This window comes from Neomonachus schauinslandi, chromosome 3 (genome assembly GCF_002201575.2).
Source record: "Neomonachus schauinslandi chromosome 3, ASM220157v2, whole genome shotgun sequence".
Classification (NCBI taxonomy): domain Eukaryota; kingdom Metazoa; phylum Chordata; class Mammalia; order Carnivora; family Phocidae; genus Neomonachus; species Neomonachus schauinslandi.
The window spans coordinates 178,807,179-178,921,681 of record NC_058405.1 but is presented as its reverse complement, the minus strand read 5'-3'; the positions used below and the strand labels follow the sequence as shown (position 1 = coordinate 178,921,681).

At 43.7% G+C, this 114,503-nt stretch overlaps 2 protein-coding genes across 2 annotated transcripts; one reads left to right on the top strand and one right to left on the bottom strand.

Moving 5' to 3' along the window:
* The first annotated feature begins 30,350 nt into the window (after positions 1-30,350).
* SERPINE2 (serpin family E member 2) lies at positions 30,351-92,338 on the top strand. Its single transcript, XM_021682946.2, has 9 exons — positions 30,351-30,566; positions 67,119-67,399; positions 69,940-70,167; positions 75,742-75,939; positions 83,960-84,158; positions 85,777-85,877; positions 87,978-88,064; positions 90,443-90,526; positions 91,454-92,338. The coding sequence occupies exons 2-9, from the start codon at positions 67,141-67,143 to the stop codon at positions 91,489-91,491; spliced, it is 1,194 nt and encodes a 397-aa protein (XP_021538621.1). The 5' UTR covers positions 30,351-30,566; positions 67,119-67,140; the 3' UTR covers positions 91,492-92,338.
* Positions 92,339-100,443: 8,105 nt separating this feature from the next.
* Positions 100,444-109,908, bottom strand: MRPL44 (mitochondrial ribosomal protein L44). The gene is made up of 4 exons (XM_021682945.1): positions 109,699-109,908; positions 107,682-108,150; positions 103,347-103,525; positions 100,444-100,973 (listed from the first exon to the last, which is right to left on the bottom strand). Exons 1-4 carry the CDS (start codon positions 109,875-109,877, stop codon positions 100,802-100,804), a joined length of 999 nt encoding a protein of 332 aa, XP_021538620.1. The 5' UTR covers positions 109,878-109,908; the 3' UTR covers positions 100,444-100,801.
* Between the last annotated feature and the right edge of the window lie 4,595 nt (positions 109,909-114,503).

Here is a 114,503-nt window from a genome sequence, read left to right as displayed (position 1 = left end):
AAAGTTCTGAGGCTGAGAGACATTGGAGTCTTCTTGACTAGAAATAAAGAATGGGCAAGGCAAATAGTTTCACTCTCTGGAGTAATTTTCAAAAAAAGACTGTAAGGGAGGGCAAGGAGGGAATGAAGACAAGAGAGGACTCAAGGCAAAGGAGAAGGAGGAAGAGGAGGACAAAAGGCCTCTTAATCTTAACGAGTTCTAAGAGAGCAGTCGGAAAGAAATATTTTTTGCCTGGGCCAGATTAGCCAGGGTTGAAAGTGTGTTTACTTACATGTAGGAACATTGTTGTTGTTGTTGTTCTTATTGAGACTTGAAGCTGAGGCCTGAATAAATCCATCCATAGCCACTGGCTCAAAGATCTGTCTAGCCAATGTCAATGGAATTCAGATTTGAAAGAAGACGGCTCCCTCTGGGACCGCCCCATTGGTTTACAGGTTTCTAATCTCTCTTAAAACACAGAAATGCATTTAATCTCTCTCTGGGTTTAAGTCCAAACCATAGGCCCAGTCACAGTGCACTATTAATAAAAGCACTAGGTCATCCATGGTCACACGGATAAAGTCTGGCCTCTTTGTGTAGGGGCTCTCACTTCTAGGCCAGTCATTCTCAGCTGAGGTGGTCTTTTGAGCCCTTGCACCTGAGCTTGCTTTCAACCTGTTACCTACTTCTTTGACTCAGTACTTCAGTCCTATGAGTAGTATTTATGCCTCCAAGTCAACTAAATACTTGATCCCAACTTACTTAGGAAAATATAAATAATGCTACTAATGATTATAGATGCTGGGACTTGCTTTCCATTTTTTCCTTCTGGAAGCCACCACTAGAGTTTTAAGAGCGACAAAATGAATAACTGGGTACCAGCAAACATCTCAATGCCAGAAAAGACTTGCTCATACCACAGACACTAAAAAAATTAGGCATGACTTCCTTCTACTTGTGACACTGATGAAACTGACATCAACCTGTATGAAGGGACCTGAGCCCAATGCCATTTGCTCAAGTGACAACTCATGTCTGGGTCATGTGTTCCATGAACCCTGATGATCACTTCTCTGTGGTCAAAGAATAAATATGATGGTGATTTAATGCCTTTGTCCTCACCAGTGAGGCTGTAAGGGTATTTCTCAACTTTTCAATACCTCTGTTCTTAGCATGAAAGAACAAATTGATACTCCAGTAAATACTGTTATTTCTTCAAACATTTGAAATATTTTGAAAAGATCACAAATCTTTGAGTTTCCTGTATCATTTGTAATCATTATGAATGAACCCTACTGCTTAATTTAATTTGTATTGGGGATTTCTACACTGACTGACCATATTCTCTCTGTAAAGTGGTTTTGGAAATCATGAATACCGGAATTTAATTACATGGACATATTTTTCCAATAAGGGCTTGTTCAATTTTGGCTTAGATATGCCTTGGGTCAAAACAAGCCGATCGATAAAAAATAAGGTATATAAACCAGTTAGAAAGAGAAACTCTTGAGTAAGACTACTGCGTGAAAACACAAAACTCCAGGATATTCACGATCAGTTTCAGTTCTAGTCACATAACTCTGGAGTTAGGAATAACCTCTTCTAGCCTTGCATCTTATAGATGACTCCCAGAGAGGTTGAAGGTCTTGTCCAAAGTCACAGAATTGGTTAATGGCAGAGCTAAGACCAAGCCCAATACCTTGACTTTAAAATGAAGTATTGCCATTACCTTATGATCCTTTTCAGGACAAACTGTTCAGTAAAATTTATTCAATCAATGTGAATTTATTGATTAATCACAAGATACCAGGCATTGGGATTTGACTGTGAAATAATACAGTTGGTCCCTGCTCTTACTGGAGCTTACATTCAAGTGGCTGAAATAGGTGAACATGTAAAAAAAAAAAAAAAAATTGCAAACTGTGCTACAGACAGCACATACAGGAAACAGTTAAGGGGCTGAGAGAGAGTAACAGGGAAGTATCCACTTTAGATACAGCTGTTATCTGCCAAATGATAGTTCCCAACTTTAGGCAGAAGAGGCATTGAAGCTCAGAGATCTGAAGGATGCAAAAGAGATGGCCATGAGAAGAGTTTGGAGGGGCGTAAGAAAAAGATTCCAGACACACAGAGGTGTTTTCAATGTTGTTGAGCATGAGGCCAGTCTAGACTGTTCTCTGATGAAGGACATATTTCGATGTCCAAGGATGAACCCTGCCTGACCCTGGTACATACGTGGTTCAACTCTTCAATCAACTGAAGACAATGCTTCTTATATTCATAAGAAGGGGGCTCTTCCTGTTATTTAGAATGAGACCCACACTCTTACCCATCCTCTCCCCATCCATCTGCCATGAACAAGATAAGAAACTGAGGTTGTTCAGTTTCTCCTAGCCTCCTAGACCTGCTCAAGAAAGCTTGACTCCTTCCTGATTAAACTGAGGACACATCTTCCTAGCAGGTGAAAAAATTATAAAACTCAGGACTTAGGAACTGATTCAAATAGTTCATGAGTGGATGAAAATTCCACCTCCTTCATCAGTTATATTTATAACATAATGAGCTTGGTTCTCCATATTTACACACAAAACAGAAAAATGATGCTCAGAAAGTACAATTGCATTGGATTTGCTGATTTGATGACATGGAAAGTCCTGCTCACATCTGAATCCATTGACCTTTTTCAAATCTGTCCCATCAAGATATCCCAGAGCCACTAATGGTCATCTTCATTTTTAAAAAAATTTTATTTTCCATTTTGGACATAAATAGGAATATTTTCTCAAAGTTTCAGCCAACCGCCTGTAGACTCCCTAGTGTCAGACCTCACACGCTATGATGTAACTGTTTTGTAGATAACATGAACATAAACCCACCCCATCTGTCTGACTTAGTAAATAACTTGACCTCTTGGATAATTCTAGATTTGACTGCTACAGTCTGCCCGAAGCCTGGTTGTTCTCCAGCCAGTTGGTTCAGCTGGGATGATACTAATGAAGCTGGAGCTACAGATTCAGTTCCCCTGGGGACTAATTAGATTCACCCAGAGGAAAAAAACTTCCAATTTTTCCTTATCACCCCAGCCATTATTTTGGAAGTACACTCACTGGGGAAGGAAGGGTATTTTAATTCATTCTCCCCAAATCTACAGAATCCTTCTTCTCAGCAAAGTTTCTTACAAGAGAGGTTTACACTCATTAGCTCAGTCTCCTAATTTCAGAGTTACTTCTTAATTATCTCCCAACACTCCATCAAAATAATTCCTGCTGAAACCACCAACAAAATGCTAACTGCCCTGAGTAAGGACCATTCAGGGCCAATCCATTTCTCCAGGGAGGAAAAACAATGGCAAACATAGTCCCACTCATGGAAGATAAATGAGCCCCAGTGGATACTGTGCTGCCAGATCCTTCGCCATCTGCTGGGGTAGTTTGGGGCTGAAGGCTCTCAGCTGAGTTGCTCTTTGGAAATCCATATCAGCTAAAGGAAGCTGCTTCCCCCCAAATCTTGTGCCTTCCAGAAGACAGCCAGCATCCAATGACTGGTTGGCAGGGGAGTGAATATGAAGGTGCAGCCCTCTTGCCTTAAATAAAGACAAACCTGAGGGCCCATTCTTATTCCCGGGCTCCCTGTGGGATTGACTGAAGCCTCTGTTGCAACTGCTGTGATATGACACCATCCCTTGGTGAGGACTACACTGGATTCTTTCCACCATGGAAAGGACAGTGATTGATTCTGATAGACATATAAACACATTGTAGAGGGTCTAGGTCTGCCTTTCCTTCCCACAAGGCTTCAGCTAGCAACACTTTCAAGGGCTTACAGAGCATTTGATCCACTGATGTGAGTCCTATATAACATCATATTGAACCAAAGAATTCACTTTACAGAAAAGAGGTATGGAAGTCATCACACGACCTTGGGATCTACTGGTTCTATTACTTACTGGACCACTCATAAACTGCCAGCCTGATAGAGTAATGGGATGGAATTTTGAAGGTGCAGTTAAGGTGCCAGCTTGGAGATGACACCCTGCAAGGGTACCCCCTGCCCCCAGGATTCAGCATATATTCTAACTCACTAACTGTTATATGGTGTTGGGTCCATAGAAGGTAGAATACATGTATCCAGAACCAAGGGGTGGAAGTAAGAGTGGTCTCATTTACCATCATGCCCAGTGATGTGCTTTTAGTCCCAATAAGTCCAGTTTCTGTGGATTTAAAGATCCTAGTTCCCAGAGTGGAAACACTTGCACCAAGGGGCAAAGCAAGAGTCCCATTCAACTTTAAGCTACATCCAGTCACTTCAGTCTTCTCATGCTAGGAAATAAGAAGGCAAAGCATCACTCCAACCTCTGACCCTGTGGTCACATTGCCTTTCCCTCTTCTGTCCCAACATGTTCTGTCTCTCTCTTAAAAGGACACTTGCCATTGGATTTAGGGCCCACATGGCTCATCTCAGCTCAAGATCCATAGCTTAATTACACATGGAGCCACCAGAAGATAGAAAAGGCAAGGAAGGATTCTCTCTGAAAGACTAGACAGGGCACAGCCTCTGGAACTGTGCAAGAATCCATTTCTGCTGGTTTAAGTCACCCAGTCTGTGGTAATTTGTTATAACAGGCCTGGTAAATGAAATTAGGGAGCTTCCATGAATTTGTTTCTGGCCCATCTTCAGAGAATACCACCAGCCATTACAGTAATTGAGTTTTTACTAGAGAAGATAGAGTCTACACTGACTGTATTCCCAGGCTGGTAGAGGTGCAGGAGGCCTTAAGACCTAGGCTCTGGTCCCCTCGGTCCTCTGGCTCTAGACTACAAGCATGGCCCTTCTCTGAGGTTCTCAGGCCATTTCAAAGAAGCCACAGAACATGTGATCTCTTCTGTGTTCACTCAGGCAGTCTGAAAAAAAAATGAGTTAAATTAAAGCTAATTGATTAAGCTGATTACTCCATTAGAAAGACTTCAAAATGCTTTCTGAGAATTGATGCAAAAGTTGGCTATTTATTCCACAAACATTTATAAGCTTCTCTGGTGTCCCAGGAATTTTTCTGGGTGCTAACTTCCCAGAGGCAAGAATCCCTAAGGAAAAGTAGTGGTTGTTGTATTAAATGTACATTCATTGAAGTCCGCATTCCTACTCTAGACAAGGGCTGTACATATGGTATGTCAAGGTAGAGAAGATCCACTTTGACTCGGATCAGTGTTCTGGCCCTCTGACCCTTTACCTGGGGACTGATGCTCATCCTGCTGCCCATTCGGTTCTGAAAGTGCTGTCTGGGCTTGGTGTACTAGAGGAGCACAATTCCCAGGACATGATGGATACAAAGGCCGAAATACCCACCAGAATTCCATCCATATCTTAAAGAACAACACCTGCAGGCTTGAAATAGAAGGAAAATAGGAACCCTCCCCCCATCCTTCCTGGACCAGTTAGTCCAGCCTCCTCCAAAATGCTTCCCAACTTTTCTAGCCCAAGTAATCCATCCACCAATGGTACTCTGGGCAAAACCGCCCATGCTGACCCAAGCATTTATACTGTTACTTACCTGTTTGGTTAAGTGTTATCTCTCCTGGAGAGTGGATGAGGCCCTGGAAAGCAAAAATAGGACCCCAACACTGTCCTACCTCAGTAAAGCTAATAGATATTCAATAATTTGTTTGAATGATTATTGAATGAAATCGATTAAACACTTGGGGGAAAAAATGAATGAATTTCGACACTTTTCTGCTCAAAACCTCCCACTGTTACACTCAAAGGAAAAGCCAAAGTTGTTACAGTGGCCCCCAGGCTCTCTGGGACCCAGCCACCTGCCACCTCTAGGACTTCAACTCCCATCAGGCTCCTCTTGCTCCCGTCTCTGGCCTTCTCAGCATTCCTTGAATACGTCCACCATACTCTTTCCTCAAGATTTGGCAAAGGCTGCCAGATTTAGCAAATAAAAATACAGCATGCCCAGCTCAAGTTGAGTGTTAGGTAAATGATTTTTTTTTTTTAGTATAAATATGTCTTATGCAATATTTAGGACATACTTATACTAAAAAAATTTAGTTTTTTATCTAAAATTCAATTAAAACTGGGAATCCCATATTTTACCTGGCACCCCTATATACTACTCCCTCTGCACGGGCCGCTCTTTCCCTAGGTGTTTAGGTGGCTTAGTCCCTCACTTCCTCGGATATCACCTCGTTGGAGAGGCCTGCCTTTAGCACTCTGTCTAAAAGAGCGTATCACCTTACCAAGTCTGTTCCTATCCCCATTTCCAGACTAATTCTTCTTAGCACTTATGACAACTTGACAGAGTACATTTTTATAGGCTATTGTATATCTTCCCCCACTGGCTTGTCAACCACATATGAGCTGGGGCTTGTTTCCTTTCCTGATATATTATTCCTCATTCCTGGGACAGAGTCTGGCACAGGGTGGGCCCTTAGTAACTACTTGCTGAATAAATAAATTCGAATGCCTTCTAATTTGCTTTAAATTGTTGATTCCTATGGGTGCTATTTGCAGGTGAAATCTAAGTTTTAAATTTTAGTATCACTCCCCTTCAAGAATAATACAGCCTTCCCACCTCCCTTTCATCCATCATGACAGACCCTCTCAATCAGAAAATGTCTCAGAAGAGAAGGGAATTTACCTTGACTCTTGGGATTCTTCAGTTCAGTCTTTTCCCTACTTTGTTCAGTGCTGAATGCCAGCTTGGTCACAGATGTCATTTATTTAGAAGTCACAGAAAAACATTCAAGTTCTCATCCTTTAGTTGGCGGAAAAGTATTGCCCTAGAAGTCCCACTGACACTTAAATCAGAGACCTTGTTTGACCTTGAGTTTTTGCTGAAGTGTTGTGTGAGCCAGTTTATCTGTAATTGACAATCTGGGGAAGGCAAAAATAAACATTAGTAATTGAGGGGATGACCCATGTTATTCCATCCCACCTTCCACTTTTCTATTTGTCCCTTGCCCAGGGATAGGGAGAGAAATTTCCCTCTCTCTTATTATAGAGTTTGGGTAGAAAGAAAATTGTACCTGTTGTATGAGCTGCCAGGTGAGACATGCTGTTCTCATTCCCATTTCTCAGGTACTTGAAGGACTAGGCATTGCTTGTGAGCAGCAAATAGGCATTACCCTGGTTTCTGCAAAGTTGACAATAAGGGAATCTCAGATTACCTATCCGCTATCCAACAGGACAGCTGTTGCCTTCTGAATCTTTGCCCAAGGCCGGAGTTTGAGCCAGGATAGCACTGGTCAGTCCAGACTAGCTGGGGCTCAGAAGAACCTACAGCTCTCTCAAACTCCCATAGTGAAGAGTCCCTGACTTTCTCCTGCCCCTACCACCACCACCACATTGGGCCATGTTCCATCACCATGTGCCTGACTCCCTGCCAGCCAACACTTGATTCCAAGCTCTGCTCAGGTATCTGCAAGTCCCCACCAGGGAGTGATCTTCATGATCTCTTTCACTTAATTAGAAATTGTTAGCGATCTGCCTGTCAAGGGTTTCCTGCTTGGCTTTCAAAACCCTCCATCATCTACTTTCTTCCTACCTGATCAGCCTCCCCCCCCCCCATCCCCTCGTCTCTCTAATTTCTACCTTCTTTTCTAATCTACATTGCCCCCCCCAAGGCATTTGTTCAGAGCAGCTCTTGGCCATCTCTCTACCCTGAGACTGCCTCACCTTTAGCATCCACTCAGCCTTTATCAATCTCCCCTTGAAGGCCCTAAAACTCCAAATTTAGCATTTGATGAATACTTGCTGCATTTCAAAGTTTTCTGTTGCCTTTTGTTCCCAGCTGAATTGTAAGCGCCTTGAGATCTGGAATAACTACATGGAAAATAAAATCTATATCTGATGATTTCTTTTTTTTAAAGATTTTATTTATTTATTTGAGACAGAGAGAATGAGAGAGAGAGAGCACATGAGAGGGGGGAGGGTCAGAGGGAGAAGCAGACTCCCCGCAGAGCAGGGAGCCCGATGCGGGACTCGATCCCGGGACTCCAGGATCATGACCTGAGCCGAAGGCAGTCGCCCAACCGACTGAGCCACCCAGGCGCCCTGATGATTTCTTTTTAATGTTACCAGTAGCACAGCACCTAACACCGAGCACCAACATCCAAATTGGTAGCTATCCCTTTGTTTCTCTCCTACAAGCAAAAATGAGAAGAGAGATCTTTGTTGGTTCAATGGCTTCCTGACCCTGGACTTCAGACAAGCTTATTTTACCAAATTTGGGGAAGCTCTGGTATTTTGACACTGGCTCAGTAAAGGCTGGCCTATAGCCTCTTTTTGAGGAATCAAAGATAAACACTTATGTACTCAACACTGATTATACATTATCCCTAATTCTTACAATAAACTCGTGCAAAAGGATTGCTATCCTCATGTTAAGATTTTTAAAAAAGCATGTGTCAGATAAGACACATGCCCAAGTTCACATAGTAGAGTTCAAGTCAGGATTTGGATACAAGACAGGCTAACTTTCAAGCCCTCAAGTTTTGGCTTCCGGGGCATCTCCCTTTCATTCTATAGGGATCATTATAGAATTCAAGCACCAGCACCATTAGGACAGAAATGGGTGAACAAAAGAGTATGTGCTCAGAGGAGCTGTCAAACGTTCAAATACACTGGCAGCATCGTACTCTAAGGAATTAGTCAATACATCATTTCTTTATATTTCCATGGGTATTTGGAAAAACTAAAATCACAAAGTCTTCAGAGAGCACTACATTTGCTCAAAATTTTGACCTGCTAAACCTGATAGTGCTAAAAAATATATTAAATATCTAAATATGATTGATTGACCTCCTTGGCAGGGAGGAAATCAATGTTTTGCTTTTCCTCTAGTTCGGAAGAACCTTTTTTCTTTTCTTAAGATCTTCCTTTAGAAACCTAAATGTTTAATCCAAATAAGTCCTGGGACCCCACAGAGCTCCTTCTTTCACAGCTGCATGGAAAAATGCATGGCTCAATAGCCAAAAAGTATCTTAATGGAAATTTCATTCTTTATTTGCATCTCTTACAGAGTATTAGAAGGGATCAAATTCCTAAACCATGAAAACACATATCCAAACCCTATTTTCTCTCACACCCATTTCTTTTTCTATACGGAAGTTGTTTGAAGCCTCTCATTTGCCAAATCCCCAAAATTCTTTCTGACATTCAAACCACCTGAACTCTCACTCTCCTCCACCCCCTCCTTTCTGTTTATTACCCCTCTCTGCCCATTCTTCCCGTTTGATGTTGCAAAAAATACCAGACTAGCAGAGTTGCAACATTCCTAAGTGTGGGAAATTAATATTGTCCCCAATGTTTTATGCCTCTCTATATCCATACCTTTTGTAATATGATTTCATAGCTTCTCCTATTGAGGTAGAAGTGACTGTGTACCAGTTCCAAGCTCAGACTTCCAAAAAAATATTTTGCCTGTCGTCTCTCTCAGAACGCTGACATGGCTATCTGAATAAACAGAGGCCAGCCTGCTAGATGATGAGTAGAGAAGAACCTCATTGTTCCCGCTGAGGACATCCTAGACCAGCACACAGCCAACCAACCACCAAACATGTGAGTACAGCCAAGATCACAAAGCCAGTCAGGAGCTAGCCCCCCAACTCATCCCTGATGCATGAGCAAGCCCAGCTAAGACCAGAAGAACTAGCCAGCCAACCCAGAAACTCATGAGCTAATTAATGTTTGCTGCTTGAAACCCCAGAGCTGAAACTAGAGCAGAATAGAAAATACTCTTTCTTAAATACATTTTGTTTCCTTTTGATATGTATCAGTGAGAGTTTCTAACAGTCAGTGGTACTGGGTTCAGTGTTATTTTCTTCTTCTTTTGGTCTGATCTATCAAAATAACTTTGGTCAATTTTTTTTAAATGTCCATGGACCTCCTATTATAATAGTAGAAATCTTTTCTAACCCCTGCGTGATCATAACAATTTAATCTGCAATCTCCCTTATTATCCAAAGGAAAGGTCTTTTGCCACCACGCATATGGCTTCTGGTCAGAGTCCACTGCTTGATGGTTTTGCTGAGAGGAGAGCTTTCAAAGAAAGCTCTTTCAAAGAAATGATGTATAAATCAAAGAAACATTTATCATAATCTGAAAAAGGTTTATGTGTAAGTGACAGCAATGGGTAAGTCATTGGTTCCTGGGACAGAGCTGTAATAAAATCTACATATTGGCTGCATCCACTTAGGAAATATTCCTCTACTGAGGATATTTGTTTGCCTTCAGACATTTTGGACATAAATTATTTTGAAGTTAGGGTGCCTGCTTCTGAGATATTGCCAAAGAACCGTTTTCATCACATCCAGATTCTGTCCCCACAAGACACTCTATAGCTAGGTTTTTAGACAGCAGAACTATAATATAATCATGATGATAAAGCATTTCCTCAAGATTTAACAAACACACACATTTCGAGATAAATTGGATTAGGAAATAATATGTAATGTCACCATCTGGTGACTCCCCCAAAATGTTACAACTATCTCCATGCCAATAATCAACATTTTATTAATGCCTTAAAGCAAGAAAAGATAATATTTAAAAGGACATATGGGAATTGTTTTGTTGTTTTTTATAATCTCATAAAGAACAGTGTATCGGAGTGTCTTTGGGGGTTCTCTGTTTACAACACAGAAATCAACCGTAACTAAATTAAACAAAAAGGAACACACTGGGAAGGATATGGGATGGCTCTCATGATCAACAGAGAAGCTAAAAACAAAACAAAACATAGCAGACTCCAGAAAGATAAGGAACAGCAGAGCTCCAGGGATAGGGTGCTAGAAACTATTTAATGTGTCACCTCTTCAAGTTGCTATTGTCATGATGAACAACCTTCAGCTGTTTTCAGCCTTTCTGTACCATTTTGCTTATGATTCCAATTCCAGGAAGAGAGTGTCTACTTGGTCTAATTTGTGTCACCTACTCAATCTTGCCCAAGGGAGGGCTGGGCCACCACAATGGCAGGCCCATGAGGACTGCTCCCAGTAGGGCAGAGAATGTGTGAAGGGAAGGGAGATAGCTACATCAGGGTTCCATAACTTGACTCATGAAAAAAGTGCTGGGAAATCAAACAATAGAAGTCTACACAGAAGTCCAAGCTCAGGAGACTGTGGGAAGTTGAATAAAACCTAAAGCAAAAACCTCTTCCCCTCGTCCTCTATCATCTTCAGCTCTATGCAGAGACTTGTAAATATTGTCAAAAACACTCCACAGACAAGGCCTGGAGTGAAGGTGGAAGACAAAGTACTTTAAGGACAATTTGAAAGGAGAGAGGGTATTAGCTTTCAGCTTAATTGGTATTAAGAAGATCCTGTTATAATCACTAAGGCAATGTGGAAAAGGGAGTAGAGCATATATGGAAAAGGGAAAATGAACACAGACAATGAAAAGCAAAGAAGGAAATAAATCTATTATCACTAACAAATGCCATAATAATTATTATTTCCCTATGAAACCACGGAGACTAAACAGACCCAGAATGGAAGCTTGCCTGTGTTAACATCACAGCATTTCCCATGTGAAATGTGATTTCAAGGATATCTAGAACAATTCCAATTTTTGTACTTTCCAAGCTGGTTCTTACTAGAACTCTCTCTGTCTTCTTTTCTTTGTACCTCAACTGAATCTTTCTTCTTATAATGAATTTAACTTAATCTTATATTATTATTGGTGATGGTGGAGAATTAAGATGTCATTACCCTTCCTATAAATATCTTCTCATATACTTACCATTCTTAAACCTATCCCTGATCCCACTATGAATCAAGCTGAATGATCAGACAATCTTCTGCCATCAGTTCTATGTACTCAGCCTTTAACAAGCTATTTGGAAAGAAGAGGTGTCACTTTCACTGTGTTCCCAGAAGAAGCAGAAGTCTATTTGTTCTTCATTCAGAATGGAAATGATTTTTTAAAAAGGAACAATCCTATAGAGCTAACTTGGGTTTGATCCCCATCTTTCCTCTCAAATATATACACATGAACATCCCCTCACACAAGACAAGGACAGTTTACCTAGAGTGTATTAAGGAATCTCAACCTGAAGGTATATTAGCATCTCAGCATCTCAGATTGCTGGAGAAGGGGCAGAAGCCATAAGAAGGAGGATCCAGGGCAAGCTTGGCGAGCAGCCCCAGCTGTAAGATCAGCCCCCAACCAGCTCAGCCAGTTGTGAGATATAATAATAAGCAAGTAGTGTTTATATGTGCTGGACCTTGCATCAAATGCTTTACATGCATGATCTCATTCAATTCTCTTATTCACCCTTGCTTTAAGGTTATTTTTCTTACCTACAGATGAAGAAACTGGGGCTCAAAGGGTGAGGAAATATACTCAAGATCACACATGTAGGAAGTATCAGAGCCTGGAATTCAGACAATGTAATCTGGTTCCATGGCCTGGGCTGGAAATCACTGTCTTCCCAGGGGCAAAATCCAATGCTGGAGGTGGAGATGGAGAACTCAGGCTGGTGGGAAGCTGCCTGAGGGTTCTGGGGGAGGGTGGAAGGTGGAAGGGCAAGTATAGGAAATCCAGTTAAGCCTCCTGGGCTTTGCATGGGGGTTGGGCTTGGTCTTGAGCCTCAGCGGGAACCCATATGCCAAACAGTGTCAGTGCCTGACTGCCTCAGACGTGCTCAGGATGAGGACCGGCGACCTGTTACCTGATGCGTCGTTCAGGCAGAGCTCCTGAGCCAATGAGAGATATGCCCAGTGACATATTAGCAGTTCCCAAACCACTAGGGCCAGGCTCAGCGTTTGGCCCTGAACCTAGATAGATGATCACACAAGAGTTCCAGAACCAGAACTAGAACATATGTACTTACTCCCTCCCCCACAATAGTCCCACTCACATTCAGTACTTCATGTGCCCAGTCACTATGTCCATCCAGGCTCCTGATCCATCCCCTGCTGGACCAGAACCCTGAGAACCTGCCCAGTTTGTTCCTGTCCCCTTCTTTCCCCATTGAGTGGAACCCTGTTCCTCAGCCTACCAGCCATTTGTCAGTAACACTGTTCGGTTCCAAATACATTCTCCCTGGATTGAAAATGCCACTACTCCTCAGAGAGCTTACTACTGTACCCTCAGTCCCCAAACTGGACCACTAGGGTCCTGACGCCAGTCACATTAAACCTAATCTTTTTAAGATGGCTGGCTCCCTTCCTCAGACAGGATCTCCCAAATGGTCACTCCCCCCTTGTATCAGTCACTGTGACCCCAGCCCAGCTGAGTCAGCTTACCCCCATTCCCTACGAGTTTGTGGGTGGGGACCCCACATGCTTGGGGACCAAGTTTAAACATGTCATCACAACACAGGCTGCAAAGCAGAAGTTCAATTTTATTGACTGGCCCCACGTGGTGAGGGGCAGGCTGTGGTGAGTGCAGATTGATGGCACTTACATGCAATTGCAGTCACGAGGATGGGCTGCTGTGAGCTGTCTGACTCCACACAAGCAGAGCTGGGGGTCACGGGGCCCACCAGCCCTACCCCGTCTCACACACCCTCCCATTTCTTGGCATCCATACGAGACGTTCTGTTACTGGGGACCTGCCTCTTAACTGTGGTCCAGGTTTCCCCTGGATATCCACTGGCTTTTCCCATTTGGAATCTGCATCTTTTCTCTGCTCATGGGAAAGAATAGTTATGAAAGCCCTTTCTGTGGCTGCCCCTTGGCCCATCTCCAGGCAGGTAGGGCTCTGCTTCATTCAAACACTGGGCTGTTGAAGCTGACGGCTTCACTCATGTGGAGCAACATGGAACCCCTCCAGACAACGCTCACAAAGAAGAACCTTAGCCTGGCTGGTGTCCAGGAGCCATCAGAAGCTGGAATGAAGAGGCAGTTGTTCTGGCGGTCTGAAACTACTCCCTAGAACCAGAATTTAAGCTCAGGAATGAGCACGGGTTTCAGGAGTCTGTAACAGGAGTCATTATGCTTGTATAAAAATTTTTGAGGGGCGCCAGGGTGGGGCAGTCAGTTAAGTGTCTGACTCTTGGATTCAGCTCAGGTCGTGATCTCAGGGTCCTGAGATTGAGCCCTGGGTCGGATTCCCTGCGGAGTGTGGGGTCTGCTTGAGATTCTCTCTCCCTCTCTCTTTCTCTGCCCTTCCTGCTCATGCTCACTTTCTCTCTCTACATAAATAAATAAATCTTAAAAAAAAATTTTTTTTGAATGTGAATTTCACTGAAAATAGGGTCCACAGCTTTGGTCAGATTCTCTCCCTTACCCCCTTCTTATGTCTTATCAGTACTGTCCCTGGACTATTATCTGCACCTGTGTTCCTCTACCATCACCCTGGTCCGAGCTCTCCGGACTGTTACAATAGCCTCCCAATGGCCTCCTGACCTACACATGCTCTTGTCTGCTCCCCATTATCAGACTCAACTGTGGCCAGAATGATCTCCTGAAATGCAGATTTGATGGGAACCTATTAACTCATGCACTAAAATATTCTGGCTTTTGCTTCTTAATTTCTTCCCCTTTGCTCTGCCCTCTATGGTTGTTCTGCCTTTGCCAGCCCAATTCCCAGGATTGTTGTGATCTTAAATCAAGATGAATGTATGGAGAGATGGTACACATAAAGGTGGGAGAAAAGGTGAGTGCATGATAGAACAATGGCCCTGCAGGCTGGAAACTGGGGAAGAGCAATGGTCGAAGAAGGGAGGGAGAAGGAAGAGGTGACAGGCTCCAGAGCTGCCCTGGAATTGGGGATGATAGAAGTGGTGGTTTTAAGAAATACTGCTGTGTATTATAAATTATATCCTGGGTTAGTTTATTGTAGTGGGTTGAATAGTGTCCTTCCAAAATGTGTGTCCATTAGGAACCTCAGAATGTGACCTTATTTGGAAATGGGGTCTGTGTGGATCTGATTGGTTCCATTAAAATGAGGTCATAGGGATGCCTGGGTGGCTCAGTTGGTTAAGTGTCTGCCTTCGGCTCAGGTCATGATCCCAGGGTCCTGGGATCTAGCCCCACATCGGGCTCCCTGCTGAGTGGGGAGCCTGCTTCTCCCTCTCCCACCACCTCGTGCTCTTTCTCATTCTTTCTCTCTCAAATAAATAAATTCTTTAAAGTAAAATAAAATAAGGTCATACTGGATTGAGTTGGGCCCTAAATCCAACACTGGTGTCTTTATAAGGCCCTCTGAAGACACAGACAGAGACAGACACACATGGAGAAGAAACCCATATGAAGATGGAAGCAGAGATTGGGTGATGCAGCTACAAGACAAAGAACGCCAAGCATTGCCAGAAGGACCAGAAACTATGAAGAGGGAAGGAAAGATTCTTCCCTGGACCTTTTGGAGAAAGCACGACCCGGCTGACACCCTGATTTCAGACTTCTAGCCTCCAGAAATTTCGGTTGCCGCTCAGTTTGTAGTAATTTGTTATAGCAGCTCTACGGAGCTAATACAGTTAAATTACACCACAGTAACAAAGAAACCCTGAAAACTCTGGGCCTTAAAAGGGGAGAGTCTTATTTCTCACTCACCCAAAGTCTGATATCTGCAGGTCACCACAGCATTTTTACATCCTGCTGTCCAGAAAGATGACCTCCAAGTTCACAGTAGCAGGTGAAGCAAGGACGGACAGGAAGATCACACACATGTTTTTAAGAATCAGACCTGGAAAGGATTTACATCATTACTGCCAAACCCAGTCTCATGGGCCCAACCAAATTGCAGGGAAGTCTGGAAAATGGAGAGGAGCAAATAGATACTGGGAGAGCTCTCATACTTTCTGTCAAGGATCCCCTTTAAGAGGCCCAAGTAATGATTAGAACACTCACTGACAGTGTTATGCATTTGAACGCAAGACTATGGCAAGACTGAGCCCAAAGATGCCCAAAAAGAACTGGTTAAGTCATGATTCTCAGAGACCTTCATTATCCCTTTTTCTCTTAGGAGCGAGAGGAGTCCTTACTATGGTCTCCAAGATCAATCCTCTGTTGTCTGGAGCTTGCCAACCTCTTTAGTCTTAGATGTTCTACTCTTTCTCCCATCTTTCCCCTTGTTCCACAGATCTCCTGCAGGTTCATCCAGGGCATCATGCTGCATCCCACCTGGAGGCTTGGCACATGCAGTACCCCATCCTTAATACCTTCCATCCTCTATAATGGCTCTCAGACCTCAGTTCACACATCACTTGCTAAGTGAAGTCTTACCTTAATGCTTCCCTCTTCCCAGTCTAAATTGTATCCTTCAGTTATCCTCACATAGTTCCTTATACTTTCCCTTCTTCTTATTTATCATAGTTTGTCATTATATGTGCCTGTGATTATTTGCTCAATGTCTCTCTCTCTTTCTCTCTCTCTCTCTCTTGCTGCCATTTATTAGTATATATTTAGGAGAAGGAAGGGAAAAATGAAGGGGGGAAATCGGAGGGGGGACAAACCATGAGAGACTATGGACTCCGAGAAACAAACTGAGGGTTTTAGAGGGGAGAGGGGTGGGGGGATGGGTTAACCCGGTGATGGGTATTAAAGAGGGCACATTCTGCATGGAGCACTGGGTGTTCTACGCAAACAATGAATCATGGAACACAACATCAAAAACGAATGATGTAATGTATGGTGACTAACATAACATAATAAGATAAAATTTAAAAAATAAAAATAAATGGATGGATGGGTGGCTTGGTGAGTTCTGAAAAGGGCCTTGGATCTAAATAAAAGTTAATAATTGTTTTAAAATATTCTAAAGTAGGACATGATTATTATGAGGCTTTTGGCTGTAAGTAAAAGAAATAATTCAAATTGCCAAGACAATAAGGAGTACCTACTATCTTATATAACAAGAGAATCCAGGGTAGGGGTCCCCTTGGGCTGGTTAGGAGCAGCTCAATGACATCATCAGAGACCCAGGTTCTTTCCGTCTTTTGTCTCTTTGTCCTCAGCATGTTGCCTTAGTTCTTCTCAGGGTCACAAGACGGCTGGTGTAGTTCTGGGCAGCAAGTAGAAGGGATCTCTTTCAGTATGAATCTCTTTTCATTATCAAGACAATCTTTCTCAGAAACTGTCCCACCAATTGACTTCCCTGTAAATTATTTCTACCTCTAAACCAAACATTGGCAAATAGAATGGAATTATCATGACTGGCTAAGATTAACCAGGATTTACTTCTGAAACAGCTCTCAGAGAGATAGATGAATAGATGGCTGAACAAAATCCAATTTCTGTGAGCAAGAAAGGGGGATGGCATTTGTGGTTGTCATTATATGTGCATATGACTACTCAATCAATGTCTCTCTCTTTTGCTGCCATTTCTTAGTAAGTATTTGTTAAAAATGAATGAATGAGAATTTTGTAGGTAACTTATGTATTATAAACAACCATATTTGTTACATATTGGTTGGCAACCAGTGTGCCACAGGTATATTCCAGATTTTGACCTGAGTATTGGATTTATTATATGAGTACCCGTCTTGATGTGCTAATAGGTGTCAGAGAGAAATGCTATATTGAGCTGTTTGTACTGCTGTGGTATGGTACAGGAAATTCTTTCCCATGAGTAAGATGCAAGGGGATATCAAATATTACCAAGCTGTGTGCCCAGGAACACACGAAAATCTTTTCTCATGAGTGAATCAGAGTAAGTAAGCTCTGAGACATAGGGCTAAAGAAGGACCATGTGGATTATTTAATACCTACAGGTATAATACCAAGACTTTAGCTTCCAGAAGCATTCCATGTCTTAGTAGTAATAAACACCCAGAGTGCCCAGATCTTGGTTTCTCAATCCTGTTCTCCAACAGCAGGAACCTGGGCTCTTTGAACAAATGACTGATTCTAGGGTTGGGTAGGTAAGTAAGATGAGCCTGGAGCATCCTGGAGTTCCAGAAAGCAAAAATGTTATCAAAGGACACTCTGGAAAACAGTATGGAGGTTCCTCAAAATGTTGAAAATAGAGCTACCCTATGATCCAGCAATTGTACTACTGGGTATTTACCCTAAAGATACAAATGTAGTGATCCAAAGAGGCACGTGCACCCCACTGTTTATAGCAGCAATGTCCACAATAGCCAAACTATGGAAAGAGCCTAGATGTCCATCAACAGATGAGTGGATAAAGAAGATGTGGTATATATATACAATGGAATATTATGTAGCCATCAAAAGGAACGAACTCTTGCCATTTGCAATGACGTGGATGGAACTGGAGGGTATTATGCTGAGCAAAATAAGTCAATCAGAGAAAGACATGTATCATATGATCTCACCGATATGAGGAATTTGAGAAACAAGACAGAGGATCATAGGGGAAGGGAGGGAAAATTGAAACAAAACAAAACCAGAGAGGGAGACAAACTGTTAATCTCAGGAAACAAACTGAGGGTTGTTGGAGTGGAGGTGGTGGGAGGGATGAGGTGGCTGGGTGATGGACACTGGGGAGGGTATTAGCTGTGGTGAGCTCTGTGAATTGTGTAAGACTGGTGAATCACAGACCTGTACCTCTGAAACAAGATAGTAGGAAGGGAAAAATGAAGGGGGGGAAATCGGAGGGGGAGATGAACCATGAGAGACTATGGACGCTGAGAAACAAACTGAGGGTTTTAGAGGTGAGGAGGGTGGGGGGATGGGTTAGCCTGGTGATGGGTATTAAAGAGGGTACGTATTGAATGGAGCACTGGGTGTTATATGCAAACAATGAATCATGGAACATTACATCAAAAACCAATGATGTAATGTATGGTGACTAACATTAACATAATAAAATAAAATTAAAAAAAAAAAGGATGGGGGCATGTCACAGGGATGGAAGACAACTTGTCAGTGGCAAAATCTGGACAAATCTGAGCAATGAAATGAATAGGGTGGTATGGTATTACAGACCCAACTCTAAAATAAATAAAAATAAGTCCATATTCATAAATAAATAATTGAATTAAATATATGATTGAATCATAAATAAATAATTGAATTAAATTCTCCATGGGGAGAAGGGACAAATCTTCACCCATGGAAGATCTCCCATTTAACTGAGTAGATATTGCTACCTCCAGGAGGTGGAGATCCATCTCCTTGTGGGTGTGCCCTGAACTGAGTGACAGGTAGCCAAAGAGCAGGATATGAGAAAATAGGAACTTAACAGTGGAGAAACACAGCAAACACTAGCTTACCCAAGGTTAACTACACCAGTGATGCTATTGATAGAATGCAGTCCTGATACGTTTTGCTGGGAAGGGCACCTCACCTTTGTGGTCTTCTCCCCAAAACCCACAACTCCAGTCTAATCGTGAGGGAGACTGCAAACAAACCCAAGTTGGGGGTTTATTCTAAAAAGCACCTGCCTAGTATTCCTCAAACAGTCAAGATCATGAAAAACTAGGGAAGACTGGGAATCTGTCACAGACTGCGGATGCTACAGAGACATGACAGCTAAATAATTTTCTCAGGGGGAAAAAAATGGTGAAATCCAACAAAGTCTGGAGTTCCGTTAATGACAGTGTGGCAGCTACATTTCTAAGTTTTGACCAATGTTCGATGGACTGTCTATATTATCTCTGCAGCTTTTCTGTAAATCTAAAATTATTGTAAAATAAAAGTTTATTTTTTTGAAAAATGTGGTTTTTAGAATGAGGAGAGAGGGAGAAAGGAAAAGGAGGGAGGGAGGGACAGAGAGAGGGAGGATCTCTCTGTCCCGTGCTGCTAGTTGTTGCACAAGTTGGCAGGATTTGTGGAATGTAAAAGGGTCCCATTGTCACTCCACTCAAAAATGTCTGCGCCGCTGAGGGATACGGTGCTCCCTATTTAGGGTTGAAAGAAAGAAAAGATCTCATTAAAATGCAAATATAGGTGAGTGTTGAACTTGATTTATCACCTTAGTTGGCCAGTCCTCTGGGACGAAGCACAGGGCGGGTGACTTTTGACGTGTGGAGAGAAGGGCCCGAATTTATTAGGCCTCCCAGGAGTCAGAGGGAGGAAATCTGTAAGGAGCCCACATGAGAATGCCGGGGGCCCGAGGATGCCTACAGCAATGAGACAAAGGAGGAGAAGCACCCGAAAGCTGAGGACGAGCGTGGGCAAAAGCCTCAGCCACCTGCACGTTTCTCCAGGGGCTGGTTGGTTCCGCAGGACATCACGGAGAAGCCAAGTTAGGGTGCTGGGAGAGCAGGAGTCTGAGAAATCTTCCAGCTGTACCACATTCTGTTTATTTTCTCTGGAAAAATGAGGAAACCCTTGTCCTCATTCTTTCAAACCCTAGAATCTAAATTAGACATAATAATCTCAAAAAGACCGAAGTTACTAAAGCACTATATCTCATTTCTTGCATCCTATATGGGATGTCTATAAGGCTGCACAGAATCAGGACATCTCAGAATAGTGATCGTAAAAGTTGTTTCTGGGTGCTTTTTACATGCTTTTTATTGTATCTTCTCATCAAGCCTATGAAGTAGTATTACTACTTTAACAACAACTAATTGAAAGCTTATAGCTATATGCAGGGAATTACCTAAGACTTTGGGTTAACAAAGGGAAGAGCTGGGACTTGAACACTGGTCCATCTGACTCCCAGTAAGGGCTCTTACCCAGTTATCTACATGGCCTCCTGGTTTACCTATGTGGCCTTGGGCAAGTCATTTGGGTTCTTGGACCCCAGCTGCCTTGTATATTAGGTAAGTGGATTAGACCAGTATCCTTAAACTTCAATGTTCATATGACTCAAGTGGGGATCTTATTAAAATGCAGATTCTGATTCAGTAGGTTGGGGGCAGGCCTGAAATTCTGCATCTCTAACAAGCTCCTGGGTGATGTTGATACTACTGGTCTAAAAATTACATCTTCAGAAGTAAGGGCTCAGACTACGTCGGTGCTTAGATGTGTGTGTGTAAGTGACATGTGGCAGGCTTGTTTAAAATACTCAGGTTCAGGGGCGCCTGGGTGGCTCAGTCGTTAAGCGTCTGCCTTCGGCTCAGGTCATGATCCCGGGGTCCTGGGATCGAGCCTCGCATCGGGCTCCCTGCTCCGCAGGAGGCCTGCTTCTCCCTCTCCCGCTCCCCCTGCTTGTGTTCCCTCTCTCGCTGTGTCTCTCTCTGTCAAATAAATAAATAAAATCTTTAAAAAAATAAAATAAAATAAAATAAAATAAAATAAAATACTCAGATTCAGATGAACGCTGAAGGAGTTGATCCTGGGATGGATTCCCAGGTGCATTTTTAACAAGAATCTCTCAGATGATCTTACAGACCTTCCTTGGACTACACTTCTAAAAAAATGCTGGACGGAGGATCTATAAGGTGCCGTCTTCATTTTAGAATTGCTGAAAAGATGTTCAATGCTAAGATGAGACAGGCATTGACAGACTGTGTTATGAGATGCAATGAGTCAAAACTCACACAGACCGCCTCACAGCAAAGTTGCTTCTTTCTAGATTCTTTAGAAGTCTGCAGAGGGTAGACTGGAGAGGCTGAAGAGTGTCTCCAAGCAGTCCTTTAGGAGTTATTGCTTAAAAAGTGACTATGGATCTCTGTGTGTGGTGTCACTTAATAATTGGCTGTTATTCTTTAATCAGAATCAGCCTCGGGCGCCTGGGTGGCTGTCTCGGTTAAGCATCTAACTTGATCTCAGGGTTTTCTTTTTCTTTCTTTTTTTTTTTTTTTTTTTTTTTTGAGGGCGGTGGGCAGAGGGAGAGAGAGAGAAAATCTCAAGCAGGCTCCATGCTCAGTGCAGAGCCTGATATGGGGCTTGATCCCAGGACCCTGAGATCATGACCTGAGCTGAAATCAAGAATCAGGCACTTAAAGGACTGAACCACCCAGGTGTGCCTTGATCTCAGGGTTTTGCGTTCAAACCCCATGTTGGGCTTCACACTGGGCATGGAGCCTACTTAAAAACAAAACAAAACAAAACAAACCAGTCTGTCCTCAGGGTCTCACAGAGATGAGGGCATCATTGTCCTCATTAAATCTAAAATGGTGCGTGAGGAGAGGTGATAAGTGGAAGCAGATGGGGAGGAGGGGGGACACAGGGTCCTTGCCCACGGTGGGAGGCTGGCGGCCAGGACCGGTGAGAAGTGCATTGCTGTGGAAGGAGATGCAGCGCATGTCAGCTCCCGCCCAGTAACTAGCCGCGGAGCTGGTTCGGCAGCCTGCAATTTTTAAAAATTATTTTTTTTTCTCTCCTACTCAGAAGCTCTTCTTGAGAAGGCTGGTTATTCCCCTCTCTTCAGTCTGAGTGTAATTTGATGATTCAGGGGTCTTCCTGAGCATTTGGAGACAAACCAACACAGTTCTCAGAAAGCGCTGGAACCGGGGGTAAAGGTCAGGACCTAAGGGCACAGACCCTTTCCTCTATTTAATAGCAGAACACTTAGCTTCACTTTCCCCTCCCCCAACACCTGTCCTTAAGGACTGGGAAAACAATTACAAATGCTGTCATTTACCGATTTCGGCAAGGTGCCAACCACTACAGCACGCATGTGGAAGGTGCTGGTATGGAGCAGAATCAGCAAGGAACCTAACCGGACTAATGAAGATCAGTCGTGTGCTTCAGAATTAACAACAGCAACGTTATGGGCTGTCTGTTTCTCTCCCTGCCCCCAAATTCATCTGTTGTAGCCCTAACCCCAGTGTGACCGAATTTGGAAATAGGGCCTTTGTGGAAGAAATTAAGGTTAAATATCGTCATAAGGGTGGGGCCCTCATCCAATAGGATTAGTGTCTTTATGAGAAGAGATGCAGAGCTCTCTTTCTCTAGCTTTCTGCATAAGCACAAAGAGGTCATGTGAGCACACTGAGAAGGAGGCCATCTGCAACCCCCCAAGGGGAGAGTCTGTTTGTTTGTTTTTTAAGAGGAAGAGGAGAAAGAGACTCTCAAGCAGGCTCCATGCCCAGCTCGGAGCCCAATGTGGGGCTCCATCTCACCACCCTGAGATCATGACCTGAGCTGAAACCAGGAGTCGGAGGCTTAACCGACTGAGCCACCCAGGCGCCCCTCAAGGGGAGAGTCTTACCAGAAACCAACCATGCTTGCACCCTCATCTTGGATTTCCAGCCTCCAGAACCGTGAGAAAATAAATTTCTGTTCATTACTCCACCCAGTCTATGCTTCACAAAATACTTTCGCTTAAATTATCATACTCCTTTCTCACAAACCCAGAAAAGGTATTGTTATTCTTCTAGTAGACATGAAAAAACTGAGGCCTGGGGTAAATCGGAGGACTTGCCCAGGAAAACAATGTAGAGGTGGCAACCCGGGGACCAGAACCCAGGCTCTTGGGCTCCCAGCGTGCCGTCTTCTGAGTTCCTCCCATGTGCAAGAGTTTGAAGAGCTGGAAGAAATGGAAGACTGAGAACATGCAAACTGCCCAAGTGCCAAACCTCACTTGGTCTGTGAGTGGCCATCAGTTTTTGGAACACTAAAATTAATTGCGTTGTTGATTCATTCCGCAAACATCTATTATGGCTTTTCCTGTGCCGGGCACTGTATGAGAACTTAAAGATACAAAAAAAACGATGGCCATTGCCTTGAGGCTAGAGCCTACACCAAATGCTGACATCCAGGGCAGGATGTGGTCATGTGAACTAAGCAACCCACACTTAGAGCTGCAGGAGTGCTGAGTGAGGACCCATCAAGGCCGGCCAGGCTGAGGGGGGTAATTGTGAAGGATGGAAATTATTTCAGTGGCGGAGAAGGGTGGTGGATGATGTCCAAAAGTGGGCACAGCCATCCCTCCCATCCTGCATGCGCCTTTGCCATGCAATTTTTCTACTCCTCTTGTTGTAGACTAAGTTGTGTCCCTCCAAAATTCCTACATTGAAGCCCCAACCCCCAATGGATTATGTTTGGAGATAGGGCTTTTAAGGAGGTAATAGAGGTTAAATGAGGACATAAGTGTGGGACTCTAATCCAAGAGAACTGGTGTCTTTACAAGAGGAAGAGACACAAAATCTCTCTCTCCCTCCCTCTCTCTCTCTCTCTCAAAGAACATGCAAGCACACAGCAAGAAGGCAGCCATCTACAAGACAAGCAGAGAAGTCTCACCAGAAACCAACCTTGACAGTACCTTGGTCAAGGATTTCTAGCCCACAGAACTTTAAGAGAATAAATAGCTGTTATCTAAGCCCCCAAGTCTGTGGTATCTTGTTATAGCAGCCCGAGGTGCCTATGACCTCTCTCATCAGGAGGTAGTCTACTTCTCGTTCAGCCTGAGATCGTTCTGTGATCTGCTGTGAATGTAGCCAAAGTGACATCGTGCCAAATCCAAGGCTAGTCCTTACGAGGTATTGCAACTCCTGTTTTCACCCTCTTGGAGTCTTGAGCTATCATGTAAAGAAGTCTGAGTACTGCTGGAAAATCTGTAGAGGGAATGCCCTCCGTCTGAAATATGACAAGGGGAAGAGGCCCATGAAGATGAAAACACTGGAGGAGATTGGTGGCAGAGGGTTCCTGCTGTCCTAGCTGAGCATCCACACATGTGAGTGAGGCCACCTTTAATCCTGCAGCTGCACGAGTGAAGTTGAATACCGGTGAGTCAGAGATGAACCATTCAGCTGAACCTTGCCCTGCCAACCTACAGAATCGTGAAATAACAAAATGGCTAAGCGATTAAGATCAGGAGAATTTGTAGTGCAAGAGTCGATAACTGATACAGGTGGAACGAGAGAAGGGAATATGCGGCTGAAAGGATGGTTTGAATGATGGTACAGTAGTGGAAAACTACAGTATGAATTTAGGTGAGTAATTCTGATTAGTAAAGCCTTTAGGACCATCTTAGAAAAAATGAGAAAATATGGCTAGCAAGGTAGGTTGGAGTTAAATCGTGGAGAGCTTTCATTGTAATAATTTTTTATTGAGCACTTACTTAGTTTACTCAGCTAAACCCCTTTCATGGATTAACTACTTAATTCTCACATAAATCTATGTTAAGCTTATACTATATAATCCTCCACCTTACAGATAAGGAAACTGAGGCTCAGAGGTTAAGTTACTTGAAAAAAAAATCACAGAGTGGTGAGAAGAGAATTTGAACACAAGTAGTCTAATTCCAGAAGCTGTGACCATGACCTCTACAGAAGATTGCCTAAGCCAAGGTATTTGGACCTTAGTGATAAACATGGAATTATTTTAAGTCAGAGTGGCATGATTAAAGCTGGCAACAAAATCTGAAAGCTGAGGGAATGGCTAGGTGTTACTGGAGTGGTCCAGGTATCAAGTGATAAGGGTCTCAATTAGTAAAAAAGAAGAAGAAGGAGGAGGAGGAGGAGGAGGGAGGAGGAGATGGGAGAATAAGAGGGATTTTGGGGAAAAACTCTTTTTTTTTTTAAATTTTATTTATTTATCTGAGAATGAGGGAGAGAACAGGAGAGGAGAGAGGGTCAGAAGCAGAAGCGGACTCCCCGCTGAGCAGGGAGCCTGACGCGGGACTCAATCCTGGGAGTCCAGGATCATGACCTGAGCCGAAGGCAGTCGCTTAACCAACTGAGCCACCCAGGCGCCCTGGGGGAAAAACTCTTAATAGAAAGCAGAGAATGACTGGATATGGATGAATAAAGGAAAGGGGAGGAGTCAGAACACATTCTCATCTTTCTGGCTTCAGTGACCAAGAAGGCAGTCATTCCTCCAAAACACTTAGGGAGTGCAGAGAATAAGTTGGCTTTACACTCATTAGGTGGAGGTGACAGCGGGACACTAGGTGGAGGTGTCCACCAGGCATTTGGAGATACTCGAGTAGGAACTGGGGACACAGGTCAAGGTCATCTGTAGATACAGGCGTGGGACGCACTCAGAACTAAGCAAAGCTACACACATCTAAGGATACATCTGTTAGGGGTCCCTGGTTGCAAGCAAAAGAAACCAAATCTAGCAAAAAGTGGACAAGACTCAAAGAAATGAAGAGTCCACTGTGGACCTTTACTCACAAGGGGCAGGAACCACAACGGTGCTGGGGGCTCAGGTGTAGAACTCATGAACCATCTCGTCAGGCTGAGATGAGTCAGCTGCAATTACTTTCCCTACTCCTCAGGATTCAAAGTCCTGGGAGGGGATCCTCTTGCCTTGGTCATATACCCACGGCTTCGCTAAAGGAAGTAAGGACACCTTGTCTTCCATTCCCAACAATGTGGCACAGAAAGAAAGCAGAAGTGATTTTCCAAAGGAAACCAGATTCAGCTGTCAAAAGACAGGGAGAATAGACGCTGCACAGGCCACGACCAGTCAACATTCACTCCCCTGAAAGAGTGTGCTGAGGAGAGGGAGCTGACCGCGGCGTGCACAGCAACACGCAAGGTGGAGGAGGATTTGATGAGGGTAACATAAAGGCTGGTTAAGCAACTGGAAGAGAGAGAATAGGCTAAGGAGTTTCAAAAATGGGCAAAACACCAGAGTTAAATGCTGCCAAGAGATCAAGGGTGATAAAGAATGGCGAAAGCCTGCTGGGGCTGTGAGAGACAAGAGGGGGAAGGATGAAGGGCGTGAGACAGGCAGAAGACCCAGTGACGCAGGAAAGAAGGTAGATCGGAGAGAGGGGCAGGGGTCAGGAGGCAGCATCCATTGTGTGGCGGTGAAAGGAAGAAGACCTAGGTTGGGGATTGAATGGGGCAGTATCACAGTGATCCTCAGCACCGAGGGCTTTCCATCCCATTTGGCCAAATACAAGGACAAAAGAATACTCGGTGCCGCACTTACTGATATCTTTTCTCTGAAGCTCTTGTGAAAAGTAGTGACAATGGGAAAGTGTGAATTGATGCTCTGCCTTCATCTGTTTCAGAAATTATAGAAAAAGAAAATTGGATTTATTTAAAAGCCAACCAGTAAGGGAAATAAAAAAGACAAATGCCTTTTGTAAGCTTAAAAAAAAAAAAAATTACACCGATGCAAAAGTCCCAGAAACTAATTGTCCAAGTGAACTGTTATAAGCAGCCTCCTTTCCCCCGGTTGAAACAATCTTACATAACAACATTTGCATCCATAATGTTGTGTAACAAGTAGTCTTGTGGTGTAATGTGTTTTAAATAGAGTTTAGATAGCAGAGGAGTGACTATTATCTTACTATCCTGACATTGGTCACTCTTCCAGACAAAACACCATCACCCATTGGGAAGTAGGGATAGTTTTTCCTTAAATACAAGGTCATACTGTTTGGGTGTATGGGGGAGTAGGGGGGTGGGGCAGGGAGATTTTCATCTTCTTCCAAAGCACTCAACACTGGATCTCTTCCAAGAGAGGAAACGAGACTAAATAGATCATTTGTTTTATTCTGTTTGGGCATTTCGTGCGTTTCTCTCAACTGCAGCTTATGGACACAAAGCCAAACTCAGAGACTGGCTGGAGCTGGCTAAATTCCAGGTCACTTTTGAAATATTTTTAAGGAATAAACAATTTGAAACTCTATCTGAGAATTAAGGCAAGCCACACAATTGAAGGACAAAATGAAATTCTGCTGTGAATGTGAATTGCAAAGGAAGAGGCAGGTAGGATAATAATTTGGATTTCTCAAATAAGACCAAGGTAGAGACAGGAGGAAAATGCACGTTGAAAGTATCCATCCATGAGAAATACACTTCAAAGAGGGTCAAATACGAGAAGAGTGGCTGTTCCTGGGCACCAACTGAAGCAGGAACACAGCTGCTTTGGGGCAAACCTCTAATGATGGATGTCAAAGTGCCTTGTCACTTGAATGTCATGGAAAGCTTAGGAGATTGCTTCTGTATCCTCTTGCTGGAATCAGGAGGGCCAGCCAACACCAGCCATGCACATTCTGTAGCAAGCGTAGTTGGTATTCCCCACATATCCTAGTGGCAGAATGGGTCTTTGTCTTGAATCACTTCCCTTTGGGAGACACTCATTGGCAGTCCCATCCAATGTCCAAGGAGAGAGAAAGGCACATTCGTGGTTGGGCTTAGCTTAGCAGATTAGTTAACACTGCATCCTGTCTGATTTCAGAATTGACAAGTCATGGACAGTATTGCTCAAAATGTTCCTTTGACAGTACTGGGTAGAACAGGGAAGTGAATGCCAGTCATTAAAATGTAAACGAAAGAGGTAAGTCCCAAAGACTTCTGACTGTCTTTTATAGCTGAAGAGACCAGACCCTAATTACGCTCTAATTGGGAAAATAAAACGTTTTCTCCCTAAAAAAATGTTGGCTCCATTAAAACAAGAGACCAAAACCCTTTAAAATAGTACCTGTGCATTCCTTCAAAAACTTAAACGGACTCTAAATTTTAATTTGCAAAAAAATTAACCAAAGTGTTTGAGATATAAATCAATATATCAAATGTTAATCTTCTGATTGAGATATCATCTAATAGTTTTGCAAACTGTTACTATTGGGGAAAACTGGACAAAGTATACCAGGGACCTCTCTGTGTTAGTTCTTGCAACTGCATGAGAAACTACAATTATCTCAATAAAGATTTTCAATTAAAAAAAGTGATTTGGCCAGAAATGGATGCAGGGCATCAGGCAGGCTTTCCTAAACGGGCTCTACCCACATTTCTTTGTTCTAATTTATTTCTCCATCCACTAGTTCCCTGAATGACTCCCTTCCATCTGGAAGAGGCTACTCCCAGCTGCTCAAACACAGCTCTGGGCTTTTCTGCTCTTAGCTTCTCCCTCCACTTCATTCCTCCCAGGTCCAGCTGGGCCTCCCAGTCTAGAGTAAGCCCTAACCCGTTGCCTGCAGCAATACTTAACCATGTCAATAGTCAGTTGGCCCTCGTTCACCTACCAGTCAACAAATATTTATTGAGCAACTACTGTACATGTCATATTGGCTCTAGGCACTAGGGATGGGGTGAGGTGAAAACCATGGTGAACTGGTTTCTCTTCCCTGCTTTCTGGGAGTATATTTTCTATTTATTTATTTATTTTTTATTATGTTATGTTAATCACCATATGCAAGCTGGTGCAGCCACTCTGGAAAACACTATGGAGGTTCTTCAAAAAGTTGAAAATAGAGCTACCATACGATCCAGCAATTGCACTACTGGGTATTTACCCCAAAGATACAAATGTAGGGAGTATATTTTCTAACGAGAAAGGGTGGAAAAGAACTAGCCAAGAAAAATGTAAAAGAAAAAAAATTCAAAGGATGATGAGTGCTATGAAGAAAGTAGTAAGTTGGAAAAAGTTGGAAGTGACTTTAGGTCAAGTGATCAGGGAAGGTTTCCTAGAGAAGGTGACATTTGAGTTGTGACCTGAGGTATAAGGAGGCAGTCATAAGCCGATCACAGGGGCCGGGGGGAGAGCATGTTAGGCAGACAGAACAAGGAAAAAGCTTTTATATCCTGCCGTGTAATTAAATACCATTATTAGGCACGACTGTAAAATAATGAAACAGGTTTCCTTTTTGTGGACTGGGAGCCAACCCTCCCATAGCATGCTTCCCTGTAAGAGAGTCTGTGAATACCCTCAGGCTGGCCCAGATTTTACACTTTTAAAAGTGACTCCTTCACCCCAACACACACACCGTCTAGCATGGCCGCCTATACACCAATTGTAGATCATCCAAGTTGCTCTCATCAGGAGATGCAACCTTATTTCACGGCTGTGTCTTAGGAGATTTACCACATTTCCTTCTCACAGTTGGGGCCGTGGGCCTGCCGGTGAGGATTCGGCACTGAGGGCAACATAAATTATGTCATTAAAGTTGTGTCCCCACAAACCCAAGTTGACGCGAAGAAGGACTGCATGTAGGAGATCTGGGTAATACAGCTGGGAGCCAGAGGGTGATATGTCGCCTGCCACCGGGGGCCGCGCCTCTGTTGCGCACAAGGTCCCATCCGTTGTAGTTACCGACTGGGAAGGGCTGGATTCCCAGGACTCTGCGGGTACCTCACGCTGTCACCGCAGCCACGAATCCAGATTTCTAGACTCCCTTGTCTGCCATCCGCCTACGGCGACCAGCCGACCAGGAGAAGTCGGCTCCGGGTCACCCTGCGAAGCGTCTCGAGGGGCGCTCTGCCCCTCCCTGGCCGCGACCCGGCACCGTTATCCCCATCACCCAGACCGGTGGGCACGGTCCCGGGGCACCCCCGTGTCTCCCCCAGGGGGCAGCCAAGACGACTTGCCAGCGTCCCCGGAACGCGCCGCGAGCCCTTGGGTCCCTCCCTGTCCCCACACACGCCCGGACCCCGTCGACCCACGTGCAGCTCGGCGGGGGCTGGCGCCGCACCCCGAGCTCGGCGCGTCTCCCGGAGCGATCCGGGCGCAACCCCACGACGTGGAGTGTTTGGGGGCGGCAGCCGCGAGGCCGCGGCCAGAGTGGGGGCGTCCCGGCGTGCGGGCGCTGGGACGCTGCGGCCCACTGGCACACAAAGGAGGCGGCGGGAAGGCGGGGCGGGGCGGGCCGGGGGCGGGGGCGGCAGGAAGGGGCGGGGGCGGGGCGGGCGGCGATAAAGCCCCCGCCGCCGCGGCCGCCCAGCCTGCGCTGTGGGACTGCCGGGCTGCTCGGGCTGCGCGGCGAGTGCAGGCGCCGCCGCCTCTTCGCTTCCCCGACCTGCCTCGCCGCCGCCGCCGCTGCTCTCCGTCCTCCGACTCTCCGCCCCGCCGCCACCCGGCTCCGGCTCCGGCTCCGGTTCCGGCTCCGGCTCGGGCCGCTCTCCGCCGCCGCCACCTGGGGATCCCGAGCGAGGGGTGGTGAGTACGGGCTGCGCGCCCCGCGGCCGATCGCGGGCGCCCGGGGCCGGGAGGGGCGCGGCCGGCGTGCCCCCTGCGCCGGCCACGGTCCCGGGGCTCTGCGCGCCGCCCGCTCCGCGACCTTGCGCCCGGCCCGGAGGCTGCGGGGCGTGCGGGGCGAGCGGGGCCCCGGGGCGGCGACGTCGAGGCGGAGGAACTTTCTCAGCCTCCCTCGGGCTGCCTCGGCCGAGACTGCGTGCGCGCCCGGCTCTGTGCCCGGCCCGCGGGGAGCCGGAGGAGGACCCGGGCCGGGCGAGGAGGGGCCGCGACGGCTGTGGTGTCCAGGTGTGCCCGCAGCTGGGAGTCCCGGGGCCGGCGTGGTTTGTGCGGGCGCATCCTCGCTGGCGCCGGTGACCCTGAACCTGAGGTACCCAGGTACTAGGCAGGCGTCCTCTACCCTGTACTTTGCGTGTGCGCTGCCTGTTGGGGAAAGACAAACCGACTCTGTGGTTACCGCTGCCCGATCAGGGTTGGGGTGACCAGTGGTTTGGGGGAGAGCCTTTAAATTGGCCTCTGGCAATCAGTTCAACCCTATGGAGCAGATTTTTGCTATTTTCATCATCTGTAGAAATGGGAATCAAGACAGTGATTAGTGGCTACAGGTAAGGTGAAAGTGTACTCAGAAATTCTGGGCGGAATTAGGTATTTAATTTGCCTACGAACTGAGCGGGGATGGAAGGCTTCTATTACATAAGACAGCACTCCACCTTCAGGTGTTATGGGAGATGCTACTGAAGGTTTTAATGTTTTAAGATTTTTTTTTTTTTATTTATTTATTTGAGAGAGAGAATGAGATAGAGAGAGCATGAGAGGGGGGAGGGTCAGAGGGAGAAGCAGGCTTCCCGCAGAGCAGGGAGCCCGATGCGGGACTCGATCCCGGGACTCCAGGATCATGACCTGAGCCGAAGGCAGTCGCTTAACCAACTGAGCCACCCAGGCGCCCGGTTTTAATGTTTTAATGAACGAAAAATAATCATGTGTGTCTCTCTTGAGAAATCTCAAATGCTGCTGTGTCTTGCTTTGACCACTTTGCAGAGAACGTTCTTATATTTAGCATCAACATAAAAAGGTGTTTGAAGGTTTGACTGGCTCTTTCAAGCCAGGAAGCAGTTTACTTCTCTGAACTGTTCAGGAACAATTTACGTGATAATTTTGTACTTTGGAGATTTTATATCCCAAGTTGAACAGAGATAACTGGAAGAAATGTAAGCATTGCTAATTTGTATATCTAAAAGCAAACTTCAGAAATTGAAGATACTTTCAATGCTGTCTGCATATCTAAATCAGTAATTGTTGCTGTTTGCAGTATTTCAGCAAAAATTATCTTCAGCTATGCAAATGAAGGTGTTAGCCTAAATAATCTAAGCATCCTTTCAACCCCCAAATTTTGATTCTAGATTAAAATGATGTTTGAAAATATTGTACAGTGTAGGGCAGTTACTGAAGGTCATAAAGATGTCATCCATCCTTTATTCTAAACAAAAATGAATCTATGCGGAAAATCTCTGCTTCCTATGAACTTCACATATTAGTGTAATTTTAAAAGAACAAAAATGACTCAGTCTCCAAAGGACATTAGTTTTTAAGTTCCACCCATGGGTGAATAAATACCAGTGAGAGATTGAGGTATTAGAGTTGGAAATGAGCCATGTCCCACCCACCCCTCTGTGTGACCATCCTCTGCCAGCTAGTCATCTCCTTCAGGGACTTTGGCTCCTGGGCTTTTGCTCCCCCTCCTGTCCCAAAGTCCATGTAGGGGATGCTCTCTATTCCCACTTCCTTGACCATCTCAAATCCAGTGACCTCCACCCGCTCTAGCAACTGAGTCCTCTAACTATATTGAAGTCTTGCCCTCGCTCAGAGATGCTCATCTTCTGAAATCAGAAACAGTGTCTCAATGTCTCAATCACAAGTTCCTGCCTTCCGGGTTGCAAACTGGTGCTCCCATTGCAACTCTTCCTCAACACAAGAGACCTCTTTCCCTCCTTCCGGTTTAACAGGTGACTTCATGGCCCACTCTACCTGGAAAGTAGGGGCCACTGAATTGAAGTCTCTCCATGTCCTACCCCATTTCCCTCCTACAAACTTCTCCAAATTTACCCCCTCATCCAAGACATCTTCTTAAGTGCCTGCTGTGTCCAGGCGCTTTACTTGGCTCTGAAGTGTGATAAATACAGCAGATCCTTGCTGTCTTGGAACGGTCATTCTTGTGGGAAGAAACAGATGAAAAGCAAACATAATTATGCTATGATAAAATGAATAGGGTAGAATAATAGAAAAAAATCAAGTTGGGGCAGGGAACTCAGGGAAGATTAGAGAGAAGGCCTCCCTTTGGCACTGCCTAGGGTCTCTCCATGAACTCTTTCCTAATTTAACAGTATTTTTAGAATGCCATCATCTTCCTTGTCCCTGCACCCCCACCTCCTCTCTAGTGACCACTGTGTCTCCCGGGCTTCTCAAATGAGTTAACATTTCCCCCATTGTCTGCTTTCTTCTCAGCTCCTTGTGAGCTGGCCAGAGGCTCCGCCAAATAGGAGAAGACCCCACAATTCCTGAACAGTGATCCTGCACATTCTCTCTAGACTTCCCTGTAGCATTGGATATGGACCTTTCCTTCCTTTTGGATACTTTTCCTTTCTTCCCTAGTTGCCGTGTCCCCCTGGTTTTCCCTCTGCCTCCATTGCCTCTCCACTACCTCCTGGGGTTACCCAGGGCTCTGTCCTGATCTCTGTTCTGCTTTATACAGAGTCATTGGGTGAAGCACATTCCCCAAGCCTCAGCTATCTCCAATACAAAGTAAGTCCCAGATTGGTGTCTCCAGCTAGTTACCTACAGTCCAGTGGGCTTATCCATCCAGCCTCGTAGGCAAACAACCCACAGTGAGTCCAAGACTGACTGATTTTAGTTCTCACCATCCACCCCAGACCCATTCCATCATTGGCCAAAATTTGCTTTGCTTTTTTTTTGGTGGCGGCTCTGCCAGTCACCAGGATATTAAAGCAGAAACCTTCTGGAAAGGCTAGACTCCTTCAGCACTCCCCGCATGCAGTCACCAAATCCTGTTGCTTCTCCATGCTGTGAAATCACCTAACCCTCTGCTCTAGTCACAGTGGCCCGGCCCTGCTTCAGAGGCCAGAACCGGCAAAATGGTGGCCAGCGTGCCATTTCCAGTTGGCAGATGTGTTGTTGGCCTGAACAAAGTATACAAAAATTGAGTTAATATTAGAAATATTAAAATGCCACTTGCATTTATAGCTTCTCTTAAAAATCAGAAGACCTGGAACACGAGGCCTCCAGTCCCATGTCGCAACACTTGGCTCGTGTGGAATTTCCAGCACCCAAGTATGCTGGTGGTCGCTTGCTTCTTGGTTCTCCCTGGACCCGTGGTCTTCATTTACGGTCTCCTGGCTCCCACGGGCTCCTGAGTTAGCACCCATAGGCCGGGGAGGCCAGCGGCAGCCTGTGAATCCCTGGTGCCAGGAGGTTACAGCCTCCTGCCAGATTTCTCACATCCTAGCATTGCACCCCTTTGAACTGTCTCCCACATCAGTGCTGGGGTGACTCTCCTCGGTTCCTCCAAATCCAAATCTGCTGGTGTCCCTCCTGATAGCCACCCTGCTTCCCTCTTGCCTTTGGGGCAAACCCTGACCCTGTTGTATCACGGGTTAGGCAGCTCCAGTGGAGAGGTAAGCTATTGTCTTTATGAGGTGCTGTCCCTCAGTTTCTCAACACACCTTTGAACTTCTGTAAGGAGAGTGGGGTATACATAATTCCAGTGTTACCTCACCTGTCGAGATGCAGTCTCTGCTGTTTAGAAACCCTTTCCACCGACCTCACCACCTTCCTGCTTCCTCACAACCGCCTTGGGCGCAGATGGGACAGGGTGGATTCCACAGTAGGGGAGACTGTAAATACAGAGGCAGGGGCTGCCCCAGGAGCCCTCAGCCCTTGGAACATGGCAGGCTCCGTTTAACCCCTGGTGCCCAGAGTCCTATGGCGTGCTCCCGAGGTCATTCTCTGGACCCTCGTGTTGCAGAACTCCTCTGCATTCAGCCAGGGAACTTGCCGCGGTGCTCCACCATCTTCCCAGCAACCTCTCGGGCTGCTGGCCCTTTGCAGTGACCTGACGAAGTCTACATTTTCTTCCAGTCCTTCCACCTCCCCGCCTCGTGCCCTTCCCCAAACTTTATTTTCTTGCAAAACTGAACTTCCTGCAGACTCCTCACACTGTGGTGCTGCCATGCCTCTTTGCCTGTGCTCCTACTGGACCTCGGCCTAGAATTCTCTTTCTCCATCCTCTGCGTTCATTGTCTGGCTCACTTCCCCCTTTCCGAGACTCGGGTCCTGTATCATCTGTTCCACAAAGTCTTTTCTGAAAACCACTACCCCCAGCCCTCCCTGGCACGTGTGCGCACACGTGTACGCTCCGCCCCGTGGAGGCCTCCCCGATGGGAGGTACTGCGTTGTAGCTAAGTGCTTTCCCCACTAGGCTCTAAGTGCAGTGAAGACGGACCTGTGTTTTAGCTTCATTTGCACTCACCATGGTGCATGATCCAAGGGCATTTAATGGATATCTGAACTGAACCATATTTCTATTTTTCATAAGTTTACTCCAGACTTTATGAAGGAGTGCTTATCTTTTGGGCTTGGAGGGGAGCTTCTCCACCCCCCCCCCCCCCCCCCCCCCCCGCCACCAGGACCTCCACTCCTGTTTTGGTACTTCTGCATTAAGTATATATATTTTCACAGCAAAAAAAATTTTTAAAAATTTAAAAATTAAAATCTTTTTGATCAATCGTGTCTTTTGAGATAGAACATTACTTAGAAAAAAGCAGAAGTCTAACCCAGAAGTACTTCTGTCCCTATATTCACTTCAGTTACCCTCATCTGAACCTCTTTTGGCTTGGTTCTGTCTTCCTTGAGATCCACTGGCTGGGCTGTGCCCTATTTTGTGGTTTGTACAAGGTAGGAGAATTCTCTCTGGCTTCCGTTAACCTTTTCAGTGATGGTGATGCGTGCCTTCTTGCTGACTTTTTTTTTTTTTTTTTTTTTTTTTGCGTCGGTAGTTTTTTGGCTAATATCTTCAGTCAAGTTTGATGGAAAGAGTCCTGTGTTGAGAGAGAGTCTGGGCTGTGCTGCCAATGATTTGTATAGTTAATCATCTAGAACTCAATGTTTTATCTATACAATGGGTGTGATGAAATCAAAGATGTCATTAAAAAAAAAAACAAAACAAAACCTGGGGCGCCTGGGTGACTCAGTCGGTTAAGCATCTGACTCTTGATTTCAGCTCAGGTCATGACCTCAGGGTCGTGAGATCGAGCCCTGCATTGGGCTCCACGCTCAGTGGGGAGTCTGCTTGTCCCTCTCCCTTTGCTCCTCCTTCTACCCCTCTCTCTCTCTCAAAAAAATAAATAAAATTTAAAAAAAACAAAAAAACCTAAAACTTCCTGACTTACTTTCCCTTTTGGTCCAGCTTTCTCATCAAGATCAGATCTAGATGAAATTTTTTCTTAAATGCATTATTTAATGTTTATCTACATGAAATTCTTATCCCTCTCTTTCTCTCTCTTTTTAAATCTATGAAATCACTCAGCTTGGCTCTTTAGTACTCAGAAATAGCATTGAGGGCCAACATGAAGATTTAGTTTGTATCCCCACTTAAAGGCATTTATAAAAAATGTTAAATAAATTGGGTCCCCTATACTTGATCTTCTTTGTAAACCACTGTCTCTACCCATGAATGTGCCTGTCTTCTCTTTCCCAAACCATCGTTCCTCATGAGAAGATTGTATGTCTGATCTGAAAGTCAAAGTTGGGTTAAAAAAAAAAATTACCCTTAGGTATGGAGTAGATTCAAATGCAGTAAACTACATCTTCAGGTTATTTCTTATCTTTTAAGTTCACAGTTCATCTAAGAGCACTGAAAGAGTAGTAGGATTTTATTTCTCTTTTGAGAAATGCTGCCTTTCACCCAACAGGGCGAGTCTATTTACACAGTCAATGATTCTCCCCTTATTCTGCTGTTAGGTTTCTAGGTCTGGATGTAAGCCCAGTCCAGAGAAGTTGGCATTCCTTCTGGGGCTCTTTTTTGTGCGTGGGGATGTACACTGAGCCTAAGCAATCCTCTCTTTGCAATTCCATTCCTGCATTTGGACAAACATGTCCCCTATTTCATCCTTGAATTCCTTCAAAGGTTGGGGTAGACACCCCAGTTCAAGGTCAGCCCAGGAACACCTCATGCTCTTGCTTCAGGTTGACTGTAGATGTTGCTCTTTGCTTCAGAAGGGATAATTCCAGAATTGGAACCCACTGTGCCTTTCTATTTTATTAGTTAATTCTTGGGAGAAAGATAATGTGGAGGAGATTTTAATATAAAAGGGAAAAAACCCTATGAAAAGGCAGAAAGGATTTCTTGTAGCGACTGCATATCTTGGTAAATGTACTTTTTTGTTTTGTTGTTGTAATGCCCTCCCCCACTTGCTGCAGCGAGAACTCTGGTAACCTGGGGAATTTCTCTTAAGAGCATACCAAAAATAGCATCAGCGCTTTCTCCCCCCACTTTCATTTCTATTTAGTGCCAACTAATATAGCTACAGAGAAAATAACCACTTGTTTTTGCCTAAGTTTTTATGGACCAAATCTTGAAGGTGGGTGTAGGTATGTGAGAGAGTTTAACACCACATATGAAGCCCACTTGAAAATGACTAAGGTGACTGCAAATGAAAATAAATTTTTCTTCCTTTCTTTTGAGAAAATGCCCTATAAATAATGGCAGTGCTTGCCTCTTCTACTAAATTTATTTTTCATTCTTGAAATAAGGAATCTGCTTAGGAAGAAACGATCTTGAGGGTTTGGTCACTGTTCAGATTATATGAGCTATTAACTACTGCATTATCTTTTGGTTACAAGTGCAGAAACCCAAGTCAGGGCTTAGTGATGCAAAAAGATGGGGTGCAAGGGCCGACCTAGTGGCTTACATTGCAGGCCCTGAGATGGGGGGGGTGCCTCTGGTGCAGGAGGTGACTGATACCAGAGACTCAGGGCTTTAGGGCTCTCTTCTCTCCCTCTGTGTCTCTTTGCAGGTGGTCTTTATCCTCTCAGGGACCAGCCTAATGACCCAAGAGGGAAGAGGGGCTTCCTGCCAGTTCCAGTTGGAAAAATCCTAGGGAGGCACTCTGATTGGCTCAGTTTGGGTCATGTGCCTTTCCCTGGACCAATGGCTGTGGTGAGGGGAATGGGGTACTGTGATTGGCCAAAGTCTGAGTCACATATTCAAACCTGTGGTCGGGAGGGGAAAGAGTATTGAGAGGGGTGTGCTGGACAGGCAAGTTACCCCAACTGCCATTAGTATTTGTTTTCAGTTGACAGAGGCTCTCTCTTGTCTCCTGGAGCCTCATCCCTGTCTGTAGGACAGATAGTAGCATCCTCCACTCGCTCAGTTGGGAAAGAGGAGTGTGCAGCAGCTGAAGTATCCATGGTCCTACATACAGCCTGTATGTGTCAATGCCAGAGCCTGAACCCAGGTGTGTAAATGTGCGAACTGTGGGCTGATGCCGTGAATTTTCAAAGATTTATAGCTCATCAATATTTATAACTTTTGAAAAATAAGTTCTTGTCAAATAACACGCCTCCTTTCAGAAGACCATCTTCTCAGTTGGATGCTTGATATCCTTCAGTACCACAACCAAAACTCACGGAAAGAGGCTAATATTTTTGCCTTCTGTTGGAAGTAAGCTTTTTAGACCTGTTGCTGCCCCACACCCCCGTCCAGTTTATTCCTTAGACACTTGTTTTTTGTTTTTTTTTTTCTTTCCTAGGAGTCGAACTCTAAAATTAGTACTGACCTTTGGACTGAAAAGGTAGAGTGCATTTATCCAGAGTTGAGGGAATAGCTTAGGCTGAGCTGGATAAAAGTCAACATAATCAAACAAGGACTGTGACATGACTTTTAAAAGATGCCTAATTGAGGGGCACCTGGGTGGCTCAGCTGGTTGAGTGGCCAACTCTTGATTTTGGCTCAGGTCATGATCTCAGTCCTGGGATCGAGCCCCGCATGAGGCTCCTTGCTCAGAGTGGAATCTGCTTGAGGATCCTCTATCCCTCTCCCTCTGCCCCCCACCCCACTTGTGCTCATGCATGCTCTCTCAAATAAATAAATAAATCTTAAAAAAAAAATACCTGATTGAACTTCACAAATGTGTGGAGACTTAGTTTAGAACATTGTTTGAGATATAACTTTTGTTTTTATAGATTTTTATTTGAGAGAGAGAGAGAGAAAGAGTGTGTGCACACACGTGCATGAGAGGGGGATGAGAGGCAGAGGGAGAGAGAGAGAGAGAGAGAATCTTAAGCAGGCTCCATGCCCAGTGCATTAGGCTCAATCTCATGACCCTGAGATCATGACCTGGGCCGAAATCAAGAGTTGGGCGCCTAACCAACTGAGCTACCCAGGCACCCCTTATAGTTTTTTTTTAAATAGTTACCTATTTTTTCAAAATTTGTCCTGTCTAAATGGTGTGCTTTCCCCTCCCCTCCCCTGTCCCCCTCCTCTCCTTCCTTAATACAGTGTAGTACTTAAGAGTATGGAAGGTTTGGAGGCCAATAGACTGGTCTGAATCTAGATTCTGTCAGTTACTAGCTCGAGATCAGGAGGCCATAGATGATTTACTAAACTTCTCCAAGCCTCAGTTTCTTCATTTGTGAGTTGGACATGAAGGTAACTGTGGTTTAAGTTTGGGAGGATGAGGTGGAGTATATACTTTAGGTGCTGAGCACAGGGGCTAGAATGGAGCTGCCTTCCAGGACATGACATGGCGGTAGGATTCTGTTTGTCACCGTAGTCCAGGTAAGCATTTCTCTCCTCCAGGACTCATATTTTCATTGTGTCTTTGATCTGGTGAATGAGGGACTTGCTCTGTGTGTTCCCATGCTTGGTTTCCAGACCTGTAACACCCTCGGTAGGCAGTACTCCCAGTGATCAGCTCCCTGGTCATCTGTCCTTTCCCCAGGCTTCTAGCTCTTCTAATATTGGCTGTGGAGCAAAGGATGGTCAGTGCGGGGAAATAAACTCCCTCTCACACCTGTGTGAGGAAATGTAAACAGCTGTGGTACCAGGAGGTCTTTCTCGGGGCACATTGCAGGCTAGCCCTGTCAGGTTGGGTGCTTTATATATATATATGTTAATTATGAAGAATTAATAAATGTCTCTGCAGCAGAAAAATAATCTGTTTGGTTTAATATTTGGGTCTTTGCAAATGTGGTACCCAGAGTCTTCTCTTTTTGTTCTTGTTTTTCAGACTGTGAAAAAGTCCTGTATCCAGTGATATCCACTGATATCCAAATACCCAGAAATAATCATTTTGAACACATACTGAATAGATTTTAAACACACAGTCCTTTAATAATGACTTGATTCCCTCAATATGCAGAAGATTTTCTATGAATGTTGGACTAGCCTCAGCAAACCTTCCCGGATAGGAAATGTATCTTCTGCTGCCATTAGTAGGAGATTTTAGGATTTTACTGGCAAATAGCCACTTGGGATTTTACGCAGCACTCAGTGTATGTCCACACCTGAATTGTTGCTCGGTGTATGTCCACACCTGAATTGTTGCTCGGACAATGGGATGCAAGGTGCCAGGGAGATTGATACTGTGTGACAACTTAATTATAAGGAGAGCTTCCTTTCCCTAAAGGTGTGGATATTCTCTTTGAAATTAATTCACAGACTCATATCATCTTATGCCAAACCTGTGTTCATTTCTTAATGACACTTAATTAAAATAGCAATTTAGAGGATTGGCCAGAGATGCCAAAGTATGCATAGTCAACCTGTCCTTGTGCAGCACGGTGGTAAATCATGAGTATCAAAGTGCTAATCATACTCAACGGTGAATTAATTCAGCAAGTACTGAACACATAGTTGTTTCCATGCATGTATGTTACTCATTAGCCTACAATTTCTTTTAGGTAGGGTAAGTATGTAGTTTTTACATGTACAATGGCAAAATCATGCTTTTTGTCTTTCTCTCTACCTTGTGTTGTGGTTCTTTGTGTTTTATCTCCCCTGTTAGGAACCCTCGAGGATTTTTTTGGTTTATCTTATCCTCCTGGGTTACCTGATGCCGAGGAGCCCAAAAGGGAAGTAGGAAATGAAAGAGCGTGGATCTTCAGTGTGTCAAGTACTGTTAGGCACATTTTATACATGATCTTATTGAATCTCAACCACCCTTGGAAGGTTGAAATTAGTCCTAGCTGGCAGGCGAGAAAACGGAGATTGGGGTGTGTGGAGCACCCTGCTGAGAATCTCACCCATGAGATGGATATTCACTCAAAGTCTGCGTGTCTCCGCAGTGGAGATCTTTCATCCTAAAACATTGTTTTCAGGGAGTGACTGAAACTAGACAGTGGTGTCTGGGCAACAGCACAGGGCCTCACACATGAGAGGTCAGAGCATGCTGGACAGGGTGAACTTGGGAATCAGATGAACCTGGGTTTAAGCCCCAGCTCTGCAGTTAGTCGTTTGATGTCCACAAAATACTTTCCTCTCTGGGCTTCATTTCCAGAGCTGGAGAATGGAGCTTATGAGGATATTCCCTTCTTTGTAGAGAAAGCTAGCAGTGTTGCTGATTCACAGACAGGGAGATAGCAAATAGTGACGTAAATCATTTGGCAAGGTCAGGGCTAAGGCAGGTTGAGCACTCGGGTCTCTGCTCCTGTCCCTTGTCACCTCTCCAATCACCAAGTCTGGGTACAGCAGCCAGAACTGCCATCACCTATCATCTGCCCTTGATTAGCCCCCAGAGCACCCCGCTGACTTGGGGACACTCACCATCCATCCCTTAGAGCCACTTGGTGGATTCATGTCTCCTCTTCTCTGTGTTGTTCACCCCCATCTTCTTGAAGAGGATTATTCCCAGAGAGTAAAGAGATTCCCCAAGACTTATTCCTGATGCATCTGCCCCACACAAGACTTCAAAAGTGGCAGCCCTATTGTGTTTGGGTGCATTTGGTTTAAGAATTAGCTTTTCAGCCAGACACTCTGAGGGACCTAGAACTCTCCACAACACAGGTTGACCTTTGAGGATCTCATATGTTTCGATTAGAAAGGGCATATCTGTGATACTTTAACAATCCAAGATGAACAATTTCACAGATCGGTGACCCTTTAACAGTTCAAGAACCATGGTACACTGTCGTGGGCGGACGCAACAAGGGGGTACATTTTCTGTAGAGGATTTCAGTGCAGTGGTAAAAATACCTCAAAATTGGTTAGCTTTTTATTATCATCAGGTACCATGGTGATCAACTCTTCTTCCCCTGGAGCAGACCCATCAGCCTGACTGACCCCCAGTACTGCACTAGGTCAGTAATAGTTCACTGCCAAAATGAGTGCTTTGCATGAGATGTCTGGGAGGCCAGACCGGAGGGGTTAGTGTGGGCTCAGTCACTGGGAAGGCTGCACAGAAGCCCTCTCCCTTCCCTCTTTGTAGGGAGGGACTTCAGGAGAGCAAGCAGTGTGTGATCCCGATGACTAGTCTAGTCGTGGTGCCAACGTAAGTCATGGGCTGTGGAAGCTCTTTACGTGCATGGCCCCCCTGCATTCTCTTGACAGCCTTGAAAGGCTGGTGGCCCAAGGTGGTTCTGTAGATGAGGAACCCGGAGGCTCCATGAGATTCGGGAATGAGGGCAAGTGATGGATAGTCTCCGGGTCTCTGTCTCCTTCTGCATGAAATAAAGGTAGGAATGCCCAGCTTTCCAGGAAGCTAGGAGGCTCAGCAGTGCTAATGCTAAAGCCCTTTACTCAGAGAAGGTTCTTAAATATCAGTTACTACCAACGGTTGTGCACGGGAGAGGTAAGTCTATGCACAATGTGAAATATTGTCAAGTAGCTGATAAACGCAAATGTCTAGATAGCCCTCGTGGGTAATGCAGTCCTTATTTTTTTTCTTTTGCATTATTCTCCACAAAACCTTTTCTGCTCTAAATTTTGTCGATTGCTACTTACTGATTTGTAATAATAATAAGAGTTGGCCCATTTAGTCTTTCAAGTGCTCTCCATGAGTAAATACAAGGAGGTAACCCCTTCATGGAGGAGAGATCAGTTCTCTTAAAAAAAAAAAGAAAGAAAGAAAAGAATGTTAGTGGGCAACTTCGAAAAGGTGTGAAGCCTTACAGCTTTTCCTTTCATTGAATGCTCATGAGTACAAGACACTGGAGAATATAAAACTGCATCAAGGCTTGGTCTCTTCCTGGTCAGGCATGCAAGGCAAAAGTAGTGCAAAGTGATGCCTTAATAAGTTATTAAGAGGCACCAAAATGTATAATTTTTCTCTGTGAAAAAAGTGTTTTCTAATTTGAAAACTGTGTGCGTGACTACGAAAGGAAAAATTTCCCCAGGATCATTCCTCAGGGAAATTGGGGGTTGCTATATATTAGGGTCCTTTCAAAATCTCCCATTTGCAAAGATCATGATAAGTTCATTAGTCAGAGTTCACCAAAAGCCCTGGATGGATGAGACTTATGAGTGAGTCTTGCAAACAAAGGGAGAAGGGCACATAAGCCTGCCATCCCCTTAATCAGTATTTATTCTGAATGTTCATAGAGGTTGCACTGTACAAGAGGGTTTTTTAAAAAAAAAAAAAAGGCACAGAATTAGAATACAGATTTAGTAATTATTCCTGACGTCATGACTTCACAATTGCCAAATTTTAAATGCTGTGTTCATTAAGATAATGCTGATTGCTATAATAAATAAACCCAACTATGTACCATCTCACAAACTTCCATTTGCATAATGCCCAAAATGGGCACGTCTGTTCCAAACCTGGTGATTCAGGGAGCCAGCCTCTTTCCATCTTCCGGCTCCACTTGATTTAGCAGGCAGTTTCCAAGGTCATGATGCTTGTCAGCATCAAGCTGGTGGAAGCAGAAAGATCACAGAGGTTTGCATATGGCAGCTCTTGATGGGCCAGGTCTAAGAGTGGCATACATCACTCCTGTTCCCATTTTATTGAACACGTTTCAGTCTCATGGACACTCCCACGTACAACAGAGGCTAGGAAGTGTAGCCCTAGCTCTGTGTTTGGGGAGGAGAAGGAATGGGTTTGCTGAGATAGCTACTCTCTGTTAAATGAAGTTTCATGAAGACTATAAGGCACTTTAAAAAGTCACACAGTAACATGCCGTGGCGATCATGTATATATTTTCTTCTATGAAGGCAACTGTCTCGATGGCCTATGAAGGACTTCGTATGGCTTTGGAGAGATTTTTCAGTGACAGTGTGGCACATAGATTTGAAAAGTGCTGTATCATAGGCAACTTGGACAAAAAGATGATGTGCTTGGGAAAGTTGTTAGACAACTTGGAGTGATGACAGGCTTGGAGAAGATGTCTGGGAAACCTCTGAGTTAAATTGCTTCATGGAAGGGGAGAATGGAAAGAAAAGTACCATTTCTAAATCATAATATATGTGATTTCACATGTTCATCATGAAGTTTATTTAGTCAGGTTGACCAAAACTTGGGTGGGCAGGAGCGGGAGGTGTTGGGGATCTTCTCGTTGGGAAAAAGAGGAAGTCCATCTTAAATGGGAGAGAACCATCTACTCCAGCACATTGGGTAATTAGAACTTAATCAAAGAAATAAAGACTTTCACCCTACAAGACGGAGTGTCTTTCCAGTGTGGGAGAGGGTCGTCAGATACACTGGGAACACCAACACTGGGAAAGACGAAAGCTGGGGAATGGGATCAATGCCAATGCTGAGTTCTGACTGAGGAAACGAAAGGACCAGGGATTGGACAAGGAAGAGGCAGGTGACAGGAGCAGCTCTGCCCTCTCTGGGAGAAGCCTCTGGCAGCATCTGACTTGTGGGCATATCCGTATGGTTTCTTGCTGTGTGATGTGGGCAGATTAGTCAGTCTCCCTGCATCTCTGTTACCTCAGCTGTATCCGGAGGGGCTCATGTGAGATTCAATGAGATGACATGTTCACAGGGCTGTGAACGCAGTAGGAGCTCTATAAATGCCCTTCCCTCAACGCATCTCCTGTGCAGCTACTCCCCAGCTCCATTGTTAGTGAACATCGTCTCTGTAGCTGGCTATGAGAAATTGGAGAGATGGTTCTCCCCTATAAAATGTGACTTGATGCTGAAAAGAAGCTCAGCTCCTCCATCCCTAGAGATTCCTCCATGCAATCAATATCTTACAGCAGAGGTTAGACAGAAATAAAGAGAACTTTCATTAAGTCATCGATTTTTAATTCCAGAATTCCTTATTCTTCTGCCTTTGCACCAGATGTGGGGAAGTAAAAAGCTGGTCTTGTGAGGAAAAGCTGTGTGGTGCCTAAGAGTAGTCACATCGTTGTCCAGGATGGTGTCTTATGTGATCCTCTTAGCAACCTTCTGACGTATGGGATGGGAGAGGAGGGTTATCATTGATTTTATAGATGAAGAAACTGAGTCACAGTTTGTGCAATTTGTCCGAAGCAATTTGTCTGATGCAGGCAGGCCCGGGACTAGTCTATAGGCCTATCCCACAATTGTGTTAACGTGGACACAGGTTTCTTCTGTGAAATAGCTGAACACGCCCCCTCCCCGCCCCCCAGATTCCCTTCAGAAGCCATGAGCAAGATGCTCAGCAAGAGAAATAAAGTCAGGCTAAAGGAAGAACCTCGGTACTTGGGTAGCTAAAGCCAAGTTTGGAATCATGCTTCCCATTACTTCAGATGGTTTCTGAGCTTTGCAGAACTTTGCTGGTTTGATGGTTGCTGGCTGGAAATAAACACGAAAATATAGAGGGTCATCTTTTAAAATATTACTTTGGGATTTTGTTTGTTTACAAACTCTTTGTACTGAAAGAAGTGAGCAGAGGATCAGAGATCACAGCAGAGGAGCCTTTCTTAAAGTTATTGACTATTTTATCTTCTCCATCCCTCATTCCCTCTTCCTACTTCAGAAGTATTTCTAGATCTTTTGCCTATAGATAGATACATGTGTATTTATTTCAGAAGATGTCTGCCTCATATAATTTCCCTCCAGAAGTTAAAATGAGGGGACCAGGGAACCATTCCCTGTTATACCCATTCCCAACCTCCTCTGCATGACTATTTCACTTGTAATAAATACCGAAAACTCACACTGAGAAATTCAGATCGGGTTAGCCTGTTTGGGTCTCCCAAGCCAAGACTGGGTAAAGAGGGGGCTTAGTCACCAGAACTGGACGGGAAACTGAGGAAGAAGAGAGGAAAGTGTGCCCAGGTGTCATAGGATCACTTTCTGGAGGCTGCCAAACTTAACGTCAAAGCAGCCCTATGGCCATCTAATGAAAAATGGAATGTAATGGCTCTGTATCCACAACTGAATCCAGTTTTAATACAATATCATTAATCTATTTAGAGGGAGGATAGGAAAGATGCTGCCTGTCCATTTGCCCTGAGCCTTTCATTCCTGATCTGTGTCCGTGAACCTACCAGGAGATGGAGGCATATCAGGAGGCTGATGGAGCCATACTGCTCTCTTCCTTCCCCGGCTCCTCAACACAAGTTCAGCCCTATCCTGCCTTCGTCTTGTTTGCCTGGAAAATAAAAGATCATAAATAAGTACCCAGTGGTGCCAAAGGGAGAAGCAAAACACAGGATGGATCACTGAATGTTGTTGTATTTTATTTCCATGATGTCGGAGAAGCTGACTTCTCAGGTGGGCTCCCCTTAGATGGCATCCCTTAAGGGGTTGCACAGCACGCAGCACCAAAGAAAAACTCAGATTCCATCAGGAGTCCCAGGAATGTTGCAGAGCAGAGAGGCTCACAATTACCACACTTGTAAGAGATGGAAGAATGAGAAGATGGTCCGTTAGCCAATTAACCTACTCCCCACTCTAACAAAACCTTCATAGGAAATCCACTTGCCATAGGAAGGTTCTTTGATAAGTATCTCACAAAAGCACACTGGACAGTCGGTGGGCCAAGTTCTAGAACTCAATCTGGGTCAGTTCCAGATGGCCTGTGAAGAAGTTCCTAGTCCATGAGCCCTGGAGGCTAAGTATTGTCAGCACAGTTCCACACGGTAGATGCCTTCATTCTCAAGTGGTGGGGGCTGTCTGTGTCTTAATTACAGATAATATAAGACATTAGCCCTTGGTGACAGGTTATTAAAAGAGATCATTTTTTAGTCCTTTCATTCTATCTAAATTCTATTTCTTAATTTGTAGAACAAAAGCTAGGGGTTAAAGATTTGCATACCTGAGGAACAACACTAATTTGTGAGTGGTACCATCATTTATTGAATAAATATATATTGAGTGTCCATTGTTGCTTTAAATTCCGATGCTTTTAATTCTTTGCTAGTTTGGTTATCACTTGTCAGTTGCCGCCATTGCTGGTCACTCTTGTCTTGAGAGGGGACATTATGGCTGCTTTTCTGGTTTTCATCTCTTCTGACTAATTTTCTGTATAGCGAGATACTAATGGTCATATGCAATACAGTTGCATGTAAAGTAAAGGCTAACTGACACTTTTCTCATTTGCTTGGAACTCTTTTAACACTACGTATCAGGTCCACTTGGCTTCTGAGTCCCTTAAGTACTTCTGTCTCCAGTTCACCCATAGCTCTCGAGGTCAGGCTGTGTTTTCCCTTCATTTTGTCATGTCTACCCTTGTGCATTACTCAGGGCACAGGACCAAGGGAACTATTTTGTTGACTGAGAAAGCACAAGAGTATTTTTGCAGCCTCTAAAGCTCTGTTAGAAATGGAAAATGATTGTGAATTTTGCAGCTCCCTTTCCCCAGGCCCCAAGAGTCTGGGCACTCCTTCTTTGGTACCTGTTACTTTGACAGCCCCTTTCTTTATGGCCACATACTCTGCCAGCCACCATTTGATCAACCATCGAGAATATCGAAGCATCTTTTCGCACTCCAGGACAGTGCTGTAGGCACTGAAGAGATCACAGTTTGGATTCCTGAGTGAAGGATGTTACACACAGTCCCTTGCTCCTGGCAGGCATCTTGCTGCTGTTTTGGGAATTTTGTCTGGGATGCAGAGATTTGAACCTGTCAAGTCTGAGACTGTTTGTTTTCTCAGGAAATGCGGCCCTATTAAAGCCGTTGTTTTAAAAGTCTCTGGGAGCATTAAAATCCTGTCATCAATTAGTAGTGTGAAAATTTAGAAGTGGCTGGGCCTTCAGGCAAGCAATATTGACTTAAATGTGTAGGGCACCTTAAGACAGCTCTTGATTGTACATTTTAAAATAGGGAATGCAAATTGAAATTCCTCCTGGGTGCTTTAAATCATGCATTATATGTGCAGTATTTTCAATTAGCTGCAGAAAAAATATGTTCCGTGTGACTCTATTTTTACAGCTGGGAATTGCTCTGAGAACACAATTGACTATTTCATACATGTGAGATTTATTTAAATGACTCATGGGGCATTTGCAGCTTAACCAATAATTGAAAATATTGTTGCAATGTGGCAGGTAAAACTAGGATGTCATTTTGCATTCCTGGAGAGGTGCTCCAAGCTCAGTAGCATTACATTAGTCAAAAGGGTGGGCAATGGACAGGGAGTCCGTGCAGTATTGAGATTCAGTCCTTCACATTTCATTCCTGGGCTGTGCCACACCACAAAAAGACCAAGGATGCTTGACTGTCAGAGGGTTCTGTGGGTTGTGCACTCATGAAAGACCCCAAGCATGAAGGCGTTGTCTTGTTTCTCTTGTTTCTCTCTCCTGTTTTCACGTACCAGATACAGACAAAAGATCACGTCAGACGTGGGGAACCCCATCCTTCCCCCAACTCTTCTCTTACCTCCCATTCCTTTCCCACCATGCTTTGCCAGCCATTTCATATCAGACATCACCTATAGTACTGATGCAGAAATCTAAGTTGACTCTCAGGATGGACCGACCAGCCTCTCCGTGGTCATTCATAAATGTTACTGGGGATTTGGAATGCATGTTCTCACTGAAATGATGTTGTAAATGGTGGTTAGATCATTATTAAAATGCATTGTTGCTCAATGTGATTTAAAATATGGGTTAATTCGGTATTTTATGGTCAGCATTAAAGTCCTAACCACCAATTTTTAATTTTTCTCTGGGATCAGTGGTTCTCAACCAGGGTGATCGATCCTCCCTTTCACCCCAGGGACATCTGTCGGTGTCTCCAGATGTTTGTCAATGTCTTGGAACATTTGGTTGTTGCAATTGGGTGGGGGGTGCTACTAACATATAATGGGTAGAGGCCAGGGATGCTGCTTACCATCCTGCAGTACACAGGACAGTTCCTCCCAACAAGGAATTATCCAGCTTAAAATGTAAATAGTACCCAAGTTGTGAAGCCTTGCTCTAGAACTTCTTAAAAAAAAAAAAAAAAAAAAAGACTTCCCCAAATACTTCAGAATACAACCTGCTTTTAAGATGGTGGTTTCTGTAATTGACATTAGTACATGAGGGGAGTTAAGGTCATAGTTGAAAACCTGGCTTTTTCATCAATGCCTTGACATATTGAGCACCTCAGTGTCCCCATGTACTATGTTGGATGCTGGGGAAGAGTGGTGAACAGGACAGACAGGGGCCTCCCCTCACTCACAGGCACAAAGAGAAGGGGAGATGGCAAGTTTTCCAGTCACGGGGAGCATGAGCATGGAGGCCTGAGGCTGGAAAGAGCCTGGCAGCTCCCGTGAACTGCTAAGAGGAAAGTGTCTCTCTAGAAGGAAGCCAAATCCAGACAAGGCAGGTCAACTCATAGGCTGTGGGAGGGAATTTCATTTCATCCTAAGAATTAGGGATGCCATGAGAGGGTTTAACGCTGGTCTTGGTGCCGAGGGTCGTGGTCAGCCTTCCTGGTCAGCAAGGTCACTGGGATAGTACAGACAGTGAGTTGGATATAAGAGACTACTGTTCTATTCCAGGAATGCTGGTGGCTTGACTGGGGGCAAAGGAGGTAGAGAGAGTAGACCATTCAGGAACTGTGTCAGAGGTAGAGTGGTAGAGTTTGTTGTTGGGTCAAATGGGGAAGGGAAGGATGAAGGGTGACTCCCACACTTCCAGCTTAGATTCTTGGATGGATAGAGTACCACGCCAATTGGGTTGTAGAACCCGGAAGAACAGCAGGTTTAGGGATGACTATGTACTTTTCCCCTCCATCTTAGAATTTCTATGAAAATGGGTGAGGGGACTTCTATATGTCTTTCTACTTAATTTTTTTTTTAAAAGGAAACTGTTTAAGTCGGCTCTGCTTGCTAAAATGTAAGGTATTTCTCCTGTAGTACCTCTGTTCTCTGCTTACCATCATAATAGGCTTTCCACTGTAGCTCAGAATTGTTTCTAAATGGCTTCTTTGGGAAATCATCAAGCATTTTCTCTATTAGATATTTTTCTGTCTAAGCAAGTAGAACAGAGATGAGAGTCGGCTTACTGTCAGACTTGTACCATTGAGGCTTTTGACCACTAAGGCAAGTCTCATCTGGCTTCACTGCACTAAAACTTTTTTTAATTGTTTTATCTAACCCCACCCTGTTTCAGTTTTAGCTGAACATTTTATCTTGTTCTTGAGCCTGGCAGTCTTGGAAAGAACACAAGCAAGGTCCCCAGAGCCTGAGTCCATTTCCAAAGTCACCCAGTGACCATCAGTCATTTCCTGACCCCATCACCAGGGCCATTTCAGGAGGCTGCATGGACCCTGGCTGCTGCCCCCCCTGGAACACAAGGCCACCTTCCCTGAGGACTTGTGACCAGCTGCCAAGCTCTGATAAAGTCACATACTAGACCTTTGAATTCCTCCTACAGCAAAGAAATGAAGGAAATGGCCCACAACTGAAAAAAGACCACAAGCAAATAGAAAAGACAGCTTTTAAAATTTTGATTTTTAGAAATTAGAATTTGGGGCTATTTTGCAATTGAGAGAACTATGAAGATAGATTGGTGTGCAGCAGGCCTTAAGAGGCTGAGGAGAGACCCAAGGACTCTTGAGGCACCACAATGATGGTAGGAAGTGGCAGTAATGGTGAAGCCGGCTTTGGTTGAGTTCTTAATATCTTCAAGAACTGTCTAAAGAATCTGAGATGTGCTACTCTGTTATACTCTCCGCAACAGCTCATTGGGCAAGACTGCTATTATACATACCCATTTTACAGATGAAGAAACTGAGGCACGGTTATGTGAAGTACTTGTCAAAAGTCATATAGTTAATTGATAATGGAGCTGGGATTTGAACTTGTGTGGTTTGTCTCAGGAGCCTGCAGAGGCCAAGAAGACTAATCAAAGAATTATGAAAAGGCATAATTATGCAAAAACATATTGTTGGCATCTTTTTTTTTTTTAGAATATTGCGTTTTTTCCGCATGCCTATTGGGAAAAGAATTAAAGTAAATTTTAAAAAGATCTGTCTTCAGACGCATTTGTTTGCTGACAAAAATTTTTAGATAAGGTTGTTTTGTTTTTTACTTTTTTTGTTTTACTTTTTTATTTTGAGATAGTTGTAGATTCAGATGCAGTCATAAAAAATGATGCAGCGAGATCCTTGTACCCTTTCCCTAGTTCCCCTAGTGATAACACGTTGCATAACTATACACGACAGTAAATACCACAGCTAGGAAATTGATGCTGGTACAAGCCATCCATCTTACTCAGGTTTCTGCAGGCACTCATTTGTGTGTGTGTGCACTTACTTGTCCTCAGTCTTATCACGTGTAGATTTGTGTGCCCACCACCACAGGGAAGATAGCAAAGAGCTCCACCATAAGGACCCTGCATGTGAGCCCCCCACTCCCAGGCTCCCTGGCTCATGGTACCCTAATATGTTCTCCATCTTTTGTCATTTTAAGAGTATTTTATAAATGGGATCATATGGTATGTAACCCTTTGGGAATCGACTTTTTTCACTCAGCATAATTCCCTTGAGATCCATCCAAATTGCTGAGTCCGTCTACCAGTATGAACTACCAGTAGTTCATTCCTTTTAGGCTGAGTGGTATCCCCTGGTGTGGATGTGCCGCAGTTTCTTTAAGCATCCACCCATTAAAGAACATGTGGCTGTTTCCAATTTGCAGCTATTACAAATAAAGCTGCTGTGTACATTGGTGTATAGGATTTTGTGTGAGCATGAGTTTTCACAAATGTGTAAGATTGCTGGATTATATGATTAAATGGTCTTTAGTTTTGTAAGAAACTGCCAAACCATTTTCCAGAGTTGGCTCTACCATTTTACATACCCACCAGCAGCGTGTGAGTTATCCAGTTTCTCTGCCTCTTCTCCAGCATTTGGCATTATCACTAACTTTTATTTTGCTACTCTGTGTAGTGATGGCCCATGGTGGTTTTAATTGGCATTTCCCTGATGGCAAATGATGTTTGACACCTTTTCATGAGCTTATTGGCCATCTGTATATTCTCTTCAGTGAAATGTTTGTCCATGTCTCTGTCCACTTTCTGCCTGGAGTGTTTGATTTTTCTTTTAATGTTGCATTAATATAGTTCTTTATATATTGTAGATACTAGTCCTTGGTCAGATATGCAGTTTGCAGATATTTTCTCCCAGTGTGTATCTTGTCTTTTCATCATCTTTGTAGAGTCTTAGAGCAAGTATTTTTAATTTTGATGATGTCTGGTTTATCAGTTTTTCCTTTTTTGAGTCATGCTTTTAGTATCAAGTCTAAGAACAAATAAGGTTTTGATTCCTGCCTCTGCTAATGCAGCGGTCTCATTGTTGAGAAAGAAGGCAGTGGGACAGGATGGACATTGGAGTGTGTATGGTTCTTACAGCTCCTGTCTAGTTTGGCCTCTGGTGTGTGTCATGATGAGCTGGTTGTCACGGTTATGGCCCCAGATTTGACGTCGTCTTAGAAACACTTTAAGATAGGGGCAGTCGTTAAGTCGTTTGTGTGTGTGTGGCTCAGTCGTTAAGCGTCTGCCTTCAGCTCAGGTCATGATCTCAGGGTCCTGGGATCGGGCTCCCTGCTCGGCGGGAAGCCTGCTTCTCCCACTCCCACTCCCCCCTGCTTGTGTTCCCTCTTGCTGTCTTTCTCTCTGTCAAATAAATAAAAATCTTTTAAAAAAAAAAGAAACACTGTAAGATGATGATGGTGTGAGAAGAAGGATACTTCCAGAATCTCAGTTTCCCAACCATTTATGATACCTCCTAACACAAGACCTTTTTGCACTTGAGATCTGTCTGGAATACTCCTCCTTGCCCTCCACTGTGTCCCCCTTTGTCCCATCATATCCAGCTCACCCTCCGATGTCCCCCCTATGTGGCCCTTCCTCAGAGCTCCCCCTCAGCTCTGTTGACATTTGGAGCAGACAACTCCTTGTTGTGCAGGGCTCTCCTGAGCCTCGTAGGATGTTGAGCAGCATCTCTGGCCTCTGCCTTCTAGAGGCCAGTAGCACCCTCCCCGACACCCAGTTGTGACAACCAAAAATGTCTGCAGATGTTCCCTGAGGGATGCAGCTGCCCACATTGAGAACCTTGGCTCCGGGCCCTCAGCTCTGGGAGAGTAGGTGCTGAGTCTGTCTTGTCCATGTTCTCACCTTGGCACCGTGCCTGTCACCCTGTTGTCCGTTAATGTTTGTGAACAGTCAGTGGACAAACTGTAGCCACCGTCAAACCCCTCGTTATGTGGCAGCCTTGGGAATCCCACCCTGACTGCAAAAGAACCAAGTTGTGAATTTGAGCCCTAGAAATCTAGAGTCCTCTCTAAACAGATGAATATGGGCTTCCTTGTCCTTCTTCCCGTGGGCTGAAATGAGGATGCCTGAGTCTTCCAGTTCCTGCCTGATTAAAGCCCACATCCTCTCAACACTGCCAGGGCCCTCACAGCCACTAACTCTGGACCTCCTTCTGAGAAAAAGAGGGCATCCCTGCAGGCAGAAGGGGAGCTCCTGCGGGTGGCATTTTTGGGTAATGCGGTGTAGGGCGCTCTCGGAGACCCAATTCAGCGTTCACCTGCTGGGTCTCCTTTTCCACTAAGCTGGGCTCTGCTCCCTTTTCATGGGGGAAGGGAGGAAAAGAGGGGTTTGGGCTCCGTTTGGCTTAGCAAAGCACATAACCAGATGTAATTAGTGCAGAAAGTTCCCAGGGAGTAAGTACAGTGGCTATAAGAGTAATTTAGGGTATGTGTGAGTGACTTAGGCTTTTCTCTCTGTACCTGGTAGTTCTGTTCCCTGAGCCGGAATGATAGAGCTGGCTTTGGCTTAGCAAAAAAAGACTGCCATGGGGGTGGGTGGGGGGAAACCAGGCAGCAGAGGGGAGGACAAAGCCTGCTGATGTCGCCCCGGCTTCCTGCTGCTGCTTCATGCGGAGGCTGTCGGACTCCCAGAGGCTGCGCAGCATTGGGAGGCTGGGGACTCCTCCTCTTCCTGTGGAGGAGTCAGTGCCTGGTGACTCGGTGACTCGGCCTGGTGGAATCGCTTTCCCCGGTGCTCCTGGCTGGAAGCTCAGTGTAACCCGGGCGTCCCCACACCTCCAGCCACACAACTCCTTGACGACAGGCTGGAGGTGAACCTGATTTGATGAGGTGGGCCGACCGCCCAGAGCTTTAGTTACTGGTAACACAAACCTTCCCCCCTGGGATTGGCAGAAGGGAAGCCGCTGGATGCCCTCCTCTTCCACATGGAAACGGCTTGGATGGAGAATCCTAGGGAGAACTACCATGACAGTTGGTGTCCGTGCGGTTGTGGCTGTGACCCGAAACAGTCTTTGACTTCAGGCTGAAGCCTTGGTTCCAAATTAAGGAAAGCCGGTGGTGTCATGGCGTGACAGCATATGGGGGGAGAGTGGGAAGGGGTGCTTTCTTGTGCGCTAGCAAGGTTCTCTCTCACCCTTGGCACTAACGCACGCGGCCAGATAATTCCTTGTGTGGGGTGTTGTCTCGCACATGGTAGGATGTTTAGCGACATCCCTGACCTCAACCACACGATATCAGTAGCACCCCTCCCAGTTGTGACCACCCAAAATGTCTCCAGACATTGCCTAATGCCCCTGGGGGGGGCGGGGGGGGCAGTGTCACCGCCCTCCCAGTGGAGAACCACTGCGTTAGAGAAACAAACCTTCCGTTCAATTCTTGTGCCTCGTAAAACTGTGGTCGCTTGTTTACTCCTAGTATTTGGCGACTTAAGCACAGGACAGAGAGGTAGAAAGAAGGCAGTGTTTCTTGACTTTTTCCTTGGTTGACCCTTTAAACTCCATCACAGGATGCAGCATGACACATTGGCTAAGAGTGTCCATTTTCAGACGTGTCTTCACCCCGTACGATCTGGGCAGGCTATTTAATTTTTCCAGGCTTCCGTTTTTTGTCATCTGTAAAGTATAAATACTAATGCCTACTTAAGTTGAGGACTCAGCTGGATGTTGAATATGTAAAATTCTAGGTAGAGTGTCTGGTGTGTAGTTGACATTCAATGAATGATGGCCATTATTCTTGAGTACTTAAGAATGTGCTCCACAAGTTTTTTGTTTTGTTTTGTCTTGTTTTTTAAGAGAGGAAGGGAGGGAGTGGGGAGGCGGGGTGCAGAGGGAGAGGGAGAGAGAGAACCTCAAGCAGGCTCCGCGCCCAGCTCAGAGCCCAATGCGGGCTCGATCTCACCACCCTGAGGTCATGACCAGAGCTGAAATCAAGAGTTGAACGCTTGACTGACTGAGCCCCCCAGGCGCTGCTGTACTCTACAAGTTTTAAGCAAATTGGGATTTTTTTTTAATTCGCACTAACAGTTGCTGCTGCTTAAAATAGTGATTGGAACAGGTGATTACCACCGAACTACAATGTGTTTCATAAATACTGAGTTCCTGCTATATGCCAGGTACTATGGTAAATGCAGGGAATAAAAAAATTAATCAACTGTAATCCCTGCCTTTAAATATCTAATAGGTAGATGTAGCTATATAAATGTGTCAACTCATGTTCATCAAAATAGAGCCATCACTTACTGAAAAAAAACTCACCATGAAGTGGTCTGTGGGTTGGAATGGGATGTGACATGCATCTGAATGTATATAAAGGGATCTCACTATATTTCTTAACTCTTTCTCCTTTTCCAATAACTACCATTTTTAATTCAGGTTTGTATGATCCTGTGACTTAACCACTGTTCTTGTGCCCTGTAGTCTTTTCTGCTCCCCCTTTCTATACATTTCAGCTGATTTAAGTTCCCACTGCTCTGGCTTTCTAAACAGAAAAAGGGATGCTTGTTTTAACGTGATCTGTTCAGTGTAGAAATTTTGAAAAATACAGAACGGTATAAAGAATAATAAACTCCTCTTCCCACCATCAGAATAATGATATAGATAATATCTGGATATCCATCTTTCTAGTCTTTTTTTTTTTTTTCTGTGCCGTGTATTATTTTTACATAGTTAATTATACCATCGTTTTCCTTTTTCCATTGGGATATATCCAGAATCTATTACCATATCTTTAGATTTTCTTCCAGTATAGTTTCTCAGCAGCTGGTTGATACTGTGTTGAGTGGATGTCATGAACTGACCCTTATGCTCTCCCAGAAGCGGTCCCGAGCCAAGGAGAGAGTGTGAATGATTCACTGAGGAAGTGCTCTGGGGTAAAACAGTAAGGGGGCGGTGGAAGTGGGAATTGCAAAGGAAACAGCCAGTTAGGGAGTGATAGCGGTGAGGTCCCACAGCCCAATCCCATGGGGCCCTCCAGAGAGTCACCTCCTCCTTCAGGTGGTCTCTGCCACCTGGAGGCAAAGGAGCTAAGCTTTCCTACGCCTCGACCAGTAGTTGGTGGCTGTTGACCTGGGAGGGCGGGGGAGGAGGCAAAGGAATGCTGTAGTGGTGAACTCCAAGCCACTTAAGGCGCACTAAGAAAATGGGCTCCAACTCCCAGAAGCAATCCGCTGAAGGTAACAGTTGCAAATATTAGCAACAAAGCACACAAAGCTGATAAAAGGTCACCCTCAGTGTCCCCTTCATTGAAAATTTAGGTTGCAATGATCATTGTTACTGCAATTATTTATTGCAAAGAATATTGCAGTGATTCTGCTCTTAGAAATAACTCCACAGTGAACATTTTTAGGCCCAAATCTATTTGATTATTACCTTCAGATTGATTAACAGAAAGGGTATTACTGTTCTGATAGGTATATACATTTGTAAGGTTAGGCATGCCCCAAATTGCCTTTCAGAAAGCTGTTTTGTTTTGTTTTTGTTTTATCGATATACATTTCCAGCGCCTCCTGGTTATTTTTTTACTAGCAATAACTTAGAGAGCATTGATTTCTGACCTATGAACTGAGGACCTATAGACAACATTAGAGTTATTCTAAGGGGTCAAAAAAGTCATGTTCCTAGTCCAGCTTTGAGTAGAGACTGAATAAGTAATACCTCAAAATATGATTTTTGAAAATGTATCCAGATGCTGTTATAGGTAAAAAGATTTTGCATTTTATTGAACTTTTATGAATTCATAGTAGTTTTTATCCTGTAGTTTCACAAGTACTTTTTTTTTTATTCTTATGTTAATCCCCATACATTACATCATTAGTTTTAGATATAGTGTTCCATGATTCATTGTTTGTGCATAACACCCAGTGCTCCATGCAGAATGTGCCCGCCTCAATACCCATCACCAGGCTAACCCATCCTCCCACCCCCCTCCCCTCTAGAACCCTCAGTTTGTTTTTCAGAGTCCATCGTCTCTCATGGTTTGTCTACCCCTCCGATTTCCCCCCCTTCATTCTTCCCCTCCTGCTACCTTCTTCTTTTTTTTTTTTTTTTCTTAACATATATTGCATTATTTGTTTCAGAGGTACAGATCTGAGATTCAATAGTCTTGCACAATTCACAGTGCTTACCAGAGCACATACCCTCCCCAGTGTCTATCACCCAGTCACCCCATCCCTCCCACCCCACCCCCCACTCCAGCAACCCTCAGTTTGTTTCCTGCGATTAAGAATTCCTCATATCAGTGAGGTCATATGATACATGTCTTTCTCTGTTTGACTTATTTCGCTCAACATAATACCCTCCAGTTCCATCCACGTTGCAAATGGCAAGATCTCATTCCTTTTGATGGCTGCATAATATTCCATTGTATATATATATATACCACATCTTCTTTATCCATTCATCTGTCGATGGACATCTTGGCTCTTTCCACAGTTTGGCTATTGTGGACATTGCTGCTATAAACATCGGGGTGCACGTACCCTTTCGGATCCCTACTTTTGTATCTTTGGGGTAAATACCCAGTAGTGCAATTGCTGGATCATAGGGTAGCTCTATTTTCAACTTTTTGAGGAACCTCCATACTGTTTTCCAGAGTGGCTGCACCAGCTTGCATTCCCACCAAAAGTGTAGGAGGGTTCCCCTTTCTCCGCATCCCCGCCAACATCTGTCGTTTCCTGACTTGTTAATTTTAGCCATTCTGACTGGTGTGAGGTGGTATCTCATTGAGGTTTTGATTTGGATTTCCCTGATGCCGAGCGATATTGAGCACTTTTTCATGTGTCTGTTGGCCATTTGGATGTCTTCTTTGGAAAAATGTCTGTTCATGTCTTCTGCCCATTTCTTGATTGGATTCTTTGTTCTTTGGGTGTTGAGTTTGATGAGTTCTTTATAGATTTTGGATACTAGCCCTTTATCTGATATGTCATTTGCAAATATCTTCTCCCATTCTTTCGGTTGTCTTTTGGTTTTGTTGACTGTTTCCTTTGCTTTGCAAAAGCTTTTTATCTTGATGAAGTCCCAATAGTTCATTTTTGCCCTTGCTTCCCTTGCCTTTGGCGATGTTTCTAGGAAGAAGTTGCTTCGGCTGAGGTCAAAGAGGTTGCTGCCTGTGTTCTCCTTTAGGATTTTGATGGACTCCTGTCTCACATTGAGGTCTTTCAACCATTTGGAGTCTATTTTTGTGTGTGGTGTTTCACAAGTACTTTTTTAAAGCATAATTACTTGGGAAGTATCTGTAATACTTGTTTATGTCTAAAGAAGGTGCTACCTTGTTTTAAAGATTGAGAACCACTGGTCAACATCACTATAACATCTTAGGTCATCTCTTGGCTGTCAGGGAATCACCCATTTGAACTGTTGCATCTTAGAAATTTATTAATAAGAAAGTGTACAGGACTTGATACCATAAATAAATCAGATTTAGTGACCTAAGACAACACACAGAAAAACATATCTCAGAACAAGTAAACATTTTTTGGAACATACCCACCTCTACTCCCATCATAATAGAACCCCTCTGTTCTCTTACAGAGACACAGAAATATGCTAGCATTATCTTACTCTGTCTTAAAATATGTTTTAAAGATACAGGGCTATATCAAGGTGGAAGTATTGTGTTCAACCCATTTTCTTAGCTTGATCGTTGAGACTTTAAATAGCTGTTGAAATAAAAATCAGATTACTTCAGGTCTTGAGCTTTGAGGAAGACAAGGGGAAGGGAATGAACATTCATTGGGTACCACTCTGAGGTGAGTACTATGCTAGTTGCCGTCCATGTTTCTGTTCATGCTTATGGAATTCCCATGACCAGCACTGGAATTTGATTTCTAATATAGCAGAGAGGAGAAAGCTGAGGCTGGTAAAGATTGTGACTTGCCTTGGATGTCTTGGTTAGTGGATGGTAAAATTGAAATTTGAAACTTAGATGAATTTCCCTTGACACACTAGAGGAAAATAGAATAAATGTCCCATAATCTTGTATTCTAAAAGATAGACAACTAACAAAGCCCGAGTTGCCTTCTTCCTCCTAGCCTTCCTCTTTACCCCAGAAGAGATTTCAAAACAAATGATCTGTAGATAAAGGCACTTGGATGTCAGGAGAGTACTTAACAAAATGTGTCTCTTCGAAGGAACAGTTTAAACATTGTTGCCATCCATTTCAGTGGCTGCAAATTTCGTTCCTGACTACTTTTAAGTTCCTTTTGGTTAAATTCATTAGTGTCATAGATCAATCATGCACTTTGAAGTCTGATAAAAATTTAAGAAAAAAATCCTCAGAAGACTCTGAGCATCTCTCAGTAACGTGAAAGAACATTTTAGAACCACCAGTCTGCTGTCACTGTGGTCAGCTGGCATTTCCGGTTTCTTAAGTTGTAAAAATGCTGACTCATTCTACTAACACTCTGCACACTTCCCAGGGGTATCAAGATGCACTTCAGTGTTGCTTGTTCATCCATCATAAGAGAATGTGGTAGATATTAGGAAAATGAAGACGGGTTTTGATGCAATCCATTTCACTAACGTCAGCAGAAGTCTGAGAGACCAGAGTCGTCCTCTTGCACGTATAGGGCCGTATTTGAGGCTTAACGTCAATTATTCGCGCATAACAACCACTATCACTTTGCAGATCCAGTCTTAATCACCGTGGATCAACTCCTGAAGTCTCTAGAATGCCTCTTGCCAAACACCCTCAAAGAGTTAGACCTGTGCCTGTTGGCAGAGTATTGGAGAGCAGGCGGTATTTGGGCCTGACGGCTGGGCGGCACAATCCGAATTATGGCCACTTGGACGGCTCTCTTTGACAGCCCAGCACTTTTCCTTCATGTTTGTTTCTCTGGGGAAAACTGGCAGGAGATGTCACGATTCCATATAACCTGATGTGCAGTGTTCCTCTGCCTCCTGTAGCCCCCGTAGAAGAAATGGTTGGTCCAAAGGCAGAACAATACGGGGTCTTGGTTCTAAGAATCAGGAGCCTACAAACACAGAGACCAGCAGGATATCTGTACACTTTCCCAGTCCAAGAGAAAGGGTCAGCTTTCATTGAGGAGAAGGGCTGGTTGTCGCCCCTTCCCACCTGAGATAAACTGGGGGACTCTTCTTGTCATGCTGGGTGCCAGTGGTTCACTCCAGGCACTCTCATTGTTTGGTTCCCACAAGCCATCAGGATGGGTTTGATCCAGGAGACTAACTGTCTTCACATGAGGATGATCCATTTTGATTATCCCAGCCCAGCTTTGAATGCCCAGCTCCCTCCCCCATCTTTTCCTCATCTGTGGCCAGGTAAGCAGTCTCTCTTTCATAATTTGAACTTTAACATTTGGCTATAGTCCAGAGAGTGCGGTCAGTGGATTTTGGATTTTCCACATTGCCCGGGATTCCCACAGTTAATTTGGAGTGTGTTTGGTGAGGATACTCAGATTGTCTCTAAATACCGTCTCCCACTGAGAGGAACAAGAACTCCTTCGGGAAGTGGCTGATTCTACCTAGGGCAAGAAGGGTGCACAAGGAACCTGAAATATCTTGTCAACGCAGAAAACAAGGAGGCTGTTGAGACTATGAGGTTATATGAGAGCTCCACGTGAAGAGGCTCATTTTGAGTATCAGAAAAAAATAATAAAATTTCAGTGGATCAGGACCCTTAAAATATGTAGAAAAGTGGTAAGTTCATAATTATACTAAGCAAACAAACAAAACAAACCCTCTGATCAACTCTGAGATGCAGGGTAGCCAACTCATCATTTTAAGAACAGCCTAAGAAAGGAATCACGCATTCATCCTGCGCTTGCTATGCAAGCTGAACCTCAGGATAACGGAATTGGCTGGTTATGGAAAATGACTTTTTACAGAAGTGTTCCAACTAATAAAGTTAGAATCACAATAGCATCATTTGGCAATCCTAATAAATGCACTTAGGCAGTGATCGTGAGCAGCCTCTACCTAACATCACAAAAAAGAGACATATGGGCCCTTTCTCCTGCTTCCAGCACCACTACAACACCTCTGTGAAACATTTTTGCAAAAAAGAAATTTGAACCTGATCAGCCTCTAGAGCAGAGGAGGCAAACCTTCTCTAAAGGGCCAGGTAGTAGATGTTTCTGCCTTTGCTGGCGGTACAGTCTCTGTTGCAACCGGGCAACTCTTTTCAACTTGCTGTGGGAGCTCAGTGCAATCATAGCCAAAACAAAAAGTGTGGCCAGGTCTGGCCCAGGAGTTTGCAGACCCCTGCCCTAGGTCTAACTACGAACTAACAGGAAGTACAGAAGACAGAGAAACTTCTTAAGCAGCATCATGTGAATGCAGTTAGCAAAATCTAGACTGTGGGAAACTCTACAAGACAAATAACCTGGTTTCTTCAACAGAAGAGTTCAGAGGAAAAAGTTAAAAATAAAGCAACTGGGGTAAGACTTTTTAAAAGGCCAGAGACCTATCAACCAGTTGCAATGTGTGGCGCTTATTTAGGTCCTGATTCAAACAAACTATTAAAAAATTTTTGAACACTGGCTAGATATTAACATAGTAAAGAGTTACGGGCGCCTGGGTGGCTCAGTTGGTTAAGCGACTGCCTTCGGTTCAGGTCATGATCCCGGAGTCCTGGGATCGAGTCCCACATCGGGCTCCTGGCTCAGCGGGGAGCCTGCTTCTCCCTCTGACCCTATCCCCTCTCATGCTGTTTCTCTCTCTCTCTCTCTCTCTCAAATAAATAAATAAATAAAATCTTTAAAAAAAAAAACATAGTAAAGAGTTACTAATTTTTGAGTGGGATAATGATACTGTGTACATGTATATATTCCTTAGGTATAGAATATATGTTGAAAATATTTCGAATTATATGATGTCTAGAATTTGCTTCAGTACAGTTGTTGATTTTAGAAGAAATAAAATAAGCCATGAGTTGATCATTATTTTATAAAGGATGTTGGGTACTAGGGATTTACGTTATTTTTCATGTATTTAAAATCTTTCATGATATAAAGATTTTGATACATAGGTTTTATAAAATATATCACTTGAAACATTTTAAAGAATGAGAAAGGATGGAATACTTGCCATTTGTTCGACACTCCTGGGTCCTCCTAAAACAGATGTGAATCATCTGGCTAAGAGTTGGAGCCAGAAGAGCATTCCAGTGTTTCCCCCAAAACTGTTTACATACATCTTATTTGCTATACTAAATAGAGCTGACAGATATCCTACCATTTATCATTTGAGCTGACAGATATCATTTTATTTATCTTGTGCTCATGTATTATATGTAAAATATATTTTATTTTGTAAAAAAAAAAGACTATTAGGTTGAAAACAAGCGTCATCTTTTGTGACTGGCTGGGTTAATCTGCCCTTGTTGAATCAGTTAGCACTCATTCAGTGCAGGGGTCTGGCCACAAGCTTTCACAGCCTGGAGAGGTGATGTGAGTGGTGGCAAGCGGTGGACAAGGCAGCTGGGAGCAGAGGGAGGGAGCTCACGCCCAGCCCCTAGCGGTGGTTACTGTGCAAGATGTCTGCCCTAGGAAGGAGGGCCCGGTGTTACCAGGGTCCCATTCATTTTCATTCTTCCTGAGAATAACCCTAAATCTAGATCATATATGACATCTTCTAACTTGTAGTTGCTTAAGATATTTTTAGAGTGCCTTTTATTCCAAACCAAACATTTGAGCAGCCGGGTTAGTCCCATGAGTCAACCTCTGATTCAGTGACTAGCAATGACAAGGCCCTTAAAGAAGACCCCGTGGCCACTAGGGTTCTAAAGTCCTGTGGCCCTGCTTTCTGTGAGCCTCCAGTCTAGTTGAGAGGGAGAAGCACACTTGAAAAACAAGATGAAAGGTACGGATAGGAAATACTGTGGAAATTCAGAGGAGGGGGTAAATGGACCCTTCTGGGACAATCTGGGGAAGCCTCCCACAGGCTGTGATCGGAGATGGGAGAGCACTGGTGTCACCAGGTGGAGAGTAAGGGAGAGAAGCAAAGACGTGAGCACACAGGCAAGACCCAGGCCTAGACCCTTTAAGAGGACAGTTGGCAGGTTTCACAGACCAGTGGCCCTCCATAATCCACCTACAAAGGATTTTCCAGGCCAAGATAATGTTCTGAACAGTCAGGTGAACACAGGCAGAAATAGATGAAAGTATGAGCCTGAAATTCAGCAGAGGGTTTGAGGATCTGAGCCTCAGATCTGAGCACCGCTGGTGTGGACGTGATGGTTGAAGGGATGGCATCTGGGGAGGCTGTGTTTCTCTAATGTCTGCCGCTGGGAAGGGAGACGGTGCTAAATGTAAGGATGTGATCCAGATCTGGCGTTTGTAAAACCACCAACTCTGTTATTTACTACACTAAATCTCACTTGAAGCTCAGAGCAGTCCCCAGTTACTGCCCAGACATCCCCCACACTGGAAAGGAAAGGCTTGGAGTAAGAGACACTAGAAGTATGTGGGGAAAGAGAATCCCACATTTGAAAGGTTATGCCTGTGGTGATAGCTTTATTTATAGGCTTATGATCCCCCTCCAGTGATGGCCTCAGCCAGACTCTTGGTGTGTGTGTGTGTGTGTGTGTGTGTGTGTGTGTGTGTATGTTTTACTGTTATGAAAAGATTATTCAAGAAATGGAAACATTTAAACAGATTTATAATCTTCCATACTGATGATCTGCAATACATTTGGGCAACAGCTTTATTCCTTCTCTCTTATTTGAAAGTTTTAAGTATAATTTCTCCTAAAAATAAACAGGAGGTTACTATGTTCTTCCCATAATGAGAATCTGCTTATTGTAGAGAGTAAGCATTTTAGAGCCTGATTAACTCCAGCAGTTACTTCACGTAAAAGATTGTCTATTTGGATATGAATACGTATCAGTTAAGAATTTTATAAGCCGGGCGCCTGGGTGGCTCAGTTGGTTAAGTGACTGCCTTCGGCTCAGGTCATGATCCTGGAGTCCCGGGATCGAGTCCCGCATCGGGCTCCCTGCTCGGCAGGGAGCCTGCTTCTCCCTCTGACCCTCCCCCCTCTCATGTGCTCTCTCTCTCTCTCATTCTCTCTGTCTCAAATAAATAAATAAAATCTTTAAAAAAAAAAAAAAAGAATTTTATAAGCCAAAGTAATTTATGAATCAGCACCGCTCTCCTGCCTACTGAACGTTGGAGAGGAGTGAAAGCTTAGTCTCAAACATGTATGTAAGCCAGGTGATCTTAAACTAGGGAGCATTTAGCCTAGGAAACTGAGGCCAAGAAGAAGTCATGCCCAGAACATCAATCAAAAATAGCTCCGATTCCAAGTCCTGCATAGCCCTGACACTGTCCCGGTGCGCTGTTATGAGACTGCACATAGACATCCCTCAAAAGCTTCCCAAATCCAAGAAACCAAGAAAAACACCCATGGCAGCCTTCCGCCACTTCATAATGAAACTGTTCTTTTAGCAAAAAGTCATAACCAAGCAAAATTCTGCTAAATAAGTTGGCTATTTATTTGGGAGACGATCTTTGCTGACTCTGAGACATTGGAGCTGTTAAATTTTTCTCTTGCTGATCCTTTCTACCTGTTTTATAGTCATCTACATAAATCTGTAGCATGTGGGTGAATCAACTTTAAGCTATAAGAGGCAAAACCAATTTGATGTCCTTTCTGAGTGTGCAGATTCAAATATTTTATTCAAGTAGTTGCTAATCCAGGAGGATCTCTTTGGGAGGCTTGGGGAGTAGAGAGTAGGCAAACAGGAGGTAATGTTGGGGTACACTGTGATGCAAGAGTCAACAATCCAGATTGATGAAGTTGGCACTAGTGACCGGACTTGACCATTTGTAACAAAGATTATGTGGATTGTTTTATGCTCGTGATGGCTTTGTGGCATATTAAGTTTTAAAGAGGAGATTTATTTCCAGAAAGAGGGGAGGGAGGGAGGCTAGGAGGACACAGAGTCTAATTTTTAGATGAATGAGTAAAGCCTCCCTAGTCAGCATTTGGAAGCTCTCCAGCGTCCAGCAGGCTGAAAGAAACTCAGGGGATTGTCATGGTGTTAGAACCAGTCCTAGGTGCCAAAGTCAAAATAGGCCATGCTGGCCATAGGAAAGCCCCAAGTAGGAGCGTATGTAGGTCACTTGCATGTTTTGAATTTAGACAGGCTGTCTTAACACAATTATTTACCAGTTAAGCCCTGGAGAAGCCTGTATGTTCTAAATTTTTAAAAATGTGATTGTTTCACAACATATGAGAACATTGTAGCATCACCTTGAATGATGGTCTCAGTGGTTCTCCTGTGGCCCTGGGTTGGGGGGGTGGAGGTGGGGAACTCTGCACCCAGCGAATTTCACTCTCCTCGGAAAATGTTTGAAGCTCACTCTGAGGCTTGGGACGGAACACGATCATTTTCTCAGTCATGCTCAATAAATATTATTTTGATGCAGTAAAAAAGTAATTAACAAAAACTGAAAGTATATAAGCCATCACATTTAATCTCACATGTATTTATTGAACATTTACTATGACCTGGAGTAGGAAGCAAGACAGATGCATAGAAAGGAAGACAAGGAAAACCCCGAATGCCAATTTTGCCTAACGCTCCCGGTAGGCTTTTCTCTGGAGCACAGAGACCTTCTTTCCCTGCACTTCAGGTCTCCCGTTTCCTAAAAGGCTCCCCTCTTATTCTTTGCAGACATTCCCATGTACATGCCAGGAGGGCACATTGGCTCCTCTGGAAACTTGTGCTTCGCAGAAGTTCAGGTCCCCAAGGGAGGAACCAAATTAGCCACATCACGAATTCTGCTTTTGTTTTGCCGACTGCCTCTTTTAAGTTCTTATTTAATGACAGTATTTGCTTTTCTGTAAATACATGTAAATCTTTTACCTCTTACTTGTCACAGCCGAAGGAAGTTCAGTAAGTGGTAATCAAGGAAGAAAGCAGACAAATCTTTCAGATCTATTTCAGACAAATCACTGTAATTGAGAATATCTGTGTAAACAGTGCCATTCTTACAATTGACAAATTTACCAATTGTTCTGCCCTATTGTAGATCTAAGAGTATCATTTAAGTTTATTTTAATTAACAATCCCTTAATTAAGAAAGTAACATGCTTATGGTAAAAAAAAAAAAAAAAAGTCTGAGGACATAGGGTTATAAGGTAGTCATAGCGACCCGAGGGATTCACTCCCTTTTTTTAAAATCCTCCTGTGGTTTCTTGTGACCCTTAGAAGGAAATCCAAGAGCCATACATACTGGGGTCTCTGGGCCTTAGGGTTATGGGCCTTTCCTCCTCTTCACGTCCTCCCCCAACTCCCTCCTCAGTGGCCATGTGCTGGGGGCAGGTGCGGGGTTGGGGGGGATGCTTCTTTCTCATTCGGGACTCATCACAACTGTTCCCATGCTGTCCCTCATGTTGTCCCCACCTCGTCCTTCGTTTGCAGACACAGTGTTTTATTCCGGGGTCCTGATCCCTCTCTGAAGTTACTTTATTGCTTACTGGCTGATTTCTGTCTCCCCTCTACAATGTAAACTCCAGGAAGGTAGGGGTCTTGCCCATCTATTTATAGTTGTATGCCCAGCACTTCGAAAAGGGCCTGGCACATGCTAGTTCTCAGTAAATACTGCTTCAATTGGATGAAGGATGGTTGTAAGATTGAATGGCACATAACTGGGAGCCTGCCAGGTGGAGGCTTCCTTTCACTCCCTCCCCCAACCCGCTGACAAAATATGGCAAAAACTGCTTGATCTATGCTATTCTATTTTAAATAAATTAACAAAGCACTCAATTATACTGAGTACAATGAATCATACCTAGTTGAATATAAAGTAGTCCCCCCCAAAGGTGTTCATTTAAGAATTCACATATTTTTTTAATCTAATTTTTCAGGTCGTCATTGCCGAAAGGAACCATGAATTGGCATTTTCTCTTCTTCCTTGTGGCCACAGTGACGTTGCCCTCCGTGTGCTCCCAGTTCAACCCCCTGTCTCTGGAGGAACTAGGCTCCAACACAGGAATCCAGGTTTTCAATCAAATCGTCAAATCCTGGCCTCATGACAACGTGGTCGTGTCCCCCCACGGGATCGCGTCTGTCCTGGGGATGCTTCAGCTGGGAGCCGACGGCAGGACCAAGAAGCAGCTCACCACGGTGATGAGATATAGCGTGAATGGTGCGTGCCTTGTGGGCTCTGGCCATTGGGGCTTCAAGCGAGTCTTGCATCCGGAGGGGCTTCTCCGGTGCCATTCTGGCATCCAGGACGGATGTGCCAATGCTGGAAGTGTTTTGACTGTGCTGGTGACCACATGAATCTGTGTGGGTGAGAGAAGTGCAGAGAGCCACACACACACGCACGCACACACACACACAAATCCCTGTAAAAGGCATGCAGCGTGCATGAGCTCTGTGAGCTCCACCACGCAGTCTCCAGGTTGTGATACTGTGCTGTAGTCCTACAAGGTGTTACCACTAGGGGAAACCGAGCAAAAGGCACAGGGGATAACCCTGTATATTGTTTTGCAACTTCCCATGAATCTATCATTATTTCAAAATAAAAAGCTAAAAAAAAATTTTTTTTTGAAGTCGGGCCCAATGGAAAAGGTTTCACTTGTTGTTTTGAATTATCTGTGTTCACTTCAGAGTCTCTGTCTCCTAGCGGTGGTGCCTCATGGCTCCTGCTCTGGTTTCATCCCCCAGAGTCTACCTTGCACCCGCCTCTTGAGTGAGGGCCACGTGTGAGGGAGCAGAACGGGCCCTGCAGCCGTCCTCTGGGGCCACTGGGCACCGTGGCCCTGAGCGAGTCCCTCTGCACGTCAGAGTCTTCGCTGCTTTATTGGAAAACGAGGGAGTTGCCCTTTCCATGTTCTTCCACTCCTGTTAGCCTCATAATGTTCTAGGAAGCTTGACTGCATTGATGCTTTTGGCTGGGAGAGGAAAACCAGAGGGACAGGCGGGGGTTCGAGAACTCCGTGCCTCACTCCATGCCCCTCGGTGGCTGTGTTCAGTGTCACCTCCTGAGCTGCCAGCCCCAAATACCTAAACTTGCCCCACTCTGTTTACATGGCCTTCAGTTTCTCATGAGTCTGCAGTTGGATCACTTATCAGAAGCATGGAAGGACTTAGTACTTGGAACACACCATTCTGCCCCTTACTTGGACGCTCGGAAAACTCCTAGTGATTTGTTGCTTCCCGGTGAATCACTGCTAGAATTTATGGCCCTCACCAGTGCCATCGAGACCCTGTCAGCTAGTACAGTTCCAACGCAGGGACTGGACTTCTGTTGTTCCACACTGAGCCACATTCATTCGAAGCAGTATTTCTAAAGTTTTGACAATGTTGCCTGTGGGTGGCTTCCTTCCCCCACGCTTGTTTTCTCCCGAATCACTAGCCGTTGTGTTGTGGAATGGGGCTCCGTCAAGAGACAGACTCTTTTAGGGGAGCCCGAGTGGTTTTTCAGGCCCTCTGAGAACTCAGGATAGCGATGCTCTTACCGAGGACAGAGGCAGAACGGTCTGGGGCAGGGGAGGAAGATCTACGCCAGTCTTTTCCCGGCAGGAGACCGAGGCGTGTGGAGGAGGCCATGTGGCCAAAAGGGACAGGTGCTGGGTCTTGGCCTCTGCTGTTCCCTTACCGATAAAGTAGGCCTGCCCCACAGAACAGCACAAAAGGTGGGGTCATGAGAAGCCAAACAAAGGGCCAAAAGGTCACCTCCCTGGGCCGCGGGGCCGACTCACCCTGCCCTTATTTAGTGGGTCTGCAGAAGAGACACTCGGTGTGTGGCAGGTCAGCTCTCCAGGACACCATCACTGTGACCCCTGCAGGCTGTTTTAGGACAGCGTCATTTTGAAAGGATCCCAAGCGAGTAACCCAAGAATCTGTAATTCGAGCTCACTCCAGAAACACATTTCATCCTTATAATTTATTTTCCTCTTCTCCATGTTCTAAAAGCAAATGGAGTATGTATGAATGGCTCGTGTTAAAATAAAGCTTACATTGCCATAAAATTAGTCCCCGTGCTTTTTGAGCGTGAGATCAGGTAAAAACCACACTGTTCTTGGATGGTGGCACCTGGCAATTTTTAATGGTCTTTCTAATGCTTATTTTATTCATCTTTTTTTTCCGAAATAGAAAAAAAAGGAAATCGCAGTGTTAAATCTTTGGCAGGAAAGAGCACTAGAGATTAAGAAAAAGAATGAATTAGGAAGATTCCTTGGATTTATTTCCCCATGGCTATGTAAGGAAGAGCTTGCCAGTCTTCCTAGTGACTGGGTACCAAGAAAGTCTCCCAGGAGGACGAGGTCCACATGGGGAAGGTGTTGAGATGCCTTGAATATGCTGTTTTGGTACTAAAAGCACTACTGACTTTTAAGGACTACTAATAAATCTTACCATCCCCTCCCCCCCCTTTTCTTTCTTTTTTTTTTTTTTTAAGATTTTATTTATTTATTTGACAGAGAGAGAATGAGAGAGAGAGCACATGAGAGTGGGGAGGGTCAGAGGGAGAAGCAGGCTCCCTGCCGAGCAGGGAGCCCGATGCCCCCCCTTTTCTTAACACAAGGCCGCTGAGGAAGCACAAGACCCAGTCTTTTGCTACTCAGGCTTATCTTGTCTATACTGTTCTTTATTTGCCATACTAAGAAAGATATTTTTTTAAAAAACAGCTTTTCTGAATTCTCGCGGAAATATTGCTGCATTTTTCCATTTCTCCTCTAGGAGTCGGTAAAGTGTTAAAGAAGATCAACAAAGCCATCAGCTCCAAGAAGAATAAGGACATCGTGACCGTGGCCAATGCAGTGTTCGTGAAGAACGGCTTCAAGATGGAGGTGCCCTTTGTCACCCGGAACAAAGACGTGTTTCAGTGTGAAGTCCAGAATGTGAGCTTTGAGGATCCAGCCTCCGCCTGTGATTCCATCAACGTGTGGGTCAAGAACGAAACCAGGGGTGAGTGGCCTCAGTTCCCTGGGGAACTGTTTCGTACGATCTTATACTTGGTGAATGAAAGTGTGAGGGGGACTCTGAGCTTCTAACAGGTCCCATGGCCCTCCCGTTGTGAAACGCCTGGACCCAGCTGGCTGGTGCATCTGTGCTCTCTTAGCGGGTTCCGTGACTCCGTCTACCTTCCTTCCCTTTTCTTGCTGCCACCACCCCGCTGTGCTGTTCGGGACGTTTCTCCCTGGGGCCCGGGCAGCAGAGTAGAATTCAGCCCCGCTGACTCTCCCCTTTCCTCGCTACATCTCCTCCCTGGAGGCCTTGCCCGCAGGCCCTGGCCTAGTCTGAAGGTTCAGTGGCTCAGTCCTTTCTATGTTTCTGTGACTGCCCCTCTCCAACGTGCGAGATTCGGGATTGATCTGTCTCCTTGCTTTCCTTCCCTCCTGCTGCCGTCCCCTCCACGAAGTAGGTGCCTCCACTTGGCTTACAATCAGCATGTGATTATGCGTTGTTTATGCCCCGTTATTGTAGCACTTTCCACGCCGCGTCATGATTACGTGTTTACATGCATTTCTCCTCTCATTAGACTGAGGAAGTGTCTGATGTGGGTGTTTTAAACCCGTTAATTTGCAAACTGGAGGTCTAGTTGGAAATGCTCTGGACTAGAGATGGGTCCAGAACAACCGAGGAAAATGAACACTGCAGATATAGGCTGGGGAAGCTTTTTTCATAGGAGGTAGAGTTAAGGTCACAAGAAGGGACCCAAAGACTCAGTTGGGACCCAAGGACAGAATGTGAGGAAATGGGCTTTTCGGGTCCTCTTTCTCCAAGCATGGTTCTGAGGGCGCCTGCATCAGAATTATCCAGAGCATTTGTTTTGAATGCAGGTCACCGAATCCCGACCTCCTGTATCCGAATCTCTGAGGGAGGGGTCTGGCATTCTGCACTGAAATGAGTGCTCCCCCAGTCTGCCTCCACCCCCCACCCCCCAGCAGGCTTGTATACGCAAATGTCTGAGAGCATATGACAGACTAGTGCAGAGATGGACCGGGAGGGCACGGGAGGGTGGAGGAGAGCCAGAGTGGTTTTGGTCAATCCACAGCATTCCTTCTCCACAGGGTCCTGGACAGCAAGATCCAGGCTTCCTTCCTAAAACCACAGAACCATCAGGAGACCTGCGAGTGTGGAGGGTTTAGTGGTTCTTTCTGGGCCTAGAGGACTAAGAACATTGGGTTGCTGGCACTCAGAGCTGGATGGCTGGATGACGATGGCATGTCAGTTCCCCATGCCAGCCTTCTTTACCAATGTGCTGGTAATAGTCAGTCACACTTGTGTGCCACGTGACAAGAGTTCAAACTACCTGGACACACACTGACTCAGTTGCTTACTTCATCTGTGGAGGGGAGTGTGGTAAGATTCAGCGTGTTTTTCAACCCTACAGACCCACTCCCTCTTTATAAACAAAGATTTTTACTATTCACTCTACCATCCTGAAATGAAATTCACAGCTCACGTAACCTGTGCACAAGTACACAAAATTTTTATTCTTCTTTTTAAATTGTTTTCAATTTTTAAAGATTATATTTATTTATTAGGGCGTGCGCACACACGAGTGGGGGGAGGGGCAGAGGGACAAGCAGAGTCTCCACTGAGCAGTGAGCCTGACGTGGGGCTTGACGTGGGACTCGATCCCAGGACCCTCGGATCATGACCTGAGCCGAAGGCAGGTGTTTAACCGACTGGGCCACCCAGGCGCCCCACAAGTACACAAAATTTTTAAAAATTAGTATAATGCCAAACTGTAATACAAGGAAAAACAGAACTAATTTATGTATGTAGTTCAGTAGGTAAACCCTTGGGTACCAACTACACCTGGGAACGTAACAAAGCAGTCGTATTCTTAGAATAATTGCGAACTGACGGCTACAAAAACAGACCGAGACAGGTATGTCATACCAGTGACATGAAAACCACAAGCTGCCTTCTGATATTTCTGAAGCACTTTTTTCTAAAATTGTGCAGAATTCTTGGTAAATTTCAGAACACAATAAGAAGAGTCTCCGCTTGATGTGCACGGCAGTGACATACCTAGAAAATTCAGTGTACAGTAAGAACATGCCCCCAAACAGATACCTTTGTGTTTATGTGGAAAAAAGAGTGACGTCCTGGGCTCAGGGGATGATAAGCCGGTCTGTTGCTAGCGTGAATGTCCACTGGGGGCATTCGGAAGCTACATGGCAAGCAGGACACTTCTTTACCATGTGGGACCGTTTGGAACATCGCAGGACAAGTAGCATCTCTGGCCACCTGCCATTCAGCTGAAAACTCTCCCACAAGTTCCCATGTTGCCCCCCTTGGGGGGATCTGCCTCACTGAGGGGCACTTACCTGCCACAAGGACCCTGGAGATGAACAGTCCACATTTGAAAGACTGCCCGGTGCGGCCCACAGAGTTGACCATTCCTGCCCACTGCAGAGGGGGAGAGCCAGACACGAAGGTTCTTTCCAGTGTGAGGGGGCGATGGCCCAGCCAGGGCTGCGTGCCTGGGGCTCCAGCCTCAGCTGCTCCTTCACCTACTCTGTGCTCACATCCTGCGCACTTCGTCCCTGTCCCTCCAACTCACCAGGCTCTCTCCTGTCGCAGCCGGCTGCCCGGGGTGCCTTTCTTCCCCCTTCCCCTTGCTAATGCATATTCATTTTCACACCATCCCAGGAATGGCTTCATAGTTGAAAGTGCAGGCTCTAAGTTTGAATCTCGGTTCTGCCACTTCCTAGCTGTGTAACCTGGGGCAAGTTACTTAATCTCCCTGTACCTCAGAGTCCTCATCTGTATAATGGAGATACGATAATGACAACTACTAAAGTAGTTATAACAACATTAAGGTTACATTAAGGAATTACATTAAGGAATGTAAATAATACGCATTTAGGAAAGTGCCTAGCACTTAACAACTGTTCAGCAAGTGTGGACCGTTTTTTATAGCTATTAGGTCAAGTAATACTTCAGGGTACCCATCCCTGACCCCACTGACCAGATCAGATCCCCCTCTTATTTGCCCTCACATCCTTGAGTACTTCTGCTTCGAGGTATTTATTACTATTGCATACACTTTCCTGAGTCATTTATGCCAACCTCCCCCTCTCTCTTCTCCATAGCTTTCTGAGGGCGGGCTTCATTTTTTGTTTATTTATTTTCTTACCTAGAAGAGTACTTAGCATATGGTAGGTAGGTATCCAAGAATGGATGGTGGGGTGGTAGGTGGATGGATGGAAGGGTAGGTGGATGGATGGATTGGTAGATAGGTGGGTGGCGAGATGGATGCGTGTTTACTATACATAGTTCTTGATGGCAGGTCCTCTACATGCTTCCTTGCTTCTAAACCATACATTTCTTACCTTTTTATCATTTCTTGTTATTTCTTCATTCCCCCTTATTGTATCTTAGTCTTGACAGTGTCAATCAGAGGTTTTGGGTCTGGGAAGATTTCTTTATAGACACTTAATGAGCACTGACTGTGTGCTGAACACAGACATAGGCTTGATTGTTTTAAAAGTGAATGACAGGGTCCTTGCTCTTGTGCAGTTTATGGTCCAGCTGGGATAGAGAGACACATTAAATTTGGCTGGAACAAAATACCAGAGGTATAATGGTGGCGCTGAGTGTTGAGCTTTATGGAAACTCCTGGGAGCTTGGGAGGAGGGTCTGAGGAGGTTTATTATAGGTACAGAGCCGAGCTATGTCTTAAAGGCACCTAGGGGTTGGACTGGGTGATGTTTCTAGCAAAGGCAAGATACCATCTTCACTGCCAGGAGCCAACTGTAAGGAGTTTGCTATGGGCTGGAGCACAGAGTTGTAACTTCCTCCCACAGGACAGAAGCTGCCCTTGCATAGAATGATGACCATTTATAGCTTGGGGATTCTCCTTCAGGTCCTGATTTATGGTGGCGTTGGTGCCCTCTTGTGTGAGTAAGGAGTAGTGATGAAGCTCTTACTGAGGACGCTGGGGTCTGGGCAACCTCTGGATGTGCCTCTTGACCATGATTTAATGCAAACGTTTGTTGGACATCTGAATCTTCTTGAACATCATCTAAAAGGACTTAAAGCTCTCTCACCTGAATTAGACATTCTTGCTTCTTCAGAAACTATTGATTTTACTCTAACCATTTAAAGAATTGTAACTTGCATTTATATTACGGCACTACATTTTTTTTTTTTAATGCTGGGGCCAAAAGCTACAGTAAACTAATTTTTAGTTGTAAACTAATTAGTAAACTAATTTTTAATCGCTTTGGGTATCAGTAATCCGTCATAAACACATACACAGCTGAATCTTCAAAGACTGAGCAAAAGGAGGCTTAATGAAAACCCAAGCCTTCAAGCACAGATAGCATTTGAGAAAAGGGTCTTTGTGGCCTCAAAGAACATTCTGAAACTATCACAGTTGTTTGCTCCTTCACTCCTGACAAACAAGATGGATGGTCCTTGACATTTTGTGGAGCGAATTTCCCTTCAAAGTCGGGAGGTCTTCCAGGACAGACCCCATTTCTTTTTATCTCTGTAATATTACCACCTCACTCGATCCCTAACTCATAAACATAGACACTAATTTTTCATTCTAGCCCTTCCCTAAGTAGCTTTGAGGCCTTGTGGTACCAGGGATTCCAAATGAATGCCCAACATTTCTAAAACCTTCAGAGAAATTAAACATTTATCCTTGGTAAAATTGCACAGGCCAAAGAGCTTCATTTTTGACTGGGATTAAGTCCACCCCATGGTTGAAAGAGCAAATGCATGTCTTGTGCTGGTGGCAAACCCTCCTTGGCAGTTGCACGTGTCAATTATTCGCAAAGATAGGGAAATTCATCATTAATTAAGTACAGCTTATTTAGATGAGTAGAATTTTCTAAAACATGGGGTTCATAGGGAATTAATTATAAAATTTCTTTTTTAAAAAAATTTTATTTGAGAGAGAGAGAGCACAAGCGCGGGGGGGGGGGGGCGGCAGAGGGAGAAGCAGACTTCCTGCTGAGCAGGGAGCCAGATGTGTGGCTTGATCCCCGACCCGGAGATCATGACCTGAGCCAAAGGCAGATGGTTAATCAACTGCGCCACCTAGGTGCCCCAGTTATAAAAGAATTTCTTGATCCTCAAATAGAGGATCTCTAAAGACTTTTCGGATTCAGTGATTTTAGCTTTAATTTTTCAGTTTTCATTTTTAGTGAGGGAAAAAAATGAGAAAGTACCAAAAGGGTGTTGTAAACAGTTCCTTTTTAAAGTCTTTTAAGGGCGCTGGGTGGCTCAGTTGGTTAAGCAACTAACTTTGGCTCAGGTCATGATCCTGGAGTCTTGGGATCGGTCCCGCATCGGGCTCCTTGCTCAGCGGGGAGCCTGCTTCTCCCTCTCCCGCTCCCCCTGCTTGTGCTCTCTCTCTCTCTCTGACAAATGAATAAATAAAATCTTTAAAAAAAAAAAGTCTTTTAAAAATTCCTTTGATTTTTTTCACTGTCCATGCTACAGCACTGCCTTTTGCCCTCAGATGGACTGCCAATCCTGAGTTTTTCCCTTGCCTGTTCTGTGACCTTCCAGGTATGATCGACAACCTGCTCTCCCCAGATCTCATCGATGGTGCGCTCACCAGACTGGTCCTGGTGAATGCCGTGTATTTTAAGGGTTTGTGGAAATCACGGTTCCAACCCGAGAACACAAAGAAACGTACGTTTGTGGCAGCCGATGGGAAGTCCTATCAAGTACCCATGCTTGCCCAGCTCTCCGTGTTCCGATGCGGTAAGTGTCCGCGTGGCCACGCCCCACCAGCGCTTTCACTTCATCCAAGAGCAGATCTGACTTTGATTTTTTTAAAAAGGGCAGGGGAACGGAGGGCAGGATTGTTTTAAAGTCCATGGTAAAGTTTTGTATTCTTTACAGAGGTTATGTATTAATATATAGCATATAGGCTTTTAGGCGGAAAATTTAAAGAGCGAGGACAGCTCACAAAATATGAAATATAAATAGGCCTTAAGCCTATGAAAGCATTATCAGGTCATCATAAAAGTAAACATCTGATTCTTTTCCACTCACCAGAGTCACAAACCTTACGAAGATCGACAAAGCCCAGTCATGGCTCTGGTTGGGGGGGCGGGGAGGTGGGCCCCGATCACAGTGGGTGGAAGGAGCTGTGCGAAGGGGGACGTCCTAGGAGCCAGTGTAGTGATCCCACACCAAGGATTGTAAACTCTGAAGATCATCTCACCCTAGCCAATAAATCAAAGCCAGATACGTATGTATAGTGGAACATATGGGATAAATAGATTTAGATTTACGTAGGGCGCCTGGGTGGCGCAGTCGTTAAGCGGCTGCCTTCGGCTCAGCTCGTGATCCTGGAGTCCCGGGATCGAGTCCCGCGTCGGGCTCCCTGCTCGGCAGGGAGCCTGCTTCTCCCTCTGACCCTCCCCCCTCTCATTCTCTCTCTCAAATAAATAAATAAAATCTTTAAAAAAAAAAAAGATTTAGATTTATATAAGTAGAGAAGTGATACAGTATAAGGTTGACTTCAGAAAACAAGTTCTAGAACAGCAGATGCTGGTTCATCTCATTTACGTAAAATACTTTCTATATATTCCTCCATCTGTGGAGACACGTCTTGGAGGATGTTCAATAAAATGTGAATGGTGGTAGTATTTCAAGGGACTGTTTTTCTTTATTTGAATCTGCAAATTTTTGAAACAAGCATGTGTCAATTTTACAATCCAGAAAACAATGACCAACCCCTGCCTTCGTTGCCACAGTATTGATAAACGAAGCCTGGTGATTCTTTTTTTAAGCCTGGTTTCACCAAAGCAGCTGTCATGCAATTTAAACTGATGCTTTTCCTCTGTGAGTTAGCCTTTGTGTCTCCGATCTGTACCTAGACACATGGGCCCCGAGTACTACCTTGGCATATTCAGTCTCTGTGAGCTCAGCGCTGCTCTGCTCAGTGTTTCACCAGCTGCGTGATTCTCTAAGCGAAGGAATGGCTCAGGCCAGGGCTGCAATAAACCAAGTCACGTTCCTTCTTGCTTCTCGTTCATCAAGCTTCTAGGTAAAATTTTGTCATTCCCTCAAATGTTTCTTTACGAGATAATATGTATTTAAAAGCCCTGCAGAAAGGTAACGTGCTCAGCAACTGAGAATAATAAAAGGCTCCTTTTGCCCAAAAGTCATCCCTCTTTCCCATGGTAGCCCAGCCCTCCCTACTCCCCACTTGTGTTGCCAGGAAGACCTCACTGGAATGCCAGCAAAGCCACCAGCTCGTATCTGAAGCAAAGCCCTTTCATTTGAGGTCAATCTTTATACACATTCTCTGTTCTAATAAAACAACTAAAGTGAAGGGCCTTCAATGATTGTATGTTTCTGTTGCTGGAAAATAAATGTCAGTAGTGAAAGATTAAAACACAAGGATCCTGTAGACGTTCCTATGAAACACGAATATGTTTGTTTTTACAGGAATGGAACATCTTTTCTGGATTATAGAGTATGTTCCTAGAGAGAGAGTTCCATATCCGGGTAGCTTTTCCATTAAGAACCGGTTTGTCTAAGAATGTATGTGTGTGTGTTACAGAAGGTAATGCACAAACGCATTCTCGTTGTCAAGGATTCTAACTGCATAGAACTACAGTAAGCTGGATGCCTTCCCTCCATCTTCACTGAGTCACGCCCTCCCTTCTCCATCCTCTTCCCCCCTGTTCTGAGGCCCCCGGAGGCTGCGTCGGGGCTCCCCTGCGTCCCGTTGAGTTGGCTGTGGGGTGAACTAGCAGGTGATAGGACTGCGGGAGGAGAGGGTTTGGGGCATTGACTTCCACGCCCTCCCTGCGGTCCCCAGGGCTGCCGCACCCCTGCGAGAAAGGTCTCCACTCCTGAGCAGGTGTGGCCAAGAGCACTTTCTCTCTGGGTCACCATGCCGCCCTCCCCCCCTCCCAGCCTACATTTGGTGATGTTTGTAGCCCAAGGTACTCTCCCGAATGGCTTCTCTGTTCCCTACCCATGCTTTATAAGAACTCTCGTCATTGAACTCCTTTTCAGTGACCCAGTGATCCTGTCTCTTCCTATCGGACCCTTCCTGGTCTGCACTGAATTCAGAACAGAAGGAAACCCCAGCTCTCCACTGTTCTCGTTCCCTCACAGTAAACACAGTGGACAGCCACCGTCCTCCTTGCCCTCCTCCCTGCGCCTTTCACGGGGGTTTACTGACTAACTGGGAATTGGAGCCCGTTCTCTTCCTGGGCCGTGCCACAGAGCTCACGGGGGTCCCACGTTCCCTGGCTTCCCTCTTGGGCCAGCACAGCAGCTTCTCACAGTGAGACGGGGCGGATCTGTCTTGCTGCATCTGTGAGGACAGCATAGCAGCTGTTTGTTTTCGTGACCACAGACTGCTTAGCTGGTCACCCCCTTGCTGCCTGTCGCTGTTTGTTTTCGTGACCACAGACTGCTTAGCTGGTCACCCCCTTGCTGCCTGTCGCTAGTCTGGCCAGCACGACCAGCCAGCGCTCAGAGATGGGCCATTGCCACTGAGCTCAGAGGCCGCCCGGCCCACTCACACGACCTCTGCAGCACCCAACCCACTCCCCCACCCCCCATCGCAGGTGTTCTGGGCCTCACCACGACCCCTCAGCCCCTTTGTAGAAGCATTGCTATTCCATGTATCTGTCTTTCGGAACATCCCCCCCAAGATGCCATCAAGACCTCGGAGAAGATTCACTTAGAAACGTTAAGAAGAGAGGGTGGAAAATGAAAGAGGAGGGGAAAACCCTTCTGACTATGTCCCATAAACTAGAAGCACTTTGAGGATAGAAATTCTTCTAATTAACTAAAAAAAAAAGGACTTGAAACCTTTTTTTTTTTTAGAAGAAGTGTATTTCTTTTTTTTTTTTTTTAAGATTTTTTTATTCATGAGAGACAGAGAAAGAGAGAGAGACAGAGTCAGAGGCAGAGGGAGAAGCAGGCTCCCCAAGGAGCAGGGAGCCCGATGCGGGGCTCGATCCCAGGACCCTGAGATCACAACCTGAGCCAAAGGCAGATGCCCAACCAACTGAGCCACCCAGGCGCCCAGAAATGTATTTCATGCCCATTGCAAAATCTACAAATAAAACATTGTAATGAGGCAGAAAGTAAATGTTCTCCTATAACTCCATTTCCCAGCATAAGAACCCCTATTTAGCAGTAGGTATATAATTTGAGACCTTTTCTATGAATATAGAAAATATGCCTGTGAAACTTTTTTGCATACATAGGATTGCCCTGTAATTTCTATTCTGTAATCTGCTTTATACATTAGATAGTATATCGTGGAAAACTTTGTTAATTCATATGGATTTATTTCATCCTTTTATCAGCTGTATAACATTCCATGGCATAAATGTATTATAATATTCTATGGATATTATTATATATAATAATATATATATTATTACATTTTTCCTGTAATAAACACTTCAGCGAGCATTCTTGTACATAAATCTTTAGAAACTCAGAATTTATAAAGGTACTTTCATTGGATAGGAATTGCTGAGTCCAAAGTTGTTATAATTTTTTTGATTTTTTGGTTATGAGTTTAGGCATAAAAGACTTTATTTTGAAAGAAGACCACAAAAAATTCCAAATATATGTATATATGTGTGTATATATAAATATATATATGAATATACAGTATATTCAAGCTTCCACTCTCCTCTGAGCTTCCAACTCATACCTGCCTATCCAAATTACCTCTCTACTTGGTTGTCTATTAAGTTTTAGTTCCATAGATGAAATATATTATTGTCCTCACCCATCTGGTTCTCCTGCCATGTTCCTTAGCTCAACAAATGACACCTATCCTCACCCAGTTGCTTAAACTACACCTTCCCCATCAGCTCTCCCCAGCCCCACTTTGCATTTCAGCTAGAATATGGACCACCACTACATGCACTGGATCTGGTTTTTGTTTTCAAATCTGTATTTCAATTTCTTCTGAAGTATAGCTGAAACAATTCCCCAAGAGCCCAGGAAATCCATAAAGCTACTTGTAGTAGAAGGTAATTGGAGGGATTTTCATCTATAAAGTTTTCCTGATGTTCAATATTTAAAATATTCTCTTTGATTTTAGGGGCCAAGAAGAGTTCTTAACATTTCAATGAGCCTAGTTACTTCCTCCCTTGTAGAATTTAAAGAAGGGATCAGAGTCTTTAGGGGGCTTTCCAGAAAATCTGGATCAGGGCGCCTGGGTGGCTCAGTCGTTAAGCGTCTGCCTTCGGCTTAGGTCATGATCCCAGGGTCCTGAGATCAAGTCCCTCACTCCCCCTGCTTGTGTTCCCTCTCTCGCTGTGTCTCTCTCTGTCAAATAAATAAATAGAATCTTTAAAAAAAAAAGAAGAAAAAAAAAAATCTGGATCACCCTCAAAGTACCACTTACAGAAAGTTCTAAATCTTCATGTTTTTGATACTTGGTTCTTTGCCTGTTACTTCTCATTAAAGGTTTTGTTGATCCCCATTCATCCAAGAGAAAAGATTTCTCTTCCCTTCTAATCTATTTCCTCGTTTCCAGCATGAATGAATCCTGCTTCATTCACATTTTTCTATACTCCAGCATCAATCCTCATTAAAGAACACTCCGTCTACTTCCCAGATGTTAAAGCGTGGAGAACCTGGGCGGGACCTTTTAATGGAAAGGTATCTGGGACAAAGACAGGCTCCCTGCTCTGACACAAGGCTCCAGATCCCCATCCTTGCTTGATTCATTCTGCCCTGGAGCTGTGCCCACTGCAGCAGCTGTGGTTTCTCTTGGTGGATTGAGGCTGCGTTTCAACTGTTCGAGCAGTGACCGAGCAACTCAAGAAGAAACGCATTTTGCAAGGCTTCTTCCATCAGTAGATGAAAAGTTTTTACTGTGTGCAAGCCTCTGTGCTGAGCACTATACTATGGGTATAGTCTCGTTGAATTTTCACAGCAACCCTGTAAGCCAGGCACTGTGATCCCATTTTATAGACGAAGAAACTAAGACTTGGAGTTAAGCCACTTGCCCAAGACCCAGAGCTAGTGTGTCAGAAGAGGCAGGATTTGAACCCAGATTCTAGAACTCCAGATCTGGTGTGTTTAACCTCAGCCCTGGTCCTCTGTGAGAAGACACTGAGAGAGCAGCCCTTTAGTGATCAGGTTAGGAGAGGAGGGGGTGTGTACAGAGGCATCCTAGCCAACATTTGCCATCAGCTCCTGTGATCAGAAGCAGAAGTGGGGCCAGGGAGAAACGAATCACTGGGCGGATGTGAGTAGGTACAAAATACTTAGCGGTTATTCATATTACTGATCAGTTAGTGGTGTATCCAGTGGAGGGCGCCTGGGTGGCTCAGTCGGTTAAGCGGCTGCCTTCAGCTCAGGCCATGACCCCAGGGTCCTGGGATTGAGCCCCACATCGGGCTCCCGGCTCAGCGGGGAGTCTGCTTCTCTCTCTGCCCCTCTCCCCTGCTCGTGATCTCTCTCTCTCTCTCTCAAATAAATAAAAATCTTAAAAAAAAAAAAAAGATGTATCCAGTGGAGGCTGGATTCACTGGTGGAGGTAGAAGCTGTCTCCCCCACTGGAAAACACACCCCAGCTCGTAATTTTTCATTATTCATGACCCCCGATTCTTCTTATCACAACAGTAAATGTTTCTAGAAGTGGTTAACAGATGCCTCCAGGTCCTTATTTCATGCCCTGGAGCAATCACTTATTAACTGCTTCCCAAACTGCACAGTTTCTAGAACAGCTCTGCCAGAGTCAGGGCCTCCTATTTTCTTTGAAGATTAAAGGGCTCATTAGGAAGTGGTGTTTTTTCTGACTCTCCCATTGATTTTCCAGTTTCTGCCGAGGCCATTTTATTACACAAGGTAAAAGGAAAGTTAAAGAGTCCCATCTTTGATTCTCAGGCAGCCCCGGGACAGAAGCGACCTTGAGTGACAGTTCCTAGGCATCCGGAGCCAGGCTGGGCCGCTCAGGGTTACTGAGCAGCCCCTCAGGCAAATGCAGCAGATGGGAACGGGATATACTGAGCACCCCCCAAATTGCCCACAGTTTGCTTCCTGAAGGAGAAACTCAAATGTCATCCTGTCATGTCACATATTCTAATAGCGTTGCTATTCTTTATCATATTTTATAGCTAAAAGTGTTCGTTATGTAACAAAGACAAAGAAAGTTCGCCGTCTCTCTCTCTTTTTCCCTCCCCCCCCAACCCCCCACCCGTGGAGAACTGGCTTATTGAAGTTCCCTGTCTCACACGCGGTGACTGGCAGAGGTCGTCCCCGGAGAAAAGACAGTGAAAACCATGAGAGAAACTCGCTTTCTCTTTTCTCTTTTTCTTAAATGCATTATTCTTCTAGGTCATCTAGAGCAGGGAAAGGAGGTGGAGGAGGCCAGGCCCTGTTAAGCGCCTTACATATTATTTCTCATTTAATCATCACAGCGACCCTGTGAGGGGCGTACTTTTAATGTCCCTGATGTCTCCACTCTCCATAGTAAGAGGCACACAGAGGTTAAGTGCCTCACCAAGGTCACCGTGTTCTTAAAAAGTCTGAAGTGCTTAATAAACCATTTCAGAGATCCGCCAGAAATCTAGAAATGCTGGCTTTCCATTCACATAGTTAGTTTTAATAAGTCTCTCATTACATGGCTAATGTAAAGGTTTGACCGGATCCTAAGGCACACTCCATGGAAGACTCTTCCCCGGGGAGTCAGGGGCCTCCGTGGGCCCCGTACCCCTGAGCTGGGCCTCCGGCTGGGGCCTTCATGAACACACCAGCACCAGATCTCACCAGTAGCACACAGTTGTGCTGCTCAGCTGCTGAATGTTTTGAATGTTTTACATGGAATAAAAGGGTTCTAGGAGCAAATGAGTTCAGGAAACCTGGGGATAGCTAAACAGCTCTCCTTCAGAACATCTCAGAGCCTTTACAGCACTGCTATATATTAGGAAGCTGCAAGAAGAATCAGTCCAGTGCTTCCTAAACTTACTGGGATATGGAATCTCTTTGTCTACTGGGTGACATACAGGTTGTGTGTTCTCCAGACGACCGCCATTTTGAGAAGTGCTGGTCTAAATTGTTTTCAGGTTTTCATTAGTAAGTATAAATATCATAAGGTATCTAAAAGCCGTAAGGACAGTTACTGGAATGGGTGAAGAGTGAGTAGGGAGTCGGGATAGTGGAGAAGGAAGGTCATCGTTGGCATTAGACATATTGAGTCCAAGTCCTGGCGTTCCACTTCTTAGCCCACGTGTCCCTTGGCAAGTTACTTAATTTCTCTAATTGTAGCCTCCCCAGCTGTGAAATAGGACTGCTTGTACTACCTCATGGGGCACAGTAGCTTCTAAATGTGTTGAAGTGGTTGGCGGGGGACCTAAACAATGGAGCTGTTCATCCCTTTCTCCTTTCTCTTCACATGCTCACATAGGCTCAGCCAAAAGAACCATTATCAGGCAGTTCAAATTCATTCCTTTATTCACATGATAAGGGTCAGCTTCTTGCAAAGCCCTGTATTCTAAATGCCTCATGATCTAGTTCAATTCAGCTCAACAGAATTAATGTTATTTTAGTGACGCCCAAAGGCATTCTGTTAAGACATGTCAAAATTGAAGAAAGATAATTCTTTACCAGGGGAAGAAGAAATGTCTCTTTATCCTCCTAAGGAAACTATATTTGGAAAAAAGTTTTTAAACTGAATCGCCCTCTTCCCTCTGAAGCTACCCATGTGATCAGCGAACACTCATGCCACTTCTAGAAGTCATCAGGGATACACTGAACCTGCCTCTGATTTCTTTAGGGTCTACAAGCACCCCCAACGATTTATGGTACAACTTCATTGAACTGCCCTATCACGGGGAAAGCATCAGCATGCTGATTGCCTTGCCGACCGAGAGCTCCACCCCGTTGTCGGCCATCATCCCTCACATCAGCACCAAGACCATAGACAGCTGGATGAGCACCATGGTGCCCAAGAGAGTACAGGTCATCTTGCCCAAGTAAGTGGTCCCTCTCCCTGAAGAGAAAATAATGGGAGTGCTCAGTCCCTGGTAGCAATACCGGACAGCGTGAGGCTAGGAAAGGCACAGCCTAAATCCTAAAGCTGATTTACTTTCCAGAAATTGCATGGTGGGTATACAAGGCTCTGCTTTTGTAGAAGCTTCCCCCCCACCCCCCAATTCCTGTGCCTCTCATGCGGCAGGAGAATGATAATGGGGATGGAAGGAAAGAAGGCCTGGCCTCTGAGTCTCCACAAGACCTCAAGCTCCTTGTACCATTTTGAGGGCTTTTAACATATTTAATTTTCTTCAAAAGACTGAAAAACACACGTATAACTGTATAGTAAAGGTTAGTCATGTTTCTGGTATTTTGATAAGGAGTTTCATTTTCGTCTTCTTAAGTTTTAGCTGGAAGTTCCTGAAGACCAAGGTCCAAAAGCTAGGTGGTAAGGAAATATTTTGAAACCATCCAGGCAGAATTCTTACATTAGTATCATACTATGGCAGTTCTTTATTGCACCCTAAAAGTATAATGTTGGTGGAATTTGAACTGTTACGACTTGAAACCAAGGGGAAAATAATCCCAAATTCTGCCTGAATCCTAAATTTCTAACAGGTCAGAGAATGCTTTATACCCAGACCCGTGAAAGAGGCAGTAAACGTCCCCTGTCTGTGATCGTGTTGCCAGGATCCAGAGCTTTTAACCAGCCGCATCTCAGGGTGGGAAAGATACCTTCCAGTTCTAATAGCTCTTAATTCTCCAGTCACTAAGTTAAGCATAATCCGACGAGTCCATTCATAGTAAGTATTAGTATCTTCCCAAGATTTTTTTTATTGTGAAGTGAGCTTTCATGTAGGCAGGGCTTGATATAAATGAACAAGATGGTAGGTTGACATTATAAGTAAAGCACAATTATAACAGTAAAATTATCACCAGAGCCCATCTGTGAGGAAGATCTGCTCACTACCCTGATCCCTCTTCCACCAAGTGGGAGAAAGCCTGGTAAAACATCCTCTGATGATAGGTTTAATAGCTGACGTTTACGTAAGTGTGGTTCTAAGGCCAGACAGGTCACAAGGATCCAAGAAACTCTTGTGACACCCAGATAGAATGAGTGCATTGTCACCAATTTCTAATGTTGGTTCCCACTTTCATAGTAAAATGCTTTCAAAATCCCAACAAGAAGGAGCAGGAATGTGTCTCCTCTCTTTTGACCATCCCCAATGTGGCAGCCACCACGATGTTTGGTTGGTTAGAAATGGGGAAGAACTGTAGATATTCCAGTCACTGTTCCAGATACCCCCCCATCCGCGTGAGGGAAAGTGTTTCTGCAGATCTCCCTAAGAATTGGAAAGGGGGGGGCCTCTAGCACATGAGGGTGAGGCCACCCTTGTTTGCTGCGACAGTGTACTGCTCATTTTGCCAGCTAAGTGTTTGAGAGATGAGTTGTTCTCTACTTAGATCTTGGAACTACAATTTCAGATACAATGTAGATTGGTGTTCAGAGCATACTTAAAAAGGAATCAGTTTATCAACACTTCCCCACCGGCACTGATTATCTTATTTTACATTGTTTATGGTATAATGATTTTCCCTTATCTTCTCCTTTCCTGCTAGGTTCACAGCCGTAGCACAAACAGACCTGAAGGAGCCTCTGAAAGCTCTTGGCATCACTGAGATGTTTGATCCATCAAAAGCAAATTTTGCAAAAATAACAAGTATGTTCAATTTAAAACTTTGTCTTAAACTTGAAGACTGTGTTACAAACTGGGTCTCTGATTTGTTCAGAAAGAAAAGATCAGGGGTGCTTGGGTGGCTCAGTCCATCAAGCGTCCAGCTCTTGATTTCGACTCAGGTCATGATCTCAGGGTCGTGGGATCGAGCCCCACGTCAGGCACTGCACTTAGTGGGGATTCTATTTAAGATTATCGCTCGCTCTGTCTCTCTCTCTCCCCCTCTGCCCCTCCCCCTGCTCTCTCTTTCTCTCTCTCAAATAAATAAATCAGTCTTTAAAATTAAAAAAAAAGTGAAAGAAAAGATCAAAATTAGGAGTCTGCCGCCCTGAAACTCTCCAAGATTTAATCTGATTTATCACCAAATGATGCTGTTCATCCTCAATCATCTAAATTAGCAGAAATCATTCATCCCTATGTTTCACATGTACATTTCATATGAGGCCCAAGTGACTCTACAGTTAAAGAAGACCTTCGTGTATCGTCTTTATTACTTACGAATTTAGCTCCTAAGTAGTCTTTCTTTTTCAAACGCAAACTATTCCCCTGTGTTTGAAGAATCAAGATTTTTAAACTCTCAGACACTTGCTTCCATCAAGCAATAGGCATGCACCATATCCAGATACGTATTTTGGCATTTAATGCCCGTTAGTCCAAAATAGTGTAAATTCAGAGGGCTCTGACTGGAACCTTTCTTTGCCAAAGCATCTAGGATGCAGCTGGTATCCTATTGCTTCATTTGCCAATATATGTACCTTTTCCTAGAGTTATGTTCCTAGTGAATATAACTCAGTTCTTGGTCCTTTTAATTTGGAGCACAGCAACCTCCTTCCAAAGAAAAGTCATGGCTTAAACATTATTTGTACTCGTTTTGTGTTTTTCCCCTTGAAGTTTATTGCTGACCTCGATGGCCTGCAGGTAAATACCTGTGTTCCCGTCCTTGGGCTACACACAACATGCCTGGTGAACTTGCAGCTGTAGGGATATTCTGACGCTCTTTCATTCTTGGATAACCAAACTCATCCCCAGTCCAGCAGCCTGAGCATCACCTGGGAGCTTGTTTGAAGGGCACAATCTTGGGTCTCACCCAGACCTACTGAATCAGAATCACTTTAGCAGGATTCCTCGGCCCAGTGACGTTAGAGAGCGTTGTTTCAACCTGCACGTTTCCCTCCGAGGTTCTCTTCTGTGGCCCACCTCCTACACCGCGGCCACAGGGAGTTCACAGGTGCTCGGAAGGAGGACCAGGTGCCTGAAATTCTCCTGAGATCTTATGCTTTACCTTCCAGTGACTTGCAGCCTACAGACATTCCTCTCATTCCCCATTGGTCATATTAGAGCCCAGCATCTGTGCTGTTGAAAGTCCACTTTTCCCCCTTTGCTTCCAGACCTATGTCCCTCAAGGCTATCATTAACTTCTGTTTGCATTCTCCTCCAATGCCGTGGCCAGTGGGTATTGCTGGAGTGATAAGGCTTTGCTGAGAAGGGAAGTGAATTCACTAGAAGGTTCCAGGAGGCACAATTGCCATTCTGAGTCTTGTTCTAAATCCTTCTTACATTCAACAGTCTTCTCACTAATACGGCCTTGAGATGACTGGCTTTTGTTGTGAAAAGCCACTAACCAGCTATTTGACTTGAGGGCAGATTTCTTCACCCTCTGGGCCTCAGTTTCCCCCATCCGTAAAGGCCATCTGAAATGGCCTTTCTGGATCTGATATGCTGTCCTTTGCAAATAATATTACTGCCTTGCTTCTTCTGGAAAACTGGACTTCCTTTTTAAAGCTCTGCTCTTTTTATTTTTTTATACAATGCTGAGTGATCAGAGTTGAATTGATAGAGGTACTGACACGTTCAGGGTCGGTGAATCCCTCCTCAGAAGTGATATCGCAGTTCGCTTAGCAGAGACTGAAATTCACGGCAGGTGACCGTCACCCTACAGCCTTCAATCACCAGACTGTAAGAGGTCACTTCTCCTGACACCTTTTAAGAACTGGAATTTGCCATGGATTTGAAGTTACTTCCCCAGCCAAATGGATGGCCTGCGTATCAAACAAATGCTGTGTTTGTTTCATTTTCTGGAAACAGGGTCAGAAAACCTGCATGTGTCTCACATCTTGCAGAAAGCAAAAATTGAAGTCAGCGAAGATGGAACCAAAGCTTCAGCAGCAACAAGTAAGAACTGGGTCAGGAGCCAGGACGGGCTGCGGTATAGGGGCATGAGCGTGCTGTCGCCCACCCGGCCACTCAGCCAATAGGTAGCGAACCCAGTTCCCCTCACCCCCGCTCAGCACTGTGTGTGGGGTTGCCCCTCAGGTGACAGGGGTGAATTTAGACAGAGTGAGGACCTGCCTCCTCAAGGCTCAGAGTCTCTTTCATTAAGGAAAGCCCCTCAGTGCGAGACATTCCAGGACAAGAGTCGGTAAGCTTTCTCTGTAAAGAGCTCGATAGTGTGTATTTTCTGCTTTGTGGGCGGTACTGTCCCCACTGCAGCTTCTCAGCTCCGCCCCTGTAGCGGGAAAGCTGCATAGCTGATAGGGGCCAGTGGGTGTGGCTGTGTGCCAATAAAGCTTTATTTATAAAAGCAGGATCTGACCCCCTCAGACTTGGCCCGAGGGCTGGGGTTTGCTGACGCCTGCCCTCAGAAGGTTAAAGCATATTCTGGCTGCTTCTTGGCAGAAAAGCCCAATCTTCATATTGAAACCCTAAATAATAGCAACTACCAGTAGGAACTAGGCAGGTCAGGTCTATCCGGGACAAAGTGAAGAAGGAGCGAGCAACTGTTGCATTATAGCAGGATTGCTGGGCCACCTCCTTCGATAAGTAGAACATCCACATCTGCTTTCTCCTCATGGTTTAATAACGAAGGAGAAAATAGAACACTCCTAGATTGGTTTTCGTACCCCCTAATTATCCATCTGAGACTGAGTGGATAAATCTGGCCAAACTCTGAACTCATAAAGGGAATGTCCCAGCTCTGCTTGTACCTGGGTCACATATTTCTGGTCATTAAAAGGTACCATTTATGCTCCAAGTAGACACTTTATGGCCTTTCTAGAATAAACATTTAATTTGTAATCCTTTAAAATAGCATTAAAAACAAAAGCCTAGAATACGAGTGCTTCAAATTTTTCAGATGCTTTTGGTCTCTTCTAGGTAATTGTGAGAGCTGAATTTTGCCAGTTATTGACTAATTGTGCCAATTAGTGTTACTATCGGGACTGGCTCCATAATTTGCAGGGCGCTGTGCAGAATGTAGCGATGGAGCCCTCATTGAACACTTAATTAAGAATTTGAAGACAGCGGCAGCAGAGCACTGAACCGAGTGTGGGGCTCTCGTGAGTGTGACTGCCAGGCCACACGCCCAGGAGGCCAGCTCTGCTGGCTCAGTCACCAGGGCTGCTATTATAGCGGGGCCACAGATGGGGTCAGGGGGCGCTTATGCAGGAGAAGTTTATGTCTCATAGTTCTGGAGGCTGGGCGGCCAAGATCAAGGGCTGGTTTCTCCTGAGGCCTTTCTCTGTGGCTTGCCGAGGGCTGCTTTCTCCCTGTGTCCTCACGTGGCCTTTGCGCTGGGCACACACATCCCTCGTGTCTCCCTCTCTTCTTATAAGGACACCAGTCCTATTGGGTCAGGGCCCCGCCTTCGTGACCTCATTCAAACTTAAACACCTTGGGGGTTAGGGCTTCAACATAGGGATTTTGAGGTGGTACAGTTCAGTCCACAAGACCTGCTAACTCTTGATTGCTTTTCAATAACCCTGGGTTGAGTGCTTTACCTCAACATAGCTGCAGATGGTTCCTTTGTGACATCAAGCCTAAGTCGTTAGTGCTTCCCAGGGTTTGAGGAAGAGAACTGGGCCCTTGTGGCAAGAGCGGTGCAGTTTTATCCCCAGCACCCACCCTCCTGCAGGGCCGTGTCACAGGCTTATGAAATTGAAGCCACCGTGAGTAAGCATGGCAGAGTGAGCATGTCTAGGACTGTGGGCTAAGGAAGTTTGCTTTCTGACTCCAGCGTCTGCGCCAGCTAGGTTGAACAGCAGCATGGGGTGGTGGGTCCCAGGTGAGAGGTCTCCATTACCATGCAGAGGGGACCCACCAGAGGAAATGGCACAGACAAAATGGTTGAAAACTAAGCTGGGCCTTGATATACAGGAAGGATTTGACTAGGCTAAAAGGACCAAGGGGCCTTCATCAGCAAGGCAGATGGTATGAATAAAAAAGAGCTAATAATAAGAGTGAATGTGCATTAGGTGTTTGTTAAGTGACAAACACTTTTCTCAGAGTTTATAATACGTTCTATGTCATTGAATCCTCATAAAAACCCTACGGAGTGAGTACATTTATTAAAGAAGATGGTACCTGTGTAGACTGAATGAGACACGGAATGGAAAGGGCCTGGCCCATGAGAGGGGTTCAGTAAATGGTGGCCATTGGGCCTGTTCTAACCTGGCCAGCCCATGGGACGGGCATTGTGTCCTCTAACTCCAGCATCGAGGATCCTTGCTGGCCTCAAGCTGAGTGTACAACACATTTTCTTTTTCTTCCCGTAGCTGCGATTCTAATTGCAAGGTCATCACCTCCCTGGTTTATAGTAGACAGACCTTTTCTATTTTTCATCCGACATAATCCTACAGGTAAGCGGCTCTTCTCTTCCATTGTTCGCTAGCTGTTAGAATTCAGAAAGGTATATGGAATCATAGTTAAATCCAACCTTGCTTCTCTTAATTCATCTCCCTTGTGTCAACGATTGCCAACACTTTGAATAATAGAACCGCCCACCTGGAAGAGATAGGAAAACCATGGCTGTGTTTACAGAGTGTGATGGAATCTTTTAAACACTGATTTTAGGTTTGTTGGTTTGTTTCTTTTTAACATAGAGCTCTGCAGCCCTTTTGGGGAATTTTGACAGCTATTGATCTTTTTGTCCACATTTTTATAAATGCAGTAGTTAAATTTTATAAGAAATTACATGTCCTCAACCTCTGTAAGCCCCCTCTATTGTTACCGCCCGAGAATTGTTAATTCGATAGATCTTGGCTCCCTAAGTCATGGGTTCAGAGTTGGCTCTGTCCTTTAGCTTCATCTTTAAAATGTGGATAACAGTAGTTCTTACCGCTCAGTACAATTATGAAGAATAAGTCAGATTGTCTTTGTGGAGAGCTAACTAACACAAGCTTGTTCCTTAACCTTTTGTCTCACCGTATCTTTAATGTCGTAATTTGTGTGCTTCTGCACCAAAGTCCAATATGGGAGCCTCAAGCCACACGTGGTTATTTAACCTTAACTTTTAATAACTAAAATGGAATATAACTTAAAATTCAGTTTCTTAGTCAGACTAGCCATGTTTCAAGGGCTCAATGGCCACATGTGACTAGTGGCTACCATATTGGACAATGAAAATATAGAGTGTTTCCATCACTGCAGAAAGTTCTATAGGATAGTACTGCTTGAGAACAATAGGTTAATCGCAGCCTAGAGACTATCCCTTAAATACACTTTATTATCTTATTTTAAGAAATGTTTTTTATAGAGTTACACCTTGTTTCCTTCTAATTCTGTAGGTGCTGTCTTATTCATGGGGCAGATATACAAACCCTGAAGAGTGTACAAGAGAAACCATGCAAAGCAAAGGCTCCTTTGCAATGAAAACAAGACTCCTTTCCTACATCTTTCATAGTTCTGTTAAATATTTTTGTACATTACTTTCTTTTTCAAAACTAGTTCTTAGGAACAGAGACTCAATGATGCAAGCATTTCTGTTCTGGGACATATATCAAAGGGAAAAGGGCAGGATGGCTGGAACACTGTACTGACAAATGAATAGAAAGGCTTCAAAATGTCTAAAAAATCCTTTAAACTACTGAGCTAACCCTCTTGAGTTTTTACTGTCCAGTTCAGGAGTTTTGTTTTGTTTTGTTTACATGTGTGGCATTTCAGAAGAAATTGAATCAGTGTGACGGGGAAAAAATTTTTAAAAAAATTAAAAAAAACAAAAAACGCACCAACACATTTTATGGTAGCTTTTACTTTTTTATGAAAAAAATATTATTGGCCTTTTTAATTCTTTTGTTTGGGTCCCATCCAAAGTCTTGATAGTAAGTATTATTTCGGGGGTAGAAATAGTGAAATCTCTAGCCTCTTTGAGTGTTTTTGTTGTTGTCGTTTTCTATAATGCATGTATTCACTAAAATAAAGTCTAAAAAACGAATGTCTTGCTAGACAAGGTTTGCTGTTGTGCAGTGTGCCTGTCACTACTGGTCTTTACTCTTTGGATTTGCATTTTTGTATTTTGTACAAAGTAAAAAATAAAGTGTTATGAGTAGTAAAAAAAAAAAAAATGCCATTTCTCTGTGATTGAAAATACAACAAAAGAAACAGAGCCTTTTAAAAAGACTTTTAACTTCTTCTACTAAACCTTTGCACTCGGGCACGCGGCAGAAAACCCACGGCCCCTGGCCTTGTCCTCCTGTTTTCCTCTAACGCTGGCAATCAGACACTGTTCCCTGCTTCACCACCTCTCAGCTTCCAAGTCCCCGCCTAGGAGGAGAGGAGGCTGTGAGGGGGCGATCCCAGCCCTCATATCAGCAGTGGCTCCCTCCCTCGGTGCAGGATTCAGAATGTTCCCAGCCAAGAGTAGGGTTTTATAGCAAGTGCACACGGAAGGTGCTGGGTCCTGAGACACTTTGAACTTGGGAGTGAACAGCGCACGTTACATTTTTGGCGCTCAGCCGGAGTGTTTGTTTCCTGATAGGACAAGATTTTTTGTTTTCTTTTGTTTTTGGAGAACTGCTCACAATTCCAAGGTTACCACTTTTTGTTTGCCTAGTTTGTTGTTGTTTTTGCTTTACTAATTTCCTAACGTTTTGAGTCATTTTCTAATATCAGAATGCTTTAAAATATGTATCAAAACTTAAAAACATTTTTTAAGACCCATGAGCTCGACTCATCATTCTTTATACATTAAAACTTTACATCCAACCCTCCAACAAGTTGCCATTTGTGATGCTTATTTGTCAAGAGGGCTGAGCTTTGCTGTTTGCAACTATTTAAGTACGGGTACTTGGGTTAGCCAAGAGAGAAAGGAAGGGGGGCGGGTAATTGCTTTCCTTAATTAAGAGTAAATGCCAGAAATTTATTTTGAAGGGTTTACACAGACTACCTGTACTCTAGCGAACATGCTAGTATAGTTATTAATGCCTTTTAGAGGCAGTTTTACTCATTTTCTGGTTTTCTGGTCCCATTCTATTATTTTTAATAGTTTAAGATAGAAATAGTGTTAGCAGTGATCCAAGAATTATACACTCCATTTATTCATTTGGGTACCTACTGGACACCAGGCATTACGGGGTACAGAGATAAATACGTCCTTTCCCCAACTAAGGTAATCATGAAAGGGAGAGCGTGAATTCTAGCTTGGCCAAATACCTAACCTGTGTAAGTATCCTTAAAAGATATGCAAGTAGGACCAAGTGGGCATTAGTCCAAAAAAGAAGCCTAAAAGTGGATACAGGGCCAAGACTAAATCCCTGAGCTCTTGGCTCCAGCAGTGCTCATTCCAGAAAAGACCAGGAGAGTTTGCTTTACTTCCCTCCCTATCCCCGCCCCGGCAAGTAGGCTCCACACCTAGCGTGGAGCCCAGTGCAGTCCTCAAACTCATGACCCTGAGATCAAGACCTGAGCTGTAAAGATCAAGAGCCAGACACCCAATGGACTAAGCCACCCAGGCACCCCAAGAGTTTGCTTTTCTAATATCGCCTAGTAGAGTGGCCCTGTTATGTGTTACAGATAGTCTGTCCCTCCAAAATAGAAATTGGTCACATTTTACTGGGCACATTAAATTTTGAAGTATCTGGTCCCATTTCTGAATGCCTCTTCAGTATATTAGATAGTAAAGTTTCAAATTAATGATATAGAGAACTTGGAAGAATCGCATAGAGGAATCATAAAATCAAGGTTCCTAGACTATATTTCTTCTCTGTTTCACTTGACCTTCCCAGCTCATCTTTAGCCCTTCCTTACCCATCAGCACCCAGATTCTGACCTGACTCTGGTAGCTTCTAGAACATGTTGATAATCTCTGGACTGGGGGAAAGTTCTTCTCAAATTATTACTGTTATATAATTCAACTTTTATCTTTCGATATTCTTCAATGAGTCAATAGGCCTTGTCTTCAAAAAGATAAAATTTAGAAAAACTCCTTTATTTGAGGGAAACTGAAATAAATTTAAGATATGGAGACTGCCACAAAAAATTGCAGACCTGTCATAAAAGATCACATTTGCTGTGATACTGTGATTTTTTTTTTTAAGATTTTATTTGAGAGAGAGTATAAGGGGGGTTTACATAGAGGGAGAGGGACAAGCTGACTCCCCACTAAGTGCAGAGCCACACGCGGGGCTCAATCCCAGGACCCTGAGACCATGACCTGAGATGAAGTCAGAGGCTTAATTGAGCCACCCAGGTGCCCCAATACTGTGATTTATAATAAGAGATGTGTATTTGGTTTTCATCCCCATTTCTGGCACAGAGCTCCCCCAACCCTTGGAATTTACAAAGTGATAGAGAGCTATAAAGGTCTCTTGTGTTACGTTAACGGAGTAACTTTTGGCCAAACAAGGCAAGCATCCAGAGAGGCTGGGTCATGGGAGGGAGCCCTTGAGGTTACAAGGCATCTACCTAATTCCAAGCCCTCACCTACATAAATGTGCATATTCCACAGAAGGCAGACCTGCAGTAATCTGGACTGCCAGCCAGGGCTAGCTCTGGAGGGCTGACCAGGGTATCCTCCAAAGAGAGACACCTGGGAGCCTTGATGACTACAGAATGGAGGCTGGTTGCTAGGAGACCCAACCATGTGATTGGAGGGCTGAAACTTTCAGCTCCACCCCCACTGACCTCTGGGGAGGGGAGAAGGGCTGGAGGCTGAATCAATGGCCAATGGCCAAATGAATTAATTGACTATGTGTTTGTAATGAAGCCTCCATAAAAATCCAAAGGACAGGGTCAGAGAGCTTCCGGGTCAGTGAGCACCTGGGGATTTGTGTGAGTGGTGCACTAAGATGCAGGGAAGCTCCTCGCCCTTCCCCAGACCTTGCCCTATGCATCTCTTCCATCTAGGTGTTCCTGAGTTACATCCTTTCATAAACCAGCAATCCAGTAAGTAAGATGTTTCTCTGAGTTCTGTGAGTCACTCTAGCAAGTTAATAGAACCCGAGGAGGGGGTCCTGGGAACCTCTCTGATTTACAGCCAAAGGGTCAGAAGTACAGATGACAACCTGGGTGCCAATCAGCATCTGAAGTGGGCGGTTGGGGGAGGCAGCCTTGTGGGCCCGAGCCCCTCACGGGCGAGGGTGAGATGCGATACTGCCTCTCAGGAGCTGGTGTTAGATTTGAATTGAATTGTAGGATATCCAGCTGGTGTCTGAGTATGGGTGATGCGGGGGAAAATCCCCACACATTGGAACTGGGTGTCAGAATCTTTATTTGCTATGTATGTAGACATATGAGCAGACAATTTATCATATGGATTAGATGTCACATTGAGTTTGGGTAGGAGACAGGCTGCAATTTTCCTAAAGTAACAAAATGGTAGACCTATGGAACCGAGGCCAACAACCAGTAAAATCACTCTTTTGACACTTAATGAAATGAGGATTTTCCATTCTGCCCGAGACACAATGGAAAAGAAGAGTAGGCACTGACCCAAATAAGTCGAAAGCTCTATGTCTTATTGGCCTTTGAGTCTTTGTCCTAAAAAGTTGATGACAAGTAACTTGGAAAAAAATGCCAATCATAAGACACAAGGGAGTGACTTTTGTCCCAGTAACTCTTTGTTCTTCTGAAAGTGAAAAACCGAATGACCCATGAGTTCCACATTAAAGGGTCTAAGAAACTGAAGTGGGAGGAGCAGGGATTTGCTCTGACCCAGCAGAGTAGCAAACACCACTTCTTAGGACTGGTCATCGGTGGCTGCCTGGGGAGAGGAGCAGACCCAGTTAACTAACTGGTGGAGGATTTCTCTCTCCTTGGCCTCCCATGACCACTGAGAGACCCTGTGTCCCTCAAGAGTCCACTTCAGGCCATCCAAGAGTGGAAGGCGCCACTGGCTGTAAAGCCCATTTCTTCTGATTATTCCCCAACTGTCCCTTGGACCGTCTCCCAAATCTTGAAGAAAAAAGGAGGCAGATGTGATTTAAAGGAGAAATTTGCTAAATGAGAAATCACTGTTTTATATGATAGCAGGTACATTATTAGTGTTTGCAGATTAAATTATTGGATAGGAGGTACCGAAATGGAAGTGAATTATTAAATTTCTCAGCGCTATACCTCCTTCATCTGAAGTTTCTAATCTTAATCCCTTTACCAAAGGTAAAGAGAAGGGTAGTAGGCCTTTACACTTGTCCCTCATAGACAAGGGAATAATGCGAGTACCCACGGCTCAGTCCCAGAGGCAGGTTTTCACGAGCCCCAGACACATCACTGTCAGGTTGGTTAATCTGAGGATGATCAGCTGATTTTATTTTACTGTATCTGTCTTATTAACTCTATTGCCTACTGATAAATATCTTTGGCCCTGACTGATTTGTTGTCTTACTGGGTAGACACTGATCAATAACGTACATAGAGGAAGTGTCTTCGGAAAGTCAGGCAATTGCTCTGATTAGGAATATTCTTCTCCAGCACTCCATGACCTCATTACTCATCTCTTCTGCAAAACTCATTAGAACAAACTCATTAGTTCATTTGATGATTTTAATATATAACAGATGTGGTAAAAATGTATTCTGCAAACAATCAAATAATGGAGTTCTTCCTCAGTTGAAGGGGGAATATGTTAATGTTTTTAATTTTCTTAATTGCTTTTCTCCCAGAAATTTCTCTTAAAACTATTAGTCTTCTGTTGTGAGTGAGCATTAACAGGCACCCAGCTACCTGAACGAGAACAAATGAGTGTTAGTGGAAAGCACAGCTACTACCAACATCAAAACTGCTTTTTTTCCAGGAGCATGTGTGCTTGTGATTACAATTTTTGATTGCATGAATTTTCTCCTGAAAAAACAAAACAAAACAAAAAACTTGTTCTTAGTTTGCAAGATGGGATTTAATCTAACAATCATTCTTTGGTATTCTACAGAGAGAACCATGGCTTCCAGGTGCTCTGATAGCCATCCACAGTTATAAGCCTCAGCTCTGGGTCCTTGGGGACGATGGTAGACAGGCTTTACACACTAGATTTGGAGATGACACCGGGGTCAACTGAAGGGAGGAGAAAACCAAGTGGGCTTCGGGAAACACACGTTAACTTGCCTACTACCAACAGGGCCTCCTCAGTGGGCGCCCCTCAGCCGGGGAGAGTTGTGAGCTGGTCCCCCACATGGGAAGAACGTCCACATCTGGTTTCATAAAGGGTCAAGATGCACAGAAAGATTCCCTTGAGTCTGCAGTGCATCTTCTCCTACCACAAAAAAAGGGAAGAAAAGAATAGGAAGAAGGGGCCATAGTGTTATCTATGGCAACCCTACAACTTTCCCTCTTTTCAGGAAATATGAAAGAGCTCAAACATCCATACCTCGGCATCTTAGGTGAAGTGTTCATGTATCAGACTCTTAACATCCTAAGGGACAAGGTGAGCTAGTTTCTACAATCACGTTCATAGGATATTAGAGCTCTAAGAGGCCTTGAAAAGTCAGTTTTCGCTGTAATCCTTTGCTGGTCCAGTCTTTGAAGGTCCATCTCTCCTTCCTGTGGAGGGAGAAAAGTGTTCCCCACAACGGGCACTTTGCATACTAAACTATGAAGTAGGATTACCACACCACCTTGTGGCCAAAGTTTAAAAAATGTGAACACACACAAAAACAGCCCCTATTTGTTCCATTTTTACTTGGAAGGTAGAGCTTCTAGTAATAGTACACTCTCTCATGACCACATAAAACACTTTGAGAATGCTGTTCCCTGTTTTATATATGCATATCATAAAAACAATATGGACTAAAAAGAATAAGGCTTATGTAATTGAGTCTATAGACCTCAATCATGCATTTTTGGCTCAATGTTACACTTTGGGCTTAGAGAACTAGCCAGTGAGAAATGGTGGGAAAGGATGTCAGAATTTCAAAGTAAATGACTTTAACATCTTTCAATGGTGCCAGGCCAAGCTCAAGTATTAGTGCTACTGTATTTCTCCAACTTCCTTATGGTCATGACTGTCTTCTCAACATGAATCAGACATTAGTCAAAAAGGCAGTGTTCCACATGGTCACTGAATGCTCTTGGTCACACACTCCGTTGACAACATTCTCACACCTGTGTTCCTCTTGCCCACACATCATATTTACACAGTATTTATTGGTCCTTTTTTTTTTTTTTAAGATTTTATTTATTTGACAGAGACACAGCGAGAGCAGGAACACAAGCAGGGGGAGTGGGAGAGGGAGAAGCAGGCTTCCTGCTGAGCAGGGAGCCCGATGTGGGGCTCGATCCCAGGACCCTGGGATCGTGACCCGAGCCGAAGGCAGGCGCTTAACGGCTGAGCCACCCAGGTGCCCCTTGTATTTATTGGTTCTTATACAGCAAATGAAAGTTCTCTAGAGGTTGGTTCCAAGTATCAAGCAATTTCATATGGAACTGCGAAAATGTGTTTTATTTTCTACATTCCAGCGCATCATAGTTTAGTTGGTGCCTTTTAAAAGTACAACTTAAATTCAGGGAAGACTTAGAAATGTGTTGAAATCACATTCTTCCTAAGCGATTTGGATCTACTTGCAAAGTAGCTTTTATGAACTAGAGCTAGGTTTGTCCCACATGTGTATCTAAAAGCACTCAAGGTTCAGAAGCTCAAAAATCAAAGAATGAGGATAGTTCCCCTCCAACACTGTAGGATAAGGTCCTGCAAAATGCCCTAAACAGAAATTTGGGGTCACATTATCAGCACCATTTATGGGGGAAATGAAGGACTACTAACTTTGCAGCTGAATTCTCCAAAGACCCTTGGAAAAAGTGTCCACCTAAAATAAAATTAGAGTATATTCTAGCTAAACCTGACATTTTGCATATACTGGATGAGTAAGTGGTTAGAGGACATTTACTGTCTTTTGCTTCTCAGAAACTATGATCTCTCTTCTCTGGTGTCCAGGAGATGCTTATCAAATCACGTTTACTCGTGGATGACACACCTAAGTGTGGCGTTTTTTACTGCTGGGCTTGGCCCTCTATCCCTGGGTTCAAGTGTTAGGAATTTCTCAAAAGAAAGGTGAAATCATCTAACCTACCAATTTGGCCAGTTAGGTAGTTCTCAAACTTCCCCCTCTGAAAACAGCCTCTGCTTTACCTGATAGCTGAAAGCCCCCTTACATACGACTAAACTCCCACTTCTCTGACCAGTCTCAGGAAAGGGCTTTCAAAGGTCCCTTTTATCCTCTTTTATAAAAAGATTTTATGGCAAGCCTTTTGCCTCCTTGCATCCGAGAAAGCAAGATGGGTCACCAGCAGCTCTATGGGAGCCGCGAAAACTCAGCCAGGGATCTCGTTCTGATCTGGAAATATGGCCCCAGTGTGTCCCACCAGCTTCTTCATCAGTAAAAGGATGCAGGCTTCAGGAAGTTGGATTAACCATCCCCTGAATGGTTCATCCAAGATATCTACCTTCATGCTAGCTCTTTGAACATAAAAATATTTCGATTAAAAAAAAAGATTTTATGGCAAAAGTGCTGTCAGGTGTTTTTTCTCTTTTAGATTTTTTAAATTTTTATTTACATATTTTTTTTTTAAATTTTATCCATTTATTCGTTAGAGAGAGAGACAGCAGGGTGAGCGGCAGGCAGAGGGAGAAGCAGGCTCCCCGCAGAGCAGGGAGCCCGATGCGGGACTCGATCCCAGGACCCTGGGATCACGACCTGAGCCGAAGGCAGACCCTTAACCGACTGAACCACCCAGGCGTCCCAGTGCTGTCAGTTTTAACATTTCTATTCTCAATTCCCAAGTCCCATTTTTCTTGTTAATGCCTGAGTGACTACTGACAAATTCAAATTAAAAATTACCGCTATTGCCAAAGAGCTAAAAAGAAACAAAGAATTTGCAGTTGGAGGATTACTTGAATTCAACACAACGACTGAAGAACCAGAAGGACATACTCTTAAGATTTGTCCTCTAGAAACTGAATGTGTTACAGTAAAATACTTAGAACAGTGTTTGGTACACAGTGGCTATGATTATGATTATGGAATACTCAACTGATAAATATATGCCTTATTCTTCCATTAACATTGATATATATTTTTCAGTTAGCTGCTTTCGACTTTCTTTTAAAAGCATAAAGTTTATCTTTTCTGTTATTTGTTTTATAGAAATTGAATAACTATGAGATGAATTAGTATACATAATTTCAAACCTAGACAGAATCTAGGGGTCAGGTAAATACCCATCTAACTGTGATAAGCTGTACTTTTACATTTCTAAAGGTTAAGAGTTATTATTCTTTTAGCTAAAATCCTATTAAAGGGACAAAGTTCACCAACCTGGGTATATCAAATTAAACTACAATAAAATCTTTAGAGAAAGAGTGACTTTTTTATTGGTATGAAAGTTCACGTAAAACACATATGCAAATTATGGTGATACCTCAAAGCTAGCCGGGAATAAAACAGACCTAACTATACATGTTAAATAAAATAATAAAATCAAGGACTTTAGAAAAAACTTACTGGAAAAACATCCAAAAAAGACTTTTGACAAAACAAAAAGGAAAAAGAAAAAAAATCAATGACCTGATAAATATCTGTTTAATTTTAGGAACTCATTATGAGAAATAAGGCCTATTTCTTTACAATTTGAAAAATGTCCAGCTTTGTACATCTTTGACATTTATCTCATTCTCTGGCTCACAAATTTCAGGCTGCCATAATTCTGGCAGGTTAGCTGGCAGTGATAGCCTTTTCTGCTCTTAAATTCTCTTTGGGCTTGGAATAGTCCCAGGGCCGTCTGTTCTCAGTGAACCCATAGAGCTTCCTAAGTGCCACTCGAGCCGCTTCTTCTTCTGCAACCAGCACTGTTTCCCCAGGTCCTTCTGCAATCAACTTCTTATCGCTAGAAAAAAACCAAGAGTAGTCTGAAATTACCCGTGATCATAAGACACAGTCCACAAATGGGTTATGGTTTCTAAATCTTGTTTTGGCAATAATATCTACCAGAAGTAACACAAGAGCTTTGGATATAGTATCTTTTGGAAATTAACTAGTTTTGTTGCAAATTCATTATATATAGCAGTTAGAAAAGAAATATTTACATTTCCATAGAAATATAAACAACTCACTAGGTCCAATATTTTTCAAATCAAAAAACCAAGGCACATCTAAGTAAGTATGGGTTTGTTCTGTTATTGTTGTTGATGGAAGAATTTAAAGAATATATAAAAATCTTGCTATAAAGCCTGAAACTATTAAAAATATTCACGGAAACTATAACTACATTATTTTTAATTCATCTTAAATCTGTGATATGAGGAAAAATTTTATGGAAAAAAAAACTGTGCTTTTCTGGTTTCTCATCTAAACTTTAAAATAAATGAGAAATCAGTTCTGTATTTTAAATTAAGAGCTTTAGATCTTTAAAACTTGCTAAGATTTAAAACATTATTTTATATATTATAATCCGCTCTAACTTATTCCCAGAAGATACTGAGGTAGCAGTGAACACTTAAGGTTATCGGTGTTCTAGTAAAGCCAAATTAAACAAAAATGGGTATTCCTGCTTTAGTGAGATTTCTATTATGATAACTAGCAAACTCTCCTCCAAAAAATGTAAAAGTGTTCCCACAGGGAGGAAAGGATGTGCTACTTCTCAATTACATTTAAGTACTTCCAAGAAATTTCCTGACCCCAAACTTTACCTATCCAACTAAAAGAAGCATCTCTGAAAATCTCATAAACAGCAACTTTACTTAGTAGCTCAGATTTAATATAAGTTGACTTGAAAGCCAAGGAAGAATAGAACCAAATTAAAGAAAAATGAGCAAAACTACACAGGAAAAAAAAAAAACAACATGGAAGGAATTTGCTAAGAATTATTTTCTGTGGCAGTAATTTGAAATGAAACAAAGAATAATCATATAGGTTAAACTTTACAGTAATAATTCTACACATATATATTTGTAATAGTATGGAATAGAGAAAATCATCTAAGTGAATTTCAAGCACAAGATGTATAACATGTTTCTAGTCCAATGATGGTCTTAGTGTATCACAGATCATTTTTTTAAATACCATTACATAAAATCTAGGAAAAATTAAATAATTCTACTACCCAATGACAACCACTGTTAGTAATAGGGCAAACTGCTTCGTTTAAAAATAAGAGAGCATTCTTCAAAATTTCCATATGTCACTAAAAATCCTTTAACAACATCACCTATCCTAGCTGTACTATATTCTATCATGTGCATTTATTATTTCCCTCTCACTGGATACCAGTTATTTCTAATTTTCTAACTGAAAAAATGCTATTAGTTCAACAACTGTTTACTGACTACCATGTCCTAAGAACTGTTCTAGGTATGGGGTACAAAGAGCAAACAAATGAACATCTTTGTTTACACATTTTTGATGTAACCTGGAGAGACACACCCAAAGTGAGAATACCAAATCAAAGGACATGAAGAATTTAAAGCCTCCTGGCATTTGGTCAAAATTACTGACAGAAATACTATACCACTCTTTTCTTCTATTAGAAATATATGAACTGCTGATAAAGGATGTGTTTAAGACTTATCAAGCTAATGAGCAAAAGAGTACCTCGTTATTTTGCTTTGCATTTCAATTAAAACTAAAGTTGAAACTTTTTACAACATTGTCCATTTTCTCCTTTGTGATGTCCTTCCATTGCCTTTAACCTATAAAATCCTACATCATATAAAGATCAGAAAAATACTGACCTAAATTTTAACCAAGTTTCTTAAATATTCAATCAGTGGGAGGCAAGCCAACTGTTTACTAACAAAACTAAAACAGTCTCAATGTGGGCTGATTTATATATTTTGATGGACAACTAACTAAGTTGTCCACTCCTAGGCTCAGTTGAAGCTGTTACAAGTGTGGATTAGGGGTAAATCTCTAACACTTATGAATCAGAACTTTTATTGGTCTACAGAAATGTTTAGGTTACCATGAAATTCTTACTCATTGAAATGAATGGATTCTACAATGTATAGTTGGTTAACAAAAGCTACTATTAGCCAACCACAGATTACTGACCTTCCCCTAAGACTGACCAGCAGAAAGGGAAGCAGTATATAGATAATCATGGGAATGAGTTTTTTAAATCTGTTAATGCAATCAGAGCTTATATTAAGGAATTGTGAAAGGTCAGTTGTTAAGGCTTCCAATCAATGTTATGAAGTCAAGATTAAAATTTTACTAACCATAAAATCTTTAAAAGTAAATAAATAAATAAGATTTTACTAACCAGTATAAGCCAACAAAAAACACAGGCAAAGCTGTGGTGCTTCCAGACTGCCTGGTAAGTCTAGATTCAGGAGCTGAAATATTCCTTTTCTTCAGTTCTTCTACCAATAGCCCCATGGGATTTATTATCTTCCAAATCTCGAAAAGTTCTTTTCCAGTCATCTGAGTAATTAAGAAGTCCTGCATACAAAAATACAATTTATACATTTAAAGTAGTATAAAGAAAATAAGGATCATATTCAAAGTACACTTTTAACAGAATTTAAAAACTTAATGGGGATTGAAAAAGACAAAATGTACTATTCCTTTTCATGTCCATATAGTTTTTCATGTAAGTTTTATTACAAAAATCATAGTTGTTGCAGATGCCATGATACTCTGGCAAGAGTACTCAAAAGATTCCACCAAATAGTTGCTAGAACTGATACACGAGTTCAGTAAAGTCTCAGGATACAAAATCAACGTCCAGAAATCTGTTGCATTTTTACATACCAATAGTGAAGGAGCAAAAGAGAAATCAGGGAATAGATCCCATTTACAACTGCACCAAAACCCATAAGATTATCTAGGAATAAACTTACCAAAGAGGTAAAAGATCTGTACTCTGAAAACTACAGAACGCTTATGAAAGAAATTGAAGATGACACAAAGAAATGGAAAAACATTCTATGTTCATGGATTGGAAGACCAAATACTGTTAAAATGTCTATACTACCCAAAACAATCTACATTCAATGCAATTCCTATCAAAATACCACCAGCATTTTTCACAGAACAAACAATCCTAAAATTTATATGGAACCACAAAAGACCCCAAAGAGCCAAAGCAATTTTGAAAAAGAAAAGCAAAACTGGAGGCATCACAATTCTGGACATCAAGTTACATTACAAAGCTGTAGTGATCAAGACAGTATGGTACTGGGGCACCAGGTGGTACAGTGGGTTAAGCATCCAACTCTTGATTTCAGCTCAGGTCACGATCTCAGGATTGTGAGATCAAGCCCAGTGTCAGGCTCTTTGCTGGGTGTGGAGCCTGCTTAAGATTATCTCTCTTTTTCCCCTGCTGCCCCTCCCCATCCCCAAAATAAAATAAAAATATTAATGAAATAAACACATAAATAACTTAAAAAACAAAACAAAACAGTATGGTACTGGCACAAAAACACACATAGATCCATGGAACAGAATAGAAAACTAGAAATGGAACAATTCTATGGTCAACTAATCTCCAACAAAGCAGGAAAAGAATATCCACTGGAAAAAAGATGGTTTCTTCAACAAATGGTGTTGGGAAAACTGGACAGCAACATGTGAAAGAATGAAACTGGACCACTTTCTTACACCATACACAAAAATAAATTCAAAATGGATGAAAGACCTAAATGTGAGACAGGAAACCATCAAAATCCTAGAATAGAACACAGGCAGCAACCTCTTTGACACAGGCTATAGCAACTTCTTACTAGACACATCTCCGGAGGCAAGGGAAACAAAAGCAAAAATGAACTACTGGGACTTCGTCAAGACAAAAAGCTTCTGCACAACAAAGGAAACAATCAACAAAACTAAAAGGCAACCTTCAGAATGGGAGAAGATACTTGCAAATGACATATCTGAAAAGGGTTAGTATCCAGAATCTGTAACGAACTTATCAAACTCAACACACGAAAAACAAATAATCCAGTTAAGAAATGGGCAGAACACAAAAAAAAAAAAAAGAGGAAAGAAATGGGCAGAACACATGAATAGGCATTTTTCCAGAGAAGACATACAGACACATGAAGGCCAACAGACACATGAAACTATGCTCAACATCACCCATCATCAGGGAAATACAAAACTATGAGATACCACCTCACAACATTCAGAATGGCTAAAATTAACAACACAGGAAACAACAGAAGTTGGCGAGGATTCCCACTGTTGGTGGGAATGCAAACTGGTGTGGCCACTCTGGAGAACAGTATGGAGGTTCCTCAAAAAGTTAAAAATAGAACTACCACATGATTTAGCAATTACACTACTAGGTATTTAACCAAACCATACAAAAATACTGATTCGAGGGGACACACGCATCCCAACGTTTATAGTATTATCAACAGTAGCCAAATTATGGAAAGAGCCCAAATGTCCATCAACTGATGAATAAAGTGGTATACACACACACAATGGAGTATTACTCAGCCATAAAAAAGAATGAAATCTTGCCATTTGCAATGACGTGGATGGAGCTAGAGAGTATTATGTTAAGCAAAATAAGTCAGTCACAAAAAGACAAATACAAAATGATTTCACTCATATGTGTAATTTAAGAAATGAAAAACAGATGAACTTGGGGGGTAAAAAGAGAGAGGCAAACCGTAAAACAGACTCTTAACTAGAGAGAGTTAACAGGGCTGCTGGAGAGGAGGTAGGCAGGGGGGTAGGTTAAATGGGTGATGGGTATTAAGGAGTACACTTGTTGGGATGGGCAGTATGTGTTATATGTAAGTGATAAATCACTAAATTCTACTCCTGAAACTAATATTACACTATATATTAACTAAATGGAACTTAAATAAAAACTTGAAAAAAAAAAAAAACAAAATTCATAGTTGAAGGTAAAATCTTATCTCCTAAGAAATATGCTTTCATCAGTAAGAAAAATATTTTTAAAACAAATGAATTAATGAATAAATAGTAGTAACTTCTGGCAGAAACTCCTATAAAAAAAGTACTATGGGCCTCCAGATAATAGTACTTCACTATTTAAATTCATGATTTTAAAAAAATCATTTAAATAATTTCACATTATCTTTTAAAACTGTTTAAGACTTGGGAGCCTGGGTGGCTCAGTCGTTAAGCGTCTGCCTTCGGCTCAGGTCATGATCCCAGGGTCCTGGGATCGAGTCCCACATCGGGCTCCCTGCTCGGCGGGAAGCCTGCTTCTCCCTCTCCCACTCCCCCTGCTTGTGTTCCTGCTCTCGCTACCTCTCTGTCAAATAAATAAATAAAATCTTTAAAAAAAAAAAACAAACAAACTGTTTAAGACTTGATAATATTTTCAATTTGTAAGACTAAGAAAATGGAAAAATTATGAACATTCAAAGTAGAATTCATTTACCAATAAAAAACATTACCAATGTTGACAGAAAATATGGGAACGTGAATTTTCACAATATATTGCAATTAACTTGTGTTAAAAAACACAGTATATAATAAAGGATGTGTAAATGGAGACATGAGGGGAGAAATGTTAAAAAGAAAAATAACAGTTCACAAAATAATTTCCTTACAACACTTGCCCAAGCACCAGAACTCTAGTTCAGTTTCGTTAATAAAAAATATTTATCACCTGAAACTAATATAACACTGTATGTTAATTATACTGAATTAAAAAAAAAATTTTTTTTTAAGGGAGCCTAGGTGGCTCAGTTGGTTAAGCGACTGCCTTCGGCTCAGGTCATGATCCTGGAGTCCCTGGATTGAGTCCCACATCGGGCTCCCTGCTCGGCAGGGAGTCTGCTTCTCCCTCTGACCCTCCCTCTCTCATGTGCTCTCTCTCATTCTCTCTCTCTCAAATAAATAAATAAAATCTTTAAAAAAATAAATAAATAAAATAAATTTTTTTTAATTTATTAAGTCCTCAGTAGGGGATTTTCAATCTTTTAATGTACAGATATAGAGTTGCCTTATGAGACACATACGGTTACTTACACCTATGAATGAATCCCTGGATTATTTGCAATATAGAATAAGCAACTGTAGGGTGAAGGAAAAACAATTTTAATGCCTAAGGTATTGGTAGGAATATAAAAAGAAATCTAGATTTTTTTGGTGATCACATATGCCTATTTTTTCCCTATAGATTTCTGGTCTTACTAGTTTATTATTAGAACTTTCAGTGGGAGTGGAGGTTGAATATTCTAATCCCATTTCCCAGAACAGGGAGATAGTATGAAGAAGTATGTTTCTAAAATGCACATATGGGGGTGCCCGGGTGGTGCAGTCGGTTAAGCCTCCAACTCTTGGTTTTGGCTCAGGTTGTAATATCAGGGTTGTGAGATCGGGCTCTGCCAAGGCTCCACACTCGGCGCAGTCTGCTTAGGACTCTCTCCCGCTCCCTCTGCCTGCCCCCATGTGCACACATGCATGTGCGCTCTCTCTCTCCCAAATAAATAAATAAATCTTAAAAAAAAAAAAAAAAAAAAGCTTTAGGTCTTTCTCAGAATTTGGTAGGGAGAAAAATTCACAGATCACCTTCTAAGATCATATAATAAAGAAACGAATTACAAAAAAAGTTGTCGTCCTTTCCACCTCAAGCAGGTCCCAGCATGTGCAATTAAGCATTACCTACCCTGATGAAAAGAGCGGTCCTCTCAGGGCCACTGCTCCGTAGCAGGGCTCCAATCACTGCAAAGAAAGTCTGCTGTAAAACAGGCGGGGGAACTGGAAATTCTGCACTCAGTGTTAACTGCTCCACAGCCAAGTTTCTGGCCACGTGACACACCACTTGCTCACCAGTGAGAAAGTCAACAAGACTTTTAATGCCTTCAGTAGGCAAGTCTGGGTAAGCATCCTCAAATAACTGTGTGAGACAAGTTTTTGAAAAAGATGTCCCTTGTTCAGAGAGTTCTTGATTATCTTTAAGATTCAGAAGAACAGCTTCTTTCTCTATTCCAAGGTTTTGGCGCTTGGCCTCCTCACTTTTAATATAGCAGCTATTAACAAATGCAGTTTTGAGAAGATCTAAGGAAAAGGTTTCCTGTAACCGATGTCCAAATGCTTGTATTTCGGCATGGTAATCCCAGTTGGGCTTCTCTGAACTGAAAATGTAAAACAGAAGACAATAAGAGATGGTAAAGAGAACAAGATGTTAAAATAACACGAAAACTTTAATTGTGATACAATTTTATTGATTATGTAAAGGAAATAAAAAAAGACCGAGTTTCATTTTAACACCACGGTTTGATTTTCTGAAAGTTAAAATTTAAGTCAGATGATAACTTGTGGTTCTTTGCTATATTCACTGGTGGATTCATTTTCCCTTTGAGCCAACTGCCACATTAAAGTTCTTCAACGTCAGAGACTAAGCCATTACCCTACCTTTTAGATTCTTTACTTCTGCTATAACCACGGAATTATGCTTTATACCCAGGTATGAAATAAGAGTTATAATTTCACAGGTTCAAGCTCTAAACAAGAAGTATGCTATATTTATCTCTTATTTTATTAAGTGTTAAAAACACCCATTTAAGTTAGCATCTAAATAATCTAGTATCATTACAAGTAGGTTAAAAGTTCGTAATCATTCCCAAGAATGGCTAAAAGGTCTTTTTAAAAAGAGACAATAAATCCAAATAAAACTCTTTTAAGTAAAAATGGATAGGAAAATATAAAGATCGTGGTTCTAAGTCATAAAATGTATGTTAACCTATATAATCCTTAGTTTCCTCCAACTATAAAAGCCAAAAGTGACTAACCTCACAATAATCAAAGAAAAGTGAATTAAATACTATTTTCTGCCTATTAGAAAAATAATATTGTTTTGAAAGAGTATAGGAATATGAACAAGTATATTCCTACGGACAGATGTATAAATTGGTTCAATTTTGGGGGGGTAATATTAAAGTAGCTATCAAAGTTTCATACTAAATATCCTAAGGAGTAATAACTTCAAAGCTAATCACTCTTCCATCGGTTATAATAGCAATAATATGGAACTCAAATACCTACGAATGGAGTCAAAAGAATGAGATGCGTCTATTTTACATCGCCACGACTACAAGTCAAAGTCACATATATTAGAGAAAAAGATTCGAGACCTCAGGTACAGTAGATCTCATTTGGAGCTATACAGATGTCTTTCTCTGCCAGACTACTGGACTTCTTTGCCAAGCTACCGCCAGACACTACTGGAACAAGATTAAGAAGAAACAAGATTAACTAGGGCAAAAAAACCAAAGCTCAACTGTTTTCCTTTTATTCTGGCAAATGCACTTGTAGTTGCATATACTTAATTTTGCTCTTGAGATGCTGTGGAATGCTTTCTGCCCTCTTATCTCTTCCCCAAGAATTCTCAGCCATTGCAACAGAGAGACTGCAACCCCAAGCCCACATAAAGGTTAGCCTCAGCAGGCCTCATTTCTCCAAACTCAGCTGATAGGCTCTAAGTACGAGTTCCCAGGCGTCGGGCGTAGACCCTTGTTCCACCCCGAAGCAGAAATCTATCCCGTTGTGCCTCAGCCCACGCGTCCAGGTTCCTCCGGTGTCTGTACCGCAAACCTCCCAAGCTCAAGCCAGGCGCGCTTTAGCGAGGAGCAACCCGCCCGGTCCTCGACCCCCACCCCGACCCCTTCCGAGGCGGCTCCTACCGGCGCACGGGCGGCGGCGGGCACCGGAGCAGACGCCACCGCTCTAACTCCTTCTGGAAGCGGAAGGCGGCGCGGAATCCCTTCTTCACGCCCCGAACTGGCGGGACGAGAGTCGGGGCGGCCGGCGCCAGGAGGCGGCGAGGCCCCCGCAAAAGCAGTCTCCCCAGGCCGGATGCCATTACAGGGGAAAAGCAATGGAGGACGGAAGGAAGAAAGTCGGACCAGTGGCGCGGTAACGCAGTCCCCCCGGAACTGGGCGAACTGAGCGAGGCCCGGGCGGGACTAGAACACGGCGGGGGGAGGGGGGGGGGCGGGCGGCTGCCGTTGAGTTTTACTGCGCATGCGTGAGCTCTGGTTCCTGCCCACCTAGGGCTTACTTTGGGGTGAGTCAGGACTGTTGGGGGGCCTTTGGATCCGGAAGTGTGTGGAAGAAGTTGCTTCACCCTCAGTTACTTTCTTGTTCTTCGCTTTCTCATTAGCGCAGACCTGTTTCACTCTCAGTCTAAAGTAAACACGTAAAAGTCTCAAAAAAAGAAAACACTTATTGTCAGTATGTATTTAGTCTTAAGAGTTACAGAACATCAATCCAGCCACTATTTAGGAGCAAATATTTACCCAACATGTCTCCAGAAGCCTTCTTTTCAGGAGCCCTAGACTAAGGGATACTGACTTAACCAAAATTTAAATTTCTAACAGTACAAACTTTTTAAAGCACCACCCCCCCCCCCCCCCCCCCTGCAAAGACTGGGAAAAAAAAATACATCAAAATGAGAACAGTGGAATTATAAGTCTTTTTTTCCCCTTTATCTTCCATTCTTTAGTGGAAACTTTCCTACCAAACTGTTAATATAAATGTTTTGATCTAATATTAATTCACAAAGGAAGACTTCTCTGAATTTCCAATTTTGAGTTGCATGCTGAACATCTAGACCCCAAAAGTCACCTCTTACTGTTGATCTATTTGTTCATGGCATCATTGTCCCCCCACAGTTACCCAGTTGGGCTCCTATGTATTCAATTATTCCTATTTCCACAAAAACCCACTTTTATCCAGGTGCCAAGTCCTTTTTCAATTTATTTCCACAGCGGCTACCTGATGGCAATCCTTACTTCCTTGCCAGGCCTCCAAACACGTGTTGCCCCTTCCTCTCTTCCCTAGACACAGTTCATCTTCATCCATTTCCCTGAAACGCAGACTCAGGCATGTTACTACTTAGCTCAAGAATCTCTAATGTTAGGCTCTGGCAAAGATTTTCCCCTTGACCAAACTTGAGTCAGGCTCCCCTAAGCCCTCGTTTCAAAGAGGCTCGACCTTAGGCTTTGGTGTCTGTCAGGCCTGCATAGCTCACTTTCAGCAAGAATCCTAAGTCAGTTTAGAAGGATCCCCCAACCTCAATATCTGATTACCCTTAATATCTAATCAAATTCATCACCCACCACTATCCCCAGGTGGCCTGCCTTCAGAAGAATCCTGTCAAGTTGGTTTAGCTAGACTCCTGCCCCCCACCCTTACCGTGATGTTTCCACTTAGTTCAATGTTCACAGACACCTCCCAGCCCCCATGGCTATAAGTTTCCCCTGGTCCATGCTGTATTTGGAATTGAGCTCAGTTCTATAGAGAGAGGTCTCTTTTCCCTTATTGCAATAGTTCCTGAATAAAATCTGTTCTTAACTATTGTCAGAATGGTTCATCCGAGCCTAGAAAAGGGTTCTCTTTGGAGAGGGAGAGAGGAAATGGCGGCTTAGCACATACCATAAAACAAGCTGATGGATTTCTGGGTGAAGCAAATTCTCTAAGAAGGGATGAGAGAAGATCATGATTGGCCTTTGTGTTTCATTATTTTACACTGCCTGTTAAAAAAAGTTCATTGAACATTCATCAAATAAATATATTAGAAGACAGCACAAGGAACTGTTATTAGTCCATTTATAGGGAGGAATAATCTAATAATCTAGTTGAAGCAAATAATATTATGTTAAAATGAGGTGTCTCTGTATTGAGAGTTTCTCAGTAAATACAACAATGAGAACCTTATTTACGGAACCAAAAATGTAGGGTCTCAGGGAGTTTTTACCACTAACTCACAGAGTTGAGGAATCAACCAGTTTTTAAAATTCAATCATGAATTTGTTTATTTTCAATAAACATATGCTAAGGGGACTACGTGCCTCTAGGACCCAGGCCCAGAAAACAGACCGTGCCCAGGGTGGCCTGGTGCACTTCATTTACGTCCCTTCAAATCCCAAAGTTACGTGTTCAGTACAGGCCTTTCTGCTCTTTAGTGGTGTATACAAAACTCCTGCACCTGGACATCTACTGGCACGTCAAGCTTCATACATCCAAAACCAAACTCCCTGTTTTCTTGGCCAAACACCTTCCCCAGATTGGTCAAAGGGCAGCTCCATTCCTCCAGTTGGTCATCCCACAAATCCTGACTTCTCTTTCTTTCATACCCCACATCCAACAAAGTTCATTGGCTCCACCTTCCAGAAATGTCTAGACTCTGCTGCCTTCTCACCACCTGCACTCTGTGCTAAACTATCATCATCTCTCAACTGCCTTATTTTATTAGCCTCCCAACTGACACCCTTGCCTTTTAAGACCGAAAGCAGATTAAGGAAGTTTTCTGCCCTCAAAATCCTCCACTGGCTTCCCATCTCATTTAAAGTAAAAGCGAAAGTCCTTACCATGGCCTCAGGGCTCCACATGGTCTGTCTCGTGACCCTTCTTCCTCATCTCTCTGTACTCCTCACTCACTCTGCTCCAGCCACATTGGCTGCCCTGCCAGCCCTAGAAAACCCCAGACAGGTTCTCACCTCAGGGCCTTAGCACTTGCAGTTCCCTTTCCAAGAGAGGACTTCCTCTATACTTCTACATGGCTTACTGCCTACTCTCCTTTTTGGCTCAAATGTCACCTTCTCCGTGAGGCTTTCCCTCGGGCTGCATTCTCTGGAAGCAGATGCTGAGACAGAGGTTGGGGTGCAGGATATTTATTAGGAATCCACAGCTGTGAAGAGAGGCAGATGTAACAGGAGTAGGCAGGAAAAGTCAGCTGCAGTACAGGCCTGACAAATCCTCATCCAGTCCGGGAGAGAGCTCTATCAGCATGTCCTGCACCAGACCGACACGGCCAGACCTTTATATTCCTCTCTCATTTAGTTACCGAATTTGGGCTGCCCCATGAACGGCATGGCTGAGCCATGGTGGCTCTCTGCAGATGAAGCAGACCCTGAAGGAGCTGAAAGCCAAAATTGTCTGCTGACCGCCTCCCTTCTATGAAGGCGGATCTATGTAGTGCGTCTTGAAATCTTCCACACCATCCTGTTTAAAATTGCAATATCCTCTGTCGTCCCTATCGCCCTTCATGGTCTTATTTTTTTTTCACAGCACTTAACACCTTCTAATATACTATGTAATTTAGTTATTTATTTTATTATCTGGTTCTTTCACTGGAATATATGTTCTAATGGACGAGCGATTTTTGTGTCTTTGGAGCATAGCTGCATTTAGAATGGTGCCTGGTTCATAGCAGGCACTCAATAAATATTTGTTGTTTGAAAACCTCATTCAGTGGCCTGTCTAGTCATCACTCTGTAAAACCCTTGCAAGAACCATGTCTTATTCATCTTGTCAGCATATGGTCCTTAGTGGGTGTATAATACATGTTTGTTGAATAAAGCCCACGAATGATTATGTGAAACATCTACATAATTTAAAATTCATTAGCTATATTAAAAAATAATGAGAAACAGGTAACATTAATTTTTAAAATATCTAACTCAGTATATCTAAATTTTATCATTTCAACATGTAATCAATATGAAAATTATTATTTTTTTTAAAGATTTTTATTTATTTATTATTGAGAGAGAGAGAGAATGATAGAGAGAGAGCATGAGAGGGAGGAGGGTCAGAGGGAGAAGCAGGCTCCCTGCTCAGCAGGGAGCCCAATGCGGGACTCGATCCTGGGACTCCAGGATCATGACCTGAGCCCAAGGCAGTCGCTTAACCAACTGAGCCACCCAGGCGCCCCATCAATATGAAAATTATTAATGAAACATCTTTTTGTTTTGTTTTGTACTAAGTCTTTAAAATTTGGTGTGTATTTTGCACTCATACCATAACTCAATTTGGACTAGTCACATTTTAAGTGCTGGATAGCCCTGTGTACAGTACATCCTCTATTGGAATTCTGCAATTAATGAGTCAGAATAATACATTGTGTGTTGGAGGGGGAGTGTGGGTTAGAGAGGGGAGGTCTCTGGAGTCAATGATTTTCTGGGTCCGCATCATGACCCTTTAACTTAATAGCTACTGATGTGTTCCAGCCAAAAGCCACCAGGAACACACTCATAGTTGAACATGTTGGGTTGGTTGCTTATTGGCAGGAGAAGGCATATCATGGGAACTATGGGGCATTGGTGATTGAAAGAACTTATTGCGGGATTTAGGTTTGTATTAGGTGATTTTAGGGAGGGTTTAAGGAAGAAGGGCTTTCCTCTGGACTGGACTGAATGCTGTCAGGAAATGGGGATAATTCTATGATTGGAGATTTTAATTTTGTCTAAAGGGAGGAAAACTAGGCAGAAGCTAAAGCTGTAATTGGTAAAGAAAGAGGAGTCACTTTTATTCGCCAGAATAGAGGGATGTTTGTTCATTTTTGTGGCTTGAACAATTTCATGTTTTGCTGTGTTTATATAGGATTATGGAGTGGCATTGTCTAATGTTTATGTTCCGCAAGAACCAGCTGTGAGCACCGGGACAGCTCCCAGCAACGCAGATGACTGGCTCATAGTACCAAGCC

Bases quoted from the DNA above. Each gene is read 5' to 3' on its own strand.
- MRPL44 (XM_021682945.1), bottom strand. From the start codon at position 109,877: ATGGCATCCGGCCTGGGGAGACTGCTTTTGCGGGGGCCTCGCCGCCTC. The intron at 108,151-109,698 runs GTAGGAGCCGCC...TTACATTTTCAG, and splicing joins CCGCCGCCGCCCGTGCGCCG to TTCAGAGAAGCCCAACTGGG. The intron at 100,974-103,346 runs GTTAGTAAAATC...GTTTTTTTCTAG, and splicing joins TTTTTTGTTGGCTTATACTG to CGATAAGAAGTTGATTGCAG.
- SERPINE2 (XM_021682946.2), top strand. From the start codon at position 67,141: ATGAATTGGCATTTTCTCTTCTTCCTTGTGGCCACAGTGACGTTGCCC. The intron at 85,878-87,977 runs GTATGTTCAATT...TTCTGGAAACAG, and splicing joins AAATTTTGCAAAAATAACAA to GGTCAGAAAACCTGCATGTG. The intron at 88,065-90,442 runs GTAAGAACTGGG...TTCTTCCCGTAG, and splicing joins CAAAGCTTCAGCAGCAACAA to CTGCGATTCTAATTGCAAGG.